Raw genomic sequence first — 144,179 nt, forward strand, 5'->3', positions numbered from 1 at the left:
AGGAGGCATGGCTTTAAGATTTTTTTCCCAACTGGCACTCGTGGCTCATATTCTTACAGTCCTAGCTATTCATGATCTGAGGCTCTCAGTTTGAATGCAACCCAGGCAGACAAATCAAAGAGCCTTTTATGACCAATTAACCAGCAAACAGTCAGAAGTGGAGGCCTGGCTCAAGAGGTAGAATGCCAGTCTTACATGAAAAAGTGAAACGAGTTTAAAGCCCTTAATGAAAGCCAAACAAAACAAAACAAAAAACAAATTTGTTCCCATTTTTTGTTTTCTATTAAAATATCTGTTGGGGCTGGGAAGGTGGCTCAGTGGTAGAGTGCTTGCCTTGCATGAATGAGGCCCTGGGTTTGATTCCGCAGCACCACATAAACAGAAAAAGCCTGAAGTGGTGTTGTGGCTCAAGTGGTAGAGAGCATTATCCATGAGCTGAAAAGCTGAGGGACAGTGCCCAGGCCCAGAGTGCAGGCCTCAGGACAGACCAAAAAAATAAAAAAATAAAATAAAAATATATCTGTTGATAGTGCTAACAAATTAATATATCACTAATAACAAAATTCTAATTTTATGAATACAATAATACTAATAATGACAGTTATAATTGGTTTCACTTCCCATCTGTCAGACATTGTTCTCAATGCTTTCATGAACACATGAAACACATGAAATCATCACAGTCTTATTACGATGGGGGAGGTGAGGCACTGCTAAGTGGCAGAGCTAAGATTTCAATCACGGCTATCTGGCTCTCATGCATGATTAACTAGCTCTTCACATGCCTAACCTATAAAAGCAACTTAAGTTCTTTGCCCTTGTTAGTATTTTGCTCACCTTTGGTCCTCAGCTCCACCCACACCTGGGCCCCCCTCCCATTCCTGGAGTTCCCTCCATACAGCTGGCCCCTCCCTCTCTCCGCCCAGACCCACCTGAACTCCCATCTACCTCACTTCCTATTCCAGACCCTGCAACTACCTGGATGGTGACGGAGGCCATGTGCTCCCTCTTGGGGGAAATATGGCTCCTCTAATAAGCCTTACAATAACCTTTCTCCTGTGCCTGCCTGCCTGCCTGCCTCTGTGTTGTCCCCTAGGATGAATGTGTCCGATCCTCTTTCAGCCCTTCTTTCAAAGAAGAAGAAATTTAGGTTCAGAGAGGGTAGGAGACTTGCCCAGGGGCACACAGCTAGTGAGCTGTAGCATCAGGGATCCGTTGTATTCTCTGCAGCTGAAAAGCTTTTGTTGTAAGATGTGAACTGTCACTGAAACTTGGTCTGTATGAAAATGGACTCTCTGTGGGGTACAGTGGGTTACACCTATAATCCCAGCTACTTGGTTGAGATCAGGAGGATGGTGATTTGAAGCCTTCTTTGGGAAAGAATACTGATATTTCTATTGCAACAACAACAAAAATCTGGGTGTGGTGATGTGTACCTGTTACCCCTGCAATTCCAGAGATGTAAGTAGGATGACAAAGGTCCATGCTTGCAGAAGCAGTAGACCCTTTCTGAAAAACAGATGAAGCAAAAAGGGCTGAGGGTGAGGTAGAATACCTTCCTACTCTGACAAAAGCCCTGAGTTCAAGTGCCAATGCTGTCAAGAAAACTAGCCAACTAACCAACCAACCAACCAACACAAACCACCAAAAATCCCAACTCACTACTGACATAAAAACAGCACAGAATAGAGAAATCTAAAAATAAATCCATACACTTACAATCCATTGATTTTTTAAAAAATCAAGATGGTAGGAAGGCGCAAGGAAATCTCTTTAAAATATTCTTGGGGAAAATTGTATATCTGCATGCAGAAAAATAGAATTATATTTCACACTATATATAAGGTGGATTATAGACTTAAGTGCAGAATGTGAAATCATGAAACTGCTAGAAGTAAACTTAGGGGAAAAGCTCCAGACCATTCCCGGACAATCAATGACTTTTTGCATATGAACCAAAAAACACAGACCAAAGAAAGGGGAAACAAGTAATATTGCATCAGAAACCATCCACAGAGAGAAGAGACGATGTAGGGGTGGGAGAAAATATTTGCAAATGAAGAACTTAATTTTTAAAATTAGTAAAGGACCTGAAAAGATTTCTCTAAAGAGAACATACAGAAAGAAGTCCAACAGGCGTGTGAAGAACCAGCCCACCGCTAACTCTAAAGAGAAGTGCAAATTAAATAAATCCACAATGAGCATATTACCTCTTAGGATGGCTATTGTAGAAAAGGTGAATTGTCGGAAGTGTCAATGAGAAGATGATGAAAGGGAAACTCTTGCACATTGTGGGTGGGAATGTAAACTAGTACAGCTGCTCCTCATATGGAAATACTATATGGAAATCACTAGGTGAAAGACTCAATATCTGCACTCCCCTGCTCACTGCAGTATTAGCCATACTAGGAAAGATAAGGAAACAAGTGTTCTTTGATGGATGAACAGATGAAGATGTGGTAAATACAGATAATAAAATACTACACAGCCTTTATCATATGAGAAGTTCCTGTCATTTGCATTAACATGGACCTGAAAGACATGATAAGGACAATAAGGCAGCTACAGAAAGACTCATACCATATCATGTCACTTACCTGTGGAACCTAAAAATGCCCAAATCAAAGAAGTGGAGAGTATAATGGTGGTTATCAGGTAGTGTTAGTGGAGGAATTGGGGAGGTATTGGCCAAAGGGACAACTTTTAGATCAATTAGAAGGACAATTTAGTAACTATGGTTATTAACAATGAATGCATGTCATTGGATTGTAGTACACACATCCTTTTTATGTCAATTAAAAAGTTTAAAACAGCCAAGAGCCAGTGGCTCAAGTCTATAGTCCTAGCTACTCAGGCTAAGATCTGAGGAATCATGGTTCAAGCCAGCCTGAGCACACAAATCCCTGAGAGACTCTTTGTCTCTGATAAATCAGCAAAAGTCAGAAAGTAGAGGTGTGACTCAAGTGGTAGATCCTTGAGCAAAAAAGCTAAGCAAGAAGAATACAAGGCCCTGAGTTCAAGCCTCAATACTGGTACACACACACACACACACCACACACACATTCAACACAAAAAGATAGGTCAGACTATAGGCACTGTATTTACTGATAATGTGTCCCCCTTTTTTTCTTCCTTTTTCCTTCCTCCCTTCCTCTCTTCCTGTGTTTCTTTTTTCTTTCCCTCCTTCCTTCCCTCCCTCCCTCCCTCCCTCCTTCTTTCCTTCCTTCCTTCCTTCCTTCCCTCCTTCCCTCCCTCCCTTCCTTCCTTCCTTCCCTCCTTCCCTCCCTCCCTCCCTCCCTCCCTTCCTTCCTTCCTTCCCTCTCTCTCCCTCCCTCCCTCCCTCCTTCCCTCCCTCCTTCTTTCCTCCCTCCCTCCCTCCTTCCTTCCCTCCCTTCCTCCCTTCCTTCTTCCTTCCTTCCTTCCTTCCTTCCTTCCTTCCTTCCTTCCTTCCTCCCTCCCTCCCTTCCTTCCTTCCTTCCTTCCTTCCTTCCTTCTTTCCTTCCTTCCTTCCTTCCTTCTTCCCTCCCTCCCTCCCTCCCTCCCTCCCTCCCTCCCTCCCTCCCTCCCTCCCTTCCTTCCTTCCTTCCTTCCTTCCTTCCTTCCTTCCTTCCTTCCTTCCTTCCTTCCTCCCTTCCTTCCTTCTTTCCCCCTCTCTCTCTTTCTTTCTCTCTCTCTCTTTCTTTCTTCCTTAAGTTAGGAAACAAGAAGTCTATCTTTACAAGAGCAGGAAAATGTGTGGAGAACGGTAAAGTGAACGTTGACCATTTTGCATTGCCGTTTGACGTTTAGTAACATCTCCAGCTTCAGATTAGCGTGCAAGTCAAGCCTGCAGGCCATTACCACCATTTTCTTCCTTCCAGGAGAACCCCAGGACAGTCGGGTTTCCTGAAGGAGGGAGAGGAGCTGCCAAGGAGCTCCACTGAGCCACAGATGGGTTTTCCAGCCACCGTCTGGGACACATTCTGGTGGTTAGTTCCTGACATTTATGTGAAAAGAGGAATGGCTGGCTTGTTCCTTCTTCTCACTGAGTTTTGCCAGAGGTCGCCCTCACAAAAGTTGGATGCAATGGTGTGTGTAAGAATTTGGGGCTGGTAAGTTATTTACTTATTTGAGCATATCTTAAAGGCTGGAAAGCCATCGATGAAGTCTGTGGAATTCATTGTTGAGGGAGGTTAGCCAGCCAGGCTCTGTGGCTGTGTTTTCAAAAGGGCTAGATGAACTGTTGAGTTTTGTGACCAATAATATTTGCAGTTATTTTGTAAGTATTTGTGAGGGCAGGAAAGAAGCCACTACTTCCTTGCTTTTTCAGCTCCAACCTCAAAAGCCAAATTACACCACCATCCTCTTGTAGACTTTATGTGTGGAGGTTAGTAGTAGGGAGGAAAGTAACCACAGAGGAGTTGTGAAGAGAAACACCTGGATGTTTTGAGATGGTTCTGCTACTCTTCAAAGGAGAGCCAGTGCTGTCCTCAACAAGAGACCTGAACTCACAAGTAGTGAAAAAATGGACATATAGTGAGTATAATGGTGCCATCTTCTTTGACACAGGGAAGGAACAGTAGGGGTTGTCTAGATGAATACCTTTCATTAAAAAGGGTATGTGTGTCAGGATGCTCATACCTGTAATCTTAACTACTCAAGAGGCTGAGGTCTATGGATCCTGGTTCCAGGCTAGCCTGGACTAAAATGTCTGCGAGACCTTTATCTCCAATTAACCACCAAATGCCAAAAATGGAGATGTGGCTCAAGTGGTAGAATGGTGAGCAACAAACCTAAGGGACAGCACCCAGGCCCTGAGTTCAAACCCCAGTTACCACATATATATATATATATATATATATATATATATATATATATATATATATATATATATATATATATATAAAACATATACACACATATGTACACATACACTATAGTGTGTATGTATATAGTGTATATATGTGATATCTATGTGTGTGTATATATATATGTATACCTATATATCGTGTGTGTGTGTGTGTGTGTGTGTGTGTGATAGAGAACTGGATACATTTCTCAATATTGTAGACACTTCTTCCAAGTATCTGTAATGTACTACTTGGATATTGATTACTTTTGTAACTGGCTAATGAGGAAGGGCCTGCCATAACGCATGTTTTCTAATCAGGGATCTGATACTCTGAGGAATCTATATGCTCAAAATGAGATATCTCCAAACCTATTGCTTCTAATTAAATTGTTTGGCTTCTAAGGAAAAAGGCCTAAAGAGACTGATACAATCAAGTACCCAATTATCTCACCACCATGAGCAACTCTTACTAGCACTTTAACAGGTAATGAAAGTTCAGGGCCAATTTGCTTCTGTGACTTAACTCCTTGGTTTGTTGTTCTACATATTATGTTCTAGAGTTAAGTGTGTAAAGATTCAAAAAATCAGATGCTGGTGGCTCACATCTGTAATCCCAACTACTCCAGAGGCTGAGATCTGAGGATCACAGTTGGAAGACAACCTGGGGAAAGAAAGTACCTGAGACTCTTATCTCCAATTAACTATCAAAAAGCCAGAAATGGAACTGTGGCCCAAGTGGTAGACTGCTGGCCTTGAGTTAAAATGCTCAGGGACAGTACCAGGTCCTGACTTTAAGCCCCCCCCCCAAAAAAAGATATGATTATATTTATCTCCTCCAGGAGCAATACATTTGATGAGTCTACTTTTTCCCTCTGCCCCTTAGGCCTGGCTCCTGGTGGAATTATACCAGCATTGGCTGGTATAAAAGTCTGGTATTTTCCCTTCCCTTTCCATGTTTGTGATGGCAATTGGTTTGGGAATTGGTTTTCCTTTGATCAGAGGGAATAGAAAAGTGTCATAATCTTGTCTTCCCAGGGAGCTTGACCTCTGATGACACTCTCAAGGCTGTAATGTTGGGATATCAGTCCACAGTGCCCTCTTTGTCTCCCCTTCTCGGGCTCCATCCTCATCACAAAAACTCCCTGCTGCCCCAGAAGGCAGGTTCTGACACCTGTCTGGGAGCTGTGGACTAACTGGAAGGATGTGTGATTCTGGCACCAGTTGTGGAGGGCTAGTAAGAGCGGGCAGTGCCCGTGATGGTGTGGTAGGCATGGTTGTGTGCACCCTCCCTTGGAAAGACCCCTGGATGTGATATGTCTTAGCGTAATAAACCTTGGACCACCATTGTGGTGGGCTTTTCAATGGAATAAAAACCAAACCAAAACTCAGAAAGGACACGAAAAGGTTGCTAGTTGGAATACTCTAGAAGGGAAGATTAGAGGTGGTTCTCTGGTTTCTAGAGAAAATCATTCACTGTGGTCGTGTTTTATGGAGGAAGACCCATTTCCCAGAATGTGGAAAAATGTCCTCTAATAACCCCACAGAGCCTGGGTTCACATGCAAGCCCACTTCAAGGGAACATAGCCCTGAGGATTTCAGTGTAACTAATTACATAAATACCCAGCAAGACCTGTTGTCTCCCCCCCACCAGACTAAAAGGTCTCTGAGACAATGAGGAGATGATGGCCCCTTGCCCTCTTGTCATGCACATTCATGTCACAGCTCTTGGCAGAGGACTTGGGTGCTTTGATGGCCAATGTGCTCAATTTGGTTTCAGAGATTTCCAATTCCTTGCACCTTAAGCAGTCTCTTCAACAAACAAATAGCACGGGACACCATTCTCCAACAGGCTATGGTCCTTAATTACCTTCCCTCAGTGGTCTTCCCACCATGGGGGGCATGGCATTAACATTCCTGGAATTGTATCAGGCTGGCTTTTGTAAAAGAGTTGAATACAGGCTCATTAGCTCAGGCTCGTGTGAGGCCCTGACAACAGTTTAATTATAGACATTGTTTACAAATCAGTGTTACAAGGACAGACTAGAAGGCTAATCGGGAGATTAGTACAAACAATACCTTGTTTGGGGCTTATTCTTTTAGCCAGTGAATGTCACAGTTAAACAAACCTGTTTGCATAGCTCTTGTTTTCCATAATAAGATTGGAGGATACATTTGAGGATGGATACATTTCAATCTTTCTAAAGTCTCTCTCTCTCCCAGGTTAACTTTGAGTTAGCTTGGTAAAATCCAATGGGAGCAATGGCAAGTTTTGAAAATACTGGGGCTGGACATTGAAAAGATCTGGGGTACTAGCAAGTTAAGGCCACCAAACTTAGAAAAGCTTGTCTTGAGCCTGTGTCAGTTCCTGAAAAGACATCTTGGCCAGTATTCATTGGGATTCTTAGGAATGAATTTTCCAGAAATTCAGAAAACTTAAATAAAAATTTCCTGTATACATATAACTCTTTCCCTCTACCCTTCCCTCCTCTTCTGTCTGTCTGTCTGTCTGCCTCCTTTTCTCTGTCTCTCTCTTTTTTTCTTGTCTGAGGATCAAAGCCAGGACCTCCTGCATGCTAGGCAAGGTTTCTATCTGGAGTTACACCCTTCCACCAGTACACTTGCTTTCCTTCCTCTGTAATAGAAGATTCAGCTGGCTTCCACTTAGCATTATGAACAGCTGTTTGGGGTCACTCCAGAAAAACTGGGTCATTTCAGATAGATTCTGGAATGTTAGGACTCATTCTGAAGTATTTGTATGAGAATGCTTTTGTGATTAGTAGTTTAAAAATATATTTTTGAAAATCTTTTAAAAATAGTTTTGTCATTATTATTGTCATTATTATTAAGTATTGGGGATTAAACCCAGTTTCTCATAAGCACTTGAGCTAGGCGCCCAGCCTTTTTGTGTGTTGTATGTGTGTTTGGTGCCCATACTGGGGCTTGAACTCAGGACCTGGGTGCTGTCTTTGAGCTTTTTGTTTGTTTGCTTAAGACTAGCACTCTACTACTTGAGCCATAGCTCCACTTCTGACATTAGTATTTTTTTGGCTGGTTTATTTATTTATTTATATCTTTTTATTGTGAAAATACCGTACAGAGAGGTTACAATTACATGGGCAAGATAATGAGTACATTTCTTATCAAGCACTGTTGCCTCCTCCTTTGTTTCCCCTTACCATGCCTTCCCATACCCCCTTCCCCCCCAACTCAATCCTCCCCCCGACCAAAGTTGTAAAGTTCATTTTTCGACATAACAACTTGTACATCTCATTGTTGCAATGGGTCCACCTGTATCCCTATTTAAGCTATTTGTTTTTTCCCTTCTCCTCCACAAATTATACCAATATCAATTATAGTGAAAGCAGGGATCATACTGTGGGGGAGGGACATACAAAGCAACAAAGAAATCATCTTATAAATATGTTAGAAACAATTGCATGAAAGCAAAAACATTTGAATACTTATCTTGGGGTTTATTTCCCTAACATCAACTTATCTGACCTTTTCTGCTTGACTCAGACATATACTAGTTATTGCAAATAAGGGAAACCATGGGACCTATGTTTCTTTGGGCCTGGCTTACTTCACTTAATATAATTTTTTCCCAAGTCTTTCCATTTCCTAACAAATGGGGCAATGTCATTCTTTCTGATGGAGGCATAGAATTCCATTGTGTATATATACCACATTTTCTTGATCCATTCGTCTACTGAGGGGCATCTGGGTTGGTTCCATATCTTAGCTATGGTAAATAATGCTGCAATAAATATAGTTGTGCTGGTAGCTTTAGTATGGTCTTGTTTGTGATCATTTGGGTAAATGCCCAAAAGTGGGATTGCTGGGTCATAGGGGAGCTCTATGTGGAGTCTTTTGAGGAACCTCCATACTACTTTCCAAAGTGGTTGAAGAAGTTTACACTCCCACCAATAATGCAGTAAGGTTCCCTTCTGCCCACATCCCCTCCCGCATCTGTTGTTATTAGAGTTCTTGATTATAGCCATTCTAACTGGGGTGAGTTGGAATCTCAATGTGGTTTTGATTTACATTTCTTTTATGGCTAGGGAGGTTGAGCATTTCTTCATGTATCTATTGGCCATCCTTCTTTCTTCTTCAGAGAAGTTTCTCTTTAAGTCTTTAGCCCACTTATTTATTGGGCAGTTGTTTCTTTGAAGATTTGTTGTGGGGATTTAATTTTTTGAGTTCAGGTATATTTTAGATATGAGACCCTTGTCTATTGTATGGCTAGTGAAGATCTTCTCCCAATCCATGGGCTTTCTATTGATCTTGCTAGCTATGTCCTTTGCCATGCAGAAGCTCTGCAATTTTATGCAATCCCATTTGTCCAACCTTTCTTTGATTTTTTGTGTTTCTGGGTCTCTATTATGAAATTTTCGGCCTGTGCCAAGGAGACCTAGGGTTTCTCCTGTTCCATTCTGTAATGTTTTCAGAGTGTCTGCTTTGACTCAGGGGTCTTTCATCCATTGGGAGTTGATTCTGGTGCAGGGTGATATATAAGGATCTAGCTTTAGTTTTCTACAAGTAGTTAACCAATTTTGCCAGCACCATTTACTGAAGAGGCTGTCTTTCTTCCATTCTATTTTTTTTAGCTCCCTTATTAAAGATTAGATGGCTATAGGTCTGTAGGTTCATTTCTGGGTTTTCAATTCTATTCCATTGGTCCTGAGGTCTGTTCTTGTGCCAGTACCAAGCTGTTTTGATTACTATGTCTTTGTAGTAGAGTTTGAAATTTGGTATTGATATTCCTCCAGCACTGTTCTTTCTGTTAAGGATCGTTTTTGCTATTCGGGGTCTTTTGTTGTTCCATATGAATTTTTGGATTGCCTCTTCTATTTCCTTGAAGAATGAGGTTGGAATATTGATAGGTATGGCATTGAATTTGTAGATAGCCTTGGGAAGTATTGCCATTTTCACGATGTTGATCTTTCCAATCCAGGAGCATGGGAGTTTTTGCCACTTTCTAAGTTCTGCTTTGATTTCCTTTTTCAGGTTTTTAAAGTTTTCATCATAGAGGTCCTTCACTTCTTTGGTTAAGTTAATTCCTAGATATTTTTTTTTGTGGGGCTATTATGAATAAAGTTGCTTTCCTAATTTCAGCCACACTTTTCTCATTGTTGGCATACAGAAAAGCCATTGATTTTTGAGGATTAATTTTATACCCTGCTACTTTTTGGCTAGTTTTTTGTAGATAAAAGTCTCACAGATTTTTTTACTCAGGCTAGCTTCAAACGACAATTCTCAGATCTGAGAATTGTCTGAGTAGCTAGGATTATGGGCACAAACCACTGGTACCCTGCTTGTGTTTTGTTTTTGAGATAGGGTTTTGCTAACTTTGCCTGGACTGGCATTAAACTTGAGCTTCTCCATCCTCTCTACTTCTGGAGTATCTGGGATTAGAGGTGGGAAATATTGTACCTGGTTTGTGATGATTAAGAGTTTTGATTAATTAAGGAAATGGTCTTAAGCATTTATATAGACTCAATGGCTCTAACTGTTCAAATAATGGCACCAGGGAGCTTAACTTTCCAAAGTTAGATCTGTACCAAGGTAGAACTCACAGCTGTGGGTTAGGATTTTGGAGCCCCATCTGGGGTCATCCTGAGAGTCACACTGGCTGGGTGGTAAGCTTCTGGAAGTAGATGTAAATGTGCTATGGGCAAACCCAAGAGGCCCTGTGCCAGGTAGGAACTGGTTCTTGCTTCCTAGCAATACTTGTTTGTGCAGTCCCTTGGGGGCAGGGATCCCCAATTTCACTTCAGACTTCCTGTCTGAAACAAGAAGTGGGCATGGAAGCAAACCTCTTTGCTGCCATTAGCTACCAATTGAGTTGGACATAGTGTTAGTTGGGTACTCTGTTTAAGTGTCAGGACCATGGGCAAAAACTTGACAGCCCTACCAGCTTGTTGGAGATTATTTACTCTGGTATATTTTTAAGTTTTTCAGCTGAATTAATGGCACACCTAAAAATGTTAAGATTTCTTTTTTTTTGGTCGGTCGTGGGGCCTGAACTCTGGGCCTGGGAACTGTCCCTCAGCTCTTCAGCTGAAGGCTAGCACTCTACCACTTGAGTGTCAGCCTGACTTCTGGCTTTTTCTGCTTATGTGGTGCTGAGGAATTGAACCCAGAGCCTCATGCATGCAAGTCAAGCACGCTACCACTGAGCCACCTTCCCAGTCCCAAAATGTTAAGATTTCTTATGAACATCTCTTTTCCATTTCAATGGAGTCTTTTGGGGAAGGAGGGTCCTGACGCAGGAGCTGGAATTCTCATAGTGATACCAGGAAAACTACCGACCCTGGATTCTGTACTTTGTCTCTATGCTTGTCTTGAAGAATGACTCCACAGACACAGTGGGAAAAGTAAACTGGCAAAGATTTATTGAAGAAAAAGAAGCAGAGCTCCTGCTCACCCTGATAGGTCCCAAGGGAAGGAACCGCCAGGGTGTGTTGTGCAGGGGTTAATAAGGTGTCTCTTGTGGGGAGATAAGTAGGTCTCAAGATCATTGAACAGCCCAAGGGCCACGTCAGTCCTCAGACCCAATCAGAGGCTCCATGCAGTCTGCAGGAACTCTCCGGGTCTAGCTTAGCACCTACACTTGGTGCCCATTTTAGTGCCCGCCTCTGGGGTCCATCAGGTTGTTGTTCATGGGCAATTCTTCCTGGGGTAATGGGCCATGATGTGATGCCCAGAGGCCTGATGCCCAGAGACAAGTGCTCAAGGCCACAGTGTTGTGGTGTCTAGAGGCCTGTATGCAGGACTGCTCAAGGCCATCATGAGGGAAACAGAACCTCGATGGGAGGAGCCCTTTGGCCTGATTGCCAGCCAGGCTCCTTCTTTGCTCTCAATAAGGCAATAACAGAGGCCAAGGCTGTCCCCAGAGGCCAACAGTGGAGGCCAACTGTGTGCTCTCTGGCCTTACACTCTGTGGCTTGTTTGCCTCCCCACTCAGCTCTGAATCTGGCCCTCGGCATATGTGCATGCAGGATCGATCCCGGAAGCTCCATCTCCTGTAAATAACTGGTTTTTTAATAATCACAAGATGTTCTTTTAGCCCAGAGTTCCTTGTCGCCATCAGAATGTGCTACTCTAGAGGACCTATCCATTAAGTCACTGAACAGGGAGAAGTAGAGGGAGGCTCTGAGAAGGAGATCGAGGAGGAAGGCTCACCTGGCATGTGGGCTGAGGATGAAGATGGAGAAAAAAACAGCACAGGAAGTTTGGGGCCTTGATCCTGGGCAAGAGACGGAAGAAAGTTGTCTCCTGTTGATAGAGATAGTCTAGATGCATTCCAGATGCATTTCTGGGGCCATTTTAGGGCAGGCAAGAGTTACAGGGTGGTTTTAATTCTTTTATTTTTGTTATCCTTAAGTCATAGCACAAAGGAACTTCAATTCAATACGCCTTTTTGTGAGTACAATGCACCTTGATCAATGTCACCCTTTCCATTGTTGCCACACATCTCCCTCCACCTCATCCATCCCCTCAGTTTTCCTGCTTCCATTTTTACATGTGTATACTGAATGTTATGACTGTTTTTCCACCCTTGATATTTCTATTCCTCTATCTACCCCTATCTCCTTTGATCTCACCCTCCACAACATAAAGGGAATAATTCTGCAGGTACTACTAAGCAATGTCACTATAATGGCACTGTGACACTATAATGTCACTGTCTCTGGTTACCTTTTTTTTTTTTTTTGTTTTTTTTTTTGTGCTGGTCCTAGGCACTGTCCCTGAGCTTTTGAGCTACAGCTCTACTTCCAGATTTTTTGGTGTTTAAATGGAGATAAGTCTCGCAGACTTTCCTGCCCAGGCTGGCTTTGAACCACTAGCCTCAGATCTCAGCCTCCTGAGACATCAGTGTCTAGCTGTTTAGCTATCTTAAAGAGCCAACAGGAGTGACTTTAACTTCCCTTCATCCTAGCTCTCCATCCAGGAGAGGTGTGAAAGGTGTAGGTAGAGAGGCTGAAAGGCAGAGGAGCAGAAAGAATGATGGGAAAGAGTGAAGGGCTAAACAGTTCCCCTGCCTTTGAGTCCTGGAGGCTTAGCCTTCTAAAGAGCACCTCACAGAACTTTCCCCAAGGCTCCTACTACTAATACCTCCACAACAGTTTATCCCACTTTACATGACAAGTCTCAGCATTGCATTAGAGTCAGCCATTCTTCATGGTGTGGTTGAGCTTATAAGAATAAGTCACCATTTTAAGGCCTGCCTAGATTTACTGTAAACAGCCTCTCCTTGCTAAAACTGGCCCGAAGTATGATTTGGCTAGGTTGGTGGCTCCTGTTTGGAGACACATTTGCATTTAAGACCACAAGGAAAATGTACTCTGTCATTGGCTGAGTGTGTGTTTTCTTAGGAACTTGAAAGGACTTCTGAGCCATCTTAATGGTTCTATTGAGTCATTTCTGGCATTGAAAAGGGCAGAGCAAGGAGCAATGGAAAGGCCTGGGGACCTATAGTCTTAGAATTCTGACTGCTTCACCCTGCTGCTGCGACCCTGTGACATTTTTCATTTAGCTTTAAAGAAACCCCAGGAAAGCAGCCTTCCTCTTTGCCAGGAGACTGCATTTTTTAAATGTGGTAATTGGAGGTGTGAGGGTGTGGGGGTATGGGGGTGTGGGGGATTGGGGGATTTGGGAGTGGGGGGGTGGAAGGGGGTGAGCAATGGCTTTCCTAAGGCCAGTTTTCCAACACTGCCAGGCACAATGCTTTTTACTGCTAGCTCCTAGTGGGTGTGGCCATTACCTGCACGATGGTGTTACCTGCACTATGGCACTCCTGGCTGCTGGTGCAGGGGACTATCTGAATCCCCTGGTCCATCTGTGTGGATTGTAGCTTCCTAATCTTAGTGGAACCTGCACTCCATGTCTCTTGCCTCTGTCTGCTGTGATCCTAGGCCCTCACAGCTCCTGGTGGACTCTGTCTCTCAGTAGCCTCACTGCTGCTCAGACATACCTCAAAGTTTTATCTACCTTGTAAGGTTATTTTTTGTCATTGTTGTGTTTGTTTGTTGAACTCAGGGCCACCATGCTGTCCTTGAGCTTTTCTACTCAAGGCTAGTGCTCTATTGCTTGAACCGTGCCACCTTCTGCCTTTTTGGTGCTTAATTGGAAATGAGTCTCATAGACTTTCCTGCCTGAGCTGGCTTTGAACCTCAGATCTCAGCCTCTTGAGTTGCTAGGATTACAAGCATGAGCCACTGGTGCCTGGCCTTTGGTTAAGACAAGGTTTTGCTCTATAGCCCATACTGGCCTTGATCTCATAACCACTCTGCCTATGGCTTCTGGATGTTGGAACCAAAGGCATTTGCTACCACACTCTGCTTCAGAATAATAATAAATTTTGCTTCACCATTTGGTGAATTTGGTGGATTTGGATGAGTTAACATCTTTTTATTTTTTTTAAGGCTGAACTCTGGGCTTCTCAATCTCACTTGGCTTTTTTCACTCAAGGCTGGTATTCTACCACTTATACAACAGCTCTACTTCTGGCTTTCTGCTGGTTAACTGAGGATTGGAGTCTCAGAGTCTTTCCTGCCTGGGCTGGCTTCATACCATGATCCTCAGATCTCAGCCTCCTGAGTAGTTAGGATTACAGATATGAACCACCAGTGCCCAGCTTTCTAGACCACAGTTCCCAACCATACAGCAGAGGATGCAACAATGATGACTATCTTCATAGAATTAAATGATATAATCTCTGTAAAGCATACATGAAACTAGCTAGCACCCATCAAGTCTTTAGTAAATATTGCTACTGTTCTATTTTCATGATTTAGAGGCTAAGAAGGAGCACTCTTCATGATCAGAGCTATCCCCAATGTCTGAGTGTTTTTCTTTTTTCTTTTTTTGTCGGTCATCCAGCTTGAACTCTGGGCCTGGGCACTGTTCTGAGCTCTTCAGTTCAAGGTGACCGCTCTACCACTTGAGCCACAGTGCCACTTCCAGTTTCCTGGTGGTTAATTGGAGATAAAAGTCTCATGGACTTTCCTGTCCAGGCTGGCTTTGAACTGTGATCTTCAGATCTCAGCCTCCTGAGTAGCTAGGATTACAGGTGTGAGCCAATGGCACTGGGCTCCGAGTGTCTGAGTCTTCAAAATTGGTAGTAGGTTGGCGTCCTCCTGGTAGGTTGGTCCTGCTGAGCCCATGCCTCTCAGTGTAGAAAGCATGCCTGGAGGAAGGACTCCAAAGTCACCAGCCAGTTGTCTGCAGTGTGCAGACAACTGCAGTGCTCCTTGGATCCGGGATCTGAAGTGTTCTGACCTTCTAAACTATTTGAATAGCTGCTTCCTTCGGCATTTTTGGACAAATTAAAAGCAGTGTACACAGAGAACATTTTGGCCCATGTTCAGAAACCGAGCCAAACTCCAGGTGAAAGGTTAGACATGAAATAGCAAACAGAAGCAAGGCCTACCGGCACTCACACCTGGTGGCTAGGAATGAATAAACCAGATGCTGCGAAGCCCGGAAGCATTTGTATTTGAATGAGGAGACTTATGGGTTTACCATTCGGACTCCAGCAGCCCCTAGAAGACTTTCAAAGTGAGGGAGTGCCCCCTTAGGATTGCTGAAGGCCGGGCACCTGTGCAGGGATCCACACCCACAGCTCCCTAGAGGACTTTAATTTATGAAGGGAGGCATTCAGAGCTCAGCTGTGTTCTCGTGGCTGGGATCAAAAGGACTTTCTCTCTGACCGTAGATCCCATCTCAGGAGTCCTCCCCAGACAGAACATTCCTGGGATTGAATTTGAACTTGGCCCACGTGGTTGAGTAAGACTGAAAGGGTGTAGACCAGGACGATAGCCTTCTCTTACTTGAAAACAAAAGTGTCTATATGACCAAATATAACAAGTGTAGATTTGGGGCAAGTTGTAGTTTACCCATCATGCCTAGGGGTGACCTGTTTAATGGAAAATGAGATAAACTAGACTGTCTTCTTGGCAAATGATTTCACTTCTTGGGCACTTAGGTGTTTGTTTTTGTTTTTGTCTACAGAGTAAAGGACGTTGGATTAGAATTATAGGGGGGCATTTATTAGCAGTTTGCCATAGCCCTCACCACTCCACATTACCTCCCATGTGGTGTGGCTTGTTTCACTTTTTTATAGTGTGCCCTGCTGAAACTTATCAGTTGAGTTAGTGGCTTCTGGACCAACCGAACCTAAGCCCTGTGATAACATTCTTGAAAAAAATCACACTTAGTAGATTAGAATAATTACACAGGCAGGATGCCTCTGTGTTTGGAACCAAGAAGCCTGGAGCTGGAGCAGGAAGGAAGGGATGCAGCCAGGGTGGGCTGGCTGTGGGGTGCCTGCTGGTGTGGAGTGGTGTCTGACAATTCCAAAGCTGAGAAGTAAGAGGGAAAACCTGCCAGCAAGGCTGACATAGCCAATATATCCCACCACTTGTTTTTCTCGAGTGTCCTCCAGGGCTGGCATGCTCACGTGTTCCAGAGCAACTTGTGCCCAAAGGGTTTAGCATGGTTGTGTTCCTTCCTCAATGGTGTGTGCAAACCTAACAGAGAGTGTAGGAATGCTGAATGATGCCTTCCTTCTGCTTCTCAAGACTGTACATCTACATCTGTAACGAGAAGGAAATCCATGCCCAATAGAAGTAGAGAACTGGCTAGGGTAGTATGGAGAAGGGAACATGTGGCTTTGTGTGTGTGTGTGCATGTGTGTGTGTTGCTGGGGATGAAACCCAGAATCTCCAGCACACCAGACAAGCTCTCCTGCTGAGCTCCATCCCAGCCCTGACTTTTTAGAGAACAGGGTCTACCCATATAGGCCAGGTTGGCCTGGTACTTGAGATCTTCCAGCCTGTCCTTTCTGAGTGCTGAGATTACAGGTGTGCATCACTAACACAACTTTTTCATTACTCTTTTTCATTTTTTATTTCTTATTTTTCAACTTTTTTCTTTGTGCTTTCCTTCCTTCCTTTCTCCTTCTCCTTTCTCTTCCTCCATCCCTCTTTCTTTTCTTTTCCAGTTCTAGGGCCTCACATTCACCTAGCTTCCTTACTCCCTCTGGTGTTCTACCACCTGAGCCATACCTGCAGCCTTCTTATTCCATTCTTGATGAGGCCACAGTTGAGAATTTGTTAAGAAGATGAAGAAATAAACTGTACTGTACTTGTGTATCTCTAGAGACAACGTGAGTCATATCACAACGATTATTCACACACATGCAGGTATCTTCATTTGGTTTGGACATTCTAGACTACACTTGATGCTGTAGTTGGATATGGACCCTGTAGATTATTTTGGCTTCTGACTCCTTCCCAAGGGATTGAGCATTTGGTAGTTGCATTGGTCTCTTGTCTTTCCTGTCTTTTCATGGGGCCAGGAGAAGAGGTATGGGAAAGGAGAGAATGGTTGAGGAAGAGCATTATGTAGTAAATGGCTCTCACTTCACAATATGGTATCCAAACTCTCAAGAATTCTAAACTCCAAATATTCCAAACTCCCAATATCTTAAACTCAGAGCAGCTCAGGTGCAACCTGAGGGCACTGAAAAATACAGTAATATATGTCTCTACATCCAACACTTTCTTATTTGATAAGTACCTTTGTTTCATAGCCTTCTTTCCAGAGAGAGCTCACTAGTCAGGGAGGGGGGGCTATCTATTTGGAAAGTGGATGGTGGTGAGTAGCAAGATAAAGGTGCAGCCACTTTAGAGGCTCTAGAAATCCCATGATGTGGTGGAAAAGACTGCCTTTCTGGCAGCCCCTAGGTGTCTACAATGCTCCTAGCTGGGCCTTATAGAGAGGAAGCTTTCATTTCCTAATGAAAAGATACATACATACATACATACATACATACATAATACATACATACATACATATAATGGTTATAGTGACTTTTAAGGACATACATGATTCAGTTACTATGTACTTACACGTTGACTGAGCTGATGTAGCTATACATCAAAACTGTTTAAGTTAGAGACCCTGCAGTTTTCACTCTTGTAGCTTATGAAGTGACACCCAGGTTCTCATTCCAAGTCTTCACCCTCAGCTTCACATCGCTCATAGCCCTACCTGTGGTCTCACTTCAGTTTGTGCAAGCTAACAGATAGCAGTAGCTTCTGTTTTCCAGCCATCTTCTACATGTAGAATGGAGATGGTAGCCTTTGCTCGGCAACTTAGAAAAGTGTCTGTTCAAATCTCCTTTAAAATAACACATGCCATCAGGGTTCTGGAAGCCTAGCTATTCAGGAGGCTGAGATCTATGTGAAAATGGAAACATAACATGACTTCCTTAAGGAGTTAACTTTGGGTTTATAAAAAGTATGTTTGGATATATAGTAGTGCATTTTAACATATTTTGTGTATTTTTTCTTCCTTCCTTTTTGACCATACTGGAGTTTGAACTCAGGATCTCCTGCTTGCTAGGTAGACTTGACCTACACTCTCAGCAAGATAGGGAATTGTGTTTTTGCCCAAGCCAGCTTCAACTGTGGTCCTACTTGTGCTTCTTGTGTAGCTGGGATGCAGGTACATGCCAACACACTCAACCCACTCTGTTGAGATGAGAGTCTCAATAACGTTTTGTCTGGACTGGCCTAGAACTTCTACATTCCAAGTAGCTGGAATTGTAAGTGTGAGCCACCATGCCTGGCCCAATTTTTAAAAATTGAATCTAGTAGCATTTGAAGCTCTTAGTAGCATTGGAAGTAGAAATCAAGGATTAATTCTGTGCTAAGATCCAAAAGGATAAAATATAGAGATCTGAAGCTCACAGTTCAAAGCCAGCTGGGCAGAAAAGTCCTTGAGACTCTTATCTACTCAGAAAAAGCTAGAAGTGGCTCTGTGGCTCAAGTGGTAGGGTACTAGCCTTGAACAAAGGAAGTTTAAGGACAGTGCCCAAGCCTTGAGTTCAAGCCCCAGGACCAGCAAGAAAAGAAAGAAAGTTACACATAAATGTATATTGGGAAGAGTTTTAAGATCTACATAGACCAAAACAAGTTAGAATAACCTAGCTTTGAAAATAGTCACAGCTTTGATTAACAAATGGCTATTTTTACTTTAGACAATATTCACTTATCTATTGAGGTATTCTGAAGGGGAAAAACACAATTTCAACAGGTTTTATTGTCCTGTTTTCATACATGTAAATGAACAGTTTTGACCTTATTCGGCCTCATTCTAGCAGTCCTGGTCAAGATGCTTGTGCCTCAGTTCATCTACTTCTACAATGGAGGCAATCAGGGGAGGTTACAAAGTATAAACTGTTTTGCAGAGTAGTTTATAGTGCAAGGATGGTTTGAGGAAACACATTGATCTTTTAAAATGGAAGTTTGCAAAGAACGATTGGGTAAGAACTGCATTTTTAATGAAGGGTTGGAGGTCATAGCTCACAAAATAGTCCAGCAACACTGGTCCATCTTCTGCAGTTTGTGCATGGAAGGATGGAATGCTCTCTGTGATGTGAATTCTGCTTCTGCTATTTCTTACAACTATTCTCTCTGGGGGCATGAGTGACTGAAGTAGTGGAGTTAGTAGAGAAAACAGGTAAGTTTATTCACAGGAGGGAAGTCAGTATACTTAGGAAAATGATCTGCCCAGTACCCTGATCCTTCTGCAGGAGAGCTTCTTCCTGTGGGCAGTGCCAACTGGCCAGGCCTTGGATCCTTATGTGGACTTTCTATCTTGTGGCTTGGCTACTTCAGAATGGGAGATCCAGATTTTCCTGCAGGATGAGAAACTTAGGCCTAAGCACTGTGGTGGGCAGTACTTCTCTGGGTTTCTGCAGGCTGAGATTTTGTTGGTTGGAATGAGAGGACTGGGGTTGCCTGGACAAATACTTTCACCACTTTAACCCTAGAGCTGCTAGTTGCTGAGTGAGGTTTGGGAGGAACACTTTCTATTTTATCTTGAGAGGCTTTTTCTGTAAGAATCTAGATGGCAAATCAGAACTAAAACAGTAAAAGGCATGTTGCTTAGGCAAAGCCTCAAGCTCACATGACCTTGAGAACACTATAGTCTCTGGTTGCATGTGGTCTCTCTGTGTGTGTGTGTGTGTGTGTGTGTGTGTGTGTGTGTGTGTGTGCGTGCGTGCCAGTACTGGGACTAGAACTCAGGGCATGGACCTTTAGTTTTTTTACTCAAGGATGGCACTCTACCACTTGAGCCACAGCTCCACTTCTGGCTTTTATTTTTCTGGTTTATTAGAGATACAAGTTTTTCAAAGACTTCCTTGCTTAGGCTGGCTTTGAACCAGGATCCTCAGTAGGATTACAGGCATAAGCTATTACCATTTGGTTCTTTATGTAGTCTTATAGTCTGCAGGTTTGGAAACTGGATTTTAGGACCTAGGAGTTCCTGATGATAAATTACACCCACAAAACTTACACCAGATCATATAAACCAAGGTGGTGATGGTTGCCCTTAAGTGAGAAACAACTGAGTGCACACTTTCATTGGTAGGATGAAATATTTGCATTTTTTCTATAATAAATAGAATGGTCTAGTGTGCTAGATACTTACAGCAGCTTACCTAGGCTCTTGACCGGAAGATGATAGGGAAGGCTCAAAGACAAGCATGAGGTTGTATATGAGCATGGGGAATCAGCTTGTTAGCATAAACACCGAGTGCATCAAGCTGTACCACCTGCTGGCCCACTCTCACACACCAGCAGAATTTGTGCCAAGCAGTCTGGATCCCCAAAGCCTCTTCCCTGAGCGGTATGTAAAGCTTCCTGATACATTTAAAATATCTTGCTTCCTGCTATGATGACCACTTCTCACCTATGTGTCCTGGGGTTTCACTAGGTCCAGCAGATTCTTTGGTAGAAAAGGATTCTGTAGTTAAACATTTATACCCTCTGCTTAGTGCTCTCATTTTAGGCCTTTTTGTGTCCATCAGCACCTTCATCATCCTGAGCAGACCTACTTAATGTGCCCCTTACATTGTTCAAATGTAACTGATCAAAGAATTTGTTCTTTGTCAAGTATCTGCTAGCATGCTGAGAAACTAGGAATGTCAGGGAGATGCCATCTAGAGATACAATACAGGGTGGTCATCCCTGATCCCCAAATCTGAAATCCAAAGTGCCATAAAATTGGAAACCTCTTGAGTGTCATCATGGCACCAAGTGGAGAATTCTATACTTCCCCCAAGTGCTAGATCACAGTGAAGATGCATTGAGTGCATCTGCATGCCAACTTCAGGAAATCTCATTGTGCACAGGAAGATATTCCTTTCTCTCTGCCCCTCCTCGCAATTGTATTTCAAATAATTATAATCTGAAGCTTTTTAGACAAGGAATTCTCAACCTGTATTAAAAATGCCAGTATCTATGTGCTTTGATCAGGCCAGAGGCAAGCTCTCTCAATTCCTGCATGTCACCTAGCCATTGCCTCCAGGTTCTGCCCAGAATGTAAAAGACAAAGCAAAACGAAGAGTAAAAGCTACCCATAATGAAAGGGTGAAATAAACTCTAAGAAGCTCAGATGGCTGGCTTATAAACTTCATTAAACATATAAACAATATAATATTAATATAATATTAATTATTGTATCAGTATGATGTTATAATATCATTAATAAGATACATTATAATATTGATATTCAATTATATTAGCACTAGCATATTAATAATATAGTACATAAATATATGAATAAATGGTATATAATATATACTATAATAATATATAAATATATTATTTTTAAATAAATAGTTTATAATAATTCAATCCCACAAGTCAGGTGATGAGTCCAATACATCTTGATCAATATCACCCTTTCCATCTTTCTCCTCCTTCTTTCCCCTCCATCCCTACCCTCAAGCTATGGAGTTCAAGTTTTACATAAATCACATTGAATATAATGGCTGTATTTGCTTAATCTTCCTTCCTCTATATGTGTTCTTCTTTCTTTCTTCCTGCCAGCAAAACATGTTTCAGCTTCCTGGTATTCATTTTGTTAAATAGTCCGTTAGTTGTTAAGAGGAGTTACACCTCTGGACTCTCCCCTAAGAATACTCTACAAGTACACTATATTTCATATCTTATACGGAATGCAATTTTGTGTAATAGAGACAGTGTAGAGTTTCTGAAGAGCGTCATTAGTCACAATGAGTTCTTATTTGTGCCACAGGCCTTCAGAGTACATGATTCCTATGAAGCCGCACTGGAGAAACACGCAATACTCAGGATGCAGAGTTCAGTTCTCCAATGAGACTCAGATTACCTAAACTGCACACACTGAGCATCCACAACTTGAAACTACATGGAGTCAGTTACATTACTGTCACAAAGATTACCGTTCTTCATATTAATACAGCTCACCAGAGACCAGATCTTCTTTCATGCTCTTTATCTCAAATACTTGGAGGCTTGATTCATCTTTCCCACAACTCTGCCCAACTCCTGCTAAGCTGTGCGGACTCTCCACAAATCTTACACTTTCACTTTATCACTTCAATAAAGCACATTCACCGTGACTTCCTTTTTCGGGAGACATATTTTCATAAAAAACGTAAGGGCAGGGAAAGGCTCAGCAGGTCCCACAGAGAGTTAAACACAACTGACGATAATGTGGGATGCTTGAGCAGTAGAAGCCACATGCAGAATTTCAGTTTTGGTCTGCAGTTTTGGGCTTTTGAAAGTTCTTTTGCATTTCTTCCCCAATAGAGTGCATGATGGTTTAACTTTATTATTGTTGTGACTACACTTTGTCAAAAATCACATGTAACAACTCCACAAGTAAGGCAGACTTTTGTAATGGTGTTAAGACTTAGCAGGTGACATAGTGGAAAAAGGCCAGACTTGACACTAGAAGACTTGGGTTCAAATCTCAGCACTGCCCCAGTGTTATCTTAGGCATATGATTTTAGTTTCTGAGCTACAGCTCCTTCTCTACTGATTCATGAAAGATTAAGTAATGATCTCAATAACAACCAACCATGCTGAGCACTGTGCTAAGTATTTTATGTGTCTGGTTTCTGTATGTCCTTTCCAAACAAATCTATATAGTAGGTAGAGTAGAAATAGAAACTAAGACTTAGTGAACCAAATAGGCTGCCAAGGTCACACAGAGAGTAATGGAAAGGGCTGGAATTGGAATCTAGCTCTTTTGGACCCCAAAGTCCATTTTCTTTGCTATGATGCTATGTGTAAAATCCTAGAGTTGAACCCAGGAGTACACTTTTTAAAAATTATATTTTTATTATCTTTAAGAAGTTATACAAAGGAGTTGCCATTCAACAGATTAGTTAATAAATATAATATATTGATTGGTGTCACCTCTTTCATCATTCTCCCTCATCCCTTCCAATACGTCTCCTCAATTTTAATTTCACTGGATATGCATTGAATATCATGACATTCTCTCCTTACTTCCTCTCCTTTTGCGTATCCTCCTCTACTTGACCACCTCCCCTCGTTCAAGTGCCAGATTCCTGTTATTCATCTTGGTGGATTGTGAGTCCATTTATTTCTAAGGAATTATACCATTTAAACTCTTCCCTGCAAATACCATACTTCATTAATACATTTGTGTATACTTGCATATAGGCCCATATGTGTTTACTTGTACATTTACAAATCAGTTTTAGTTTTTACATTGGAGAAAGAGCATGTGTCCTTGGTGTCTCTGGGGCTGACTTAGTGAACTCAGGAATCTTTAATACATGTTTTCAAAAATAATTGATTTTGTCTTGATTCATCATTAGCCTAAAGCCAAACGATTGTGCTGACTCCTGCAAGTATGAAGCTGTGGGACCAGGTAGAGAATATGTCTCTGGGGGCGAGAGGGGATTTCAAATCAGATAAACCTTATGTGTTGTTTAACAGTTATTTATATTAGATCACTATTTCAAAAGGTCCACATGACCACAGAAAGTTGTTTGGATTTTGCTTTTATTCAGGTACTATTAGACTGTACACATTTTGGCAGAATTTGTCACATTTTACAGTAGACTTTTGTGATCCCAACCTTTCAGTGATTTCCCACATTATGAGACTTGTTTGAGGTAGAAGCTGTAGAACATGTATCGCAGATTCCCTTATTGGAAGAGTAGGGGGGGGCAGTTGTCTGTGACTTTAGCTCTGTGATCACGTGACCAGTAAAAGTGGGTTTGAAAATGTGCCATGTGAGGAGATGGGCCATTCAAGAGGAAGTCGGTGATCTGCTAAGTAGTATAGAGGTCAGGGCGAGGGACTTGATCCTGCTCTTTGCCTCTGGTTAGGCAGAGTCCTCTTCCCCAGAGAAGTCTGTGTGCTGTAATTTCAGTGTGGTTATTGGCTGTGTAGCTTCAGGGTTTGATTTGCTGCTTCTGCTGGAGAGTCTTGAGCAATGTAATACTGCTTTAATAAATTCCTTTTTCCTCTTGCCAGAATAGATTCTGTTGTTTGTAACCCAAAATCTTTACTGATATACTGTTTAATTGTGATGCTTGGCACACACTCAAGAAATGCATAAATGAGAGACAGTTGTGGAAACTTGTGTGTATGTGCATGTGTGTATGGGGGGGCTCCCTTCTTGTCTGTATGTATGTAGAGGTTGCAATAGGAAGCATTTTTATTTCTGCTATGAATGTTTTTTTTTTTTGGGTTTCACTGTATTGAATTCAAGAACTTGTGATTCTAGGCAAGCATACCACCACCTGAGTAAGGTCCCTAGCTGTTTTGCTTTTAGTTTTTTTTTTTTCCAGAAGAGTCTGGTGCTAACTTGGACTGGGCCACCCCTATTACAGAAGTTCCTTAGAAGCTGGGATTATAGGTATGAGCCACCATATGCAGCCCCTGCAATGGCTTTCAAACAATAGGAGTGTTGTGGATGTTAATCTAGCCCTTCATCATGTTTTAAGGGGTTATGAATGAAGATATATGGATAAACTTGTACTGTTTTTCACTCCTCTGTAATTAAATGGACAAGTTTTTCTCACTTCTGCTTACCAGAAAGAAGTTTACAATGTATGAAGCCCAGGGCAAACTTTTAGCAGAACCTAGAAGAATCTACTTGAAAATTTCATCATCCTTTGAGAGACGTTGAACTGTGGAATACATCTTTGCTTGTTTTACTCAGAAATTAGTCCAATTTAGGCCAGGTGCTGGTGGCTCATGCCTGTAATCCTAGCTATTCACGAGTCTGAGATCTGAGGATCACGGTTTGAAGGCGGGTGTGTGTGTGGAAGTGGGGTGGGGAGGAAAGAGACTTACCTCCAATAAACTGTTCAGAAAAAAAATCCACAAGTGGAACTGTGGCTCAAGTGGTAGAGTGCTAGCCTTGAGTAAAAAAGAAACTGAGGGACAGTGCCCAGGTCCTGAGTTCAAGCCCCAGGACTGGCAAAGAAGAAAGAAAGAAAAGCAAGCAAGCAAGCAAGCAAGCAAGCAAGCAAGCAAGCAAGCAAGCAAGAAAGAAAGCAAGGAAGGAAGAAAGAAAGAAAGGAAGGAAGGAAGGAAGGAAAAGAAATTAGTCCAATATTTTGATGTGGTAGATGACTTACAGTAATTGAGACACAAGATTATTGCTTGTGAATTCTGTAGGCCTTTAGAACACTCTGAAGCTTACAGCTATCATAATAGAAACTATTTAAGATGGGAGATTTCCATTTTGGGTCAAATTTCCCCTGGGTTTCCTTTATGATTATGCACTTCTCTTTGAGTGACCATTAGTTTCTTGCAGAAGAGATTTGTCATAGAAATGCCATTCTCAATGCTGGATTTAGAATTCTACTTGGAAAGATGCAGGTACGACTAGGCCACTAAGTGGCAAAAAAGACAGCACAAGGTCATATTCTCCCGGTTCCTCCTGCTCAGGCCTAATGAACCCACCCCCTTTGTATAATTAGTATACATCATTTTAAAAAATTAGCACCTCCAAACAAAAGAAAATTGTAAAGTTGAAAAATGTCATGCTCAGATACTGTCCTAAAGGTTTGGTATTCTGGAGTTTTCAGATCAGGGTGTTTGAATTAATGTTGACTACAACATTTCACTCAATAGAACTCACACACATGAAATGTTTTTATGAGTTATTTCTACCTCCCCCCTCAAGAAAAAAAAGAGAGAACTGATTGCTCTATAATCACCCAATAGGATGCTCTCACGGGTCTGGCTTATTGGGAAACAAGAAGTTAGAAAGATAACGCTGACACTCCATTTTAATCTTACCTCCAACAGAGTCAAGTCAGGGGTGTGTGTGTGTGTGTGTGTCTATGTGTGTGTGTGGGGGGGTACTTATCTTTACCAAGGAATTAAGGATGAAATGTGAAAGAAATAGGTTTTGTTTGTCAAACAACATCTGTTAAGCAACTACTATGATGCACCTTTTGTTTCCAAGTCTGCCACAGATGGTAGCTGAGTGAGTATATTTGCAGGAGAGCTCCAGTTTCTTGGTGCTTTGATCACACAATAATTATTGGACATCTGTTTACATACCCATGGTGCTGTTTTCCCTCTCATGGTGAAATCTGGCTGTGTAATCACAATATTGTCATCCTGTCAGGGAAGTAGGATGGGAAATTGTGTATGACTGTGCTTAGAAAAGAAATGCAATGGGAATAAATACTGATGCATAATATTTCTTGAGAATTAGTTGTTTCTTTAGGATTCACCTTGGAAGAAGCCTTTCCTGGTTGATGGTTTCCATAGATACAATTAACTTAGAGGAAGGAGCTGATACTTAGGGATTGAATGGACAAAAGATGATGGCTTTCTCCACCATATTCCAGAACTTAAAGGCAATGGCTGCACTAATGCAATATTAAACTTGGTGTTTTAGGTAAGTGTTTTCTAGCTGGATTAGTGTTTTGCTCTGTGGGGAGGTAAAAAGTAGAAATACATGTGTTTATTTTGAGACATTGAGTGTTTTGACACTTTCCCTGTATTTTAATTCTGCAAACTAACTGATTCAAGGAACCCGATTGCTGATAACCCAAAGTTCTTTACATGATGTATCTGAGCATGACATTTTTCAACTTTACAATTTTCTTTTGTTTGGAGGTGCTAATTTTTTAAAATGATGTATACTAATTATACAAAGGGGGTGGGTTCATTGTGAGGTTTCCATATATCTGCATATGATGTAACTTTGATCATACCTTATTCCTCTTTTTTGGGGGTAGGTTGTGGGGCTTCAACTTTGGGCCCGGGCTATATCCCTGAGCTCTTCAGCTCAAGGATAGCACTCTACCCCTTGAGCCACAGCACCAGGTTTTCTGTTGGTTAACTGATGATAAGAGTCTCATGGACTTTCTGTCCAGTCTGGCTTTGAACCATGATCCTGAGATCTCAGCTCCTGAGTAGCTAGAATTACAGGCGTGAACCACTGACGCCCAACTCCTTGTTCCTCTTATTCTTCCTCCCTGAAACATGTCTACCCCCCTTTTAAAACTTTCTTACAAATTTTATATGGGCTTCATGATGACCTTTCCATATGTATGTATAATTTGCTGTAAACATGTTCATCTCCTCTTCTTCCTCCTACTTTTCTGTTGGTACCTTCTTTTTAAAATTTTTTATGTCCTTTAAATTTTTTTTTTTAAATCTAGATTCACATGCAAGAAACAGGCAATATTTTTCTGAGCCTGACTGACCTCATTTAACATGATGACTTTTAATTCCATCCGTTTTCCTGCAAATGTCATAATTTTGTTCTTCATGGCTCGATAATGCCAGTATTCTACCACTTGAGTTATCCCCTAGACTTTTTTGGCTTTAGTTGTTTTTCAGATAGGGTTTCCCCTTCCTTCCTTTTATTTTGTCAGTCAGGGCTTGAACTCAGAGCCTGAGCACTGTCTCTGAGCTCTTTTGCTCACGGCTAAGGCTCTGCCACTTTGAGCCACAGTTGTTCTTCTGGTTTTTGAGTGGTTAATTGGAGATAAGAGTCTTACAGGGACTTTTCTTCCCGGGCTGGCTTCCAACTGTGGTCCTCAGATCTCAGCCTCCTGACAGGTCCCTGAGTGTGTCCTGAATATGCTTGGAGTCATCCTCTAACCATGAGCCTCCGACTTAAGCCTCTTTCTGTAGCTGGAATTACAGGTACTTACCACCATTCTCAGCTTATTCAGATGGGAGGAGGGTCTCTATTTTGTGCCTAGGTTGTCCTTGTTATTAGTTTTTTTTTTGGGGGGGTTTATAATCTTTCCCCCATATCTTCACCAGAATTTGTTCAAGTTTGCAGTTTTCTATCAGGTTTGGCTTTGTGTTCTCTCTTAAAACATGGTATTTGTTGGGGGGGAATTGGGTGGGGGGGAGGGAGGATGAATGGGAGGGAGGATTGGGGGGGAAGGGATGGGAAGGGTAAACAAAGGAGGATAAGAAATCTACTCACTATCTTGCCCATGTAATTGTAACCCCTCTGTACAGTATTTTCACAATAAAAAAAAGAAAAAAAAACATGGCATTTGTTTTAAAAAATAATTAATAAATATTTATACTTAAGTGGCTAGATGTTTCTTCTGTATTTTGTCTTTGGATAGATTTATGAGAGTACAGTTGTGTGTTTATGTATGTGCATTGGAAAATTGTAATTTTCTATGTTATGATTTTACATGATGACATATATCTTAGACATTTTATGCCTCATTTATGGTTCTTATAGAAACACAATAACACTCTAGAATTATCCATTCCTTATTTATCCAGCCCCTAAATGTGGGGCATTTAGTTGTTTGGAGCTATATTGAGTACATCTCTGATTAGGTTCTTGGCATCCATTTCTAGGAATAGAATTAAAAGATCAGCTGCTGAATATGTTTGGTCAGACATCACCAAATTGCTTTTTAGATCAAAGGTTGATCCAAATTGCATTCTTGCTCTGTATTTATTGGTTTCTTCCCTTGTTTATTTCTGCTGGTTAGCATTACTTTTTAAACCTTAGTCATTTGGTAGACAACAAGAATTTCATTTTATGCCTGGTGCTGGTGGCTCACGCCTGTAATCCTAGCTACTCAGGAGGCTGAGATCTGAGGATGTTGGTTCAAAGCCAGCCAGAGCAGGAAAGTCTGTGAGACTCTTATCTCCAATAAACCATTAGAAAACTGGAAGTGGTGCCGTGGCTCAAGTGGTAGAGCGCTTGCCTTGAGCTGAAGAGCTGAGGGACAGCACCCAAGCCCAGAGTTTAAGCCCCACAACCAACAAAAAAAAATCATTTTTAGTTTACTGGTTTTGAAATGTGATAAGTTTATCTTTACTTTTTCGTTGGATTTTTTTTTTTTTTTGCCAGTACTGGTTTTTTTTTTTTTTTTGTTTGTTTTGTTTTGGTCCAGTCGTGGGGCCTGAACTCTGGGCCTGGGCGCTGTCCCTCACCTCTTCAGCTCAAGGCTAGTGCTCTACCACTTGATCCACAGCGCCACTTCCGGCTTTTTTCTTTTTCCTTATGTTGTGCTGAGGAATTGAACCCAGGGCCTCATGCATGCAAGGCAAATGCTCTACCACGGAGCCACCTTTCCAGCTCAGAACTGGTTTTTTTTTTTGGGGGGGGGGGTCCGGTCATGGGACCTGAACTCTGGGCCTGGGCGCTGTCCCTCAGCTCTTCAGCTCAAGGCTAGTGCTCTACCACTTGAGCCACAGAGCCACTTCCAGCTTTTTTCATTTTGCTTTATGTGGTGCTGAGGAATCAAACCCAGGGCCTCAGGCATGCAAGGCAAGTGTTCTACCACTGAGCCATCTTCCCAGCCCAGTACTGGGGTTTTAAGTCAAGGATTTTAAATCACAATTGCTAGGCAGGTGCCCTACCACTGAGCCACACACCCAGCCTTTTTTGCTTTGGTTATTTTTGAGATGGAGTCTCTCACATTTATGCTTGGATGAGCATGCCCAGCATGTCAGGTTTTTATTGGTTGAAATATGGTCTAACTTTCCTTGGGCTTACATTAAACTATGTTCCCCTGCCTCTGAGTAGCTGGAATTATAGGCAAGAGGCACTGCAACTCTTCTCTGTTTTGATTCCTAGATTAGTTCCTCAATTTTAATTCTTCCCATTTAACATGTCTTAAAAAGAACAAGCCTTGTGATTGAAGTACATGAAACGTGGAAGTGTAAAGCTATGGTTTAACAGAGAATTCATAGTTCTGTGATGCCCAGCTGCTGAGATTTTCCTGTGATAAATGCAGGCCATTTCTAAATAATACTAAAGTGGCCACTTTAGCATGATTTCTTCACACAGATCTTAGAAACGAAGGGTATAATCAGATCAGCTCGGTGGGAAATTGGGCAGGGATTTATTGAGTTGCCAGTAGAAGGGCCAGATAAGTGAATCTGAGGCTCCGTGAAGTTTGGCTGGATCCTAGAGAGAGCATAACACCCATCTCAACTTATTTCCAGGCTTCTGCTTTCATCATATGCTTTTAACACTTCCATATGCTCACATGCTTTTCCAGGCCCAAGTGCACATGCCAGGAATGATACCCTGCTATTTCCTGACAATATGGAAGCAGAGACCTTTTAAGGTCATCTCCTCACCTTCGGCTATTGCGGGTGAGGCCTTAAGGACATATTACACTTTTGTCAAGAGTGAGATCATTAAGCTGGGCACCAGTGGCTAGTGCCTGTAATCTAGGTACTCAGGAGGCTGAGATTGAAAGACTGTGGTTCAAAACCAGCCTGGGCAGGGAAGCCCATGAAACTCTTATCACCAATTAGCTACCCAAATGCTAGAATGAGAGCTGTGGCTCAAATGGTAGAGCACTAGCCTTGAGCACAAAAGCTCAGAGACAGTACATAGGCCCTGAGTTCAAGCCCCAAGACTGGTACTAAGAAAAAAAAGAGTGAGATCCTTATACCATCACTGGACATTGCAAGCATTCTTTATTTTTATTTATTTATTTATTTATTTTGGGTCCGGTTGTGGGGCCTGAACTGTGGGCCTGGGCGCTGTCCCTCAGCTCTTCAGCTCAAGGTTAGCGCTCTACCACTTGAGCCACAGCACCACTGCCGGCTTTTTTCTTTTTGCTTATGTGGTGCTGAGGAATCGAACCCAGGGCCTCATGCATGCAAGGCAAGCGCTCTACCACTGAGCCACCTTCCCAGCCCCTGCAAGTATTCTTTAATAGCTAGGAGTTGTCTGCCATTTTGCAAGGCTGCAATATCAACCTGCAGGCCTCTGCCAGGGGTGGTCATAGGGCTTGAACTTAGGGCCTGGGAGCTGGCCCTAAGCTCTTTTGCTCAAGGCTAGCACTCTACCACTTTGAACCACAGCTCTACTTCTAGTTTTCTGTTGGTTAATTGGAGATAGGAGTCTCTTGAAGTTTCCTGCCTGGCCTGGCTTTGAGTTACAATCCTCAGATCTTAGCCTCCAGAATAGCTAGGATTACAGGTGTGAGAGTCTGGCTTCCAATCAGCTTTTGACTGGCTTTTCTTTTTTTCTTTTAGGCCCCTTCCTTATTCCCATGCCCTGGCCTTTTATCTCTTAATTAAAATATCATTTTTCAAAGGGAAAATATAGAACAATCCTTTGTATTTTTGTAAAGTTTTTTAAAGAACTATATTGGGCATGTATTTGGAGACAATTAGAAAAAGGCTCACAAAACATGCTTCAGCTGGTGACTTTTGATACCTTGGGGGAAGAGCTGTGTAGGTATTTTATGGGAGGACAGGGTATTTATGGAAGTTTTTGCTTTTATTTTCTATACTGATATATTGTTTGTACTTTAAAAAGGAACAGTAAAAATGTTTTCATACAGTGCTTATATAATTAAAAAAACTATTTAACATTGGGCCTTTTTTTTTTTCTTTTGTTGGTCATGGGGCTTGAACTCTGGGCTTGGGTGCTGTCCCTTAGCTTTTCAGCTCAAGGCTAGTGCTCTACCACGCGAACCATAGTGCCACTTCCTGTCTTCTGATGGTTTATTGGAGATAAAAGTCTCACAGACTTTCCTGTCAGGGCTGGCTTCGAACCATGATCCTCAGATCTCAGCCAACTAGCTAGGATTACAGGTGTGAGCTACTACGTCCAGCTCCTAACATTGGGTTTTAATGTTCATTTACCAAAGCCTTTTACCTTTCCAGGAATGTCGTTTTTTTTAAGATGTAGACCATAAAATAGGATGAAAGAATAAAAATGTTGGGAAAGTATTTGCCTCTAACATACATAGCATAGTCTCATCATATTACAAATGTGACTTTGATATATTGTTTCTCTTCTGGTACTGAGGTATGAACTCAGGGCCTTACACTTACTTGGCTGGTGCTTTACTTGAGCCACAGCACCAGCTCAACTTTTAGATGGTTAATTGGAGATGGAGTCTCTTGGACTTTTTTGTCTAGACTGGCTTTGAACCTCAGACTTGATCTTCTCTCTCAGCCTGGGTAGTTCAATTCTAAGTAGGTGGAATTATAAGCTTCTAGCTGATACACATAGACTTTTGAAAGTTATTTTGGACATGGGAGCATGTTAGAGGTACAGTTTTGACAACCTTGTGATTCTAAAGATATATAAGGCACTGATTCGTGTGTGTGTGTGTGTGTGTGTGTGTGTGTGTGTGTGTGTGTGTGAGAGAGAGAGAGAGAGAGAGAGAGAGAGAGAGAGAGAGAGAGAGAGAGAGAGAGAGAGAGAGAGAGAAGGCACTGACCCTTAGCTTTTTCACTCCAAGTTGGAGGCTAAGTGCTCCATCACACCTCCACTTCTGACTTTTTGGTGGTTAATTAAAGATAAGAGTCTTACAGACTTTCCTACCCAGGCTGGCCTTGAACCATGATCCTCAGATCTCAGTCTTCTGAGTAGTTAGGATTACAAGTGTGAGTCATCAGTATTTGGCTCTGTTTTTATATTTTTTTTAACATACCATTTTATTTCATATTGGTTTTATTTCTCATGGATAACTCGATAGTTCTTGGGTATTAAATGAGATCTTTCACCTTGATGGTGACATGATTCTGTGGGCCTGATTTTTCCATTCTCTCCACACTCAGAGGCTTCTTTTAACTGCAGTATTTTAACTGATGCATTTTGTCCCAAGTTTTGGATGGCTTAACTGCTGTAAATCTATCACTACTACTGGAATGACAACTCAAAGTAAATAACCTGCTAGTTGTTGATTGCTCCATAATTGTGCCTAGAAATCTTGCATCAGGAATAATTATTTAGCCAAAAGAGCTAATATTTCCTAAAAAGAAAAAGAAAAGAAAACGGGGGGGGGGGGGGGAGGGGGAGAAAAAACAGGAAATATATACAAGTGTCCTTATCATTCAGATGAAAAACAAAAAAGTTGGGAGAACAAAACCTTTTGTTTGCAAGATGAGCTATGGAAGATGGGAATAACAAATGTGCTTCCTCACGAGTCTGCATGTTGCAATTGTCCATGTGCTGCGGGGCACACAATGGAATGATTCATAGACAGCATGGTGGGACACCATGTAAGTTCATGGGCCCGTGAACCCTTGTAAATTGCAGTGCTGACATGAACTCCAAACCTTCACCATTCTAATCCATTGTTTGAAAACACATGTTCCCTACTCCCGCAGCCAGCTGGGTCCTCCCTAGACAAAAACTGCTCCTCCAAATCTACACTAGCACTCCTGAGTATTTTTTTTTAAGCTCCTCCCAATTAAATACATGACAATCATCTTTCTTCTCTTTATGGAATTGTATTGCAGAATTCCATTCAGGCCATTCTTCAGCTAGAAGAAATTTTTTTTAAAAAGGTGCATGAAAGCCTACCATTCCAAAATATTACAAATGTGCTGGTGGAGAGATGGAAGGTTGTTTCATTGCCTAAGGGAGAATAAAAGAACATTGTTGTAGTGTTTCATGTTCCAGCCTAGAGCAGGGGGAGCTTTATCTTAAATGAACTGCAGGGTGGTGCAGTACTGAAGTGTTTTCCAAGCAAGCACAGTCACTCCATTCTTTTACCAGAGATTACCTGCTTCAAGTGAAACCTATACAGAATCCATTCTGACCTGCTTGGTATTGTGATATTGATAACCAGCCACACTTTCCAGCACCTTATCTTGCCTTCTCTGGGATAATCTTCTCTTCTGGATCTTAATTCTGCTAATAGCACCTTTGAATGTCTGCCAGACAACAAACACAGGCAGGAGAAAAATGAATGGCTCCAGCCGGACCACTGATAACTTCTAAAGGCTTTTGATTCTCAGAATTCCCTCCAAAAAGCCCAGGATTGACAGGATGCCTGTCAATCAAATGCCTCCTGCAACCTGCCTCCCCCACCCTAATCCACATCCATCCTTCAGTGTAGCTATGAATGAGAATAACCCATTCATCTCTCCTCTCTTCTGTTGGTTTGTTTTTCTTCAATGCAGTTTTACTTTTAAAAAAAAATCACCTGTGTTAAAAGCTAGAAAATGTACAAGAATTTACAAAGGAAAATGTACTCAAGAAGGTAAAATGTTCCTTTATTTCCTCAGTCCTAATGATTGATGACTGCAGTTTACTGTGAATTCTTCCAGACTTCTGTATCCACATAGAATTGATTTCTAGTTTTCTTTTTTGTTGTTATTGTTTTAAATGATAAAAAAAACACTAAGCTATTCATCTTCTGTTCGTAATATGTCATGATGTTTTCTTTTCTCTCTTCTTGTTTTTATATGGTTCTAGGGATCAAATCCAGGGCCTTGTACGTGATAGGCTAGGGTTTTCTAGCCTTCTCCCACTTTTTTCTGTTTATTTCTTTTCTTGTCTTTTTCCCCATTGTCCATCCTTCCTTCCTCCCTCCCTCCCTCTCTCCTTCCCTTCCTTTTTTTTCTCTGGTAATGGGGTTTGAACTCAGGGCTTTGTGCTTTCTCAGTTGATACTCTGTCACCTGAGCCATTCCTCCAGTCTGGCTTTTCACTGGTTATTTTGGAGATGGAGTCTTGAGTCTTTCTGTCTAGACTGGCTTCAAACCTCAGTCCTCTAAATCTCAGCCTCCTGAGTAACTGGGATTACAGGTGTGATCCAGCATCTTTTCTTAGTATAAATAGATATTCTTTAGCATTGTTCAATGGCTCTATGACACTATGTATTATTCATGTCACTAAATTTACTCAGTCCCTTATTATAAGCATTTCTCTGCATTTTATGTGTAATTCACTTCTGTTTATTTTCCACTGTATTTAATATTTTGTATTGTCACAGTAGTCCAAGAATTACTTCCAGTTGCTATTTAAAAACTCTCATAATTTCTGCATGTTTTTACATGTTACTTAAAAAAATGGAAATACAGGGCCAGGAATGTGGCTTAGCATGCTTGAGACTCTGGGTTCGATTCTTTAGTACCACATAAACAAAAAATAAATAATAAATAATTAAATAAACACAAAACCCAGAAACACATGACATTGCCAAATGAAAGGTGGAGTTGGAGAAAATAGTTTTCTATATAACCAGTTAATGCATAGATTTACTTTCTGTGGTTCTGGAGATTCACATAGTTTGAAATGAACAAAACAAATGTGCAGCAGAGATAGGCAAAATGCTTCAGACAAAGATATTTTCCTGCTGGGCATGGGTTGCTCATACCTGTAATCCCAGCTACTCAGGAGGCTGAGATCTGAGGATCATGGTTCAAAGCCAGGCCAGGCAGAAAAGGCCCTGTGAGATTCTTATCTCTAATTAACCACTCAGAAACTAGAAGTGGAGCTGAGCCGAAAGGGGTAGGGCACCAAGCCTTGAGCAAAAGAGCTCAGGGACACTGCCTAGGCCCTGAGAGCCCCATCGCTGACAAAAAAAAAAAAAAAAAAAAAAAAAAATTAATATTTTTTCCTAACTTATTATTTGTGGAAATAAGCTGTACAACTTGTGGAGGGGAAGGGGAAAAAACAAGTCATTTAAATAAGGATACAGGTGGACTCGTTGCAACAATGAGAAGTACAAGTTGTCATGTCGAAAACGAACTTTACAACTTTGGTTGGGGGGGAGGATTGGGCGGGGGGAGGCTGGGAATGGATGGGAAGGGGAAACAAAGGAGGAGGCTACAATGCTTGATAAGAAATGTACTCATTATCTTGCCCATGTAATTGTAACCCCTCTATACAGTATTTTCACAATAAAAAATAAATAAAAAAAAAGAAATAAGCTGTACATTTTTTTTTTTTTTGTATATGTGTGTATGCCAGGACCGGGGTTTGAATTCAGGGACGGGGAACTGAGATTTTAGCTTTTTATGTTCATGACTGCCATTCTACACTTGAGCCACAGTTCCACTTCTGCTTTTTTTTGCTGGTTAATTGGAGATAAGAGTCTCAGGCACTGTCCTTTCTCTCTAGGACATCTTTGAACCATGATCCTCAGATCTCAACCTCTTGAGTAGCTAGGCTTATAGGCATGAGCCACTGGCACCTGGCTCAAGTTAGACCATCCTTCTGTGAAATCAATATAGTATAGTGTAAAGGACTTGAACTCACCAAATACTACAAACAAAGCTTATTGCCTTCTTGGTGGTGGTAGGGCTGGGGGAGGAATGGAAAGCCTCTGGCACAAGCAGCAAGGGAGAAAGCAAGTTACTATTCTTAAGTAAAAACTTTTGTCTTCTTTGATGGTCTGTGCCTTTCAGACCTGGGGTACCACATCTCACATCTATCTCACCATGTAGTGAAATCAGCCTAGATGAAGACTCCTTCAGTACCAAGCCAGTGATTTAGGTAGAACATTTGAACAGATGGTTATAAGGTAAGTCCTACGAAGGGGGCCTGGCATGATTAGCCTTGCTGGAATCCATAAAAGTATCAACTGTTCCTTCAGGGAAATCACTTTAATAGATAACAGCATGTTGTACAATGTTTCATCAGTGATATTTAGATCTAAATTAAGAGCAGTTGTGAGATGGGTTGCCGATTTTTCTTGTGATAAAAGGGAAATAGTTCAAGAAATATAGACCAGATGTTATCTTAATCTGGACCTCATGTAAAAAAAAAAAAAGCACACGACAGAATCGTAATAATAGTCCATTCTACCTGTTTTTAATTTTCCTACTCCCAGACACCCCCTGTGAAAAATAGATTAAACCAACACATCATTTATGCATCCATACTGAACGGGGCTCTCCGCTGTGTGGAATGCAGCGAGTGAAGTGTGCAGCCGTTGGTTTTTGATAAATGTTTCAAAGCGCTCAGCTGACAGTAGCATTTCAGAGCAAAGAAACCCTTGGCCAGCTAGTAATGGCTGAGAAGCAAGGTTCACAATTTGAGCATAATCCAGATTTCACTAAAGTTTCTCAGATTCATTGCTCCTTGACATGGAGTTACGAAAGCTGTAGTAAATATACACAGTCAACATCAGAAAAATATGTAAAAAGAAACTTCTCCCAATTCTGAAAAGCAGTTACAGGAAGCACTTAGGAAGGCTTGCAAATATTAAGTAAGGAAATGTGGCTTGTTGATCTCGGGTGTGATCCACCTGATTTCTCCCAGGTGGGTGAGTGGACGTGCTTGTTAGAGGGTTGCTTTGCAGGAGAGGGATTTCTTTCCCAGTAATGTTTCTAGCCAGGGGTGCTACAGCTGCAGGCGCACCTCACCTGTGCCAGAGACTGGCTGGGTTCCTTGTGGCATGGTGGTGCATCTTTGACAGCTGTATATGGTGAAAGTTATCACGGGGTCCTTTGACCAGAAATGGCTGCAGGGGATGGGCAAGTGGCCCAAATGAGTAGGGATATTGGTGTGTGTGTGTGTGTGTGTGTAAGACCAGAAGGAAGATGTAGTTGAAGTGGGGGCAGCTGCATGTTCGAGGGGAGGGGAAAGGGGTCGGGACTAATCAGCTTCAGTTTTTATTAGCTTTCTATATTGTGGTTTATGTTAATGCTGACTTGGTTTTCTATGTTCCTTGGTACTTTATAGATCTCTATTTTGACATAAAAATCATTTTTATTTATTATATAATTTTATTGTTATTATTAAGGTGTTGTATAGAAGCGTTATCATTTCACAAGTCTGGTTAAGGGTACATTTCTTTGTGGACAATATCATCCCTTTGTTTATTTTCCCCCACTTTCCTGTCTTGTCCTTGTCCACAAGTTGTTTAGTTCATTTTCCATGTAGCATTTGGATGTTTTTATTGTGGCAAAATGTACATATGATAACATTTATCATTTTAAATATGTTAAGGGTCCAGTATGATTAATCATTACACTCATATCTTGACACTTTTTCTTTCGGTTTCGAAAAATAAAAACGTGTACCCTTCCAATATTCTTTATTCTCTCCTCCCCACAGGCCTTGACAAAATCATTTTTCTCACTATCATTGTAAATTTGATGCAGCTATATAACGCTTCTTTTGTAAAATGATAGAAGAATGACTTTTTATGACTAGTTCATTTATTTCATTTAGCATACTGTCCTCAAACTTCATTCCTATGTAGCATGTACCAGAATTTTCTTGGAAATGCACTACATTTTGATTAGCCATTCAATCATCCATGTCTGCTTGGTTGCTTCTATCTTTTTGCTTTTGTAAATAATGTGTCTATGAATCTCCCATGCTAGTTGCACAAAGTAGAGTATGTCTTCAGGCCAGAGTGAGGCTTCCATGGCCAGTTGGTATCTATGCCTTTAAATAAATATATGGCAGCCAAGTCATACTTTTTTCTCTAATGAAAGGTAGCCATGTATAAAAAGGGATACTTAGGCCAGATGCTAGCATCTCTCAGGAGGCTGAGATCTAAAGATCAAAGTTCAAAGCCAGCCTGGGAAGGAAAGCCCATAAGACTCTATCTCCAGTTCACCCCTAAAAAACCAAAAGTGGAGGTGTGGCTCAAGTGGTAGAGCAGCAGCCTTGAGTGAAAAAGCTAAGAGACAGTGCCCAGGCTCTGAGTTCAAGCCCCAATGCACATACAAATAAAGGAAAAGGAAGAGGAGGAGGGGTAGGAAGAGGAGTAAGAAAATACTAAAGGAATAATTTAGTGCAGTTCTCCATCACTACAAAAAGAATTAAACCAGTCTGCAATTTCTTCTTGGAATACTTTCACAGAGGGATGGACGACTTGCCTACTGTGATCATTGCTCTCTCCATGGCTGCCTTTTTCCAGGGTGCCAATGGCAAGTACCAGGCTAAAAAAAGGATTAGGATGCCTTTCCCAGAAAAGGTGTCTGTCTCATGGAAGGACCCTTCAGTCAATGGCAAAATCCTGCACTATGTTCCCCCCCCCCCCCCCCGAAGCATCAATGCTTCTTTCAAAATGTACTATTTCTATTTCTACTTCACGATAGAGAAGCAAGATTGTATAAGAAGAAAAATGAGCCTTTAGGGGCCACCCATACAACTTGCCCTCAGCAAAGGGAGTGTTCCAGGACAACTTCAATAAGGATTACAACTCAGGAGTTACCTTTTTTTTTTTTTTTTTTTTTTTTGTCGGTCGTGGGGCTTGAACTCTGGGCCTGGGCGTTGTCCCTCAGCTCTTCAGCTCAAGGCGAGCGCTCTACCACTTGAGCTACAGCGCCACTTCCGGTTTTCTGGTGGTTTATTGGAGATAGGAGTCTCACGGTCTTTCTTGCCTGGGCTGGCTTTGAACCGCGATCCTCAGATCTCAGCCTCCTGAGTAGCTAGGATTACAGGCGTGAGCCACCAGCGCCCGGCTCAGGAGTTACCTTTTAAAATAACCTTTCGTTAGTGACAGTCCAAGGGCACTGTTGTCTTAGTTGGAATGACAGGCCAAGTTTTAGCAAACTGATTTTTCTTATCAAAATCTAGGCAAAAAAAAAAAAAAAAAAAAAGCAATATTGTTTATTTTGAAGAAAAGGAACAGGAACAGGATTTCTGTAAGTCTTTCTAGCTCTAAGTCACTTGTAAAAGGACAGATTGGTACTGGTGGCCCATACCTGTGCTCCTAGCTACTCAGGAGGATAAGATCTGAACATTGAGGTTCAAAGCCAGCTGAGGCAGGAAAGTCTGTAAGATCTTATTTCCAATTAACCACCAAAAATCCAGAAGTGGAGCTGTAGCTCAAGTGGTAGAGCACCAGCCATAATAAATAAATAAATTAATTAATAAATAAAAGGTAAGGGAGAGTACTCAAGCCCTGAGTTCAAGCTCAAGCCGCAGTACTCTCTCTCTTTCTCTTTCTTATACACACACACACTATATAATATCAGATTATATATTACATGGAATATATAACACTATATATTCTATGTATAATTTCAATATTGAGTCCCCAGTGCTGACCACGAAGCCAACAGACTGTGGGTGTTTGATAGATATTTGTAATATAGTTTGATAGATACTTGTAAAATGCTGAACTTAACAACTGTAGGCAGTCATTATGGGAACTCATGAGAAGAGGTTTACAAATGTTAGAAATAAAGTGCAGGCTGAAAAGTGCAGCTCGGTTTGTGTATTTTAAGTATGTCTCTCAGAAATCCATATTTGCTTTGAAAACAAAGACTTAACAAAAATTCGCTCTTAATGTATAAAAGCCCTTGCTGGTAGTTATGGCAGGACGTAGAGGTTAATACTGAAAGAGTGTTATTAGTAATGACTGGGGACCCCTGGTCTGTCCAAAACGCTGTTTTACTGTATAGAATGAGAATGTAAACTCTATCATGTTGGGCTATTTTAGTAACTTATTAGTGCATTCATCTTTTCATCATTTGACAGGTGGAAGTAGTAGTTCAGTTTTTAGTTTTAATTATAAGGAATTCCAGATGTAGAATGCTACACAAATTAAAACCAGAGCCGTTCATCTGTCTTTTCAAAGTAGGCTGACTTCAAGGTATCTGCTTTTCATTTCAAAATGTTATTAAAGCTATTACCAAGAAATTCATAGTCGTCGCCTGTCCCAATAATTGACACCTTGAAAGTGACTAAACAGATTTAGAGTGTGTGGAAAAGTAAATTTGTCTTAGAGAATGACCCTAATCATTTCTTTCCATCTAATGGACAAATCGGTGTCCTTGGAATTAGCCAGAGAGTTGATGAATTAAGTGGAGGGTTTTCACCTCCACTCCCTAATTCGTTCGGTCTTCCCTCTGCCTTTCTAATTAAACTTTACTTACAGAGACTGTCACTTAAGAATGAAGATTTGGTCATCTGGTCACCTGGATTTGCGGATTCCTTTGCTTTTGGTTTTGTCCTTGGAACAAGTTAAAAACATTTTCGTGGATGTGAAAACAACTAAAAGCCAGAAACTTCTTTTCAAATTTTCCTTTGATAATTAGTAGTCTTGGGAACGTTCTGCCTATAAATACTTTCTATCACCCGTTTCCCAATTTGCTGTTCATTGCAGCAAAAATAAATATGGGATCAGAACAGCAGAGAGAGAGTTTCAGGACTTAGAAGGATAGCTGGCTGGGCTGATAAATTAGAGAAATAACTTGTTTGGTGTAAACCGAGCCTGTTTCTGAGGCAGAAATGTTAGGCTTTTATCCTCTGGAGTGCGATTGAAAGGGTGAGAAGTTAATTTGGCAGCCTCTTGGTTTCATAATGCCTCTCCCTACCCCCTCCCTCCAGACCCAGCAAAACCAGGGGATTGCTGCGCTACGCGCTTGCCCTCTTGCAAGACAGGACCGTGACCCGAAACGGAACCCCTCTCCCCAGGGCACATTCTGAGCAGCAACAGCTTGGCTCAAGTGTTTCTTATGAACAGCCGTCCTGAGCACTTGATCTAAATCATGCCATTTCCTTCACAGCATGGCACAGTTAACAAGTCAGTGCACCAACACAATCTACAGATGGCAGTTCAAAAGGTGCGGGTCCCCCCAGCAAGATAAAGGGCAGCTAGTTCCAAGGGGATGCTCATTACGGGGGGGGGGGGCGGAGGAGAGGGAAGCAGCTGAGGGGGGCTTGGGGAAGGAGGAGTGTGTGCCCCGAGTCCAGGGTGCAAAGCTGGGGAAGGCTGGGCTCTGGGAAGGGGGCGCCTAACCTGACTCTAAAAAGGCATGCATGTCTTTGCAAATCAAGCCTGCGTGGGGAGAGATGTGTTATTGAAAGAAAGTGCAAACAGCTAGCAGAGAAAGGCTGCTTTGAGCGGGCTGCCTGCGTCCAGAACTGGGAGAGGAGGAGCGCGGGCGGTGACAGGGCGCAGCGCTTACCTTGCTCCATTTATCTGCAACTCTGGCAAGGATAAGGCAATTTCCTGAGCAAAGTCCCCAACATCAAAAGCAGGGTTTTTTAGGGGGTGGGGGCGGGGGAGGGGGTGGGAAGCGTGTGTGTGTGTGTGTGGGGGGGGGAGACTCCTGGTGAATGATCGAGTCCCCTAGCTCTGGAAAAGCACCCCAATTTGCAGAGAAAACCCCCAGTCACCTTTCTCCAGCCAGCCTGCGCTCCTCCACAAATTACATTAGCGCTAATGTCCAGCGAAGAATCTATGAGACATATTGGGCCTTTAGACTTCAAAACAAGTCTAAATTGGAACCACATTGCGGGAATGCTTCTTAGCTAACATTTATATTACTTCAGTTACCAAATCCAGACTAAGTCCTGGACTCGGCAGGGGAGGATAATATATTAGGAAGTAAAAGGAGGGTGTTCTCTTTTGGCCTCCTTTTATAAAATTGTACAAAACCTTCCCTCGCACTAGCGAGGAAATGACTACAAGGCCCTAAAATGGGGGCTTCCTGAGGAGATTGGGGGTGCGTGTGGGGGGGTCTCCTGGCCCTTCCAGGCCGACCTGGGCCCCCATCAGCGAATCTGTACGCTCTGATGGGGGAATGGGGGTGGAGGTGGGGGAGGGGAGATAGTTTGGGACCCAGAATCAGGCTGCAGGAGAAAGGCTCGGGTATCAGACAGGTAATTATACACCTAGAGCCAGACCCTCCGGCCTGGACCGGTTGTCAGGATGAGATCTATCTCCCAGACCCAATCAGCGGCTTCTATACAGATCTTTGTAAGCAAATCTCTTTGGGAACGCACATGAGGGTGCTTTACCACGAATTTCAGCTGTGGGGGGAAAGGAACGCAGCTGAGCTGCTTATTTCTGAATTCTGCCAAAGCAGCCGGTGAAGATTTTTCCTTTCTTCACTTATTTTAATGTGCACATATTGAAACAGAGAAGTCTTGCAGTTCAGAAATTTCAACAGTACCACATGCCGTAGGGCTGGGTAGATGGTTGGGAAAGGTACTGCATTTCAAGACTGCACCTTTACCCAGAGTGAGTTCAGATGAGGCCACAGGTCTGGTTCTAGCTGTATTCCAGTTGGGTGGAGATTTCCCTGTGCATCTATCTATTCTATTAAGAGACTCAGCACATTCACCTAAGGGGTGGGGGTGGGGACTGAGGGAACTGACATTCATGGTTCTTATCAAGTTCCTCAACCTCTTTCACCCAGGAGGGCTTGAAAATGTCAGAAGGGAAGAATGCTTGCACTGACATGAGCCTTAGGAATTCCCTTCCTGAACTTGCTTTTTCCTTGGTATTTTCAAGGCTTGGGTATGACTTTGGAGAGAAAGAGTCATATGTTCTCATCCTTGAACAGTATTTGTCAGTCTTGGCTTTCATGGTCTACCTTAGTTTTGCTGTCATTAGGGGAAGATTTGTTTGTCATCTTTCATCTTAACTTCTCCCCACCCCCCTAATCTGGTGCTTGAATTCAGGGCCTAGACATTGTCCCCTAAGCTTTTTTTTTTTTCCCTCCCTCTCTCAACACTTGAGCCATAGCTCCACTTCTGGCTTTTTAGTGGTTAATTGAAAGTAAGAGTCTCATGGACTTTACTGCCCTGACTGTCTTTGAACAGAGATCTTCAGATTTCAGGTTTCTGAGTAGCTAGGATTACAGTGCCTGGCACTCATCTTAATTTTGTTTGGGATTTGCACTGGAACATCCATGGGATCATCTATTGCTCATTGCTTGGTGTAGGGGCAATTGGCTTGGTGAACCTGTGTGCACTCACTAAAGAAGTATAATGTGGCAATTTATGAACCTGATCCAGGGCCAGGATTGACTTTGCATCCCCACAGAAATGAATTCATAAAATGCTGTGATCATGGCAGGCTGTCAGAATCCCTGTTGTTAGTTTGACCAACAGGTCCTATTTGGAGGTAGGAGACATAAACAAACACTGAATATATTGACTACCAGTCAGCACTAGGAAGTACATATGGACAAGACTGAAGAGAAGGGAATTTTTAACAGACAAAACAATAATGACAAGAGTCAGAACTTAGGCTGAATTTTACTTATTAAAGTATTACCTAGCCAAGGGCTGGTGGCTCACACCTATAATCCTAACCACTTGGAGGTTGAGATCTGAGGATCACAGTTTGAAGCCAGCCTGGGGCAGGAAAATACATGAGACACTTATCTCTAATTAACCAATAAAAAACAAAGTGGGCCAGGTGCTGGTGACTCACGCCTATAATCCTAGCTTCTCAGGAGGCTGAGATCTGAGGATTGTGGTTCAAAGTCAGCCCTGGCAGGGAAATCTTTGAGACTCTTATCTCCAATAAACCACCAGAAAACCGGAAGTGGCGCTGTGGCTCAACTGTAGGGCGCTAGCCTTGAGCTGAAGAGCTGAGGGACAGCGCCCAGGCCCAGAGTTCAAGCCCCCTGACTGACCAAAAAAAAACCCAAAAACTGAAAGTAGAACTATGGCTCAAGTTGTAAAGCACTAGCCTTGATTGAAAAAAGCTAAAGGATAATGCCCAGGCCCTGAGTACAAGTCTTAATACTAACATACACAGACATACAAATACAGACAGACACACACACACATACACACACACATACACTGACCTTGAAGCATCCAGATATCATATCTGATAAATTGATGCTGGCAATTTAACAGTGTAAGAAACAAGCCTTTACAATAGGTAATACTTTAATTATAGGAGTATAAGTTATGTGCTAATTTCCAGTGAAGATGACCTGAGTCTAATTATCATGCCATCCACAGGACTAGCACATAAACTTGAGAAAGTAGACAACCTTTCATCTTCTCCTTTGTTAAAATGTGACTTTTATTCTTTGGCCTCAGAGATCAAACTGCTACTGGAATCTCTACATATTCCTTCTGACTCTCACCCTTGCCTGTCTCTTCTGGTTCTAATTTAAAAAAGAGGGGTACAAGTAAACTATGACTATTTTCACTTTATGTCATTTGTAATTCCAGTATCTCTGTGGGCTGCCTCTTAAAGACAAAAGCTCAAACTGCACTAAACAGATCAAAAATAAAGGTACTATTTCCTTTTCTTGTTACCTTTGATGCCTTTGCCTTAGGGAACAGTAAAAACTTGGATATTAGAAATAAAGAATAGCATCATCTCCAAGTTTTGGTAGATGGCAAGTGTCACAAGAAATCCCAGAATCTTTTTCTATGCCCTGTTCTTCTCATTCATAGATAAATAGCATATTTTCTTTATTTTATACAGTTGAGCCATTCTATGGATATAAACTGAGCATCCAAGACTTGACTGTTATTATGCGAAGCTTCTAGAAAAGCCATCTCTCAAAATCTGACTAGCACTGAGTTGAAGATGTGAACACATTATCAGTGGAAATATTACAGCTCAGAACTGATTGAGAATTAAGTCCCTATTTCAATCACAAAAGGTCTGTATATTCAATTCTTGACATTTTGATAGTTTTGGTACAGTGGGAGAGTATCTCTGGCAAATTTGGCCAAATATAATGCAGTGTGTGACATTCCATCAAGAATCTTCTCTGAATGAGTGTATCTAAGGCCTTGCATTAGACATGGGTCTGTGTCAGAAACTTTGAAACTACTAAAGGAAAACATTGGGAAAATAAATTATAAATGTAGGTAATATTTACCTGAACAGAAAATAAGAACAAGAATTGCTTAAAAAATAAGATGTCATGATGCTCACAGAAGCACAGTTATATGGAGGATTCACAAAACACCTTGCATACAATGCAGGATTTCATTGCTGACAATCTGCCTCTAATATGAAATGGGGTAAAACTGCCGGAACTTACCCTAGGAGTTTCTATCCTTCACCAAGCTTTTAGAAATAAAAATCAGGACCCAAAGACAAAATGTACTGAGTTCGATTTAAGTATTTCTTCTCATTCTGGAATAAGAGATCTTCAACAGTTAAAAAAAAAAGATTTCATCCAATTAAAAAGTTTCAACAAAGACAATTTCCAGAATCAAATAAGAACTATAGCATACTAGGAAATTTCATCAGTTGCCCATCATGTCCAGTACATTATTATAAGAGCTCAAAAGCTATATACATATGACCATATAAGATGATGCTAAATGAAATGAACTGCAAGATATGGACACAAGAGGTTTTTCTTTGTTTTTGCACTATATGATTTTTTTTTGTTTCTTTTGTATTTTCTTCCCCTATGGTATATCCCCTGTTGACACTGTATTTGGTTTTGATACTCTGCATCCTGTTTATACATTTATCTAATTTGGGGAGGGGAAGCAGAATAACAAAATGCTGAAACAAGGACACAGGATGACCCATTGCAACAATGATACTCACAAGACACTATGTTGGAACTGAACTTTAAAACTTCACGGGGGTGGGGGGTGAGGGGGAGAGGGGGAGGGGAGGTGGAGAGGTGTAGGGGAGGTGGGAGAGGAAAGGAATAGTAGGAGAAAAACAAGGGAGGGGTAACAATGCTCAACAAGAAATGCACTCATTACCTTATGTAACTGTAGCCCTTCTGTACAGCATCTTTACAATAAAATAAAAGAAAAAGCTCTAAAAATGAAAAAGCAAAAGAATAGTCTAATTAATATAAAGCAAATGGACAAAACAGTTTTCAAAAGTAGTGTAAATAGCTAATAAGTACATGAAGACATGTTCAAGACCCTTCACCATAAGGAAATGCAAATCAAAATTACCTTGAAATTCTATCTCACCCCACTCAGACTAGATGTCACCAAGGAAATTAATAACATAAATTCTGGATGTATTCTGGATGTGAGAAAAAGTGAACTCTCATATACTATTGATGGTGATGTAAATTAGTGCAGCCACTGTGGAAACCAATATGGAGGTTCCTTAAAAAAATAAAAGCTGGGTGATGGTGGCTCACACTTATAATCTTTGCTACTCAGGAGGCTGAGATCTGAGGATTGTGGGCAAGAAAGTCCATGAAACTCTTATTTCCAATAAACTACTCAGAAAAAGCTAGAAGTGGTACTGTGGCTCAAATGGTAGAGCACTAGCCTTGAACACAAAGAGATCAAGGCCAGCACCCAGGTCCTGGCAAAACACACACACACAGACAAACCCCCAAAAGCTCCAAAAACCAAAAACCAAAACAAAACACACACACACACACACACACACACACACACACACACACACACACACACACACACACACACACACACACACACACACACAAGCAAAAACTAAAAACAGAACTACCATATAACCTTGCTATACCATTCCCCGGGCATATCTGAAGAGATGTAAATCAATGTAATAGTCAAGATACCTGCACACTCATGTTTATAGAAGCACTATTTACAATAGCCAAAATATGGAATTGGCCTAGAGGCTTATCAACCAATGAAAGGATAAAGAAAATGTGGTATATATACACAACGGAGTGTTGTTAATAAACTGGTGTCAGTTTCAGGAAAAAAGATAGAATTAAATAACATGTTAAGCGAGAAAATAAAGTATCACATGTTCTCTCACATATGTGAAATCTAGTCCTTAGAAGTGGATGATAGGAATGTATAAAAAGTTGTATTTGTCAGGTGTTGGTGGTTCATGCCTGCATTCCTAGCTACTCAGGAGGCTGAGATCTGAGGATGACAGTTCAAAGCCAGCCTGGGCAGGAAAGTACATGAGACTCTTATCTCCAATAAACCACCAGAAAACCAGAAGTGGTGCTGTGGCTCCAGTGGTAGAGCACTCGCCTTGAGATGAAGAGCTGAGGGACAGCACCCAGACCCAGAGTTTAAGACCCACGACTGACAAAAAAAAAAAAAAAAAAAAAAAAAAAAGTTCTATTTGTGGGTGCCATCAGGAGAAGGGTTAGTAAAAGGAGATGGTATATGGGGTGACTATAATTGAAGTACTCTATATACATGTATGAACATAGAACAGTGTACTTTGTTGAAATTGTCTTAAGAAAAGGGGAAGGGGTAAAGGAGAATGATAGGGCTTTGGGTTTGATTGGGATATGAATCCCTTTGTACAGCTAATATATGCCAATAAAAATTGGCAAGGAGGGGTGGATACTGGTCTGTGGCTCCTATCTGTGAATTCTAGATAGGTGTCTATTTACCTATCTACATTTTATTATTCAGTAGTTGTACAAAGTGATTAAAATTCCATTAGTTGGGGCTGGGAAGGTGGCTCATTGGTAGAGTACTTGCCTTGCATGCATAAGACCCTGGGTTTCATTCTTCAGTACCACATAAGCAGAAAAAGCCGGAAGTGGTGCTGTGGCTCAAGTGGTTAGAGCGCTAGCCTTGAGCTGAAGAGCTGAGGGACAGTGCCCAGGCCCAGAGTTCAGCCCCACAACTGACAAAAAAACAAAACAAAAAAACAAAAAAATTCCATTAGTTGGTTACAAGTACAATGCTTCTTGATTAGTGCCATCCCTCCATTGATTTCCCCATTTTACCCCTGCCATCTCAAGTTATGTAGTTCAATTTTTATATAATGTACATTGACTCTATGACTGTATTTGCTAATGCTTCCTCTATTTCTGTTACCCCCTCGTCCCCTTCCCAAACATGTTTCAGCTTCCTGGTATTCATTGTTAAACTGTTAGTTGTTCAAAGGACTCCTCCAAGTCTACCATCTTTTAGTCAGTTTGTTTGTAGCTCCATGAAACCCTATGTATGTTATCATGTATGTTTATATTTTAGATCTAAATTCTACAGATAGGAGAACACATGCTCTGTTTGTCCTCTAAGCCTGACTTACTTCACTTAACATAATTTTTTTCTAGGTCTGGATGGACATCTTTAAACTGCTGTAGCCTCTAAGGTAAAGTCTGTGTCAAGGGACGGTAGCATGTGCCCCTTGGGTTATTTTTAGCAGCAATTTGAATGTCTGTACCAATTGGCTGAAGCATCATGGAGACTTATTGATTCACCTAATGGGGAGCTCAAACACAGGCTGATGTCTTGGTATGCTGTTTCAGAGGCTCAGAGGTGTCATTAAGATCCCAGTTCTTGTTGTTTTAGGATTGGCTACATCCTCAGGCTGGTACCAATAAGACTATCAGTTTTAGGAGTCACATATACTCAGGGCAGGGTATATGGTAGGGGTGACTGTGTGTGTAGCAGTGAGGAGATGCTTTCTAGAATTCTGTGGTAGTGTCCCTCACATTATATTGGCATTGCTTGGAAACATTCCTGAAACATTCCTGAAAAAGCTCATGGGATTATTTTACACCAGTTAGGCTCAGTCTTAGACCATGTTTCTCCATGTGTGGAGGATTAGTGGCCAATTGATCAAAGTCAGACTCTGTCAAGAATAAAAGAAAAAGCAATGACTGCTGTGTAGACAACCAGCAATGCTCACTACTGTAGCCTGGAGTATGTTTAGGGATTATTAGTTCCACCAGAATCTTGATTAGATCAATTTCCAAGTACTTAAACTGTTGATACTTGTACTAAGTAAAACTCTGTGGGCTGCTTATGTTAGGGATGGCTGATTTTATGTGCCAACTTGATTGTGCCATAAGGTGCCCAGATATTTGGTCAAACTTTAGGTGTTTCTGTGAGGATGTTTTTGAATGAAACTAACATTTAAATTGTATAGGCTGAATAATGTAGCTTGCTCTCCCTAATGTATTGAGTCTCACCCCATCAATTAAAAGCAAGAATAACCTAACAAGAGCAGGAGGGAATTGTTTCTGCCCAATGGTCTTTGAGCTAGGAGTGTTGTCTTTGCAGATTTTGGAAATGTAGGCCTCTATAATTGTGTGGCCTAGTTTTAACAAGAAATCTGTCTGTTTACCTGCCTGCTTGCCTGCCTATCTATTATCCATCCAATTGGTTCTTTTTCTCTTGAAGAATCAAGATTAATAGTCTTCAAGTCTCTAAATTTTCCTAATATCCAATCTCCCATGAACTCCTATATAGAAATTCTGGAAACACTGCTGCCCCCTGCCTGGCAGTGGCTTCCTAGGCAGTAATTCAATTGTACAGAGCCAAAAAATGTTAGAGGGGTGGATTATGTGTGTGTGTGTGGGGGGGGGGGGGGAGCTGAGGGGATAGGAGAGTTCCTTTGTAGAGATTTATCAGTACATCTATTTTCATAATTTTTAACACATTCTAAAATTTTCACCTTGTTTATATTTTTTGGAAATTCCAGCATTGTCCTAAGGGTCTATTCACTTGCTCAATTTGCAATTTTAGGAATATTTTCAAGAATTTTCCAGAGAGTGTTTTCATTTTGGCAACGACCAGCCACCTTTCCTTTTTTTTTTTTTTCTTCTATGAGTCAGATGATATACTTGTCACATTCCAAATGACTCATTTGCTTTGCGAATCTGCTTGTTGTGGTGACCAGAATATTTGCTGTCGGAGGGAAAGAACTTGGGGGATTGGGAAGAGGAGAACAGGAGGAGCAGGAGGATGGTCAGAGGAAGGAGAAAGGAAGAGCTTGAAGAAATAGAGTGGAATCTCTTGCCTAGTTTGCCTTTTGCAGAAGGCACAGGGGAGAAAAATGCTTGCTTTTGGTCCTCAGGAAGCATTACCTAGGATTGTGTAATGAGACACAGAGAGGCCCATCAGGTGTCTTCTCTCTCTCTCTCTCTCTCTGTCTCTCTCTCTGTCTCTCTCTCTGTCTCTCTCTCTCCCCCTCTCTCTTTGTCAGTTGTGGGGCTTGAACTCTGGGCTTGGGCGCTATCCCTCAGCTCTTCTGCTCAAGGCAAGCGCTCTACCGCTTGAGCCACAGTGCCACTTCTGGTTTTCTAGTGGTTTATTGGAGATAAGAGTCTCATGGACTTTCCTGCTCCGGCTGACTTTGAACCATGATCCTCAGATCTCAGCCTCCTGAGTAGCTAGGATTGCAGGCGTGAGCCACCAGCACCCGGCTGTCTTCTGTCAGTCACATACCCTCCCGTTTCTTTCTCTAAATAGGCATCACCATTAAAAGGTAAAACCTGAGACCTTTCCCTCCATCTCTGCTGCAGTCTTCTTCTTCCTTGATGTGCTGAAAGACCCCAGTGTACTTGTCACTTGTCCTTTCTTTCACAGGACAGTCTGCACTAATAATAAATATAGAACCCAATGCTCCAATCCTGACTAAGAGGGAGGATTTGTTTTTTGATACTTGTTTGAATGGAAAAGAATAAATGACATACTTTTCTTCAATTTCATCAGTAATTATATATGGTTTAAAAATTATATCTCTATCTATCTGTCTGTCTGTCTGTCTATCTATCTGGTTTTCTGGTGGTTAATTGGAGAGAAGGGTTTCAGGGGGACTTTTCTGCCTGGGCTGGCTTCCAATCGCCATCCTCAGATCTCAGCCTCCTGAGCAGTTAGGATTACAGGTGTGAGTCACCAGTACCAAGCTTATTTACTATTTTTTATAGAAGCTTCTTTATTGTTGTTATAAGGGTGATGTATAGAGGGGTTACAGTTACATAGCAGGTAATGAGTACCTTTCATTTTTAAGCTTATTTTTATTGTTATTGTAGGTTGATATACAGAGGGGTTACAATTACATGAATCAAGTCATGAGTACAATTTTTTTTTTTTTTTTTGTTGGTTGTGGGGCCTGAACTCTGGGCCTGGGCGCTGTCCCTCAGCTCTTCAGCTCAAGGTTAGCGCTCTACCACTTGAACCACAGCGCCACTTCTGTTTTTTTCTGCTTATGTGGTGCTGAGGAATTGAACCCAGGGCCTCATGCATGCAAGGCAAGCACTCTACCACTGAGCCACCTTCCCATTCCCATGAGTACAATTCTTTCTGAACCATGTCTCCCCTTCCCTTGCTCTCTCCCAGTTTTTCCTACTCAATCCCACCCACGAGATGGATAGTGTCTAGTGAGTTCCATTGTTGTATTTGTTCACCCTTTGTTCCACCTTCATAAGTATATCTCTTTTTGGACAGTTACCCCTGGCCTTTCTTCCTCTTCCAGTTTTCCCCTCCCATCTTCACCCACAAGTTGCATAGTTCATTTTCAACAGTGTCCAGTGAGTACCATTGCTTCATGTGTACTTTGTCCCTCCATTTCTGTGTCTCCCTTGCCCTCCAGGACAATGTATCTTGATCAGTGTCACTCCTATCATTCTTCCCCATTTATCCCAACCCCCTTCCCCTCAAGTTACCGAGTTCCATTACACATTAAATATTATGACTGTATTGGCCCACCTTTCCTCTTTCCATTCTGCTCTAGTGAGCTTCGTCTGACATAGCTAGGCAAAAAACAGAGAACTATGATGGCTAAGTAAAAGAGATTAGTGATTAGAATTCCACTTCTCAGTGTGTATGTATCTTGTGTGAGGAAGGAAGGATGTATGCCTGAGAAAGACAATGTGATATTTCAGCAGTGGCTGAAAGTTGAGACAGATGGCAGAAGAAAATAGAAGCTAGTCACCTACTTTAAAAAGGAAAGAGATCATGAAGGAAAATTAAGTGGCATGATGTATTGAAAGCATTAGCAGTACTCTACAACAGGAGACAAAACAATAAACAGGGGGCTGGGAAGATGGCTCAGTGGTAAAGCACTTGCCTTGCATGCATGAGGCCCTGAGTTCGATTCCTTAGCACCACATAAGCAAAAAGAAAACAGGCGGAAGTGGCGCTGTGGCTCAAGTGGTAGAGCGCTAGCCTTGAGCTGAAGAGCTGAGGGACAGCGCCCAGGCCCAGAGTTCAGGCCTCACGACTGGACCCCCCCCCAAAAAAAAAAATAAACGGGAAATGATCATTTTACTTTCCCAGTAGAACTTGCTATCCCTTGTATCTGCTCAATAACTTCCAGTGATCAATATAAATTCCTGCTGTAGATGCAGATGTATTTGAAATGTAAAGATTTAGTAGCCATTGCTTTTTTTTTCCATCTAGCAGAGATTCTTTTTTGGGTCCAGTTGTGGGGCCTGAACTCTGGGCCTGGGCGCTGTCCCTCAGCTCTTCAGCTCAAGGCTCATGCTCTACCATTTGAGCCACAGCGCCACTTCTGGCTTTTTTCTTTTTGTTTATGTGGTGCTGAGGAATCGAACCCAGGGCCTCAGGCATGCAAGGCAAGCGCTCTACCACTGAGCCACCTTCCCAGCCCCTAGAAGAGATTCTTTTTATCTCTATGTGAAGGAGATTTTATTTAGAAGAGGTTGTTTTATTTATTTATTTTTATCTCTTTTGGTGTTAGTCTCCTGTTCAACATTGAGCATATGATTTTGAACTCTGATTTGTGCCAGAGATCCTTTAGAATAATAACTTTGTCATTGCCATGATATTGGTCTCAACCACCTTTGATCACATCTAGATCATGGAGTTAATACTGAATACCAAAATAATATTCTCTCTAAGGTAAAGTGAGGCTATATGTATGCTGACAACTGTATATGTTTCATCAGGCTGACCATGGGGCTTGGGAAGAAAAACTGGGCTGAATTTTAAGGTAATTGTACAATTTCAAACTCATTAAACATGTTTTACATTCTGCAAAAGCCAAAATATATTTGGCCTCAAGTGCTGTTTCCCTTGGCCTTCAAACTCTGCTACAGTTTAGGAGAAATTTAATCTGCATGCTTGTCGTTCATTTATATTTAACTCATCCCTGTGTGGTTTCTTGAGAGGTAGTTTGTGCTCAATATTCTTTGAGGCCTACTTTTCTTTAGTACAGGAAAGGTGAATTGTATTCAGACTAAAAGAATTCAAACCCCAAGAGGTTCAGGGTCAGTGGAAAGTTCAGAACCCATAATGTTCAGCTTGGTTCCACACGTACCGAAAATGTGTCTTCCTCTTATTCCTGTAGGTTTCATAGAACTTTTTGCATAGGATTTTGCAGACGTTCTTGCATTCTGGTCCCCGTGATGATATTTGGCTTTGCATTCTTGCATATCTCCTCTTCACAACTGCTTTACCTCCTTCGGAAACAGGGAATTCTCATTTCATAAACACAGATCCTACCACTCCATTCTTTAGAGGTAAAATTTCTTTGTTCCCGGCCTCATCTGTCAAAGGCAGAAACTCTTGATCTCAAACATCCTTTCCTCCCATCTTTAAATATGTTTAATTTCACTTTAGAATGATCCCCAAGCTGTTTCCCTTTCTAATTAATAAGCCCTTATATCTAGAAATTCTTCTTTTCTCTCTCGTAAGAGTTTCTTCCTCCTTATAGTCTTCTGGAATTCTAGTTTATTAATCTGAAAATGGTGTAGGTAGTTATGTACTGGATACATTCTAGTTCTTCAGAGATTTGACATAGTCCACACCCAGGTGGAGTCCCTTTGTAGCAGACAGATGGGTTGCCATTGTTCCCTTCTTCCTTGTAGCTAAAGCCTAGGTTTAGAGTCCATCCTCTTATGCAATTCAGACTCAATCATGACGATCCTATTCTTGTGTTTTAGAAAAGAGTAGATGCCACATCCTGGCTAAGTCTCCTGGAAGCTTCTGGGAAAATTTCCTCCCTCTTTATAAGGACTAGTACCTACGGTTTAGGTGTTCCTGTATGTAGACGTGACTGGAGGGGAGCCACTAATTCTTTAATCCTGGGAGGAGCAGGTCCAAGGACAAATCAGACACACTGAGGACTTCAGAATAGAAACGTGGTAAGAGTCTGGGACTTAAATAACACTGTGGAGCTGGAGGTCATTCTGTCTTAGACTATGTTATGTGAGATGAGAAAATATCCTTGCTGTTCAAATAATCTGGAGCTGGGTTTCCTGCACGTTGGATTTGATTCACTTCCCTTCCACAATGAGGTCCAAATCCCTCTTGGTTCTGAGAGGGACGCTGCTTGCTGCCTCTCTGCCCTTTTAGGTTCTTCCTCCCTGGATTGAGCCATTTCTCCCCACCCACTGTCCACCACAGTGGGGGTTGTTCTTTTACTTCTCCGAATCCACTATCTGAAACTTCTTTTCTGCCCCCCCTGAGCTTCTAAATCAGCTCCTCCCTCTAAATCTTGCCCTGCCGCAGGCCTTTTCTCGTCAGCGTTTGATTAGCTCCCTGTGATAGCTCACATGAAGGATGCTCTATAAAAGTGAATTATGCTGTACTCTGTTATACTGCTCCGCCCGGGGCCCAGTAGGAATCATGGGAAACAGATGAGTGAAGAGGTCAGAGGCACTAACGGCAGAGGAAAGCCTGTGGAGGGACAGCAACACTGTGACCCTCACAGGGACACATGGAAAAGCTCCAGTAGTCTCCAGACTCTCCAAGGTATAAACGAGAAGTAAAACATTGGTTTATGTGACAGCCTGGGAGCCCCTGGGATGAACCAAAGAGTTTCATCACTACAGATCATAGGATTTTAAATAAGTGTGATCTTCCAGAAGCTGAAAACATTCTTTGAAAACAAAACACGCCATAAAAGCCCAAGAATGAGGTCTCTATTGGACATTTGCCAGGTTCAGCCTTTTGTTTCCAGTCTTTCCCTGATACCAGCAGTCCCCATATGAAATTTAGGCCAAGTTAAGGAGCCTTGATTTCTTTCTTAAAAACGTCACCTACATGTAACTTGGATCTTCAGTGGTTTACTTGGATGGATCCTTTATAGCACTCACAGAACACATGGTTCCCACAAAGGGGGCCCATGGAAGCATTTTACAACATTTCTCATCCTTCTCTTCCCCGAGTCTCTTCTCCTGCATCTTCTTCCTGCACCTTTTCCAGTGAACTTACTCCGAACTTTGGAACACTATTTGCATAGCTTACCTTTTTCTATTTGTTTGCTTTGTTCTCTTCTGGAATGCAGAACTCTTGCAGCTCCCTGTTTTAATTTTTCCTAGCCATCTTGCAAACTTAAAATAACATCCAGCTGGGTGCCAGTGGCTCATGCCTGTATCCTAGCTACTCAGGAGGATGAGATATGAGGATTGTGGTTTGAAGCCAGCTCAGGCAGGAGTGTCCATGAGATTTTTCTTTTTCTTTCTTTTTTTTTTTTTTGGTCATGGGGCTTGAACTGGGCTTGGGCACTGTCCTTGCGCTCTTCAGCTCAAGGCAAGCACTCTACTGCTTGAGCCACAGGGCCACTTCTGGTTTTCAAGTGGTTTATTGGAGATAAGAGTCTCACAGACTTTTCCACCTGGGCTGGCTTTGAACCCTGATCCTCAGATCTCAGCCTCCTGAGTAGCTAGGATTACAGGTGTGAGCCACCGGGCCCGGCTCCATGAGATTCTTATCTCTAGTTAACCACCAGAAAATTGGAAGTGATGCTGTGGCTCAAACTGGTAGAGTGCTAACCTTGAACAAAAAGAGCTCAAGGACAGTGCCCAAGCCCTGAGTTCAAGCCCCGAGACACAAACAACAAAACAAAACAAAACAAAGCAAAACAACAACAACAACAACAACAACAAAACCACATCCAGTTCCTCCATGAAAACTTCCTGAATTTTCTCAGGAGGGAGCTTTCCAGTCTTATCTGGGTTTGTATCCATCTCTTCTGGACTACCTGAGGATGGGCATTTTTGTCTTGACTTGTTCATATGAAGATTAGCTGGAGAGTAATCAGTATTCTACGAGGACACATAGTAGGTGAAAAGATAGATTCATGTATTTTTTTCCTTTGCCTTCCTAACTAGAAGTGATGATTTTCCTTCATTTGAACATCCTTATAGTTGCTTTGAGATTCTGTTAGAAATTCTATTTTTGAAGTTATTTGTTTTTGAGATATTATCTCCATTTGGGACCATTGTATTCTCCTTGTGTATGAGAAATAAAATTGTTAATTGGGATAGTTGAGGGTACAGATAGGGAGGATAGTTATTCTGGTATTTATTTTCCTCTGGGTCATTCAATTCACCCTTTAAGCTAGCTTGATTATTCAAGCCAAGAACCCAACAGTAGGTCCCTTTGGTACCTAAGCTCATCCACAATATACTTTCTGGATGCAAGTACCTTGAATACAGGCTTTCTTTCCTTTCTACCCTAGCTCTCCTAGCTTTGTTTTCTGTTTCTGGCTTGGAGCCAGCCCTTTGATCTTGGGTCATCTCCAGGTTAATCCTCACATGATCTTTTGAATGTGACTCCATATTTTCACTCCAACTCTGTCTCTTGTTCAGATTTTCCTGCCTAGTTAGACCTGTGGAACCTAATGCTGATGAAAGCCATCCCCATCTGCAAGCCAACCCCAGCCAGAACATCCTTTTGGAGAAAACTGTTGATATTTACAGGAACCTTCTCTTGAAGTCCATTTAGAAATAAAATAGAAACTTCCTCTAAACTAGTACACGATTAGTACATTCCTATTCCATTTTCAAAAAATGGACATTTTAGTACAAGTTCTTTGCTGAATGACTCTAATATGTGAGATTTATTCATTCACTCAAAGAGATAGATGAAGATACAAGCTTTCCTAACATCTTGAAGTCTCATCTTCATGGCTTCACATTGCTCTCTTTATCTGATCATTAGATTCTTGACTAAAAATAGCCTTCTCCGTTCCATGTTTTAATCTTTCTATTTTTCTCTTTGTTAAGATCCATTAGGGCCAATTAAGAGAGATGATGTTGAGATAGTATATTGTTTGTGATTTTGGGTGTTGAACACATACATGCATATGTGTTTACGTGTGCGTGTGTGCACGCCCCCCCCCTGCCCACTTGGTCTGGTTTAGAATGAAAAGTAATGGCAGATTTGGGAACAGAGTTATCAGAATATTATTTTCAATACAGATTCCAGATGAATCTGGGAAGTGTAATTCTTCCAGTTTTATAGTTCCTTCCCAATTGCCACAAATCTCTACAAATGGAAAGTACTCTCTGGTGGACTCTATATAACTCTCCTTGGTTTAGTTTTTCTGATTAAAAATGTGATATTTCAGGTGATTTTTTCATCAATGATCTGGTTAGCATATCCTCACCTTCTTCCAATGGTACCTTCATCTATCCTTTTCATTATGATCCTGTCTAAATAGACTCAAAGTGAAATTACTCAAAAAAATAAAAAAATAAGACACTTTGCTACTCTGTCTAAATTGCTACCTACTATTTTATGAGCCCTTCCAACAAAATAATACACTAGCTCCCTTCCCAATGTGCTTCAAGGCCTGCTTTCTTGGTAGGTTCTTGTGAGTAACAGTCCTCACTTACATTTTCCTTGCTTTCGCTCCCACTTGTTGGTGTGAGGTTCTTGATCTCAGCTCCCACACAGTCCCTTAAGTATCTATGGAAGTCCTTGGGGAAGGACTCACAATCAGGCCCTTGTGCATCTTGCTCAGCAGTGCCGTGACCAACTCGGTACTGTGATCTCCTGACAGGTACTGATGCTGCACAGCTGGGTACCATGCTCCCATGGCTAAAGGCTAGGGATAACGCAATCACCAGTCACTACAGGCTCCATGGAACCTGCTGCTACTCTGACAAAGGCCATCATCTCATAGGGGTATCTGCTGAGCATCTAACCCTGCAGTAGCAGCAGTGAATGAAACCGTACAACTGCCCAGGCTGTAAGATGTTTGGTTTTAAACCAGGAAAGAGTCTTCTTCTAGAATTTACTGTGCCAGAGGGAATCCTTTGTGTATGTGTGTGTGTGTGTGCGTGTGTGCACGCACACTCATGTATGCTGCTTAAAGTAGTTAAAAATATTTATTTATAATCCTCTAATGCAGTGGGTAGTGGATTAGTAGGCAAATTCAAATGGCAAACCCTCAGAATTGCTTCTGCCAAGGTAACTAAAGCTATGTTGTTAAATCTTTCCACGCCTACCACCTTATTTTCTCACATTAACAAGAGGTCTACCTGTTGTCCCATTTATTTGGTGGAACAGGAAAATCTTCAAGGACAAGGAAGGCACTGCTCAAATGCCTTAAACAAATGAACAAACAAGAAGAAGACCCATAGTCAGGCAGTCTCAGGATTGGTAAGTTGACAGACTCAAATTCTTTCCAGATTGGTTTTGTTTTGTTACCTTCCCTTCCCTTCCATGTCAGTTTTAGACTTAGTCTAATTCCCTTCAGGAATGCAAGATGGCTAGGATGCTCAGTTCTCAGAACAGAGAAGCAAAGGCTGATTCTTTCATGTCATCATGAGCGAGGAAATGCTGCTCGTATTCTTCCTAGCAGATTTCCCTCATATCACTGGCCAGAACTGCATCAAAATGCTCCCTGCACACCAGTTCCTAGCAAGAAGAATGGGATTAGTATGAGTAGCTTAATAATATACCGGCTCTATGTCATGTGTGAATTGCTTAAAGAAAGTCTGTGGTTAGAAATTCTGGGTAGATTATTTATGGACTGCTGTAACTGGGAATGGCCAGATAGGTCTAAATCTGCTTTACATTTAAGTATACCAAAGAGCAAAAAACAGTGTTCAGTCTTGCCCTCAACATTTACAGCTAAGGATAGCAAGTGTCTTGATTTGCGAAGAGACAGAATTGGTAACTTTTCAGTGCCCTTAATAGGTGGGCCCAGCTTCTGCCTTCCTGTTACCTCTCCTATCCCCTCATGTTTACCAGCCAAATGTAGCAAAGTACACATGGTGTCCTAAGAGAACATGAAAGCTCCTGTCAGGCCATTTTCTGGGCCTGGAGATGCCAAGCTTCTTCTGCTTTCTATACTCTGCTTAAGCACATGTTGCTCGCTAGCAACTTCTTGTCCTTCATGGTTCTGCTTTGTATGTCACCCTGGGTTCTATGCCCCTCAAAATGAGCCAGAAGCCCCTCCCACATGCTGCCACAGTACTTCTATTTATTTTTAGAGAGCACTGATTTTACTCCATTGATTATCTGTCTATTCCACTGGACTGTTCATATCCTAACAGCCAGGCCTGTGTACTGAAATGTAATAAAATATAATCTAAAAATATAATCTAATAAAATCAGTGAGCCAACTATTGAACCCCTTTATTGTTTTTTGTGTTTGTTTTTGTTTTTTCTTTTCAGTTGTAGGGTTTGAACTCAGGGCCTGGGCACTGTTCCTGAGCTGTTTTGCTCAAAGCTAGTGCCACTTGAATCCTAGCTCCACTTCTGGTTTTCCAGTGGTTAATTGGAGATAAGAGTCACATGGACTTTCCTGCCTGGGCTGGCTTTGAACTGCAGCCCTCAAATCTCAGCTTGCTGAGTAGCTAGGATTATAGGCTTGAGCCACTGGCAGTTGCCCCTTTATTGTTTTTGTTTTGTTTTGTTTTGTTTTGACCTGATCTGGGGCTTGAACTCTGGGCCTAGACGCTGTCCTTGAGCTTTTTTGCTCAAGGCAAGCACTCTACCACTTGAGCCACAGTGCCACTTCCAGTTTTTTTGAGTAGTTTATTGGAGATAATACTCATGGAGTTTTCTGCCCAGGCTGGCTCTGAACTGTAATCCTCAGATCTCAGCCTCCTGAGTAGCTAGGATTTCAGGTATGAGCTATCAGCACCTGACTTTGTTGTATTTTTAAGGGAACTGGGGACCAGGCAAGTTAGTGAGCTGTCTGGAGCTCCCATTTGTTTGGCATCATAGAAGCCTGGCCTTAAATTGAATTTCTCAGACACCCAGGGTTTTCTTGGCTGGTTTATTCTAATACTCAGTTGACATTGTTCTAGACACTGCTGGAAAATTGTAATCCCACATTTGAAAAATGTGATTTGAAACTCAAATAATCATATAATTAATTCAAATGAGAAATACAAAGGACTTTTTAAAAAGTCCTCTATTATTTTTAAATTACCCATGTCATTGTTTTGCTCCATTATCCTGAAGCTGTTGAAAGAATGTGACATAATACTGTAGTCACTGTTAGAAGCTAGGGGTACTGTATAACAGCCAGGATGGAGCTCCATTCTGGCAAAAATCTGATGTTATCACTCAGGGGTTTTTGTTTCATTGGAGTTAGGACATCTTCAGCTGCAAGGATTGGTGGTGGAAAACCCACCAGATATCAGATCTCTCTCTTTAGCAATGCCAGCTAATAGCACACTCAGTTAAAATGAGGACAAAGGAAATGTAGGGGTATAAAAAAGCAGAAGCTTTGAAACCCTAAAAGCTGGGATTGGATCGTTCTTTCTTTCCTACTTTGGGATGATATGTTCTCATCTGTAAGATAGGGCCCGCTGGGAAGATGATCTAAGCATTAGCACATGGAAAGTGTTAAATCCAGTGTCTGGCTACTGCAGCTCTTCAACAAATGTTATCTCCTCCTTTCTTATATACATTGGCCTGTTGCAGTCACCTTCCCAAGTCAGATTTTGCTGTTGAGCAAAGATCTTCATCATAGTTCTTGGTTCAGGAACTTATAAGTGCTGGGCAAATACTAGATGATTAAGGATTGTTAACAAAAAAAAAAACAAAAAAACGTTATCACTGACCATCTAAATTTATGCTTCAAAGAAAATGAGATTACTTTGTCTTTTCTTGTCTGTTTTCTACTGGGATAAGAGTTGGGCTATGTTTATTTTTGCCTTATAGACATACACACATCACACATCTACATATATCTACAATACAGAAAGGATTGTAGTCTGCTTTTGTTACAGTGATAGAAGAAGACAGATTTTGTAAAAATAAAAAAAAACTTTAAAGAAATCTCTCTCAACAGAAAATGAACTTAAAAGCTTGATGCTGGAGGCCCAGCCTTGTAATCCTAGCTACTCAAGAGACTGAGATCTTAGTATCAAGGTTCAAAGCCAGTCTGGGCAAAAAAAGTTTATGAAACTTTTATTTCCAGTTGACCACCAAAAAGCTGAAGTGAAGCTTTGGCTCTTGTGATAGAACACCAACCTTGAACAAAAAAGCTCAGGGACAATGCCTACGCCCTGAGTTCAAGCCCCAGTGTTAGAACAAACAACAGAACACAGCAACAACAAAAATGAGCATAACTCTACCAGTCTTTTTTGCTCAGATGATTGACTGGGTTGATTTTTCAAATGTGTGTGTGTTGGGGGGGGGGGGGTCTTCTTGAAGGGCTTTGTAGAGTCACTTGGGACTACATGGGAATCCAGAAAAAATATCAGTTGAACACAAATTAAGTATCAGTGGGGACTTAGAAAAATGACTACAGGGGCTGGGAAGATGGCTCAGTGGTAGAGCACTTGCCTTGCATGCCTGAGGCCCTGGGTTCAATTCCTCAGCACCACATAAGCAAAAAGAAAAAAGCCGGAGGTGGCGCTGTGGCTCAAGTGGTACAGCGCTAGCCTTGAGCTGAAGAGCTGAGGTACAGTGCCCAGGACCAGAGTTCAGGCCCCACGACCGGACCCCAAAAAAAGAAAAGTGACTACATACCTGTCAAATATATTTCTTAAGGTGTTGGAGGTTCCCTGGGGAAAAAGTACTGTATTTTGATAGTTACTATAACCCATAATAATCCCTTCTTCCACCAACTAGCACCTAATTGAGGTTCGAATGTACCTTCCTGGTATTGCTTATACATTATCTTTTCTCTACTCTCATTGCAAATCTGTAGTAAGTGTTCTGAGAACACAGACCCAGCCTTCCTGGGGAAGCAGTACTGAGACTTCTAAGGAAGTGTAAAGTACAGTTGTTCATCAGTTCTATATTGCAGCAACCCCTCCAGCTTTTCACCATCTCCAGGGCAGGGATTCTCCCCAAATTTCAAACAGGACTCAGAAGACTGCCATGTGCTCCCAATGCATTGCTTGGGATTACCATGAAAAATCTTGCCTCTCACCACTTAGCAAATGGCTGTGTACTAGGCCGTGGCCTTGGCAGGATTCTTTTGGGAAATGTAGGAGGCACTATAATATCAAGTCCAAACAATGTGAGTTCCAATTTGTTTCTTCTCATTTTTAAAGATGGATGTGGAAAGGAACACTTTTGATAAGCAACAGGACGGAGATATAATATCAGGTGAGGGAATGAAGTGCAGAAAACTCCAAATCATGTAGCAAATGGATTGAAGCTAGCCAGAATTTCACTACATTTTAAAACTTGAGCTCCACAGAACACAAAGGGGTATGTGTCTTCCTGTCTTTAGCAAAGACCATTTAATACTGGGAATTCTTCCAGCAGTGTATTTCAATAACAGTAACCCTTCTTACAACATTTGGGGCTTGCCACTTTGAAAATGAATACTGTTCAGTGTCTACTGAAATTGCTCATTTGTTCCCCGTAGGGTGTGTATAGGATGGCCATATAAATTATCCACCACACCAGGACATTTTTGAAAGTAAAAGGGAGAGCTGTTAAAAGTTATATCCGGACAACAGGCATAAATTAGGGTTATCCTCAGAAAATCTGGGAGAAAGTCACAATGTTAGGAAGTGTAAGCATCCTAGCCTGTGTTATTGTATGTATATATTTATATAGCCTGGAAAGAATAGGCAACTGAATTGTGAAACTCAGTATGGCGGTGGAATTGAGTTGAATCTACTCTGCACAAGTCCCTTTGTAACTCAGACCTTGAATTTTTTTTTTTAATTTAATTTTATTTTATTTGAGAACATACTGTACAGAGGGGTTACAATTACATGGGCAGGATAATGCATACATTTCTTACCAAGCATTGCAGCCTCCTCCTTTGTTTACCCTTCACCTCCCTTCCCAGCCTCCCCCCTCTCAGACCTTGAATTTTCAGGCCTTGAATTCGTATGCTTCAGGCTCTCTCATGCATAGCTCTCCAGGGGTCTACCCAGAAATCAAATCCACAATCTTGTTTTCATCCGTTTAGTTTGTAACCACTTTTAGATTTGCAGAGCCCTATCAGTGGGTCATATGCTAGGCTATAAGATCAAAGCAAAGACGCAGAAGGTTTTAGGCTTTTCTGTAAGGCCCTAGATTCTAGTCCTGTCTTTATCAGTAACTAACTGTGATTTTTGGCAAGTCAGGTAACCTCTCTTGTTTTCTTTCTCTTATCTCTTACTATCTGATGTGCAGACCTCAAAGCTTTGTTGGGGGGGATGCAGTGGGTGTTGTACGGGGTGGGGGGGCTTCTAAAAAGCACTCTCTATGTGGAGTGTTATCATTACAGAAGAGAAGAGGCACATGAGATGTGAGGGGGTAAAAAGGACTTTCAACTCTGGCTTGACTGCTAGATTAGCCTTGCACCATCAGATGTTGAAAACGGAGGCATCCTGCTCTCTTGCAAATAGGAGTGGGAGCTAGAGAAGAGTGAGGGCAGGAGGGAAAGCAAACAAGACTTGAGGAAGGCAGAATGGGAGGCATATTCAAGTTCTGCCAGTAGCAATGTTCTCCAAGACTGGCAAGATCTCATCAAATGTGACTGTGTTAGAGATGTGCCAATGTGTGACCCCAAACCCCCACACCGTGGGTCTGGTTACATGAACTCCCTCACTGACAGCGTTGGTCTTATTTTGCAACCCATTAGAAATCATCATGTGTCTCTTTCTTGACATTTTGTCAGGATTAACCAAAATCATTTATGTCAAAGTGCTTTTGGTGAACTATCTAACGACCTCTAAATTGCAGGACAAAATAATAATTTTACAGGGAGAGTCTATTGATACTACTTTTTATTCCAGTGAGCCACATTTCTTCTTTTTCTTCGAAATGATTATAACAACAACAACAACAAACCCAAGAAAGGCAATATCCTCTCTGATCCTGACCAGGGAGTTTGTCGAGGAGCATAAACTTTCCTGTCAATATTTTTATTCCTCTCTGCACGGTCCTTTTCTTGCCTAAAACCTTGCAATATTATGCAACTTTAGATCTAGCAAAAGATCTAATGAAGGAAATAAAAATTGAACAATCTTTCCAGCAAGAGATAATTAACCAACCAACCATGTTTTGGAGAATAGTCTTCCAGACTTTTTTTTTTTGATGGTTCTGTATTATTTTCTATAATACAAAAGAGCAAGTTTTTATTTTTTTCAACTATTCTTTAATTGATGTATGATAATTTATATACTGGCTAATAGAATGCTAGTCCTTTTCATATAGTTTATATTTGGGGGAATTCAAACATAATGAAGAGATAATCAAATATAAAGTGATGCACACCGTAATGTATGCTTTGGAATACTTAGGGGGAGCATCTCTCCTAGGCCTAGGATTAAAATTGAGACATGAAAGATGACAGATTAGAGTCAAGAAATGTGTCACCCAGCTACTTTTGAGAGCCTATTCCTCAGGTGGTGATGAGGAGTATCGCCTTTTGAAGACACTTAGCTGAAATCCCGTCTCCCTTGAAGGAAGATGTCGGGTTCAAAGTTCAAAGTTATTTCTATCTCAGAGTAAAAGGTTCGCCTCCTCCAGTTAGGTCAACTCTGAAAGGCCATTGTAGTTCCACAGCTGAGACCTCATTCACATCTGCATGATGGTTGGGCCTGTCCCTCTGCTCAGACCTGCTCCCCTTCCTCCTCACAGGCCATGTCTCTCCCCCCCCCACCCCCACCCATGCACTGTTCAGTAGCCATCCTGCACACCAATTAACCCTCTCTTCATCAACAGCACAAAGAGTGGTGATTACGATGAGGGGTAGAGGGAGAGCAGGACTAGAAGGTATGAAATGCCAGGTTCAAGTCCCAGAGACGGCTGGAGAGGAGGGAGAATATTCCAAAACTCTAGAACATGTGAGTGAAGTCAGTAGGAAAGATTCATGATTCCAGAAAGACATGCTCTTGTAATCTATGTCACAGAGATGACCAAGACTGAGATCTGTCCTACAGCCAATGGGAAGCTCTAAAAGTTAGACATTTCAGAAGAGACACGATCTCATTTGCATTTTATTTATTTTGATTTTTTTAATTTAAAATTTCTATTGTTTTTATAAAGGTGTTAGTTACATCAGTCAGGTAAAGAGTACATTTCTTTTTGGACAATGTCACACCTTCCCTTGCTCTCTCCCAGTTTTACCCTCCCATCTATTTTATTTATTTTTTAGTGCTGGTCCTGGGGCTGGAACGCAGGGCCTGGGTGCTGTCCTTGAGCACCTAGGCTAGGGCCTACCACAAGAGCCACAGATCCAATTCCAGCTTTCTTTTAAAAATTGTAACTTATTAACTTTTTGTTGTTTTTTAATATTTATTTTTTATTGTTATTGTAAAGGTGATGTACAGAGGGGTTACAATTGCATTAGTGAGGCAATGAGTACATTTCTTTTGGAACAGTGTTACCACTTCCCTACCTTTTTCCTATTTTTCCCTCCTGCCCGCTCCCCTCCACCCATTGTATAGTTCATTTTCAACATAGTATCTAGTGAATATCTCTGCTGCATTTCTGCGCTCCCAATTCCAGCTTTTTGCTGGTTAATTGAAGAATCTCATAGACTTGCCTGCCCAGGCTGGCTTTGAACTATGATCTTCAGATCCCAGCCTCCTAAGTGGCTAGGATTACAGGTGTGAGCCAGAGACACCTGTCTTTCATTTGTATTTTGACAATATCATTTGGGCTGCTATCTGTTACCATGAAGAAGACCCTTTATCATTGGTTGCTGTATTTTTTCCTTAGAATATGGGTGTGTTTCATGATCTTCTGCCCTCTGCACCTTTACAGAATAAATGGCAAACCTCATACACCTAGGAAAATCATATAATAAATGCCAGTGCTGTAACAATATTGGAAGCGATTTAATAATAATCTTTGTCTTCTTTTTAAACCTGGTTTTAAACCTGTGAAAGAACTTATTCTAAACAACTACATGCTAGAATACACTATAATATTGCTGTGGAGGGCCCAGGAACACTGCTCCAAGAAAGAAGCCTTGTTTTTCTTGTTGCCAGCTCTACATTATAGACAAATAGCCTGAAAAAATAGCCAACACTCAGAGTGAGTAACAAATGGGGGTAAAATAGCCTTTACCACTCCAAGCTGTTGTGAGGGAATATGTAGGTAAAACACTTAGTTCAGAGGTTTAGTATGAAGTAAAAATCATGTTTTCTCATATTTTCATATTTTTTTATTTTTTTATTTTTATTTTATTTTTTTTGGTCGGCCGTGGGGCTTGAACTCTGGGCCTGGGCTCTGTCCTTCAGCTCTTCAGCTCAAGGCGAGCGCTCTACCACTTGAGCTACAGTGCCACTTCCGGTTTTCTGGTGGTTTATTGGAGATAGGAGTCTCACGGTCTCTCCTGCCCGGGCTGGCTATGAACCGCGATCCTCAGATCTCAGCCTCCTGAGTAGCTTGGATTACAGGCGTGAGCCACCAGCGCCCGGTTTTTATTTTTATTTTTTATTGTGAAAATACTGTACAGAGGGGTTACAATTACATGGGCAAGATAATGAGTACATTTCTTATCAAGCATTGTAGCCTTCTCCTTTGTTTCCCCTTCCCATCCCTTCATATTTTCATATTTTCAAGGTTGCTTGCTACTCTTAGTATTGGTAGAAATAAACGAAGTTCTTACAATCAAATTTCTGATATCCATTAATTTATTTCTTTTCCCCAGCATCCTGGAATTATCACTTCAAAAGACATTTTGTTTTTCAAAAGAAAAATCTAATTAAAAGATTTATTCACTCATTAATTTATTTGGCAAACATTATATTTTGATGGCACACACTCACCCACATACACACATACACTTACACACACACATATTCCTTGTTCTTATGCAACTTATAGTTTAGGGGGTAGATAATAAATGTCTCACAGATTATAATAACCAAAACAGTTTGCCATCAGCGAATAATGGAGAAATGTTAATTTTTGATCCAGGTATCAGGGAAGGCCTCTGAAGAAATGACTGCTGGTCTAGGGGCTAACCATAGAAGTTTTATTAAGGAGAAGGATAGAAACTCACCAGGCAGAAAGAAAGACTATGCAAAAATCCTGGAGTACAGAGAAAGCTTGATCTATTAAAAAGGATGTTGAAAAATCCAGTGTGTCATAGTGGAGGGAAAGAAGTGGGAAGAGAGGAGTAGGTCTTTCAAGACTTTGGGTGCTATTGGGTCCTTCTTTATTTAGACTAAAGGACACAAAATGTCAACATCCTGAAGTCTTCTCTGTCTTTCTCTCTTTTCCTCTCCCTTTCTCTCTCTCTTTCTCTCTTTCCCCTTTCTTGCCCCTCGTTTTCCTTCTCCCTTTCTCTTTCCTTCTCCCTTACCCTCTTCTCTCACCCCATCCCCACAATGGTCAGTGGTACAGTTTGGACTTAGAGCCTTGCACTCATATACCCCCAGCTCAGCCTACATTTTGTATTAGTACTGTGTGCTAATCAAGTTAAAAAGATTGAATTAACTATTAATTTATTCATTTGGGGGGGGGAACAAAGTCTTACTATGAAATCCAGACGAGCTTGGAACTCCCAAACCTCCTGCCTCGTCTCCCCGCTGTTCCCTCTTCCCAGGCTGAGATTCTATGTGTGCACCACACCCAGCTTTAGTACATATTTATTCAATGAATATTTCACCATTGGAGATCCATGCCTCTTCTTCATTATCCGAGTAAGCCCTTGATACCTGTGAAGTGGGAGGTCAGGTAGACTGCATTTTCAACAGTTACATCCAAGGCCTTGAGAAAAGTTGGCTATTTTTTTTCCTTCCATCAAAATGAAATAACATATTGAACAAAGGCGCCAAACTATTTGTTGTCAATGTATTTTCCTTCTTTCTCTCTCTTTCTTTGTTTCTTTGTTTGTTTCTTTCTTCTCTCTCTTTCCTTCCTTCCTTCCTTCCTTCCTTCCCTCCTTCCTTCCTTCCTTCCTTTTCTTTTTTTGGTCTTTTGTTGGTTGTGAGGCTTGGGTGCTGTCCTTGAACTCTTTTGCTCAAGACTAGACTTTTATCACTTTGAGCCACAGCTCCACTTTCAGTTTTCTGGTGGTTAATTGGAGATAAGAGTTTCATGGACTTTCCTGCCCGAGCTAGCTTTGAACCATGATCTTCAGATCTCAGCCTCTTGAGTAGCTAGGATTACAGATGTGAATCACCAGCTCCTGGTGCCAGTGTGTTTTTCTTCTTGTATTTCTATTCTAATGAAGTAGAACTATTAGAATTGATTCCTGCCTCTCTTCACTCCTTTTCTTTCTTCTTGGAGATGTGTTTCTTTCATCAGAAGCCATCCTTAGGAGTGGGGACAATTTAGAACAGAGTTGCAGTGGTGGTTTTCCCAGGAGACTTAGGAGAGTTTCAACATTCCTAAAGTGTTTGGGTGGTGGCTTCCTTGCTGGATTTGTTCTGAGAGCCCCGCTTCCCTCTCAATGATTAGAACAACTTGTGTTCTGGAATATGGTATTTAAACAGCAAGATTGTCATTGCTATCTTCCAGGATGGAGAAGGCTTAATTAACATTTGAAAATGCTTTGAGATTTTTGGATAAAAGTGAAGTGTTATTATCTTTGCAGTGATACAGGTCACGTGACACAGGAAGTGGCTTTGAAGCAAAGGAAAACCTTTCATCAGACAAACTCCTTGGGGTGGTTTGAGCCTGTTTTGAGTGACTCAACATGCCCGTGTCATCTCTCCTTAGACCGTGAATGAAAGGAATACTTGGCCTACAGCTCAGCAACTGCCACCATCATTAACGGAAAGAATTTAAGGAAGCTTGTACATTGAATACTTTACAAAGGACCCAGAATCCTGAGCATTTGGCAAAGTTTTCCTTCCATAGGCAGCAAATAAATATTAGCTGTTTTGATTATTGTTCGTGTTCTCATAAATAGAAAGACAGCTGGCTTATTTTCTCTGTATTTACTGCCTTTTAACAAAAGAATTCAATCTTTTTTTAGTGATAAACTAACTGTGCTTTCATTTAAAAAAACTTTCAATAATAAGAAAAGTACATTCTTACTGTTGAGACCAGAACGTGAGGGCCACAGATAAATCCTGTGAAGTATCAAAACCTTTCTTGAGTCCAGGTACCAGTGGCTCATGCCTCTAACCCTAGCTATTCAGGAGGCAAAGGTCTGAGGATCACAGTTCAATTTCAGCTGGGGCAGAAAAGTCCCTGAGTCTCTAAAGTCTCAGCCTTGAGCAAAAATGTCAAGTGGAAGTTCAGGGCCCACAGTTCAAGTTTCCTGTATGTTCCCCCCAAACAAAAACACCCCCCGCCCCTCAAAACAACTTTCTTGCGTGACAGGATTCGAAGTTGGGCACTTAGTCTTTCCTTTTCCCAACAAGAAGGACCCAAAGTAGAAATTGTGTTTCCTCATTTTACTTCCCAGGGGGGCCTTCAGTGGACAGGATGTCAAAGAGAACACTTTAAAGCCATTCCAACTTATTAAAGGCTGAAGCATGAAAGAATTTTGTCCTGTTCCTTCCATTAACTTGTATGTCTTTATAGTGCTTCTGGAAATGTCAGGGACTGGACAGGGAGGGGAGGGGAGACTTGTCTATTTCTGAAGAAGAAAAAAATATATCAAACCCAACCTACCCAAGTGTATCTGAGAAATTACTCTTGCTAGCTAGATGACTATAAGGTTTTGTTTTTGTTTGTTTAGTGCAAGGTTGCCTCAATTTGTGTGTGTGTGTGTGTGTGTGTGTGTGTGTGTGTGTGTGTGTGTGTGTGTGTGTGTGTGTGTGTGTGTGTGTGTGTGTGTGTGTGTGTGTGTGTGTGTGTGTGTGTGTGTGTGTATTCCAGTCCTGGTGCTTAAACTCTGGGTCTGGACACTGTCCCTGAGCTTTTTAAATTTTATTTAATTTATTATTATTATTATTATTTTGGTTATGGGGCCTGAACTCTGGGCCTGGGCGCTGTCCCTCAGCTCTTCAACTCAAGGCTAGTGCTCTACCACTTGAGCTCCACTTGTGGCCCTTTGTGATTAATTGGAGATAAGTCTGATGGACTTTTCCTGGCCAGGTTGATTTTGAACCACAATCCTCAGATCTCAGTCTCCTGAGTCGCTAGGATTACAGGTGTGAGCCGCTGGCACCTGGCTTCAATTATGTTTTCCACAATGAAAATGTCCTTTGGAACACGGCACAGGAAGGAGAGGAAAAGCAGGAAAGCATATAGGTAAGGCTATATACCTCAGGTGAAAGGGACACAGATGTAAGCAAGACAAGCCAGGCCTGGCAGGCGCTCTGGGAATGCAGGGAAGGGAAGGGGATGGAAGGTGAGGCTGGCTCTGAGAACTGTTTATCTGGTGCCTGTGGGTAGGGAGGTCCCCAGGCACAGGCACACAGTACAGTGGGGTCAAGCACCAAACTGACCTAATTAAAAGCTCATTACACGAACCCATCTCCATTAACAGGCTAGTCCATTAACACAGGCATCCTCTCTGCTTCTGAACCAGTCACAACCCAGGGCCTGGAAACTCACTCCCTAGTTTATTAAGGTCCTTTCCTTGTCTGTGACCAGCAGGCACCATTTCTCTCTAGATTATTTCATATTCCAGTAAATTAGTCTTATCCACCCTGAAACATTTTCACAAAGAAAACTGGTCATCACAGGAGTAAACCAACCAATAAGGAATAAAAGCACATGTGTATTTCACCTAAACAGAAGTGAGGGACCCTAAATCTTCCTTTAAGACACAGCCAATTCCTGTCTGGATTCCCCTCCCCACCTGCCCTTTTCCCCCCCACCCCCCATTTCTTTTCTTTTTCTCTTGCACAGTGAGGATTTTGAAAGTTTTGACTTATAATCAGACTGTGTTTTTCCTATAATTGGGGCTGACCTTGACAGGAGATCTCCAAACTTGTTAAGTATAAAGTTGGAAAATGATACTATTGTTTGGTAGGTGGGAGGAGGTGACTGGGGGTGGGGTGGGAGCAGGGCGGTTATCTAGCCAGGAAAAAAAAAAAAAAAAGAGGAAAATTCCCCCTCACCAGGCTCAAATGAACTGAAATGGATCAAAGTAAACAGAGACATCTAAAAGCTTTTGTGAGTTGAAAGTGGCTATCTGTTGCAGGTCTTGCCTCATTAAGTGCTGATTGAAGCCTTGCTTGGCCCTCTGAGTTACCTAACACCCGAGGCCTATCACCAGAGGAGCCCAGGTTAGGCGCTCTTGCCTTTCCCTGTGTTGCTTTGCACGGCTCCTTGACCTCAACCTTCTTACAAATGTTTATCCTTCCTACCAGGCAGAGGGAGGAAAGGTTTGTCTTTGAGAATGTTACTGGACTCTCACTTCTAGCCCAAGAGGAATGCGAGATGGAAGCCATAGTATGGGTTATCTCTGCAGATCTGGATTTTGAAAGCTAGACAAGAGGCTCTGGAGTTTTAATTGAGTCTTCTATGCAAGAATATGTAGCTGAGGGGTTGGATGCATGGCTCAGTTGGTAGAATGCCAGCCGATGAGCAAAGTGTCAGGTACCAAGTTTGAGTCTGGTTTCATAACAAAAAGAAAAAAGTACAAAAAGAAAGAGAAAAGAAAGAAAGAAAAAAAAAAGGAATTTGTGGATGAGCTGGGCAAAAGTCACTCTTGTCTGTAATCTTAGTGACCTAAAAGGCTGAGATCTGGGAGGCATGATTTGAAACCATCCTGGGGTAGGAAGATTGGAGACACTCTTATCTCCAATTAACAAGCAAAAAGCCAGAAATGGAAATATGGTTCAAATGGTAGGATGCTAGCCTTGAGTGGAGAAACTAAGGGGCAGTGCTCAGGCCCTGAGTTCAAGCCCTAATACAGCAACAACAACAACAACAACAAAAAGGATTAGGTAGATGACACAGTTTTTCTCTTGACTGTCAGCATCATTTCCATATGTGAATAGGGAAAGGTGACAAGGAAGCCATCCATATGCTGTAAGATACAGGTATCTCTTGGCTCCCATGGTCCCAGCCCTTCTCCAAGTCAGGCAGTTGGGACCAGAGCTGAAAGGGAAGGCAGCGAGATTGGTTGGGGGCAGTGGGGGGAGGGTGGAAATAGGGAGGGAGGAGCCGGACTCTTTGAGGAGGACCAGATAGGTCTCTGTGTAGAGTAATATTACAGCTCTTTCTCTCATAAACAAGCGGCGTTTCTGCTTCTAAAGACCCATCTGGCATAGCTTTGAGAATGGCAATAATTACAAGCTGATGATGGACACGGAAAAAAAGCCCCGCTGAGCTAACTCATAAGGAAGTACAGGCCAGGACTGCAGGGAAATTACAGGCTGAAAACCTTTCTAGTTTAGGCCTTTTGGTGTTCTTAATCACAGACTTTAAATGTTGTAATAAACACTGTTGCATTTTATTGACCAACTGCCATGACAGGCAAATCTTTTTCATTTTATTTTCTTTTTACCATTTGCTTGTTGCAAAATGGCTTGGCAGTGTCTGCCTTGGTCATGCCAATGGATCTTTAAGTTTTTCTTCTCATAGCATAATTAGGAAAACAGGAGTTACTTTTTCCTTAGTTCCTAGAAATTTGCAAATTTTTTTTTCTTAAAATTATTCTCTGCATTCTATTGTTTTGACAGACTTTTGGGATCTCTGCTTAATCTGTAGCTGCTGGTTGTTTGAATCAAGTAGGTCGAAGAAGATTGAACAAAATAGGAAGAATAAACCCTGTTCTGTACCATCAAAACAGTATTTATGATATAGAAACAAATGAAAATCCAAGTTAAACACTATTTCACTTGGTTAGTCGAATATTATATTCTAGCCTTGTTTTTAAGAGATGGCTCTTGTTTGGAGGTAGATTTGACTTTGAAAGAATGATCCTTCTGGAAGTTTTGGAGCCTAATAAATTATGAATGGGTATATGACATTTAGTCCTCTCAAATGTTTGAGGCTACCTAACAGAGTAAACACATTTAGAAAATCTTTCTAGGTAGAGGAAAGTGGAAACATGGGAAGCAAAAATTTCCTTTCCTCTAAAATATTATTAACTTCAAAATACACAGCTTAAATATCATGAAAAATTTAGTCTTGAAGGTTACGCTTTATCAGAATTTTTATACCACAATGGAATTGACTCTAACCTATGTATTCTCACTTTCCATGAAAAGAATTTAACACCCATACATTTTAAACAGTCTGAGGATAGAAGTGCTGAATAATCATGTGATTTGGGCTTTTTCTTGATCCCATTAATATACACAAGTAGGTTCTTGATCAAAATATATCCTTTTAAAGCGGAAAGTGAAAATTTCATTATTTAAGCTCATTTTCAAGTCTTTCTTTCATTGCCACAATTCCTCATTCATATTCCTTATAGACCTATATGTTATCTTTTGGTTTTGGTATACAGTCTTAGGGATCCCAGATGGATTATTTAGTTCTGTTCTTTTGCATTTGATTACTTGTTCAAGCACATAAAGTTTTGGGGGGTCTACAAAGTTAAAGCAATGAAATAGTGGGGCAATGGAAACTTACCAATATCAACTTGGTCACTTGTGGTTACAATAAGCATTGCTTGACTTGAAGCTCCCTTGTCAATGAGAAATTATTCCTTTATATCGAACTGTCTCTTTTGCTATACAGGCTAGAATTGTTCCTAACAAAAGAAGCATGAATTGGTGGAAACTATATATTAAATGCAAGACTATTTGTCTAGTTTTCATTAGGTTGTTGAGTGAAATGCCTCGATTCCTCGCTTTTCCCAAGGTACTCAGATATCCGTGCAGCCCACTCTCTCACACTATCATTTCTCTCACCGGGCACAATCCAGCTTGAAAGAATTCAACACTTACTGGACTTTACAGAACTGTCAGCCATGACAGCAACCAGGGACGCTGACATGTCTTATTGTTTACAAAGGATGAGCACAACAAGGCCTCTGGATGCCTTGATAAGCTTCGTCCTGTAACTCCTCTCTCTCAGATTCTGGCCTTTCTGGACCAGCTGGTCTTTGCGTGTCCAGCTAAAGATGTAAGTATCAAAATCTGATCTAAACACCAAGTGAGCAAACACAGCAGGAAGATAAAACAGAGCTGCTCAAGATTGCTTTGTAAACAGTGAAAGAGGATCAAGAATAGCTCAGTTCCCCCAATTCTTATAGGCACACAGCTTTTTGTTTTCTTTTCATGTACTTAAAACTTGAAGAAAAAATTCCAACACTAGCATTAAAATAAATTCACAGATTTGTTACTATGGTTTTGAATATTTGATCTTGTTTTCTTCCTTCAGTAGCTCTCAATTTCTCTAATGATTCCAGCCAATGATTCCAGTTAAATTGAGATCAAAGGTTTTTTTTTTTTTTATTCTTTTTCTTTTGAGGGAATCAGGAGGCCAAGGTCTGGGGATGTAGCTCAGTGGTAGAGTACATGCTTAGCATGCACAAGGCCTTGCGCTTATTCCTAGCCCCCTCTTTCACAAAAAGACGTTTTCTAAAAAGTATTTTTCAGTCTTTATTCTGAACATACTTCGAGAATCAAGAAGTGTCTTGGAAATTGTGCAAACACACATCCATTGGCTGTCTGTTGTGAAGAGAAAATTTGTTTTCAGGAAGATGACCTGGGGTGAGGGAGGGTTGGATCTTTGTTCTTCTTTCTTTGGGTTGCTTTTCAAACTTAAACACATGGAAGAAGAAGTTTCATGTGTTTGTGTTGCATTTGCTTCAATTTGCTTTTGTTAAAATATGCATATCTAAAATATGATCTATATCTATGTCAACGTCTGTATGTACATGGGGTTCAGGAATATTGTCTTTCTTAAACTCTTTGTAACTGGACATGTTTATCTCCTAAAGAGGTCAGATTGTTCCTAGAAATTAACTCTTTTAAGACACTTGGACAAAACTTTTACAATGAAGTTCCCCCAACTCAAGCTCATATCTCTTTCCTTGCAGAAATAAAAATACTTTCCTTAGCCGGGCGCTGGTGGCTCACGCCTGTAATCCTAGCTACTCAGGAGGCTGAGATCTGAGGATCACGGTTCAAAGCCAGCCTGGGCAGGAGAGACCGTGAGACTCCTATCTCCAATAAAACCACCAGAAAACCGGAAGTGGCTTGTAGCTCAAGTGGTAGAGCGCTCACCTTGAGCTGAAGAGCTGAGGGACAGCGCCCAGACCCAGAGTTCAAGCCCCACGACTGACAAAAAAAAAAAAAAAAAAAAAACTTTCCTTAATTTTAGCACCTTAAAGACCATATTAATCATCAAACTGTAGCTTGATGTGGGCATCTATAGAGACAGATTTTACCTTGATTATTAAGGCAGCATATTCCTCGGGACAGCTCTCTGCTGACAATATTTCCAAACAATTGTAATGAGATATATGCCTAATCTCTCTGTAGAAGTTAGTAAGAAAGAACTAAGATACCCAAGAGACTGAGATCTGAGGAACATGTTCACAGAAAAGTCTGTGAGACTCTTTTTTCGAATAAACTAACAAAAAGCTGAAACTAGAGTATTTCTCAAGTGAAAGTGCACCAGCCTTGAGTGAAAAAGCCAAGTAAGAGTGTGAGGCCCAGAATTTAAGTCCCAATTCTGGGAGAACCAAAGAGAAAGCACTAAGAGATCACTGCTTTATAGCTATGGTGTATCAGATCTTGGGTAAAAGTAGCTCTTCCCACTGGGTGCCAATGGCTCAAATCTGTAATCCTAGCTACTCAGGAGGCTGGGATCTGAGAGGATCTTGGTTGGAAGCCAGCCTGGGAAGGAAAGGTGATGAGACTCTTATCTCTAATTAACCACCAAAAAGCTAAAAGAGCATCCATGGCTCAAATGGTAGAGCATTAGTCTTAAGCACAAAAGCTTGAGAACAGTGCCCAGGCCCTGTGTTCAAGCCCCAGGGCTGGCATTCCTCCCCCATCAAAAAAACCCCAACCCTATCACCCTGTCTATTCCCTTTTTACAGATGGTAAAACTGAAGCTTTGGGGGGTTCTGTTCAACTCTACAGAATACATTATGGATGACATTATAATCCTAGCCATGTGCTTCTAGATCAATTTTCAGCATTGCGGGGTTTTTTTTGGGGGGGGGAGGAGTGAGGGGAGCCTAATGTAAAGGTAAGAGGCTCAGTCCTCTCTGGGAGACTCTGAAGAGAAGGGTTCACTGATTGAGTTCGGATAGTGATACGCAGCGGAATGCAAAAACAGTGTGCTTAGCTCAGAGTTGGTGCCAACCCACACACCATCGAAAAGCACTGGAAATGAAAAGAGATATTAGGGCTCAGAAGCACTGCCAGGGAAGAATCATCACTGCAGGTTAGCATTTGTACCCCTGGGATGCTGTGGGTTCTGTGGATGACTGTCTCTCTGCACCTCTTTGATGTGTGTGAGGCACTTTGCATCTCCTGACCAAGTTCAATACATTTTTGTGGCTCTGACAGGTTATTGTAATAACTTGTTAATAGACAAGTTAATACTAATCTTTGGAGTCGCTTATAGGTATCACAAATGGATGCTCTTCAATATGCAGAGAGGAACTTTCTTAGAAAATTATCTGAAAGAAAATTCACTAGACTATCTAGTTAGAGACAATTCTTTCTGAGTACTAGAGTAGATAGTGGTGCTCCTGTGGGTGATTACTGTTGTCCCCATGTGTAGATGGGAACTGACGTGTGTCACTGCTCTTGGCCCCTAGTCTCTGACCTTCCCAAGGGACATGGGATGGAGTGATGGGTGCACTCAACTGGTGATGAGCTTCCCTTCGCCCTACTGACTAGTGTCACTGCTAGCAAGGTAAGATTCATCTTTCAGAGCACCTCTTTTTGAAGAGTCTTTGGCTGCATTTCCTTTTCCTTTTAAAAAAACCTTGTTCTGCCTGCTTAAAAAAAAATGGTAGTAGTAAGTGTCAGTTGGAGCTTTGATGGTATGCCACATCAGAGTTGTATCCTGTTTCCTCCCAAACTCACACCACCAACATACTGCTGTTCTCTAGCCTGGCTATGATGTTTCCATGTATGTTTAGCCCCAGGTTTTTGTGTGTGTGTGTGTGTGTATTGTTTGATTTTTTTGCGTCAGTTTGTGAAGTCTTATGTACTTTGAGGTCTTTGGCTTATAGCTCATCTTGAATCCATGTGTCATTTTCCTAACAGGGTTTCTTTCTTCTCAAGTCAATGCACTGGCCCGCTTGCTTAGCTCCTGAACTGCTCAGCTTTCCATCTGCACAGAAATGAGACCATGAGATCTGCTAACATGCGGAAGGGAGATAAAAGCATTTTTAAAAACTCTTCCTGCACACAGGCCTGCTTTATCCTAAACCAGAACAGTGCAGGAATTAAGATGTTGTTGAAACACTTGAGTGTCTCTGCCCTTTTATTACGTCCAGGGTGATGAGGTCATGGCTTAACTGTTTAGCTTCTATGGTGCAATTAAGAGATTCATTTCTTAATGTGATTCATCTCAGGAAGTGTTGACTCAGAAGAGTTTTCAGGGAGAGGCAATACTTGTGTGAGAAGATGTTGGAAAAGAATGATTTTCTTCTTGAAGTTTAGTCCCTTTTCCTTTTCTTTCTTTCTTTTTTAAATTCAGGCAAGAGTGAGAATTACAATGAGTCTGACTCAGGTTTCTGAGTAGCAGGTAATTGGATTACTTAATGTCAATAAGGCTGAGAAGATGGTGTTTTACTTTTTTCCTCTTTTGGAATAATGGCAAAACTGAGAAATGTTGATTTCTTTTTATTAAGACATCATTAGGTTCTATATGTATACATGTTTGAATGAAGCAATATCTTAAATATAAATTTATATTATTAGTGCTCTAATGACTATATGTAGTGATGTATTTACATTGTATGCTTAATTTTTTTTTTTTTTGTCGGTTGTGGGGCTTGTCTGGGTACTGTCCCTCAGCTCTTCAGCTCAAGGTGAGCGCTCTACCACTTGAGCCACAGTACCACTTCTAGTTTTCTAGTGGTTTATTGGAGATAAGAGTCTCACGGACTTTCCTGCCCAGGCTGGTTTTGAACTTCTATCCTCAAATCTCAGCCTCCTGAGTAGCTAGGATAACAGGCATGAGCCACCGGTGCCTGGCTGTATGCTTAGTTTTTATTGTGACATTTACCTTTCAGTTTCTGATTGAGTCCTTCCAAATGCAGTATTGAAGTCTCTGAGAACAGAGGAAATTTCTCTGTTAGGTTAGAGTAGCAGTTCAAATCACAGTCAATTCTAATGTATATGTGAATAGAATGGTATTGAGCAATACTGGGATAGGCTATTTTGTTATAAAAGGTTTGTTGCTGCACCTCAGTTTGGGTAGCAATTACTTGGGTGCTTTCCTCTCTTTCAGGTCTACTTAATTGTGAGTTGTAGTATAGCCTTTCATCCACGGTCAAAATGTCTAATTTCTCTGCTGGTTAGTTAAATCCAACAAGCCTTTCCCCTTGGCACTGTGTTAGGCACTGAGAAACATCTTTGGAGATTTAAGAGTAGTTTGACCTGTAGAAAAAGAAGGAAATGTGTACATGATGCCTACAAATCAGGTTGGCATAGGCATGGGAATAAATGGATAAATAAAATGTTTTGTGTCCTTGTAGAGGGGACAGTTTAAGATGTCAAGGCCTTCTAGAGTTTCTGACATTTGGATTTGGGAATGAAACGTGAAGCAGTTCATATACAAGTGTGGCTCATACCTGTAAGCCTAGCTACCCAGCAGGCTGAGATCTGGGGATGGAAGTTTACAGCCAGCCCAGGCAGGAAAATCCATGAGACTCTTATCTCTAATTAACCACCAGAAAACCAAAAGTGGTGCTGTGACTCAAAATGGTGAGTGAACGACCTTGAGTGAAAGACCTCAGGGACAGCATCCAGGCCCTGAGTTCAAACTCTATGACAGAAGGAGGAGGAGAAGGAGGAGGAGAAAGAGGAGGAGGAAAAGAGGAAAAGGAAAAGGAAAAGGAAAGTGAGTTACAAGTTCTGGAAGTGTGAAAGCTCATGATAACTCACTAATGTAGAGAGTGTCTTCAGGCTCAAAAGGCCATTAGCTATATAGGGGGAGAAAATGGTGGACGAGCACTGAAGAATCATGTCAGCTTATGAGAGAGATCTTAGATATTATGTTAAGTAAAACTGGATTTTTTTCTAAACCAAAACAGAAAGCTAGCAAAGGAGTTTGAGTGTGAGGGTGAACTAGGGTAGAGCTGTATTTTATTCTTGTGCCAGTTCTGGGACTTGAACTTAGCTATCCCTTAGCTTTATTGCTCAAGGATGGTAATGTACCACCACTTGAACCACAGATCTACTTTGAGCTTTTTGCTGATTAATAGGAGATAACAGTCTCACAGACTTTCCTGTTTGGATCCTCCAATCTCAGCCTCCCAAGTAGATAGAATTAGCAGCATGAGCCAGCAATGATGGGAGGCAGGCGTAAGAAAAGCTGAAATGAGAAACTACTTGGGAGACACTGAGTCTAGACACGGACATGGAGAGATTCACAAATAACTGATGTTTCTAAGAGGGTTGGTAAGTGGAGAAACCATGGACTGCAAAAAGGAACTGGAAAAGAAGAAAATTTGAAGAAGACACAGGTACAACTTGGCATTTTAAATATGCACTCTATTTTAATATGCACTCAATTACATATGCCATTTTTTCCCTCCAAAGTTTAAGCTTGTTAGCCATCCTTTCTGCATTCTGTTATTAGAATCAAGCCTTGTTTCATTTGTATTTAGCATCCTGACATTTTCTGACATTTCAACAGAAGAGAGAAAAGTGACTCTTATTTTCTACCAGTTCCATATATATTTCTATTCTGTGATGGAGCCTCAACTGATTCTTTGACCTACTTTACCTTTCTCTGACCATATTCTTGAGGATGGAGCATTTGAAATCCTTATTAATGCCTAGGATTCTCAAGAGTTAGACCCAGTTAGCCTTTTATAAAGGTAGAATTAGAGCCAAAAGGGACTCTTGGATCATGTACCTCCTGCCGGTTAAGCAGCTGCCAATTCTATCCCAGTGGGTGGAAATGACACCGGCCCCAGAGGGAGAGACGGCTGCACACGGGCGTCTGACACCCCTGATGCGTCCTCTCCTCCATGAGGAAGGAAATCGTGGGCTTTCCTAGGCATTATTTTACTCTCTTAACACTGGGGAACTGAAGAGTCTTGGCTTTCGAAGTCTGGATAATGAACCTCAGGCTGGAGGGGTTTTCAGAAAGCAGACGGAACAGCTGAGCTGTTCCTTTTTGTCCTCCACCCCCTTTCCTGTGCATACAATCCATTCCAATTCCAGAGTTCCTTGAGTTCCAAATCCATGCCAGGCTTCAAGTGGGGAAATCGAACTGGAAGGAAGGTTCTGTGTGCTGTGATCACAAGTAAAGGAATCACAAGTAAATGCTAATAAGCTGTAATTACCATCAGTAGTCATGCTCATCAGATCCAGTAGATTCAGGTAACACATAGCTTTAGGACAAGTCCTCTTGATTAATGGTGAGAAGCCATTTCAATGTTCACAGTATAATTTTGAATTGCAAGGATAATTCCCGAAATCAAATCGTGAAAAAATCATGGCTAGTGACTTCAGCCTTGAATCACTGGATAAAAGTATTTGATGGATCAGTAGATCTAACTATATTATGAACTTAAGGTACTGGCATGCACACGCATACATATGTATACACACAATACATCTACATCATTTGGGATCCCATTTCCTACCCAGGAAAAATGAAAACACTACTTTCCTTTTTAACTCTCCACCTACCCCCTCACTACCTGTGGTGGCACAAAATCATTTCCCCCCCAATTTCAACTCCTTTAATTATTGCAGGAGCAATAGCTAAGAGAAATACAGCCTCCATAGAAGCATAAATATGGTTGGGTCTTCCCACTGCTTATGGCCTAAAGCACATCTCAGATATCTACAGAATACCCAGCATATTGATGGGTGCCAAATGGTACAAAAAAGGAGGAAGACACCCCACAAGGATTCACCATAGATAGCTGAGTGGAGGAGGAAGGAATTGGGCTGAGGGAGAAAGAAAAACATCCATCACAGCCTCATTATAGCGCTCCTCTGCCTGCATGCCCATATTAGGGGGCACTCAGAAGAAAAGCACATTTTCAGTTCCGGTCCATTTTAGAGACCCATTCTAAGACTGAAATGCAGAGGGATGAGTAGATAGATAGAGATGGGATGGCAAAGGGTTCATTTGCAACGAATTGCCTTAAACTTTTCACAACGGTTGGAATGCAAAAGCCTATTTGTTTATTCATGTTTTAAATGGTAGGTTATCAGCAAATTTGAAGCCAAAATCCTTTCTCTCTCTCTCTCTCTCTCTCTCTCTCTCTCTCTCTCTCTCTCTCTCTCTCTCTCTCAACTTTCTACGGTATCCCTCCCAAAGGCAGCAGGTTAGTGCTGGAGTCCAGTCTTCAAAGAGACTGATATTCTCCAGACACCTCCATAGACACTTGTAAGTTGAGATCCGAGTCCTCTGTCAGACACATTTTCCTTGTCAAACCCTGGCCGGCCCACCTCACTGACACAGATAGTCCTGGGAGTTGACTCTGATGCCAACCTGTATTGAACTTTAGATGTGTGTACACTTTCTTGAAGGGCAGCTTGGACTAAAACTTGACCTTTCAAGGTTTAGGAGGTGGGAAAGGAAGCAGAGGGCTGCTGGGGGCAGGGGGGAGGGGGAAGGGAGAGAGAGAGGGAGAGAGGGAGAGGGAGCGAGAGATATCCTGGTTATTCTAGGGGGAGTCTGTTTACTTGCCTTCAAGGGTCACAGCCATGTGAATGGGCTTCTCCTGCTGTACTCTTGGGTCTGGTTTCAGAGAACCTGGCCCTCTGGAGTTCTGCTCCCCAAGGGGCCCTCCCCTGACTTGTCAGGCAGGTCTGGAACTTTTATTCTGCAACGTGGTTCAAGCCTTCCTGGGGTGCGCTGCAGCTTTGCTTGCAGAAATAGCAAGTGGAGTTTACTGTTGTTGCATAAACCTTCATTTAAAATCGACTATAAAATGTTTCGGAACCTGCCAAACAACGCATTAAAATATTTTGCTCTATTTATGCCTATGTGTAACATTTGGTTTCTGAAGAGCTTTAATCAGTAATCTTCAAGTAGGAAGTTATTCATCTTTATTGCCAGTTGGTTCTCAGTGGTGGTCGTGGCAACAATCTTTTTATTGCTTCTGTGTTTAGTTGTTCTTTGACATGATAGAAGTCAGCTGCAGTTCAATGAGCTCACTATTTGTGCAACTTAATTGCTTGCTTCCTTCAATACATACTCAATTTTTCCTTTTATGAGCAGCGCTGTTGGAAAAATTAAGCTTAAGGATATAGCCATCCATTGTTAATTAACCTCTTTCCCAAACACATTAGTAAAATAGGTCAAATAACTGCTTAGTGCTAAGTGTACTGTTACTAAGGTCTTTCTGGGCTGAGAAAAGGAACAAATGTTGGAGCTTTGAACATATTCTGGATGCAGGGATGACATAGAATAATGCTTTATCACCAGTTGCTGGCTTACTGCTGGACCATCTCCTCTTATTTGTCTTATTTGGCTTTTTTGTGACCCGGCTTCATCCTAGCAATATGAAGAGAAATAAAAGACACCCCCCCAGGTTTTTGCTCATTTTGTGTATTTTAAAGGCCACCCCAAAATCGGCTGTCTCTTTAAATAAGAACTTCTGTTCCTAGGAATTAATCTAAGGATATAGAAATGCTTTAGATGACTACAATATTTCCAGTGAGGAAATGCTCCATCAATATAGATTTATATAGAGATCTTATAGTTCTTCTGCATAGCTCGGCTATATTCAGATGGAAAAAAAAATCACTTTAATTATAGTGGTGAAAGGTTGAATGGGAGTTTTGATGACTTTACAGAAAATATTTTGAAGTTTAGAAACTTTTTACAAACAAAACAAAAAAAGAGGTGACAGTTTCTGAATTCGGTAGAAGGCTGGAAAATGGGAGGAGTTAGTTTGTCCCTTTTAGAAAGGGACAATAAATGTAAACAAAATTAAAATGGGAGAATGTTCCAGATGGAGCTGAAGATTGACAGTTGTGATCTCTACCCTCTACTTGTAGTTTTCATGTTTGGCCTTTAATTGAGAGTCTATAAGGAGAAAAAGAAAATCCAGCCAACCCCAAATACGTGCTATGCTGATAAATATAGAAATATGACTTAGCTATAACCTAAATTTTGTAAACATAGTGGCAGATAATCTACTTTTCTAAAATGGTCTGCCCTGAATCTTTATCAAGTAATGACTAGGTAAGTATTCTGTTCAGTTTATATGCCTTCTGGCTTGGCGTATTTTCTGCTTTTCTCTGATAGTCAATGACAAACTTCCTGTATTATTTCCCCCTCCCCCCCAAAATATATCATTTTGGAATATTAGTGACACAGAACTCATTGAGTTGGCCACTTTTGAGTGTCTTACTCTACCCGCCAGCTTGGGACAATGGTCCTTTGCTATTCACCTCTAGAGGATTGTCCAGGAAACTTGATTACCTAATTCTTGTCAGGAGTCATAAGGAAAAAACAAAAAAAGAGTTGCTTTGTGAATTACTTTGTCCCAGGACGAAGCTTGTAGAAATAACTTCATTCATATTCATGACTTGTGAGTTCTGAAGGCTCTGTCCTCTCATCTGTTGCCTGGCTAAGGCCTGAGATGCAAATGGTGGATTGTTGACATGGAAAATAGTTGGACTCTCAGAGAGGTTAAAGAGAGAAGAGGGGTACTGGTTGACCTGTGCTGTAGATGCCAAGTGGCTGGTACACATGCCATGTTGAGAGGTGAGAGGTACAACTTTTGGGGCTGCAACTACTATGAATTGAAGTCAAGGAACTGAGTTAAAATTTTGTTTCCACCGAACAGATTATGATGGCAATTTTCTTATAAGTTAAAGATTCTTACCCAAGAAAGGAAAAAAAAAAAAAAAACCCAAAACACAAAAAACAAAAAAACAAGTTCAATCCCAAGATTTGATTGGCATGAGATCAGATAGGATTTTGAAAACTTTTTGAGATGTTTAGCTTGCTACACTCATCTTTTCTAATGCTCACCAGGGTGTTCTGTGGCCATTTTGCATAAAGGAAATTTGCAAATGTTAAATTTAAGTTTGTTTCACGGTCCCTTTAAAGTAGACAGCAATTGTCTCAGGAGAATAGGTTGGCTTGTGTTAAAGTTCCACAAATTGGTGTCTTGCTCAGCTCATGGTTTCTTCTATTAAAAAAAACAACATTCCTTTCTCCTGGCTTTCCTAGTAGCCAAGAAAATGCTTCCTTCAACCAGCAGGTGGCACTGTGGATACTACAGTGGTGAGAAAATTAGCATGATCTGGCAAAGATGAAAGGGGGGAACTATAATGAGACCCTAGAAGCTGGTCTACAGATCTCTGTGGGGTTAACAGGGCATCTGAGTGGGCTATAAACCAGTCCTTGGGTATGGAAGGCAGCCATGGTTCTGCATTGTGAGAATATTTTCTCTGATTTTGGAATTTTCTTTCTAGCAGCCTCAAGTGAGAGCCGTCTAAACTGTATATACTTTATACAGCCCAGAGTTCAAAAACAAACTTGAAGAGAAGATGGGTAGAGAATTCTAGACATCAACATTTACTTGTATTCGACGACCACAACATATAAAATAGAAACTCAAGCCTGCTGTGTGTATAATAGAAAATTTCATGCTCATAGACTCGTATCCCAGTAGCGAAATAGGTTAATTTGATTTATTTAGGTATATTAAAGAGATAGCAAGAGCCTTTTCATGACCCCCATTAACCTCTGCCTTCTCAGTCATCTCTGGTTTCTTTAAAAATGTATTTGAAAGGGACTTCAATTTTTGGAAGACACATTTTGTATGGGTAAATGTTTGCTCTTTAGAAAGCCCAGATAGGTAATTCAATTGAATTTAGAGATGGCAATCACTCTTCATTTCCAAGTGAACTCTTCTTAAGATAGCAGGACTGCCTCAATCTTCCAGGGCCCTCTTGGAAGTTTGGTGTTTATTTCTACCCACTCCCAGTCCCAGGTATCAGAAGCAAAGTAGTGTAGACTAGAGGCAGATGGAAGTCTTTAGGAGGAAATGGTGCCAGTGGTTCATGCTTGTCATCCGAGCTATTCAGGAGGCTGAGATATGAGGATCATGGTTTGTAGCCGGCTTGGGCGGGAAATTTTGTGAGACTAATCTCCAATTAATTATCAAAAAGCTAGAAATAGAGCTTTGGCTCACATGGTAGAGTGCTAGCCTTGAGCAGAGTAGCTCAGGGACAGTATCTAGGGCCTGAGTTCAAGCCCTAGGACCAACACACACACACACACACACACACACACACACACACACACACACACACACACACACACACACACACACACACACACACACACACACAAGAAATTCTCTAAGCTGAGGCCTTTTGTGAATACTTACCTTTCTACCAGAAATGTGGACTTCTCTCTTGATAAATTTATTTTCTGGGACAAATGTTTAGGTTTCTTTTCTTCGCTGCCCGCATGGTAGAAAGCAGTGTGTCCCAATAGGGACAAAAGCCCATTGTTGTGTGGGGAGAACTGAACGGGTGACAGCTCTTGCCATCAGTAATGAATCACACCCTACGTGAGGGTGAAGGATGGGGAGGGGAGTAGCAAGAGTCACCACAAAAGTGGACTTAGGATCAGGTCTGCAAATGGCAGGTCAGGTCTCAGATTCTTACCCCACGTCTAGAACCTTGTGCTGCCATCTGCCCCAGCATCTGGTGGGAGCTGGGGCAGGCAGCTGGCTGGGTTGCTGAGGGTAGATGCCCCGAGTGGTCTTTCCACGTGACTGGAAAATGTGACCAACTGAGGAGACCTGGGAATGGAAACCAGTTTACTATATATTCCAAAACAGGGATATTTCTGATTCACCAGGGCAGGCTTCTTTCTTCCTGCTTGGAACATATTCCTCTCATCTGAGCCTGGAGCCTGGGCAGTGCTTGAGAGGCAGAGGGACACACGTTTCCTGTCGCTTCTTTGGCAGGTTGCGTCTGCAGACACTGGCTCCCATACCCCATCATTACTTTTTCACATTTTTTAATATAGTAACACATGGTTGGGCTTGTGGTAGGAGAACCAAGTGATGCCTTCAGGCCATGAACACTATAAATAACTTCAGGGATCAGGTTTTTTTTTTTTTTTTTTTTTTTTATATGGTTAGGGAAGGAAGCAGCTTATTTCTTAAGAAATAGCTCCAAGCAGAATTTAGGAACAAATAACTCCTATTTTCTATTTCTCTAAAGCTCAGTGATCTTATTGGTACTGTTTAATCATCAACCTGTCATATATATAAATAGAAATATATCTATTTCATATTTGACTGGCTTTTGAAGTTTTTTTGTTATATACCCTGGGTACTAGGGCTTGAACTCAGGATCGCAAACTCTTGCTGAACTTGCTCATTCAGCTGCCAATCTACCACTTGAGCTGTGCCACCAGCCCTGCTTTTTGTGGGTTATTTTGGAGACAGTATCAAGGACTGTTCTACTGGCTGGCTTTGAATTTCAATCCACGGCACCTCAGCCTCCTGAATACCTAGGATTATTGGCGTGAGCCACCAGCACCCAACTATGTTTTGTTTTGAATGTGAAACTGTAAGCTATGAATTCTGTTCTCCAAGAGTGTTTCTGACGGAGAGCTCCCTGAATGGCACTCATGTGCAGGTGTATCTGTTGATTGAAGATTCTGATTGTTGTAAGGGACTTCAACAAGCAATCTAAAAAGAATTCCTGATGTCTCTGACAATCATTTTAAAACCATCCAAAGGAGTCAAATCTTAGAACTTCTGGTCATGAAAACTTAGGGCAACCTTCATTGTCAAGAAGTTCTTCCTTTTATCTAGCCTTTGAATGTATTTTAAATTAAGTGCTTATTTAGTCAGTGAAGGTTGACAATAACTGATATCAATTACCTTTCATTGCTGTCCTTTATATGTTTCAACAGTCTTGTCTCCAAACTTTCCTATAAATTAATTATTATTGAACAAGGATGTTATATTCTACTGAACAGAAACTATTAGGAAAGTACATATAACAAAAATATTCTAAATACTTGGGGCTGGGAAGGTGGCTCAGTGGTAGAGCGCTTGCCTTGCATGCCTGAGGCCGTGGGTTCGATTCCTCAGCACCACATAAATAAAAAGAAAAAAGACCGAAGTGGTGCTGTGGCTCAAATGATAGAGCGCTAGACTTGAGCTGAAGAGCTGAGGGACAGCGCCCAGGCCCAGAGTTCAGGCCCCACGACCGGACCTAAAAAAACAAAACAAAACAAAAAAATATTCCAAATACATTTTCTAGGTTTGATTGGCATCTATTGCTTTAGCTTGACTCATATTTGTACAAATGAGATTTTCACAATTCATTTTTGAAGTAGAAAACATCATTCGGGTATCTTTGCACTATATAAAATACACATTGGAGGACAGCAAAGGTCTGAGAATGACTGCAATTGTCCTAAGCATTAAAAATGCATCAGCTGGCTCATGCCTATATTTCTAGCTACTCAAGAGGTTGAGATCTGAGGATTGTGGTTTATAGCCAGTCCTGGCAGAAAAATCTGTGGAACTCAAATCTCCAATTATCCAGGAAAAAGCCAGAAGTGGAAGAGTGACTCAAGTGGTAGAATGCCAGCCTAGAACAAAAATAGTCAAGTAAGAGTGCAAGGTCCTAGTTTTAACCCCCAGTACCAGTACTGAATAAATGAATAATAAATAAATAAATAAATAAATGCTTGGTTTTTCTCTTAGCATTATACATGTTTCTCCTTTAGCATCATAATTCACTGAAGTAAAACTATGTCTGTGCTGTGTGCAGATGGCTCATGCCTGTAATCCTAGCTACTCAGGAGGGTGAGATCTGAGGATTGTGGTTCAAAGTCAGCCTGGGCAGGAAAGTCCCTGAGACTCTTATCTCCAATAAACCACTCAGAAAACTGGAAGTCGTGCTGTGGCTCAAGTGGTAGAGCATTGGCCTTGAGCTGAAATGCTGAGGGCCTGTGTCCAGGCCTAGAGTACAAGCCCCATGACAGACCAAAAAAAAAGTTTCTGTATGCAAAGTTTCTTGGCATCCCCTGCTGGGCAATAGCAGTCAGATGTGCTCAGCAAAACTGAAGAAAACCAAAATCCAAGTCCATGTATTTCTGGGCTAATATTTGCCAAACTCATAGGCACCTGGCACGGTGGCTCCAGGTTTGCATTCTGATAAACAAATGTTTCCTTTATTTTTTTGCAAAAGGAAACATTTATTTCTTTTCTGAAAAAAAAATGCTCTTTAGATGGTAATTTGCTGCTTGGAAAGTTTGACCTATACAGTCTTAAAGTAACTGCTGTGAGGGCCATGTGACCACAGACTGCAAGGAAACTGGTTGGATTGTTACTCTGAATAAATAATACTTTAGTAGTTTTATTTACAAGAATCCCTCTGAGCACAGTTTGTATGTGTGCATATGTGTTGGTCCTGGGACTTGACATTGTCTCTAAGCTTTTTTACCCAAGGCTAGTGCTCTACCACTTGAGCCACAACTCCACTTCCAGCTTTTAGTGGTTAATTGGAGATAAGTGTCTCACAAACTTTCCTGCCCCAGCTGCCTTCAAACCATGATTCTCAGATCTCCGCCTCCTGAGAGCTAGGATTACAGGTGGGAGCCACCAGTGCCTGGCTTGGAACACAGGATTTTTGTTGTTGTTGTTGTTGTTTTGTTTTTGTTTTTATTTTTTGTCGGTCATGGGGCTTGAACTCTGAGCCTGGGCACTGTCCCTCAGTTCTTCAGCTCAAAGTTAGCACTCTACCACTTGAGCCATAGTACCACTTCCGAAACACAGGTTTTGGTGTGTTGTGCTAACAGTCATAATATCTGTCAGACTGAAGAGCAGAATGTTTTTCTCATACTGAAGCAGCTTTTCTGGGGGAAAAGGTTTGAATTGCTTCTACCCAGGACTCCGCTGGTTTAAGTGAGCCGCCATCAGAACCTCAAGTTCTTTTGAGTTATACAGGTCCCGAAGTTCTAACACAAACAACCCCATTATAAAACTGGCCCTTTACAAATAATATTTGCAGAAAATACTTGTACCTGCTTTCTACCAGGCTACATTTTTTTTTTTTTGAGGTGATTACATGCTTTGCTAGGGAATGGCATGTGGCCAAATCTAGAGGTCTGCTTGCTGGAGTTTCAATAGGGCTCATTATGAAGGAGGAGAAGTTTCTATTCCTACCCCTGGAAGGAAAAAGCCACTCACAGATAAAGTGTATGATATGATTCCCATTGCTTTAGATAACCACAAGTATTACTTCCGACACGATAAGGGATTGCTTTCTGTCTCCATTGCTCAGAGTTTGGCTCAGCCTTTTGAAGAAGAAGTGGAGGCATTTTTGAAGGCCACTTGATCAGTTTGGAACCTTGTGAGCGCACTGGTTGCTGTGCAGATAAAAATCAACTGGTTTCAGCTGCCGGAGAAAATGCAATGAGACTGGGAGGGGAAGTTCTTGGGGGAGGGGGAGGTTTGGACACAGGGAGCAAAAGGCCCTAGTGACTCTGGGTAGTTGTTCAGAGGCCTGGTGAGTAACCACAGAACAGGTCAGGGCCTGTTAGCTGACTCCTTTCCTGCACTCACCTGATGGGGAGACAGCTCATCTCGAGAGTTAGAATGCTCTCAGCTTCCTAGAAGGTTCGATTAATGAGGCATATTGACTTTTAAGTGGTCAGATGGGAGCATTACCATCCACACCTGACTTTCTGGAAAAGATATGAACAGGACAATTACAAGACTGAAGAGAATTTCCTAAGTTAGGGTGAGGTTTTGTAAGTTAGGAAAATGAAGGGCCCTCTCCTGACACCTGGCAATCACAAATGCTGTTGTTTTGATTTACTAGAAAAATCACCTTTATTAGAAAACTTGAGGATTACACTGTGTGTGTGTGTGTGTGTGTGTGTGTGTGTGTGTGTGTGTGTGTATGTGTGTGTGTGAACTCGGCCTCCCACTCTCATTTGGCTGTTTTGCTCAAGGTACTTGAGCTACACCTACTACTTGAGCTACACCTTGCTTTGGACATTTTGCTAGTTTCATTAGAAATAAGAATCTCATGGACTTTTCTGTCTAGGCTGCCTACGCTTTGAACTGTGATCGTCAGCATCTCACTTTCCTGAGAAGCTAGAATTGCAAGTGTGAGCCAATGGTACCCAGAAAGGATTATACTCTTAAGATGAGGGCTGTTGTAATGATCAAGAGTATGAAATGATAATGATTTTCTCCTAATACTTAGATGAGGAGTTAATGGGTGATGACTACTACAGGAAAATCAGAGGGGGAAAATCAGAGTAGAATCTGAGGATTTCAAATAAGTCCAAAGGCTGGGATAGTATATGTAAGTATGTTTGTATAAACCAACTATTTAGTCATTCTTAAGAAGCATCTGGGAACTCTAAACATGGCCAGACATGTAGAGCAAGCACCTCACATATAACAGGATGCTCGTTTTGATGTTCAGTGTGTCTTGAGACTGGGAGATAACACTAGGGACCAGTGTTAAGTATAAGAAAAAGAAAGAGAAGGGATTCAATTGCACCAGCTTTTCCCTTCCTGTTCCTATGTCACCTGTATCACATCCTGGCACCATAGTTCCATGACTTCTGGTGTTACCATTACTAAACACAGGTGGGCCACAATGGAGCGACTTGGCATTGATGGCACCTGTCCTGATTCCATTTTAGTATTCAGAATGTCACTCAAAGGTATCGTTCTCCCAGAAGAGCAAAGTGGTAGTGGAGGGAAAGCTATCCATCTCTCTTATTTTGCTATCATCAATGGCCTTGTTTTGTTGTTGTTGTTGCTTTATTTTCCTGTTTTGGTCGTGGGGCTTGAACTCTCAGCTTGGGCACAGTCCCTCAGCTCTTCAGCTCAAGGCTAGTGCTCTAACACTTGAATCACAGTGCTACTTCTTGCTTTTTCTGTTTATGTGGTGCTGAGGAAGCAAACCCAGGGCCTCATGCATACAAGGCAAGCACTCTACCATTGAGCCACCTTCCCAGCCCTTTCTGTTGTTGTTTTTTTTTTGAAGTCAGGGCATCACATTTTGTTAGATGGGTGCTTTCCTACTTGAGCTATACCCCTAGTTCATTTGGCCTTAGTCATTTTTCAGATAGGGTCTTACATAGTTTGCTGGAGAGCAGCCTGAGACTATAATCCTCCTATCTACATCTTCTACATGTCTGAAGTTAGACATATGCCACACATTTAGCTTGTTTATTGAGAGTCTTACTAACTTTTTTTTGCCTGGGCTAGTCTCAAGATGAAATCTTCCTATCTCTGCCTGATGAGTAGCTAGATTATGGGCTTGTATTACCATGTCTTGCCTAGAGCAAAGGTTCTTGAGGATTTAACCAGAGAGACTCTTTGACCTTAGGAAATTTGGATAGTAGAAGCCTCTTAGCTATGTGACCCTTAAGATTGTGAGATACTCTCATGGGATTAGTATCAGTAGGTAGCTTTGGACTTCTTCATGGTTTTGTTATTTGTTTTGCCAATCCAGGGGTTTGAATTCAGAGCCTGGGTCCTGTTCCCCAGCTTTTTCGCTCAAGATAGTGCTCTGCCACTTAAGTCACGGCTCCACTTCTGACTTTTTGCTGGCTAATTGGAGATAAGAGTCTCCAAGGCTTTCCTGTCCAGGCTGACTTGGGACCATGATCCTTAGATCTCAGCCTCCTGAGTAGCTAGGATTACAGGTGGGAATCACCAGCTCCCATCTCCTCTATATGTCTTTAAAAGGGCTTCATGCTGGCCATCATTCTTGTTGCTCCTCAATCTTTCTTTGAATTATATCTCCTGAAGATTTCCCAGCTAGGAATAGAAACCCCTGTCTTTCTCGGGAGTTTTTGAGCTTGCCCTGCTCTGGGTTGCAGTAGATTTGCCACTGTTGCTGTGACTGCTTTCTTCTCAAAGATCCATGGCTCCCATGAATACTTTCAAGCACAGATGGGGAGATGGTGTGAGTAAAAGTATTTAGCAAGAGATCAAAAACTGGGCTGGACTTCTAAATGGCTTGACTGCTAGCAAACTCGCATTAGCGTCTTGCCCAGATGCGGCTGGGGGTAGCTGTCAATGAGGCGCGCAGGTGGCACGGTTATCTGGCCATTTACTGTTTGATGCATGGGTGATGGCTGCCAGCCCGTCAGAAATAGGAAATGACTAATGATGTGGTGGAAATTATGAAGCAGGGTTAATAAAACTTGAAAAGGAACCGTCTTCAACGTTTGATCCTCCTTACAGGAAGCTAAGTCATCGTCCTACAGTCTTTTCCCTGAAGTGTTCATCTGCTTTTTTCTGACAACTCGGCCACAGTGAGGGTCTAGGTAAGATCAAGAAACCTGGGACCAGATGGTGCTGTAGAGACAGTAGTGGAGCATCCAATCCTGGACAGTCCACACGCATGCCCTCTTCTGCAGCCCATCTGTGAAGAGTGTTTGTTGGGAGCCAGGATATCGAGGAGAGATTGAAATCTTAAAGCTTGACGTTTTACTCCTGGTTAGGAAGAATATTCTGGAAAGAATGTTCTTTGGATTGGATGCAGAGGCTCAAACCTGTATTCCAAGCTACTTAGGAGGCAGAGAATGGGAAGTTCACAATTCAAAGCCAGCCTACACAAAAAGCAAATGAGACCTCAACAAATAAGCCAAGTGTGGTGGTACATGTTGGTAATACCAGGTATGTGTGCGGCTAAATGGGAGACCCTATTTGAAAAATAACCTAAAAGCAAAAAGAGCTGAGAGAAATAACTCAAGTGATAGAAAGCCATCTCATTAAGGACAATGACTGGAATCACTGGAGTCAGAATAGATTTAATAATTAATAGGTCTCAGTCAGCTACCTGCTAAGGTCTCCTTCTGCTCTCATTACAGCACATGTGAGACTGTTCTGAGAGGCAGCTTCCTGGTCTTAGCATGCCATGGTCTCTTCCCGAGCCCGTGCCAACCATTGCTGATGACTAGTATGGGGGACAGGTTCAAGGGCAGTCATGAACCTGACCTGAAGTTGCAGCAGAATGTTTATACTTGGGTGACTCTGGAAGTTGGAAGGCTTAGTATGGCTGAAGATCCACTGGTTAACAAAAGCCTCAGAAAGTATTTCGAAGGCCTCTGAAGTCAAAGAAGCTCTTGAATTTGTTCATGAAGACCAACTAGGACAGTGGGGTGTTCTATTCCAGTTACTTGGGAGTTGGAGATCAGGAGATTGTGGTCAAGGCCAGCCTATAGCCCTCCCCTCCAAAGTTTATGGGTCTATATCATCCAATGGCTGGGCACAGTGGTAGTGCCTATCCATAGGGAACACAAAGTAGAGGATCAAAGTCCAGACTGGCCCAGGGAAAAAGAAAAACCCTATCTGCAAATAACCAATGCATAAAGGGCTGCAGCAAGGCTTGGGTGGCAGAGCACCTGCCTAGCAAGTGCCAGACCTTGAGTCCAATCTCTAGAAAAAGACAAAGTGGGCCAACCTAAAGTGGCTAGTTAATATGGTGAATCAAGCATTCCCTAAATCCCAAGCTGGTGGTGGGTTTCCCCACCATCTCTGTGGCTTGTAAGGGGTGGGTATACATGGTATACTTGAGTACATGTATATTAGAAAATGCATGTGTGTATGTGTGTACACATGTGCATTTGTGTGAGCATATGATAGACTTCATAAACGAAGAAAAATGGTTTATAGCTAACCAACATGAGAGTTTGGAACTCAGAAATAAAGCCAAGCAAGGCACCTGTGGCTTATACTTGCAATCCTATCTTTTTTATTTTATTTTATTTGAGAACATACTGTACAGAGGGGTTACAATTACATGGGCAGGATAATGCATACATTTCTTACCAAGCATTGCAGCCTCCTCCTTTGTTTACCCTTCACCTCCCTTCCCAGCCTCCCCCCTCCCCCCCACCCAATCATACCCCCCTCCCTCCCCCCCACCGACATTGTAAAGCTGGTTTTGACATGATATTTTGTACTTCTCATTGTTGCAACAGGTCCACCTGAATCCTTAAACGACTTGTTTGTCCCCATCTCCTCCACATATTATACTGACATCAAATATAGTGAAAGTGGGGGTTACACTGTGGGGGAGGGACATACAAAGCAACAAAGAAATAGTCTTATAAATGTGTTAGAAACACATGCATGAAAGAAACGAAAACATTAAAATACATATTTAAGGGTTCATTTTCCTAACATCACATTATCTGACCTTTTCCGCTTGACTCATACCTATACTAGATATTGCAAATAAGGGAAACCATGGGACCTATGTTTCTTTGGGCCTGGCTTACTTCACTTAATATAATTTTTCCAAACCTTTCCATTTCCTAACAAATGGGGAAATGTCATTCTTTCTGATGGAGGCATAGAATTCCATTGTGTATATATACCACATTTTCTTGATCCATTCATCTACTGAGGGGCATCTGGGTTGGTTCCATATCTTAGCTATGGTAAATAATGCTGCAATAAACATAGTTGTGCTGGTAGCTTTAGTGTGGTCTTGTTTGTAAACATTTGGGTAAATGCCCAAAAGTGGGATTGCTGGATCATAGGGGAGATCTATGTGAAGTCTTTTGAGGAACCTCCATACTGCTTTCCAAGTGGTTGAACAAGTTTACATTCCCACCAACAATGAAGTAAGGTTCCTTTCTGTCCACATCCCCTCCAGCATCTGTTGTTGTTAGAGTTCTTGATTTTTGCTGTTCTAACTGGAGTGAGGTGATATCTCAATGTTGTTTTGATTTGCATTTCTTTTATGGCTAGGGATGTTGAACATTTCTTCATGTGTCTATTGGCCATCCTTCTTTCTTCTTCAGAGAAGCTTCTCTTTAAGTCTTTCGCCCACTTATTTATTGGGCAGTTGTTTCTTTGAGGATTTGTTGTTGGGTGGTTTAATTTTTTGAGTTCCAAGTATATTTTAGATATGAGACCCTTGTCCGTTGTATGGCTAGTAAAGATCTTCTCCCAATCGGTGGGCTTTCTATTGATCTTGCTAGCTATGTCATTTGCCCTGCAGAAGCTCTGCAACCTTAATTGCAATCCTATCTTACTCAGGAGGCTGATATCTAAGGATTGCATTTTGAAACCAGTCCAGGCAGGAAAGTCTATGAAACTCTTATCTCCAATTAGCCACCAAAAATGCCAGAGTGGAGTTGTGTCACAAATGGTAGAGCACATAAACTCAGGGAACTAGACCCTGAATTCAAACCCCAGGACTGGTACAAAAACAAAACACAAAAGCCAAACAAAGAAACAAAGCCAGAAGGAGACTAAACAACCTATCCTACTCTATCCATTCAGTAAGTTCTTTAACCTGCTTAAGGCCCAATGAAGTTATTAATGCCAATGACGAACTGAGAACATCCTGTGTGCCAGGCAATCTTATGGGGAGTTACTTTAATCTTTTTGTGTCTGTTTTCCACCTATTAAATGGAGACAAGCATGGAGCTTTCCCCTTGGAGCTGTGAGGATCCAGTGTGTTAGTCACAACTACTGGGCTTAGCATGATAAAGAAGTTGGACTGAGCTGAAATGGAGCTGAGTGCCTAGTATGTGCTCAGTAAGTGCTAGCAGGTGCTATGACTCTTGTGCAGGAAGATGGAAGCTCAGAGGGGAGAAGGATCACAGCCAGGAGTTAGACTTAGCAGCCTGGTTCTGGGGTCCAAAGTTCTTCCTCTCCATTCTGGCCTAGAATGAAGTGCTACTTAGGACTTGGCTTTGCCACCTGAGTGCCAGCCAGATCTTCTGGTACTTGGGGAAAACCAGCCCCCTCAGGACCTAGTCTTCCAGGGATGAGTTAAAAATGCTTTCCTGTTGTGGGTGGGTATGGGAGGGAAAAACTAGGAGAGAGCAAGGGAAGGGGTGACATAGTCCAAAAAGAAATGTACCCTTAGCTGGCATCAGTGGCTCACGCCTGTAATCCTAGCTACTCAGGAGGCTGAGATCTGAGGATTGTGGTTCGAAGCCAGCCCGGGCAGGAAAGTCTGTGAAACTCTTATCTCCAATAAACTACCAGAAAACCAGAAGTGGCGCTGTGGCTCAAGTGATAGAGTGCTAACCTAGAGCTGAAGAGCTGAGGGACAGCGATCAGACCCAGAGTTCAAGCCCCACGAGTGACAAAAAAGAAAAGTACTTTTTACCAGACTTGTATACCTGTAACCCCTCTGTACATCAACTTTATAGTAACAGTTTAAATAATCATAAAAAATACTTTCCTGAACTCCACGTTTGTCTCTAGGCATTTATCTGATGCCATCTTAGAGCATAAGGTCCTGTGGCTCTGTCTCTCTGCAGGGCCTTGGGCCAATGCAGGGGAAACAGTGGTTCATTCAAAATAAGAACTGTAAACTTCTTGAGGCTCTTGCTTCCAACTTTCCAAACCCATCTATCAGCTTTGTATTCTGATGAAAACAAGTACTTTGTGGAAATACAGAGGGAAATTAAAGAGTATACAGTGTTTTTCTCTTGCCTTGCTATCTAAGCTATTCCATTACAAAATACACACACAAAAAAATGAATACCCAGAAGACTAGAAATTGAAGGCCGAATGTGAGGAAATACAAGATGTCCTTGAACAAATACTTTGGTTTGCTCTTCTATGGCTGAGTTCTTTCATGGAAAGAATAGACCTGTAGGAATGTCCTTTGCCTGCAGCCCTGTGCTGCTCTGTCCCTCCTGCTCTCAGCTAAGGCTTTCCAAGTTACCAAAGCCATGGGTGATGCAGCTAACAAGCGCCGAGATCCCTCCATGTGACAGGAGGTGACTGGGAAGAAGCCTGGGATTCCCATGGTGAAGGGAGTATGGACCATTTGCACTAAGGGTGGAGGAAGGAGAGTGCCGGACAGAGGAAGCTCTGTTGTGTGCTCATTTTCTTCTTTTCTGTTCAGGAAGTCCTGAGACCTGTGTCCTGAGGAAACAGGGAAAAATGAGCTGCAAGGGCAGCCTTGGAAGGAAAAGCAAGTGCAGAGCAAAGGAGGCAGCTCTGAGGGTGTGTGGGCAGACAATTTCAAGAATCACAGACCATCCTCAGGCCCCTCTGGCAGGCCTGGCTCCAGTTCTCTGGTGCCCTCTGCCCATGAACTTAGCTGCCTCCAATCCGGCACTGGCCCCAACTGCAGAGACTTCTGTCCAGTTCTGCCTCTGCGCTCAGGTGTCTGTCACTCCTGCCCTGGGAGCTGGCACCCTGCTCCAGCTCTTGGCTAGAAGGCCAGCCGCCAGCTGTGGTGCTAGATCTGCAGTTGGCCTTGTGTGCCCATCTCCTGAGAGAGTCTCTTCACTCCTTTCCCTCTCTTCCTCCCCCACTCCCTCCCTCCCTCCCTCCCTCTGTTCCTTTCCTTCCTTCCTTCCTTCCTTCCTTCCTTCCTTCCTTCCTTCCTTCCTTCCTTCCTTCCTTCCTTCCTCCCTCTCTCTTTCTCTCTTTCTCTCTTTTTATTTCCTCTTTTTTCTCTCTCTCTTTCTCCTTCTCTCTTTCATACTTTCTTTCTCCCTCTCTCTCCTTGTCTTCAAGCTGGCATTTGGAGTTCAACACTCTCAGGGTGAAACAAAGATCTTTTAAGTGAACAATCATCATTTGTTTCCCAGTTGGCATTTTTAGAGGTTTAGCAGGATAATCTTGGATGTACGTCAGCAAGCATGAGCAGGAATCATCTTAATCCTTAACAAGGCCCGCAAGTGTAGTGGGACCACGTGAAAAGTGCACAAAGAATTCCTCTTTCTTCCTTCTCCTCCTCAAGTCCCACTGTAGGAGCTTGTGTCATTTCTTGTTGCAGGGAGGGGGAGTTTCCTTCTGATCCAGCTACCAACTGCAAGGTTGGGAGTTGCAAGGGCTTCAGCTTTGGGGATACTCTGGTCAAATGTACAATCTTTACTCCTCAAGAGAGTTTCTGACCCAGCACCTGCTGCATATAAAGCCCTCTGAGGTCTAAACTGGAAAATGGCTTAGACTGCTCCAGCCCTTCCTTCTTAAAATGTAGATTGATTGATTGATCGATTGATTGGAAATATTAGGGTTTGGATCCAGGGCCTTGGATTTTCTAGGCAAATAGGATTTTATGCTTTTTGCTCCAGTTGGGATTGCCAGTGTGTGACACCACATCCAACTTGGTTATTGAGATAGCATTTTGCTAAACTGTGATTATCCCAATCTCTGCACCTAACTAACGGGAGTATAGGCATGAACATATAATCAGCTCTTCAGATCACCTTTTAAAGTTCTGACTTGAGTTGGTGTCAAAGAGACAACGAGTATATTTGATTCCATTTGATCTTATAATGGCAAAGGAGCTTTCTAAATCGAAGAACTCTCTAGGCCTTTCTTCCAAAAACAGAGAAAAGGTTTTTCAAGTGTCTCCTGTTTATAGTTCCTTCCTCCTTCAGTTCACCAGTTGTGTCAGACCTGTTACAGGTAAGACAAGGGAGAGGGAAAGGTATCTATTACTTCTTTGGCCTCCAGTGTGAGGCACTGTGGTGAAAGGAATGTGTGGAGCCTGTACTTATCTTTTAGCCGTGTGAGAGTCATTTTCCTTAATGTTACATGATTCACCGGACCTTTAGTATGGTTTCCTTCAGTTTTCCCAGTTTTCTCTATGAGGAAGTTGTTTATTTAATTTGCACTCTCCATGGTTTTTCTCCGCGTTATTTTATCAACTAAAATAAAGCTTCAAAGTAATTCTTTCAATCAATATCCTTTGAAGAATTTTTTCCCTTTTCACCAGGAACTAAGTGAATATTAAATAGATATATCGAAGCATTTACAGAATTGGAGAAATCTGTGATGTGAGCATTTTTTAATCCTTAGGTTTGGACTCACCATAGGTCTCAGTATAGGTTCTATGGGTTTTCTGGTGTGCATTTCCTCAAATGATAAAGCTGCTGTTTCCCATGGATGAAGTTGAGACCTGAAAGATAGATTCCTGCTGTTGTAATTCTCTCTTTCCATGGTAGTTCAGCGGGAATTGAAAACTCTGTAAAGTTTATCTCTTTTCTATTTTCTTCTAACTCCACTCCCAGTAGATTCTTCTCATACTCCTCATCACATGAACAAAATGAAAGGCTTCAGAGATTTTATTTTTCAAAACTGAATTTAATCACTAGCTATAACATTGACACGTAGCAAATGTCTATTGTAACTGCTTCAAGTGACGTGATTTTTACTCATCTTTTGACCAATGTCTAACCAGAATCCTGTACAATTCTAGACACAGTTGGTATGAGTTATATAGTATGAGGTCCTAGGATGTCCAACATGTTCTAGCTCGTTTGCTGACTCTTATCTACTGACCAAGACTTCTGTCTAGAGGGCTGCCCTTAGCAGGAAAGACCTTATGAATGGTCAGTGACGTCTGCAAGAAGTTTACAAAGAAAGGGTCATAGAACTGGTATTTATCTGATATTCTCAGGTCTAGATAAGCAAGAAAAATAAGGTCTGGAAAGCAGTAAACGGGACTTCTGAAAAACAGACGATAACACAATAAAAATTGAAGTCCTGAGCCCACTGTGATAAGGACATTTAGTGTTAGACTTTTATATCACTGTTACAACCTTTGCTTGATCCAAACAACCTAAGGGAGAAAAGAATTACTTTGCTCAGTTTCGGAAATTTCAGCCCAGGGTTGGCATGATCTATTACTTTGGGCTTGAATGGATGGAACTGAACACCATGGTTGTGGGAGCAAATGGAGGAAGAGGCTATTCATCTCATGGTGGCCAGGAAGCAGAGAGAGAATGAGACAGAGAGACAGACTTACAAACAAACAGAGACAGGGAATGCCTGTACTTACAGACTTCTCCTTTTCTCCTTCTGTTCCATACAGGACTCCAACCTATGAGAAGCTACTGCCCATATTCAGGATAGTTTTTCGCACAGTTAGTTATTCCTCATTGGACACACCCTCACTGACATAGGCAGATAAGTGCTCTACAGATCTAGGTGCCTCTTAACCCCATCAGGTTGATAAGATACTCTTCTCAGGGACTTAAACTAAATAGTGGAGAGATCTTCTACCTCTCTCTATTCCAATTTCCCATTCTTGCTACAAGGGATATTAATCAAACAGGAAAACAGTGAATGAAATACTAGTAGACAGAGAATTTTACTGAAAGCAGGTAGAGAGGATATGGTGTAAAAAATATATCCAGTCTGGGCTGGGAAGGTGTCTCAGTGGTAGAGTGCTTGCCTTGCATGCATGAGACTCTGGGTTCGATTCCTCAGCACCACATAAGCAAAAAGAAAAAAGCCAAAAGTGGCGCTGTGGCTCAAGTGGTAGAGCACTAGCCTTGAGCTGAAGAGCTGAGGGACAGCGCCCAGGCCCAGAGCTCAGGCCCCACGACCGGAACCAAGAAAAAATTAAAAAAAAATATATATCTCCAGTCTTTGTCCCTAATTTCTAAAAGTTCAGAACCCTTTGGAACTTCCTGGGTGATAGGAGTTGCTTTGTTATGTTAATGAGGCATGTCAGTGCTAGCTTGTGGATAATGACTGTGGATAATGACTGCACATCAGAAAACCCAAGCAAAGGGCTGGGAAGGTGGCTCAGTGGTAGAGTGCTTGCCTTGCATGCATGAGGCTCTGGGTTCGATTCCTCAGCACCACATAAGCAAAAAGAAAAATAGAGCTGGAAGTGTGCTGTGGCTCAAGTGGTAGAGCTGTAGCCTTGAGCTGAAGAGCTGAGGGACAGTGCCCAGGCCCAGAGTTTAGGCTCCATGACTGGACCCCCACCCCCCAAAAAAAAGAAAACCCAAGCAAAGAATTGAAAAGTTGGAATATGCAGTCTAACCTCCAAGGAAGGAAGAGGAATTAGAGATTGAGTTTAACCACATGACCTGTGAGTTCACTCATAATAGTTAATAATAATACTGTGGTAAAAATTCTTGCATGCTGATATTTAGAAGGACTTTCTGGCTTCTCTAGAGAGGAGGGGAGAGACACACGGAGAAGAGGAAATACAGTGACTGAGAGGAAACTGTTTCAGTGGGTCTTTAATCTACTAGGGAAGTATCTTGTGTGAAGTGGAATCAGAGACATCAAAGGCATGCAGGCACACAGTGAAAAGGTCTTATGAGGACCCAGTGAGAAGATGGACAACCTGTAAGTTGAGCAGAGAGGCCCCAGGAGAAGCTAAATCTGCTAACACACTGACCTTGGACTTGTATCCCTCAGAACTGCTGATTAACCCATCCAAGCTGTGGCATTTTCTTACAGAAACCCTAGCATTTTAGCATTCTAGTTTAAAATGTCTTGTACTCTGTTGGTGGAGATGTATATAGGCTTTTAGAAATAAGGAGTTGGGATTAGGAAGAAAAGTGTAGGTCAGAGACTGAAATGTGTGTCATTAACAGATACTTGAAAGAGAACAGCTTATGATTTTGAGATTTGACCATGAAAGGAATTCTCACATTTAGGGAGATCTTGAGGAGGAGGGATTGGAGGCCATCACGGAGGAAAGGGGCTGGAGATAAGAGACAGATATAACAATAACTGGGGGAAATGGAGGCAGGAGAGGGAGGAGCAGAGATGAAGGGTTAGCTTTGGTAAAGAGGAGAATAAGTCAAGGAATGGGGAGAGCATGGTTAATTGCGGACATAAGAATTGGAAAGGTTGAAAAAGGTGACTGATCTGGGGGAGTTAGTATCAATGCTTCTGTTAAACATACATGTGCAGAGAGCTTGATTCTATTTATCTTTCCTAGATACTAAAAGCTATGTCTTCATAGAGCTAACATTTTTATGGCATTTGTTAAATTTATTTTTAAAATTATATCCATATGCATAAATATAATTTAAAATATGTGTATAAATGTGGACATATCATATATGCATTTTTGCTATGTTCCTTTTTATTATTATCTTTCCTTTTTGATCCCACCCCTTTCTCATCCACAGTTATCACACCCATCATGGGAACCCACAGTGACAATCTCATCTATTATTCCCTATGTTTTGCTCCATGCTTTTCCAATTAAATGAAACTACATTCACAGACGCATATATTTCTTCCTATGTCTTCAGTCATTTAAAAATACAACTAAGAATATATTTATCTAATTATATTTATCTAATTATCCATGTCTCGCTTCTGTCACTCCAAATACCTTCTAGAAATCTCTCTAAATCACTGATACATGTTGAATTCAAAATGTCCATTCACACTATCAATTTTAGTTACTAACTATTGATGGGATCTCATTTGGCTTGCTTGCTTGTTTTATCTACTATTAAAAAAATACCCTGCATGCTGGGTACCAGTGGCTCAAACCTGTTTTCCTAATTACTTGGGATGGTAATTTTGCTAGCCTGAGAAAAAAATGTCCATGAGATTCCTAGCAAAATTCTAGGCTAGAGGCATAGCTCAAATGGTAGAGTGCCAGCTAAGCAAGAAAGATGAACAAGAGTGCAAGACCCTGAATTCATGCCCCCACCCCAGTAATGGTGTGTGTGTGCACATGTGTGTGCACTCACACATATGCACTAAAACACTAAAATTACTATTGTATTCATCCTTATATATTCCTTTTATGTTGATGGCTTTGATAGATTCTAAAGAATAGAGCTACCAGCCAGATGGCTATACATTTTTGTTTGAATAAGTCTTGCCAGACTTCTTTGTTAGAAGGGCCATTAACATTTCTTTTTTTTTTTCTAGACGTGTGATTCCAGTGTCTTTTTAAAATATATTTTATTGTAAAAATACTGTACAGAGGGGTTACAGTTACATGAACAAGGTAATGAGTACATTTCTTATCCACCATTGTTGCCTCCTCCTTTGTTTTTCCCCTACCATCACCTTCCCTCCCACCTCCACAACTACACTCCCCTTCTTCTCTGCTCCCCCTCCTCGCTTAAATTTTAAAGCTCATCTTTCAACATAGTATCTTGAACATCTCATTGTTACAATGGGTCAACCTATATCCCTATTTAAGCATTTTGTTTTTTCCCTTCTCCTCCCCAAGCTAGAGAAGTAGACTATTACCATTTCTATTAGCAAATTATGAGCACACTCTTTTCTCCATTAAGTTCAAGAATGATATGTTAGACCTCCTTTAAAGGTTTCTAAGATATGTGAGAAGCACCATGTTACTTTAACTGCAATTCCCTGACTGTGGTGAATGTGAGGATTTTCTTATTACACTTTAAGCATTTAGGTTTGCATTTCTGTGTTGGTTATATTTTATCCCTCTGTAGCTTTTTTTTTTTTTTTGCCATGTAGAATATGGGTCCATAAGTTTAGTCTTAGTTCTCTTCCTTCAATGAGTTTTTGGAAAAGTGACTTCCTTGAGTCAATTTGAATGAAAAATAGGAAGCTGAGGTTTCGGTGGTTTCATGGGCAATTTCTTTGCCCTGAAAATGAGCATGATGCTTTAGACAAGCAGATCATACTTTGAGTGGCAGGGATGAAGTTTGTTCAATTCTTTCTTCTTCCTGTTTGCTTTTTGTCCCAGTTTATATATATATATATATATATATATATATATATATATGTATATATATATATATATATACATATATATATACACATGTGTGTATATATATATGTATGGTATACACACACAGACACATACATATGCCACTAACTCCCACATGGGTCAGATATTCATAAATCTACAGGTGACCTATTCATAAATCTACAGGTGAAGTAGATTCCCACCCAAGAGACAAACAGAATGTATCTTTCACTGTCTGCCAGCTGTTGAAACAATTCGCAGGAACTCCCTCAATTCCCTTCAGGATGTTCCTGAGGACAGTCAGCATTGTAGGACAGGATGATGGAATTACCTTACCATGAGCACTGAACTAACTCCACACTGACTCCTCTCTCCTCCCACACTTACAGTCTATAGACCAGGAAGAGAGTAAGGAGGGTTTGGGTTTCCTTTCCCAAACCTCCAAATCACCTGGTAAACTTAAGAGGAAGCTTACTGACCTGTAGTGGGAAGCTTTTTTAGTTTGTAGATTTTTGTAGTGGGAGGGTACATTGAAGGCTTTAATGACAATTCAAATCAAAAGGAAACATTCCATGAAACATGTCTAAAAACCATCAGGAAGCCCTCTGAACATTCATAGTAGAGATGGATTGTACCTGGAAATTTATTGATCTTTCTGGCTCCTATCTGGTACCAAAGTTCCTGGGAAAATAGCAGTTTAATCAGGATTACTCATTTGTTATGAAGTAGGACCATGATTTCAGTAACAACAGTAGCACAAAGTCAACAATATTGTTGGTGATCTGTGTTTTTAATCTGCAAAGTACTTTCAAATGTATGCTCTTTTTGGATCCGACCACATCCAATCTGTGAGTAAGGCAGAGACAGATGTAATTTCTATAGATACCACATCACAGCTCAGTCAAACTGGATGCTTTCTAAGATCTTGGGGCTAGTTTGAAGGGGAGTCAGGACTAAAAGCCATTACTTGTGATGCCGAATGTTCTTTGTGCCCTCAAATCCCAACTCAAATGCAAGGCCCATTAAGATCTTTCTTTAGGCAGCATCTTTTCTCATTAGCTGACTTTGTGAAAGCTGTTTATGGGAATAAGGTGTCTCCACGTAGCTGGCACTAGGCCTGTGTTGTGCTGGGCATCTTCCAGTAACCTCTCTAAGTCCACTGACTGCCATTCGCTATCCTAGACTATGTCATGAGTAGGTGACTTATATGAATTGGCTCAGTGGATTCTCATTCCCTGTGACTTATGCTTAGGAGAGTTTATATGAGGAAAGGGGAATGTGATTGAATATTTATTTTAGCTCACTTTGAAGCCAGGAAGGTCCAATTGCTTGAATTCTGCCTAATAGAATGAAGATTGAAGTTAGATTCTCTACTGCTGGGATATTGCTCTGATCCACAGGTACACTTTAACTGTTGATATTCACAGCAAGCTCAGAAGCCATGAGTTGAAAGTTCCTATCTTCAAAGAAAAAAGTACCTGTTTATGCCCCCAAAGGACTGTGTAGGGTATAACCCTCATCTCCTACCCCACCAATTCAAACTTTATGATGAGATACAACCTATGGAATTCATCACTGAAATTTGGGAGTTAGCTGAGTAGAAAATAATACTATCCTGGAGCTGGGAAGGTGGTTCAGTGGTAGAGTGTTTGCCTTGCATGCCTGAGGCCCTGGGTTCGATTCCTCAGCACCACATAAGAAAAAAGCCGGAAGGGGCACTGTGGCTCAAGTGGTAGAGCGCTAGCCTTGAGCTGAAGAGCTGAGGGACAGTGCCCAGGCCAAGAGTTCAGGCCCCACGACCAGACCCAAAAAAAAAAAAAAAGAAAATAATACTATCCTAACTACAATACTGCATCTTAATCTACTTTATTTGGAGTAAATTGAACCTGTCAGTCTTAAAGCAAACAACTATTTTCTAAAGAAAATTCATAGTTTATATAACAATGGTCTGTGGTAATAATCCATGGTAGTATTCATACTTTTCAGATTGTTGATTCTGGACCATGTTAGTCAGCCTTCAGTTGCTATAATAAATACCTGCAAGAAATCCTTTAGAGAAGAAAGGCTTATTTTGTCTGTTTCAGTCTATCGTCCACTTGGCTGTGTTGTTTTGGGCTCATGGCAAGAGCATGTAGTAAAGAAACTGTTCACCTAATAACAGCCAGGAGGCAAAGAGAAAAAGAAGGTCCCTGAAGGTCATGCTCTTTTTTTTTTTTGGGGGGGGTCCGGTCGTGGGGCCTGAACTCTGGGCCTGGGCTTGAGCCACAGTGCCACTTCCGGCTTTTTTCTTTTTGCTTATGTGGTGCTGAGGAATTGAACCCAGGGCCTCATGCATGCAAGGCAAGCGCTCTACCACTGAGCCACCTTCCCAGCCCGGAACATCATGCTCTTGATGGCCTAACTCCCTCGCACTAAGTTCCACCTTCTAATGGCTTCATCCTTCCAATAATGCCATAAGCGGAGGACCTCTGGGAGACAGTCCAGATACAAACTATAGAAATGACCTACTGGTTGGTTGTGATTAATTGTTTAAAACATTCCTTTCCATGCATGTCATATCCACCTGTGGAGATATAGACTTGCTCTGTCGACTCTATTGGTATTATATCATGAGTTGAGAAACTTTTGATTCAAACTGTCATCAGACACATCTGGGTAGATTGATCAGGTCATTTGGCTTGTCCTCTCTGCTTTTTCAACATTTATATCCTTCTCAGAGAGCCACAGGAACTGGGATATACACATGAACCTGAGAGCTAGTGAGAAGTGGATCCATGTGTGCTTTGCCTTGCTTCTCCACCCCACCCCCCTTTAGCTTGCTAAGTTGCATATATTTCTGATATTACAATACTTATAACCCTGCATCCGAACTAAAGAAATCATTTACAGCCCTCAGTAGAGATCCCAGGGCACACAATAAATGTTTGTTATATGTAGATATGTTTATGTAGAAGTGTGTTTCTCTATCATCCATTCATCTACCCATCTATCTTCTGAGACAGTGTCATATTCTCTTTGATCCCATTAAACTGCTGGTTCAAGCTTCATGAGGTGGACATTTGTTCCTAGGCTGAAGGGTGGGCCACACGTCTCTAGTCAAACCAAACCCTTTTATACTAATCCTCTATTGCAGCAAGATCCATTACCATAAAACTAGCAGCCTTAAATAACAACCTTTTGTTATCCCATAGCACCTGCAGAAGTCAAGTCATGGCTTAGGTAGGTTCTTCTGCTGAAGGTCTCAGAAAGCTGAAATCAAGATGTCAGCCAGGGTGGGCTCTTTAGACACAAGAGAAAATAGTCCTTCAACTCATTCAATTGGCTGTATTTTTCTTTTTTCATTCACTTTTAAATATATGTCTTTATTGTCATTGTGAAGGTGATGTGCAGGGGGTTACAGTTACATACAGGTAATGAGTACATTTCTTTTTGAACAGTGTTACCTCTTCCCTCATTCTCTCTCAGTTTTTCCCTCCTGCCTCCTCTCCCCCATGAGTTGTATAATTCATTTCCAACACAGTGTCTAGTGAGTTGCACTACTGCATTTGTTGTGGCTTTAGGGTTGAGGTCCTTGTTTCCTTGCTAGCTGTTGGCAGGGAGCATTCTCAATGAGAGGCTTCATTCAGGCCATTACCAGGTGACCTCATTACAAATTCTCTCACAGCTCAGCCTCTACTTCTCACCTAGGAAGACAGACTTTCTTGCCTAGCTTCTTGGACTCTAGATTCATGTTAAAAGGGAACTCTTGATTATCTCAGGTCCACCCTGATAATCTTTTACTGACTTAAAGTTGACTGATTTGGAGCTTAATTGAAAAAAAAATCCCTTCACCTTTGCTATCTAATATGTATGGTTACATAGTTCTATGGAAGGTCTTTCCCATCACTTCTGCCATATTCTTTCGGTTATTAGTTAGAAGCAAGCAAGGGATTTAAGGTCTGTTTGTTTATCTTTTTGTTGTTTGAGATTAGGATTTGAATTCTTGATCTGATGCTTTCTGTCATTGGACAAAACTCTACCACCTGAGCCAGGCCTCCCATCCCCATTTGTCCTTTTTAAAATTGGTTTTCACATTGCTCATCTTCGTTTTATGAGTTGGATAATAGAACTTTCATGCAATTGAATGGATGAGAAGATGCTCTTCCAAAGGAGAAGCAATGTGGTGAATATCACAGAGTAGCTTGTAATTATCTGCCTGTAATAGATTCTTGAATAGATGAATGTTTCTACAGGTGGAGGGGAAGTGATTGCTGTTGTTCATAAGAGAAGAACTGGGGACCTAGTGTCGGATATGAGAAATACTTATCCAATTGAAATAAGATATTCTCGTTTAGCAACCCCCTACTTTTGAAAGCTTCTGAGTTCTCTTGAGAAAAATTATTTTATGACACGTGGTCCAAATGCAGATATTGAAATTTCTGCTCCAATTTTTTTTTTGAAATTTTCTCTAGGCCCACATTAAACAGAGGCTCTTACTCTAAACCACAAGATATGTGTGTGTGTGTGTGTGTGTGTGTGTGTGTGTGTGTGTGTGTGTGTGTGTGTGTGTGTGTGTATGTGAATGGGGTGGGGAGAGAGAACTTTCTTTCCTCAGAATTAGATTCTACTCTATTCCTTTGAAGTTTCAGGAGAGAAGATCCTGAGCAGAGAGAAAAAAAAAACTTGTAAAGAAATTACTTAAAGTGAAGTATGGATTTGTCAAGTTTGAACTGATACATGATTTAAAGTATGACTTTAAAAAAATACCAAAGATTAGATTTTTCCCCCCTACTCCCTGTCTCTAGGTATTTCTTTATACAAGAACTTCTGTGATTTTATATTCCAAGATTACCTCCAGATGCTCTGAAGTGTTCTCTCAGCCATTTCCTAGTACATTTCTTTTCTTACCTGGGGAGAGGTACCACAGAGATCAAGGCCAGAGGGCCGTATTGAAAACATTGACCCAGAAGGAACACGCCAGGCTAGTAGGAGCATCTGCTTCACAAATGTCAGACTCAGGGACATCACCAGATGTTAGTGTTGAAATACCATTTAGAAGACAAACATTGACTCCAGGGGCCAAGGGTCACCTAAACAAAGAGCCAGACTGGCAATGAGGCTCAAAGTGAGGGTGTAACACCTACATTCATGTAGCTGTGACTTTTTCTGTGGTCTAGCCTAGAGTTCATCAGACTTGCCAAGAATGAAGAGATCTCTCACATTGTCTTCTGTGGCTTTGATTCTAGGTTCTATCTGGCATAAGGTTGGCTAAAGGGAGAGGTCACTGGAGAGAAGAACTGGCAGAGGAGGCAGAAAGTTAACATGCATATATTGAAATAATTTCTTTATGGCCTCTTGGGGCTCCATAAGACACAATTTACAGATGGTTTTTAGGTGGTTTCAGGATGGATAGAGAGATGTTCTTCTTTGTTCTGAGGGGAATGTCCACCAAACCCTTCTGAATTGAGAGCATGAGCTTTCTTTGCTCTTTGTCCTCTTTGTTTATCCGTCTCATTAATTCTGTCCAGGAGGGAAGTCAGGTTGTGAGTAAGTAGATGGGTAAGTAGACCCTTCATGCTTACGCATTTGAGACAATGTTCACAAATCAGAACACCTAATGGGAGTTGGGTCAAGATGGAGACTGACGGAATAAAGAATGAAGAAGAACTAGTTGTTTGCTTCTTTGCCTACATGTATTAAGTGGTGATTACAGCTCATGTCTGTAATCCCAGCCACGTGGGAGGCTCTGAATTGGAGGACTGTGGTTTGAGGACAGCTTGGGTAGAAAGTTCACAAGACCCCCTTCTCAATGATAGCTGGATGTAGTGTGTGCTTGTCATCCTAAGCCACACGGCACTTTGAGATTGGAAGGACTGAGGTTCTAGGTCAGGCCAGAGGAAAAAAATCTATGACTCCATCTCAGTGGAGAGAAGCTGGACATGGTGGTCACATCTGTCATCCCATCAACTCTGTAAAGCCTCAAATAGGTGGATTGGGGTCCAGGTGCACACCCAGGCAGGAAGTGAGACCCTATTTGAAAAGTAACCAGTGCAACATAGGGCTGGAGGTGTGGTTCATCAAGGGACTGCCCGCCTAACAACATGAGGCCCTCAGTTCAAACTCCAGTATGGAAAAAGAGGAAGAGAAAGGATTAGAGGAAGGAAAGATGGGAAGGAAGGAAAGAAGAAAGAAAGAGAGGAAGAAAGAAAGAAAAAGAGAAAGAAAGAAAGAGAGGAAGGGAGAAAGGAAGGATGGAAGGAAACAAAGAAGGAAGGGAGGAAGGAAAGAAGAAAGAAAGAAAGGGGCTGGGAAGGTGGCTCAGTGGTAGAGTGCTTGCCTTGCATGCCTGAGGCCCTGGGTTCGATTCCTCAGCACCACATAAGCAGAAAAAGCTGGAAGTGGTGCTGTGGCTCAAGTGGTAGGGCACTAGCCTTGAGCTGAAGAGCTGAGGGACAGTGCTCAGGCCCAGAGTTCAGGCCCCATGACTGACAAAAAAAAGAAAGAAAGAAAGAGAGAGAGAGGAAGGGAGAAAGGAAGGATGGAAGGGAACAAAGAAGGAAGGAAGGAAGGAAGGAAAGAAGGAAGATGTGATAAGATTATAAAAGACTTTGAACAACTAAGTTGGGAATTGGGAGAGTTGTCTTTCTGTTTTATTATGCCAGGAAAGTGAACAAACTATCCCCGCTTACATATTCTGTTGTGTATCTGGGAAACAGCCTCCTTGTCAAAATCTTGGATGTAGAACATTATAAAAAAATTACTCACAGGTTGGGAAGGTGGCTCAGTGGCAGAGGGCTTGCTTTGCATGCATGAGACCCTAGGTTCGATTCCTCAGCACCACATAAGCAGAAAAAGCTGGAAGTGACGCTGTGGCTCAAGTGGTAGAGCACTAGCCTTGAGCTGAAGAGCTGAGGGACAGTGCTCAGGCCCAGAGTTCAGGCCCCATGACTGCCAAAAATAAAAATAAATAAATTATTCATCTGTTAAATATTTCTCACAGGCCTGGAAAAGAACATGAGGTGGTAAGATCAATAAAGTTTGCATTCTTTTTTTTCTATTTCTCTTGCACACATGTGACTTGGCTCAGGTGAGAAGACTGGTAAGAGTGATGACAGTGTGTTTGACATTTTGTTTAATTCAGTAGAATGTCTTTTTGAAGAATCTTGGACTTTCACTCTTCATTTTCTTTTCTTTACACTTGAGAGAAAGTGGACAGACTTAACAGTTGTTTAACCTTTCAGTCACATAGCAGCAAGCCTGTGATGGTCTAAGACCAAAAATCTAGTATGACTGCTTTCATCAGAAGAAATAAATTGCATTTGGTTTGCTCTCTTCTGGGCCGTTGAGGATAAGGTTGTTTGAATACCAGGATTCAGGCAGCCTAGGATGACCAGTAGACACCAATCAAACATCTAGAGACTGGGTACCATGGAGAGCACAGAACTGGCCCTTGAGTTTCAGCACACATCTAGGGCCCACATAGTACTTCTTCAAGGCACGGAACTCCCTGTTTGAAAACAAGCAAGTTTTTCTCTCAGAAGCTCAGTTTTCTGCTCTAAATAAGATAGAAGGTTTATCTATCTAGTATCCGTTTACCATTTCTAGTAAAAACAAAAACAAAAACAAAACAGCTCCCAATCCTCTAGCTTTTCATGGGAAACTTCCTCCACTCTTCCACCATCAGACATTTAACTTAAGAGGCTTTGACTCATCTTCTTGCTCCAGGATTGGCTACCCACAATATTTCATTCTCCTACACACTGATTGGCTTAGAAATGGGCATGTGGCCCAATCAGAGTGAAGGGGACTCTGTTCTTGGAAATAGATTAAGAATGAGGAACTTTCTGTAGAGGGCTGTTGAGAAGATAAGAGAATCACCTGGAGCTGCTTGTTTGTCTCATCCTATACTCTGAAAATGGAGTCAACAAAGAGGAAAACTGAGTCAAAACACAGACAGTTTTGTGAGCAGTTATGTCAGCCCCTGGATCTGGCCATACCCCAGGCTGAGAAAACCCTTAGTTTTTGTCCTTTAACGAGCCAAGAAGCTCCCCATTTATGCTTCACACTGTGAGTTCTTTTCACTCATTTGCAACAGAGGTCCTTGGGTAACACATGTCCCAGCAAGGAGGAGACATAAAGCATCTTTAAAAAATTATTTTCCCATGTTTTATGACATATTCATCGAGTTTGTTTTATTTTTGTTTTCAGGAAGCCATTTATCTCTTCATAAGGCCCCAATCCATATTCCCTAGACTTGTCACTGTTCAAAGGTCTTCACCTTGGAAGGAGGCTTGACCACTGCCTGGGGCTTCTTGCAGATTTCTGGCTCATCCTGGTACAACCATCATACAGAACAACATGTGTCCAGGTTCTGCAAGACTGGCAATGAGGGAAAACCTCCCTGTTGGAGGGACCAGCTGGACTGCATAGTCCCAATGCCTGTTCCCCTGATGTTTGTCTTTCATTGCTATCATTAAAAGAGTTAGCATGTTTCCTCACAGGCTGATGCTGAGCAGATGAGAGGAATGGTCCATCCCCCTCCTCTTCCTCCCTCTCTCATTCCCCTCCTCCTCCTCCTCTTCCTCCTCCTCCTCCTCCTCTTCCTCCTTCTCCTCCTCCTCTTCCTCTTCCTCCTCCTCCAGCACTATACATACAACTGTGAAGTCCCTTCCTCTTGTAGTGAAGCTGGGGTGGACACAGAGAGCAACATGGCAATAACACACTCTTATGCTGTCCTGTTGCTTTTTCTCCTCTGCTCCCATTCCCTTCAACTTTTTATTTGAGATTTATGTGCTCAGCTTGACCTGGAGAACATTTTAACGACTTTCCTCCCCTATCTCCCACTAAAGGTTTGGAAACATATTCCAACACCACTCCATTTTATCTTGCAGAATCCTTGAGCACAGCATTGCTTCCTCAAAGAGACTGAGGGCAACAGATTCTTGGTATGATGCCATTCTTGGTGGAAGATGGATATAAGGTCATTCATGACACTGTTTACTTAAAACAAATGGTCCTGTAGGATCGATTCTCCTGGCAGTTCTCGTGTTGAGAACATGCCAGTGGGGTTTTGTACAAAGACATGGTTGGAGTCTACTGAGTATGTTTGAGGCCAAATCTTTGAGATGAGCCTACGTGTATTTTGAAAAGGTTCTGAAGGTAACTCTGCTCTACTGTCAGACTGAAAACAAGCAGAAGGCCAGCGGCAATAGTGTATGCCTATAATGTCAGCTACTCTGGAGGCAGAGGTAGGAGGATTAGCAAAAAGGACTAGGAATGTGGTTCAAGTGGTAAAGCATTTACCTTGCAAATGTGAGGCCTTGAGTTTAAATTCTACTATTCCTCCCTGTTACCCTCCTTCCCCCCAAGTAACATTAGACCAAGACCACTGGCCTCTGGTCTTTAGAACCCAGTGAATGAAAATTACCAGCTGGTATAGAACTCATTTAACACTATTGAGATTTTTATTTATTTATTTATTTATTTAGGGTCCGGTCCTTGGTCTGAACTCTGGGCCTGGGCGCTGTCCCTCAGCTCTTCAGCTCAAGGCTAGTGCTCTACCACTTGAGCCACAGCACCACTTCCAGCTTTTTTTTTTTTCCTGCTAATGTGGTGCTGAGGCTTCAAACCCAGGGCCTCATGCATGCAAGGCAAGTGCTCTATCACTGAGCCACCTTCCTAGCCCAAGAGATCTTTTTTTTTTTAATCGTAGATTTTTTTTTTTTTTTTGGGTCCGGTCGTGGGGCCTGAACTGTTGGGCTTGGGCACTGTCCCTCAGCTCTTCAGCTCAAGACTAGCGCTTTACCACTTGAGCCACAGCATCACTTCTGGCTTTTTTTTTCTTTTGTGGTGCTGAGGAATCGAACCCAGGGCCTCGAGCATGCAAGGCAAGCACTCTATCACTGAGCCACCTTCCCAGTCCTCTTTTTTTTTTTAAACAAACTAAATGTTATTTATCTGATAACATAGGAAAACCACACTATAATACATAAACAACAGCATTTTAGGTACTAGGAATTCCAATTAACTTGGCATAGTCAAGACTAAAGTTGTAAAGTAGACATTGTTTCCTTACCTTCAGCCATTGCCTTTAATTGGCTAATGAAACAGGTGAGTCTTGCTGGGTTTCCTCCGAATTGCAACATATTCAAAGCCAGTTATAACCAGATAGTATAAAAACCTGCTTCAATGAACCCCAAGATAGGGACACAAGTGGTTTTTTCTTTCTTGCTATTGTTTCTAAAGTATTTATAATGTACCATGTGATCTTTTTGTTTCTTTGTATGTTCCTCCTCCACAGTATAACCCCTGTTTTCGCTGTATTTGATGTTGGTACCCTGCATCTTGTATATACACTTCTCTAATTTGGGGAGGGGAAGGGAAAAAACAAAATGCTTAAATGGGGATACAGGTTGACCCATTGTAACAATGAGATGTACAAGACACTATGTTGAAAAACAAACTTTACAATTTAGGTGAGAAGAAGGGGAGGGAAGAGGGGAGGGTGTAGTTGTGGAGGTGGGAGGGAAGGGATAGTAGGGGAAAAACAAAGGAGGAGGTAACAATGCTTGATAGGAAATGTACTCATTACCTTGCTCATGTACTCATGTAACTGTAACCCCTCTGTACAGTATTTTTACAATAAAAACGTATTTAAAAATCCCTTCAATAGGTTTGGGAATGGCATTCCCCACCTTTGTGAAAAGTTAACATTATTAATGAAATCTGAACATATCTTTTTTTAAATTTCATTTTTTTTTATTCTTTTAATGTTTAGAGTTTTTTTTAACACTTTTTTATTGTTAAAATGATCATATCTTTTGAAACAGAAAGTGGTAATCCAGCTGTAATTTAAACAAAAACGACCTCTGGGTGCTCTGGCTCATACCTGTAATCCTAGATATTCAGGAGGCTGAGATCTGAGGAAGGCTCTCTGGCCCAGTCCTGTGCAAGCCTCAGCTTTTCACAGTGGCACAAGGCACACTTCTGAACGAAAATCTTGCCTTTCTCAACAACATCCTTCTCTCTCTCTCTCTCTCTCTCTCTCTCTCTCTCTCTCTCTCTCTCTCTCTCTCTCTCTCTCTCTCTCTCTCTCTCTTTGGTGCAGTCAGTCCTGGGGTTTGAATGCAGGGTCTGAGGGCTGTCCCTGAGCTTTTGTGCCCCAGGCTAGTGCCCTACCACTTGAGCTTTTTGGTGGTTGAGTGGAGGTAAGAGTTTTACAGACTTTTCTGCTCAGGCTTAGAACTGCAATAATCATATCTCAGCTGCCTGAGTAGCTAGGATTACAGGCATGGGCTACCAGTACCTGGTAATACCACCCAGTTAAAAAATTATCATCATATCATCATCATCATCATCATCATCATCATCATTATCATCATCATCATCATCATCTTTAGGTAGTTGTACAAAGGAATTGTCATTTAACAAAGCAGCTTATGAATACAATAAATCTTGATCAGTATCACCCCTTTCAACAGCCTCACCCATCCGTCCCTCCCCACTCCTTCCCTCCCTCTTCTTAATTTTGTAGGATAGATGTGGAATGCTCATCTGCATTTTTAATGTGATCTTTTTAATTCTTTACAAACACAATAAAGGAAGACGAACACTCTACTCTCTTAATATCTAGATTCTTGCTTCCATCCCTATTTCTTCTGACTATCTATTGTAGGAATCCTTCCTGACCATGCCAGAGGACCATGCAGAGGCAAGCAGGCACAGGAGAAAGATTATTATAAGGTTTATTAGAGGGGCCATATCTCTCTGGGAGAGGAGTACATGGCATCTGTCCCTATCCCAGTTGCAAGTAGGTCTAGGGGGGTAACTGAAGGTGGAAGGGAGGTAAGTAAGTGTGCAGGTAGGTCTGGGCAGAGAGAGAGAGAGAGAGTGGCCAGCTGTAGGGCATGAACTCTAGGGCAGGGAAGAAGCCAGGTCTGGGTGAAGCTGAGGATCAAAGGTGGGGATAATACTAACATCTGTTGTTGAACAATAGACTAGCCCCATATTTACTATCTGGAATTGTAGGTGTACACCACCTTGCGCAGCTTGTTTTGTTGACATAGAGACTGGCTAAATTTTTGTTTGGGCTGGCCTGGAACCATAAACTCTTCTGGATCTCTGCTCCGGAGTAGCTAGAATTAAGGACATGAGCCACAACATTCAGTTCAGGAGTTTTTTTTTTTTTTTTAATATTATTTTATTTTATTTGAGAACATACTGTACAGAGGGGCTACAATTACATGGGCAGGATAATGCATACATTTCTTACCAAGCATTGCAGCCTCCTCCTTTGTTTACCCTTCACATCCCTTCCCAGCCTCCCCCCTCCCCCCACCCAATTATTACCCCCCCCCACCGACATTGTAAAGCTGGTTTTGACATGACATTTTGTACTTCTCATTGTTGCAACAGGTCCACCTGAATCCTTAAATGACTTGTTTGCCCCCATCTCCTCCACATGTTATACTGACATCAAATATAGTGAAAGCGGGGGTTACACTGTGGGGGAGGGACATACAAAGCAACAAAGAAATAATCTTATAAATGCGTTAGAAACATATGCATGAAAGAAACGAAAACATTAAAATACATATTTAAGGGTTCATTTTCCTAACATCACATTATCTGACCTTTTCTGCTTGACTCATACCTATACTAGATATTGCAAATAAGGGAAACCATGGGACCTATGCTTCTTTGGGCCTGGCTTACTTCACTTAATATAATTTTTTCCAAGCCTTTCCATTTCCTAACAAATGGGGCAATGTCATTCTTTCTGATGGAGGCATAGAATTCCATTGTGTATATATACCACATTTTCTTGATCCATTCATCTACTGAGGGGCATCTGGGTTGGTTCCATATCTTAGCTATGGTAAATAATGCTGCAATAAACATAGTTGTGCTGGTAGCTTTAGTGTGGTCTTGTTTGTAAACATTTGGGTAAATGCCCAAAAGTGGGATTGCTGGATCATAGGGGAGATCTATGTGAAGTCTTTTGAGGAACCTCCATACTGCTTTCCAAAGTGGTTGAACAGCCTCTTCAGTAAATGGTGCTGGCAAAATTGGTTAACTACATGTAGAAAACTAAAGCTAGATCCTTATATATCACCCTGCACCAGAATCAACTCCAAATGGATCAAAGACCTTGAACTCAAAGCAGATACTCTGAAAACATTACAGGATGGAATAGGAGAAACCTTAGGTCTCTTTGGCTCAGGCCGAAATTTTCTGAATAGAGACCCGGAAGCACAACAAATCAAAGAAAGGTTGGACAAATGGGATTGCATACGGTTGCAGAGCTTCTGCAGGGCAAATGACATAGCTAGCAAGATCAATAGAAAGCCCACCGATTGGGAGAAGATCTTTACTAGCCATACAACGGACAAGGGTCTCATCTCTAAAATATACTTGGAACTCAAAAAATTAAACCACCCAACAACAAATCCTCAAAGAAACAACTGCCCAATAAATAAGTGGGCGAAAGACTTAAAGAGAAGCTTCTCTGAAGAAGAAAGAAGGATGGCCAATAGACACATGAAGAAATGTTCAACATCCCTAGCCATAAAAGAAATGCAAATCAAAACAACATTGAGGAGTTGTTTTTTTTAACCTGTCTCTCCTGTCATTAAAGACAGGCCGAAGGCAGTCCTCTACCTTCTCTTCCTTATTCTGGATCTTCAGAGATCTTTCTCTGGCCTCAAGTATCAGGCAACTTTAATCTTTACCTCAGTAAGCCTCAGTCAGAAGAGAGGAAAGAGAGAAGTAATCTCTATGAAGAAAAGAAAAAAAATTATCATGTTGTTGTATGTAACAAAGATTCCAAAGGATTTCTTGCTCCCTGTCCATGTGTGTATATTTGCACGTGTGGGGCTATTTTTCTGCATCTGGTATGGAGAGTGATACACTATATATGTATAAATACACTATGTGTATTTACTTGCCTTCAAAGAATGCTAGTATACATCTATATCTATCTACACATCTGCCCAATGCTCAGTCTCATCTTTAGTACAAAATAGCCTTCAGGGTAAAAGCTGTTATCTGTTTCATTATATACTGGACATATGGGGATATTGTGATGCCTGGAGCTTTTGAACTGAAGGAGACTGAGCCAAATCCATTCCTTGGGCACTCATGTGTAGATCCTATATATGTGGCCTGCACTGACTAACCTGTTTACAATTTCTTTGTAAAAAAGCATATGGGGGCCAGTTGTCTTCTGCCTTTTTCAGGCAGAACAGGCACATGGCAGCTAGCTCTCTGCCCTCCCAGATGTGGACAAGCTGAAGCTGAGCTAGCAAAGGGAACAAGCCCTGGTTTCCCAAACATGCTGCTCCGTGACAACACTGCTTGTGGCCAGAGTTCTGTTCTGTTTTGTTTTGTTTTTCTTCTCTATTCAGATTCAATTACTATTACTTACATGTTATTTATTTAGAATGAAGGTTTAAAGAGGCTCCTATTTTTTTTTGGTAAAATAATTTTAGGAAACAGCTATTAAAAATATTGAGGGAACTTTGTTGTGGGCCACTAAAAAAACTTCTTCTGTGAGGAAATCTGGTAACTCAGAAATCTACGTATTTGTTTAACTAGTCATGAAAAGGCCAATTAGCTGGGAACTTAATTACTTCAAGATTATTACCAGTGGCTAATTAGCAGTCTTCAGTAGCAAGCTAGATACTTCAGAGCTGGTATCTGGGGAGTTGGTCAATGAAAAAAGTTGGCAGCCAAATGATTATGGGCTAGTGCATTAATCTTTCTGATGGCCAGTGCCCAGGTGGCACCATTTAGTAAGTCTCACTCCATTGATGCATCACCTACATTATCAAAAATATATTTAAAGATGCTGATTTTCTTTTAAATAGAGTTTTGAATATTAATATACGATTGAAAACAATGGTCCTTTATGTTTCAAGTGTATTCAAGTGTTCTGGCATACTGAAATTTTCTTTCTTTTTTTTTTTTTTGGGTCCGGTCGTGGGGCCTGAACTCTGGGCCTGGGCGCTGTCCTTCAGCTCTTCAGCTCAAGGCTAGCGCTCTACCACTTGAGCCACAGTGCCACTTCGGGCTTTTTTCTTTTTGCTTATGTGGTGCTGAGGAATCGAACCCAAGGCAAGCACTCTACCACTGAGCCACCTTCCCAGCCCTGGCATACTGAAATTTTCTATGGCTGTTTTTTAAATTATTTTTATTTTTTTATTATGAAAATACCATACAGAGGAGTTACAATTACATGGACAAGATAATGAGTGCATTTCTTATCAAGCATTGTTGCCTTCTCCTTTGTTTCCCCATCCTATCCTTTCCCATCCCCACCCCCCAAAGTTGTAAAGTTCGTTTTCCACATAACGACTTGTACATCTCATTGTTGCAATGGGTCCACCTGTATCCCTATTTAAACGATTTGTTTTTTCCCTTCCCCTCCACAAATTATACCAACATCAAATACAGTGAAAGCAGGGGTTATATCACGGGGGAGGGACATACAAAGCAACAAAGAAATCATCTTATAAATGTGTTAGAAATGATCACAAGAAAGCAAAAACATTTGAATACTTATCTTGGGGTTCATTTCACCCAGCATCAACTTATCTGACCTTTTCTGCTTGTCTCAGACATATACTAATTATTGCAAATAAGGGAAACCATGGGACCTATGTTTCTTTGGGCCTGGCTTACTTCACTTAATATAATTTTTCCCAAGTCTTTCCATTTCCTAACAAATGGGGCAATGCCATTCTTTCTGATGGAGGCATAGAATTCCATTGTGTATATATACCACATTTTCTTGATCCATTCATCTACTGAGGGGCAGCTGGGTTGGTTCCATATCTTAGCTATGGTAAATAATGCTTCAGTAAACATAGTTGTGCTGGTAGCTTTAGTGTGGTTTTGTTTGTGATCATTTGGGTAAATGCCCAAAAGTGGGATTGCTGGGTCATAGGAGCTCTATGTGGAGTCTTTTGAGGAACCTCCATACTGCTTTCCAAAGTGGCTGAACAAGTTTACACTCCCACCAACAATGCAGTAAGGTTCCCTTCTGTCCACATCTCCTCCAGCATCTGTTGTTATTAGAGTTCTTGATTAGAGCCATTCTAACTGGGGTGAGGTGATATCTCAATGTTGTTTTGATTTGCATTTCTTTTATGGCTAGAGAGGTTGAACATTTCTTTATGTGTCTATTGGCCATCCTTCTTTCTGCTTCAGAGAAGTTTCTCTTTAAGTCTTTAGCCCACTTATTTATTAGGCAGTTGTTTCTTTGAGGATTTGTTGTTGGGGGATTTAACTTTTTGAGTTCCAAGTTTATTTTACATATGAGACCCTTGTTCATTGTATGGCTAGTGAAGATCTTCTCCCAATCCGTGGGCTTTTTATTGATCTTGCTAGCTATGTCCTTTGTCTATGAGTCTCCTGTGTATAAGGGTATGGATGACGGTATGTATACATATGTATACATGTATATATGTCATGCAAATATGACAATGTGAAATCACAGGAGTTGAGACTCTGTCTACTTTTTGATTACCTCCTTGTTGAACAAAGGAGCAAATTTAATGGCAAAGAGTGAATGAGAAGATCATAAAGCTTAAGATTAATATGTTTGTACCTATAATTGGCAGTCTATAGGAATATAGTTTCTGAACTTTATTCTGATTTCATCAGATAACCAACTAGTGTGATGTATTAAATTCTTCTAGATTTAATGCAATTAGTTTGGTTTCTTTATCTTGAATAAACCAAATTTCAGAATAATATTTTACTTTAGAAAACAAAAGATACTGGTAGTTCATGCCTGCAATCTGGGGGATTGAAGTTCAAGGCTAATCTAGGCAGAGAAGTGTGAGAGATTTCATGTCCAAAATAAAAAGCAAAGAACTGGATTGGAGACATGGTCCAAGTGCTAGAGTACCAGCCAAGCAAGCATGACAAGCAAGTATAAGGCTATAAGTCAAACCCTGATACTAGGAAACAATAAAATAATGCAATAGCAAGACTGGCACTGATAGCTCATGGCTGTAATCCTAGTTACTCAGGTGGCTGAGATCTGAGGATCACAGTTCAAAGCAGCCTGGGCAGGAAAGTCCATGAGACTCTTAACCTCCAATTAATCACACACACACACACACACACACACACACACACACACACACACACACGGCAGAAGTGGAGCTGTGGCTCAAGTGGTAGCCTTGAGCATGAAAGCTTAGGAACAATGCCCAGGCCCTGAGTTCAAACTCCAGGGGTAGCAACAAAAACAAAAAACAACAATGTGAAAGTAACTGATGTCTAGAGGGATCAACATTACATTTGTATTAAACATATTCAGTCAGTTCTTTCTAAGACTTATTTACTTAAAATGAATAACACAGATAAGAATAAGCAATGCAGAAGAGTAATTGCAGACAAATCTAAGAGAACATTGTATTTTGTTGAAGAATGGAAATGACAGGCTGGGGTGCAGCCCAGGAGTAAGATCCCTAGCTAGCATGTGCAAGGCTCTGGATTCCAAACAGTTCTGCAAATGACAAAACAAAACAAGGTAAAATAAAACAAAACAAATGAATACAAAGGAATATGGCATAGATCTGTAATAAAATGTGAAAACAGAGAATGGAGAAAACAATGACCCATTTTGTGGAGATGATTATATATAATGTTTATATGCTGCAAATATATAATATGTTTTATATAATTAAAGGAAATACACATAAAATACACACATATGTGTATATATATTTTATTTATTTATTTATTTATTTATTTATTTATTTTTGGTGTCTGGGGCTTGACCTCAGGGCCTGGGCATTGTCCCTGAGCTTTTTTTGCTCAAGGCTAGACCTCTGCTACTTGAGTCATAGCTCCACTTCTGGCTTATTGAGGTAAGAGTCTCCTAGACCACCCGGGCTGGCTTCTAACTGTGTTCCTCAGATCTCAGCCTGAAGAATTACAGGTGTGAGGCCAGTAGTTGTAACTTTCTTTTTAAGTATGTTGTTGAAGTAGTTCTAGGATATTGAACTTTTCTATGTTGCCAGGTCCCCTTCTTTTAGTTATATTTACACACAAACATATTTGTTCTACTGAAAATATAGAAATCTCTTTGGTTAAAAAAAAAAAAAAAGCTCTATTTCCTCCCAGAGGCGATTAGGTTAGTTATAGACAGTCACTTGAAGCAGGGTGTCAGAATTCATTAATTCATCTAGGATGAACTAGCTCTCTGATAATAATCCATGTCAGCTGTACCTCACAACAACGGGATCATTTTGCTGAACCCTAGGAAATAATCCAGTGATCTGGCTGACTTCCAGAACAATTCTTCAAGGCCGGAGCTTACTTCTCCATATCACTCTGGTGATATGTGACACCCAGGTTCCAGGGTGCAGAAGAGGTGATGGATGAATGGATATTTGCTGTCTGACAAAAGCAAAGTAGGAAACTATTTTGTGGACAACACTTACCCCTAGAGAGGAAGACAGAACTTCCTGCAGTCCTATAGAGATAGAGTCTACAAGAAGCCCATTTCTGGAACATTGACTTGGAAGCTTACTATTGTAGGTTTGCATTGTTTTTAGATGACAAAAATAATATGTTTACTGACTTCTGGGTAATTATTTGCTCAGCTCATGGCTAGCATATGATTTGAGTGTATGCCACAGTAGTCTTTTCCCCTTGTGACCCCTGGGCTGTCAGTGGGGGGATGCCTTGCATCCCCCCCCATTCCCCCACCCCCCATCCCTGTCCCTGTCCCACTTTGCACTCTGCTGGGGTCACATGGGCTTGCATTGTGTTGTTTGAACAGATCAAAACTTGCCCCCAGCTCAGGGCATTTCTGGAACACAGTACCTAAAAGTGGACTCTTCTTTGGCATCTTACCTCTGTACCTGTATTATCTCCATATACCACCCACCCTAGTCTTCTTTTGATCCTCTGCCAGCCACTCTCAACCATCTCATTCCAGTTTTCTTCAGCACTCTGTTTATGTAACTTGTACCTCTTTAATTGCACATTTATCAGCTGTCTTCCCTGATCAGTGTTGCCCACCACACACATACACCTCTGCATCCAGAGTGCCCAGCGCAGCACGTGGCACACAGTGATCATCAATAAATGTCAGTGACTAAAGTAGACTTCATATTCCTCTCCAGCTTACTGGGCTCATCCCTTTCTAAGCCAACCTACTTCCATATAGTTAGATGTTGGCTGTGAAGCATTCTCGATTAAAATATTGGTGGTGGAACAAATAAAACAGTATGTTGGCTGATTTTCAAAGACATTGAGGATGATCACTGAGAGGGTAGAAAAGAGGTAAAAGAAAGGAAAAAGAAAAGCAATTAATTACAAAGTACTAGAGATTTCTTTGGTTTCCACCATCCTGGCTGGCGTTGGCCAGATGTTTGTTGGAATAGAAATTGCTTTATTTATCCCCAAGCTGTTTGGTGTTTTCTTTTGTCATGAGAAGGCCTTTGTGGAGGGAAGGAACTGGAAGACTTCCTGCCTACTCCAGCATAGACATCTGTTAGTCAAACAGACATCTCTCCCTAGACTTCAAATGACTACTTTCTTCTTATACAAACGGAAATGTGCTGACTCTAAAGGAGCTAAAGAGAAGAAGAATTTTTCCATCGGATGTCCTTATAAGGGAAGCGTGAGACATGTGCTTATAATGTGCAAACAACCATTACTCTGGAAAAGAATTATTAGCATGTACTAACTTTGATAAAAATAAAAATGAAATCATTTCCACTGATATAAACTGTTCATTTTTCAACTGAGATATTCCTAAACTTCAATTACAAAATCAATGACAGATGGATAAGAGGTGACATGTCTGTTTTCCACATGCCCGCACTGGGACAACCCTTCTAAGTGCCTATTTGACTTCCCTTTTTATAGGATTGAAGCGACTTAGAAATGATCAGCTTGCTCTTTGTATATGTGCTATTTTATTACCTTTTGTGAATTAGGCAACTCATTCTATCTGAACCTTTTGCCTTTTCCCCTGTTCATCTTATATGTGTCCCCAAATATTTCTTTTTCTTGGTGACACCATGACTAGGGTCATAAAACACTCTTTTTGGACAAAAACAAATGAGAAGGAACTTCTCTTCTTCCAAGGTCATGTTTTTATGATCAGCAATATTTCCTGGACATTCATATAGTGGAATGACACTCATATTTAGTTAACCCATATTCAGTTCTTCAGATTTTTTGTATGTTAGAAAGAAAAAAAATTAACTTATGTTAAAGGTAGTGTGAGACATCTTCCAGAGATCTCTTTATGATCAAGATAAGTAAACTTCTAGTTTAGAAAGAGCTTCAACATTGTGTGTTGACTCCAACTGAGAGAAGGGCAGCTGGGAGAAGTCCCAGAGGTTGTAAGTTGTCTTCTTTTAGATGGTTCACACTGAAAGATAGCTTTAAAGCATACCTGGAGAATACTATGGGTACCTCACACAGAAAATAGTCCAAGGAAGACCTGTGTCTCCATGTTATAATACTATGGGGATATGTGAATGAAGAGAAAACTATTTAGAAAGGTAGATTATCTTATCTAGGGATTTATTACCAGAGTCTAGGAAAATGAAAGGCTCAATAGCTAAGTTTTTATAGTCTGTGAGTCATCCCTCAATTTATGGGCAAAATTATGGGCATTTATGCATATTTAAATAGTTTTCATTGTTGGTCCAAGAGCATTCAATAACTTTTGTTTAAGGATACTTGATCCCAAGAAAGCAGAGAATTATGGCAACAGAGCCTGAGCAGTGAATCCCAAAACTCTTGTTTTGTAGGACTTCATGGACTGTATGATATCTTTAAGTCCTCATTGTGGTCAGATTTTTGGCAAATTTTGTTTCGGATATATCACCGGTTGAAGATTCAAAGTAAATATTAACTTATTAAAATTGTTCAGTTTGTTAATGATACCCTCCAGTCAAGGCTTTGCTTCTTTGTATTTATAGAATGGTTGTGAACATCTCATGAGAACTGTGGTTTCATGTCAGTCTGAGAAATGTTGGACGGAATTGGGTAGCCCACCTTCTCCGCCTGTCACAGATAATTGCTCTTCTCTAGTACCTATGGCTCAAAGATTCTTTCTCATATTTTTAGATAGGACTTAACTGGCATTCTGCTTTGGATCTTAAATGGCCCCTAAAGTCCACATGCTAAAAGGCTTGTCAACAGACTCTGGGGCAACTGATGGAGGAGGAAATTTAGGAGATCCTTAGAGCCTTGTTAAGAGGCAGTTAGGTAATTGGTGACATAGTCTTGAAAGAGATACTGGGTTCCTTACTTCTCTCTCCCTCTCTTTCTCCTTGCCCCTTCCTCTTCCACATACCCTCCCTTCTGATCCCTAATTATCATGAAGTGAGCAGCTTTGCTGCACCAAGCTTTCCCCACCATGATGGTCTGCCTCATCACAGACCCAGGACAATGGTGCCAAACTACTGTAAATGGAAACTTCAGAAACCCTAAGGCAAACACACCTTTCCTCCTGGTGAATTGATTGTGTCAGATGCCTTATCCCAGGAACAAAAAGCTGATTAACACACCTGATTGGAAAAATTATTGGGTTGGAAGGCTATCTAATTACAGTACAATCCATCTTATTGGTCTCTCGGATACTTGAGTTAACCTTTATGAACATAACATGAAACAGTTGTGTCCATAAATTGAAGCTTTTACTTTTCTTAATGCCAGACATTGTGTTCTCTAAATAGATGCCTTACCGGAGTAACATCTCCAGTCTTTTGTACTTTAGTAATCTTTCAAATAGGATCTTGTGGTTTTGCCAGCTTCAGAACATGATTCTCCCTCCTATGCCACCCATGTAGCTGATTACAGGCATGAGCCACTGTCTCCAGCCATATGCCCTTTCTCCTGCCAAGGCTATTACATTTCTAGAATGTCCTATCACTGATCTAGTTCTTTCTGCCTCGAAACTCCTCTGCCTTCACAGTGACAGCCCAGCAGGCAATGGAGGGATGCAGGAACAGATCACCTTGAAGTATTTGTTACTCCCAAGAGCAGCCTCAGTGACTTCTACTCTTCCTGGTGGCTCTGATGCTCAGTTTTCCTTTCTTGAGTCTGGTACAAGACATTCTGCCCACCCCAACTTCTTTGCCAAGGTAAATAAAACACTTAATTAAAAGGGTGCATCTTCTTTGGTTTTCTTTGGGCAAACCTTACCTATGAATGTTTCTATCCAGTGACTGTAGTCCCAGCCATGTGTTCTCTGAGATTGAACCCACCTATCTGTATCTGGGTGTGGAGAGCTGCTGTTGCATTATTTAACCCCTCTGGAGCCATCACTAATGAACTGGCATGAACTGACCCCTGTGAGGCCAACTAGATTATTTTTCATGATGACTGGGATTGAATTGTGTTGATCCTACTGACTCTGTCCTGAACCTCAAGGTTGGTATGTTCTAGAGGCAACCAAGTACAAGGAGAAGCTGAGAAATTACTAGAGAGAGATAAAAGGATGACTCAATGTTCAGGAAAAAACAAGTGTGTGTGTGTGTGTGTGTGTGTGTGTGTGTGTGTGTGTGTGTGTGTGTTTCTGTGTGTCTGTATGTGTCTATGTCTGTGTGTGGGGTATGGAGAGAGAGGAGAGAGAACGATATTTCCTTCTCCTTATTAGGCCCATTGAACCTTCTGCCTATAAGTTCTCTCTGTCTCTATCTCTGTCTTGTGGTGGTATGCCAGGGATTGTATATGCTAAACATGTATTCTCCACCGAACCACACCCTTATTCTTTATAATAAATTCTCTTTGTCAGCTTAAACCAATTTGAGTGGGATTGTAATCTTACCATTGACAAAAAGAAGCCCTAAGATTTCTAAAGTCCTCAAGAGAACTCCATAGAGAAGATTGTTCTTATCCCATCTGCCTGGAAGAAAAGGAATACCATCCAGAGAACTGGATTATTACAGCGTTTCCCTAATCCAGGTCTTTCCTTCCATCCCATACTGTACTCCACTCTCACTCGGCTAACTTGCCCTACCTCTATGCCCGTTCATACTGGTTCCTCTCCCAGAGTGCCAGGCGCTGTCCTTTCACTCCATCTAGACCTTCCCTCTCCTTTAAACTTGCAGTTTAACTATTCATCTTCTCTGAAGCTTTCTCTGACCATTCAGTAGATGTTTGTTGAATAAGAATAACTAATCTGTAAAGGAAGATAAAGATATTCAAGACTATGTTAATTCAAAGAGAAGAGGCACGGATAACTCAAGAATAATGAGTACATGGTTTATTCCACATTCAAATCTAACCACAGCCATTTCCCATCTTTCTTCAAGCTAAGAAGGCAGAACTTCTTGATACAAGCATAATTGTACTTTGAAAGAAGAGTTGGGGCCTTTGAAAGAAATTCTCAGTTTTTAGTAGGATTTATAACTAGAGAATTTTGCAAGATATTATGAAATCCTTTTTTAAAAAATTAAGATAGTAAGCAGCTTTCTTGACTTTCTCCAAAAAGTGAGTTTTTAAAGGTTTTTCAGGTTTTTTTGGAACTCTTCTTTACCACGTGGTATATAGATGTTTTACAAATATTTGTTGAATAAGAATGGGGCTGAATGAAGACAGTTCTAGTCCTTGAAGTGCAACCATTAGGCAAGAGGCTAATGCTTATCTGCTGTTTGGAATATTATTCATGAAGAAATGCACAGATTTTTTTTTTCCATTTTCAGTGTTAAGCAACTAACGCAGATTTGAAGTTGATACGGGGACACAAAGGCCTGATCCTTAAATGCACACGCCACTAAAAACAGCCACCACATTCCTGAATTATTGTGCTTGTTGGCTAAGGAAGCAGCATTCCAAAATCCCCAGAACATATCTCCACCATCAGCTAGGGAGCCAGCATCTCTGCTATCCTACTATCATGTCATGCTGAATGTTTGAAAGTGGGAATGGCTACCTACTTATCTTTCCAGCTCCTTTGGGATCACTGATATAATGAAGAAAACAAGGCAGTCAATTTACTAGTCTTCCACCAAAGGATTAATAAGAACACAGTCCTGTCACTAAATTTCTTAAGAGCGCAATACAGAAGGAATTGAAGTTCACTTCCATTCATCAGTGAAGAGATGCTTTCCCTGTAGAAAGCCAGAAAAAATGCCAACAACCACAAAACCTCCCTTGCAACATGAGGAGGTACAAACTCCAGAGCTATGGGCAGAATGCCAGTCTAGAACCTGGAGTTCCTCAGATCTGGCCCTGCGAGCAGGAAATGACTAGCATTGCTGGACAGCCTGTTTGGTGTGTGGTATGATGACAAGGAACAGCAGACTGACCCCACTCTGCTTCCATTTCTGTGGGCACTAGGATGGAAGGTTCTGTTGTAATTGAGTTCTCCATGGCTGAACATCCCATAGGGAGATCAGCAACAGATTCAGATAATTAGACCAGCAGACTAAGTTGTTTTTCATGAGAGAAAAAGTATCTTTCATCTCATTTGGTGGTTATGCTGAGTCATGTGAATGAAGTTAAATCTTGGCAATGTGATCTGGATACAAAGGTGATTTATGTATGACTTAGGAGAAGAGGTGATGGTGAAGCTATTCCTAATCTTCACTTACAAAATAAACTTTCCTCCTTTTATTCCCCTCAGTAAGAAGAACTCTAGGCAGCAATTATGCCAACTTCCAAAGTGGTGATAGGCATGGAGGTGATTTGGAATCTTCCTCAGGCCTTCTCTTTGCTGCACGGTGGTCTTTACCATTAACACCGTGGGGTTTTCTAGTCTGTTACCTATTTGAAATTTCCATCAATGTCCATGAGATGCTGTAGCTTTCATAATTCTTATAGTTCTTCAGTTAGAGTGTTTACAACTGGACTATGCCTGAAGTTTCATCCAGCTCTTAGTTAGGTCAAGTGCATGAAATTAATCAAATACCAAAGTGGAGATATATGCCCAGACACAGCAGGAATGCTCCTGGTGATTGAAAACCAAAATCTAAAGGGATGATTTATCAGGAGTGCATAATGAGGAGTGGAGTTGGAGGCAGGGGAGGATTGAGCCTCAGGATGACATCCTTTAGATTGTGAAAGAATGTGAATGTTGTTTGGCTTGTTTGTTTGCCTTCATTTTACTTTTTTGTTTAAGCAAGCAAGGCTGTTTCTTTATGGATCTTCTTATGATTATTATGGGAATTTCAGGTAGACAAATGTTCAGCATCTTTAGCTAGCAGGGAAGGGTACATCAAAACAAAATTGAGATCTCATCTCACTCTAGTCAGAATGTCTATCACCAAGAAAACAAAGAAATGTTAGTGAGTATCTGGGATAAGACACTTACACACTTTTGTTGGAAATGCAAATTAATGCAGCCACTGTGGAAATCAGTATGGAGGTTTTTCAAAAAGCTGAAAATGCTAGTACTTCTGGATACACACACACACACACACATATATATATAGAGAGAGAGAGGGAGCGAGATGTGAAGGCACCAAAGCCAACATTCAACAGAGAGAGATACCTACATACTCATGTTTATAGCATCACTATTGCTAATAGTGAAAGATAGTATCAGCCTAGGTGCCCCTTCATGAGTAAAACACAAGAGGTTATTCTTCATCGATAAAAAAGAATGAAGTTATCTCATTTGTAGGAAAATGGATGGAGCTAGAGATCATAATGTTTAGCAAATAATGCAAATGCAGAAGGACAAATATCACTTGTTTTATCTTATATATGGAATCTAGAAGAAAAAATAATCATGAGACTTGAAGGGGGATTAGTAAGGAAAAGGGGGATAAATGAAGGTAATAGGTGGGTGAATACAATCAAAGTGCATTACATGCAAGAAAATGTCAAAATGTTATTGTATATACTTAATATACGTTAAAAATGTGGAGATCTACAAGTAATGTCTGCAATATGGAGAAACAAAATGGTGAATATCTAAGCAAGTTGTGTCTTTTCAGAGTTGCCTGCTGGCTGGCTTTCTGTTTCTTTAAAAAAGAAGTTCGTGGTGATTTTCATTGAAGCACAGAATTCCAAGTCCTGTGAAAGCCAAATGAATGTCTATTTTATTTGGACTTGGGTCCTCAGGGAGCAATAAAATTCCAGTCCTACAGCATATGCTCATTTATTAAGTGTTTTGTTATTAATATTTACTACAAATGATGTCTCAACCAATAAGTTTCATTAAGTTATAAGTGCTTCTAGCTTCAAGACATGCTAACAAAGTTTTATTGCTGACTACTTAGTAGATATTTCACATATTTAGTCTTATTTACAGCTATCCGTGATATCTGCATTGGTTTTGTGAGTATTCCTGGAATGCCAGGCAAACCTCATTAATATCTGCTTATGTTCTTTCAAAAGATTCTCCTCATTGGAAGCCTACAAGGTAGTGTTTCTTTGGAAATGAGCATTTATTCTTACCACCATCTCAAACACTTTCAAAGAACATGCTATAAAATTTAACTATATGAAATAAAGGTAGTTTGGATATTGATTAAAAAGTACATGGTCACTGCCTTCAGATTTATATTAACCTATATTGAGCCAAATCTAGAACTCAGATATGCCATTTTATTTCTAAAAAATCAGAACTCCAGTTTTCAAAGTACAAACATTATTTTTCTTTTAAACAAAATTTTGTAAGTAGATCTTTTTGAACAAGTCTTTGAAAATGTTCTCATATATGTATTGAGGGACTGAGAACATATAAAACAAGAAAACAAATCAGAGAATGTGCTGATTGTCTCCATAGCATTGTAAAATAAATGGCAAGGGGAAGTAACTTCTTTCAAGCTGCAGTAACTTTAAAGTCGAGGCCAGTCACTTCTGTTAATTATCAGTAGCACTAAGTACCCAACAGTAATAATATTAAGCAGCAAAGACAACCTGGTTGTGCTTAGCAAAGTAATTTCTAAAAGGAAAGTTAAATGAAAAAATTAAAGTGCAGCATTAAGCCTCAAATGAAATCCATAAGCCTTGGCCAATACTTTTGCTCACTCTTACTCATAACTCTTTTTATTAATGTCATTGTAAGTGTGCTGGCCCACTTGCTGGAGGCAGGGCTTTGCAGAGGGAGATGACTTTCAACAATACAATACATTAATAAAACAGAACACCTCAGAGTTCTGTGGATATAGAGTTGCGATGCAAAAAGAATATCTAGATTTATATAGTAGATAGTGGGTAGAACTATTTTTTCTGTCAAAAGAAAGATATACCAGCTCAAACCCACACAAAGAAACACACACAAAAATACCAGCACTAGGCTTATGCTGCCATGCAGCCCTCTAGTTCCCTAGTTTCCCACCTCAGACTGACATTTAGATTCAAGTTCATGGGCAAGCAGTGGTATTCAGCAATGGGAGGTGATCAGACCAAAGGCAAGGACTACTCCTCAGTTTACACATTCCTGGAAGCATTATAGGTAAAGCATTATAGATAAGAGAAAGTGAAGCTCACATCACCAAGCTCTTGAATCAAGTTCTCTGAATTTATTTGCCCCAATGGCAATTCTTGAGATGTTTATTATTTTTTTTTAGTTCTGCCTTTTGAGTTGGGAGTCTTTCGAACAAAACTTAAAAGTCAGTCATTTTGCCAATTTTTTTTTATTTTAATGAAGGGTTTCAGTGGTATGCCAGTATTGCTTTTTTAGGGCTTACATTTTTGGGGGGTGGAGAGGTTAGTCGTGGGCCTTGAACTCTGGGCCTGGGTGCTGTCTATCCCTAAGCTTTTCAGCTCAAGGTGAGCACTCTACCACTTGAGTCACAGCGCCACTTCCGGTTTTCTGATGGTTTATTGGAGATAAGAGTCTTATGGACTTTCCTTGCCCAGGCTGACTTTGAACTGCGATCCTCAGATCTCAGCCTCCTGAGTAACGAGGATTACAGGCGTGAGCCACTGGTCCCCGACAATGCTTATATTTTTAAACACCTTTCCTACCTATGATTTCAAGGTGAAATAAAATGGGGAGGGGAGAGTAGGTGAAATATAGGATGACTAGCTTGCCTATTAGAAGTAGCCACAAATATGTGTTCCCTCTACAGGTTTAGGATCCATAGCTGTAGCCTTTGCCTACAAGATAACCCACTCCCCAAATAGAAGATGCTAGTGTTTAGTTAGAAATAGCAGTCAGTATTGGTTGCCTGTTTCTTACATGTGTAATCTTAACTACTTAGGATGTTATGATCTGGGAGATCATGGTTTGAAGCCAGTCCTGGGCAGAAAAGTCTGTGTGTCTCTATTTCCATTTAACCAGAAAGAAGCAGGGCTGGAGGTTATGGTTCAAGTGATATACTTCCAGCTGAGCAAATAAGCCAATAGTGGTTCAAGCCTTGGTTCCATACAAAGGAAGAAAGAAAGAGAGAAAAGGGAGAGAAAGAGTTCTGAACATTTTCATTTGGCTGAGTCTGATGATCCAAATGCAAACCAGTTTCCTTTGAACAGAGAGGCCTGGCAAGAATGGTTTTTCCAATGCTTTGGAAAACAGGTGCTTATAATATTCAAATTGTTTCTGCTTTTCTTAATTCCTTTGTTTCTCCTACTACCTTATTCATGACTGTGAGTCCCGGCATGCCTACTTTCCTATAATGGACAACTATAAATTTCTAGAGAAGAAGGGTTCCCTGGGTCTGAGCACAGTGACGTTGTTTGTTCAAGATATTTGGAGCTGGACCAAATGCATAACAAAACATGGTTTATGGCCTTCATTTGGCATTGATTTGTGCTACAAAGCTCAGAGTATCATTTCCTCCAGAAGGCTTTGCATGTTTAATGAGAGAAAAATATTTCTAGCTACAGAGCTTTTGAAGAACTTTACAATGTTTCACTTTTGAAAACCAAAACCTTCCAAAATAATGTAATTTTTAAAATGTTCTTCTTGTCTTCATAAATGGAGGCCCAATCTGGTCTTTCCACAAGAAGTGTCTTTTCCTACTTGGTATTTTTTTCTGGAAGGGAAGGATGTCAAAAACCAACTTGTAGCACTGACCATGTTGTTATTAAAAAAAAACACAAGAAACTGATAGACTGACTGATGACAAGAAACATGACTTGCTGGTGTGTTTCCTGGGTTTGCCTGAAGTCTTTTGAAGGCCCGAGAGCCTCAGAATCTGATGGATAGACAATACAAATTTCAAACAAAGATGGCTTTCTCAAAGCAAGAATTTTACTCCAATGTGAACAAGTCAGCAGATTCCTCATATCCAATTAATAGGAGTTACACATGATGTTTCAGGAAATCCACTGTACATGGTACAATGCAAAATAAACTTTGGGAATCAACTTAACTTCCCAGACAGGAGTAGAAGTGACTGCTATTTGCTGGAACAAATAGGATTGGAGGGAAGAGGAGAAACCAAAGTATCAAGGTACAAAACTAGCTCAGGTAGACAAATCCTAGACTCCTATCTTCAATTAACTAGCAAAAAGCCAGAACTGGAGGTATTGCTCAAGTGTTACAGTATTAGCCTTAAGTAAAGGAAAGTCACAGGCCCAGAATTCAAGCGCATGTATTGGTACATGTACTACACACACACACACACACACACACACACACACACACACACACACACACACACACACACACACACACACACACACACACACACACACACACACACACACACACACACAAACTACATTAATGGAGCAGAAGTCATTTGTGGGCTTAAATTATCCATGTAAATGTCTCTTCTATATTAGTTTATGTGTGTAGATATGCACATAAGAATAAATCCAAAGCCTGTAAGGTTATCATGAACTCAATGCTTCTATCTCCTACATCTCAAAGCCCATTGTACTCAGAGTGTGGTCCCCCACAAGCAGTGTCTTGTCATCCGGAAGTCTGTCAGAAGTGTTAATTCTGGGACGCCAACCTTCACAAACTAAAAGAGGTGCTCAGGTATGGTGCAGTAAGGCTATAGTGACAAACTGGGCCAAGAGTCACCTACAATAATTCTATATCTTTTCAAAGTGACTAAACTTTCTGCTAGGTCTACAACTGTTGTTCTTTAGCTTTGCTTTTGTTTTGTTTTGAAGTGGTCCTAGTACTTTGGAAGGCCTGTGACTTTCTGGGGGTGATACTAGATACTACACAGGACCCTTTTGGATTACAGGGATGGCAAGAAAAGTCCAGCATTACTGGGACCTTTCTAAACAGTAATAACAGTCAGAGTTGGGTGCAGGTGGCTCTCAGACAGGGCAGGGAAATTTAAATCTCCAATTAACCACCAGAAAACTAGAAGTGAAGCCATGGCTCAAAGTGCTGGAGCATTAGCTTTGAGCAAAAAAGCTCTGGGACAGCTCCCAGGCCCTGGGTTCAAGACCCATGACTCACTAAATAGAAAGAAAGAAAAAAAGAAAGAAATAGCAATCAGGTTGTTGTCTTTTAACACAATGAGCCCTAAGTCTACATGTCATCTCTTTTATCACTAGAAGCCTATAATGCAATTCATCATTCAGGGCCTTGGCATTAGCCGCCCACCCTGAGTAGAACAAGAGGCTCTCCCTATGAACTGACTTAGCAGAGATACATGTTCTCTTTCATATCATCTCACTGTTGGGAATGTCAGGCCTCTCGGGCTGGAAAACTGAAACGGTTCTGGGTATGTTCTAAGAAGAGAAAGCTCTTGTCTGTGCAGGGAGTTCACTCCATAATCCCCAGCACCTGGCACAGAGTAGGTGCTCCACAAATGTCTATAGACACACTTAGTGAATGAGCATATAAACCTGGGATGTATGGCCCCTACCAGTACAAATCCATACCAGCTCGCTATTATCCAAGCTGGCTAAGAATTAGAAAGGGCACATCACATAACAGACAGCCTTTAGTGGCCAAAGAACTGAAGTACCTCAGAACTAGAACAGGAGGAACTTAGGAAGGTAGCCATTGACAGAGGAAGAGGTGACCTATGGGAAGAAAACATGTAGCTATTGAGTTATCACTTTTATTCCTTGTGGTAGCTCAGAGTTATGACTTTTATTCCTTGTGTTAGCTCTGAGTCTTAATACACACACACACACACACACACACACACACACACACACACACACACACAATATATATATATATATATATATATATATATATATATATATATATATATATATATGAAACTGAGGTCCATGAGATAAGCTATTTACTAGCTGGGCTAAGATGTCCAACCTGAAGGGAATCTGCTTTGTTCTTATAACTCCATGTTGCTCCCCTCTCAGCCCAATTCTTTTTATGTAACCAAAGATCCTATAGGAAGAACTTGCCTCTCCCCTCTTGGCCCAATCATTTTATGCATCTAAAGATGGAGTATGAAGGGTTGACCCCCACCCTATACAGATGCCAGGCAAAATCTCAGTGTGAACTTAATGTGCCCAGCAGGGAAATCCAACTGAGCCCAGCTGTAAACATTCCATTGTGGGCCCAATTGAAGAGCCCCTACTTCTCTTGACCTAGTGGCTTTTTCATTAACCTCTGCCTCCTTGTTCAGACCTCCTAAAAACCCAGCTCCTGTCCCAACTCACTGGCACAATCTCCAAACTCATGGGAAAGTCTTTGCCCTTTTCTGTTCCTCAATAAACAGTCCTTGCCTGTTGATGATTGAGACTGGTCTATTCCTTTTCCATTTTCCTCCATTTTCCCAACATAACCAAAATTTTTTTTTTGTCAGTCTTAAATTCAGGGCTTGGGTACTGTCCCTGAGCCTCTCTGTGTTGTGTTAGCACTCTACTACTTGAGCCAAAGTGCCACTTCAGGCTTTTTATGAATAGTTTATTGGAGGTAAGGGTCACACAGACTTTGCTGTCCAGGCTGGTGTTGAACTGGGATCCTCAGGTTTCAGCCTCTTGAATAGCTACGATTACAGGTGGAAGCCACAGGCACCCATCTTAACCAAATCTTTTGACTCCAACATTCATGCGGATTATATTAACTGGTAATGGAGGAAAAGATCAGAGCTGTTTTTCTGAAAATGGCATGAGTTTATTATAACACCTTCTATGACTCTCGTATCCCAACTTGATTCAGGAGCATTATCTAAGAGAATCTGTGTTCAAAATTCTCAAGAGAGAAAGCATCTGATCCAGTTTAGAAAGAACATATGAACAACCTTACACAAAAGTAGATTCATGCCTTCATCCGTCCTCCCTCCCCCTTTTAGGGCTATAGCTGGAACAAGAAAATGGAAGATAGTGACTGACCCTTTTAGGGAAAGCTGTGTTGCCAATGTTGGCTTGCAACCCTCTTCCTTCTTTCTCTCTTCCATGAACATACACATTGACTTCCTTGTCCAGAAGAAAGGCTTTTTATTTCTTTTTTACTCCTTGCCCAACTATAAGGTACATCATATTTGAATTTGTTGTCAGCTTGAGTCCTAGGTGACTGATATATGTAACATCTGCTGCCAACATAAAGAAATGATACCTTGTGCCAGTTACTGATAAAACAGGGCAAAACATTGCTTTATCCATGTGGTCCTCCACTAAAACAAACAGAATCAAAGACTATTAATGGTGTGTGAGGAGCTGTTCAGGATCAGTCATGGTCAGGAAGATTTCAAGTTCCAGCTTGCCATCCAGGGCACTCTATTGTGAAGACCATGGTGAGCTGCCAGCCTCCAGCCATGCACTTGTGGGATCTATTATGGCACTCTCACCAAACTCATGACCTTGCTCAACTGCTCCTACCAATGACTGGCCCTATTGTGGTCATTAGAGTGGCAACCTTTCCACCCAATACAGCATTCCTGATGGCCAGTCTTTACTCTGGGCTTCTCTGAAGCCAGGCTTTGCTTTCTTGCCTCATCTTCCTTCATTTTTACTATCCTTTTATACTTATTATTGTACTTGCAGCATGATCTGAAGGCTTCTTTCTGCCTGTTCCTTTTACTGTCCCTCAGTAAATCTTATACATGTCTAATTCTGTCTTGATATCTGCTTCTCAGGAGACCTAACCTGACAAGGATCTTGTGATGTAGAGGAATTATCCTAGTACCCCTCTTTGCAGAAAATTGAGCTGGGACTCTGAGAGAAAGAAGGTTGTTTAAACAACAAGAAAAATGGTTTCTCAGATCCCTTCTACACCCTGAACTGGGAACCAACTTGTGTGAGTGCCATTTAATTGACCCTAATTTGTAGAGGTTAGAATGACCCACATCTATGCAGGAGAGGCAGAGTTTCTACTAAATTGACGAATTACAAGACTAATTACATTTACAAACTAAGTAATTACATTTTACATGAAAGAGTCAGTATAATTTTCAAGGTGACTAACATGAAACAGAATAGACAAGATGTTTGATTTTGTGAATTCTTCCAGTCTTAAATGAATGGAAAAGCTCTTTTTGGTCATCTCTGAGGAACCTCCTCTCTTTTGAGGGGAGAGTTCTTGGGATGTTGAGACACTACACAAAATTTTGCAAAGAAAGTCCTCACACAAACAGCTTTATAATGCCTTTTCTTGTAAGATTTAAAGTTTTCCTTCCCCCTTTCTCTTTCCTAGCTAAGACAGGACAATTTGTTGTCAAGGGATGGTTACTGGGGTAGGATGATCTGGTTTAGTCATTTCATGAGGGAACGCTCAACTGTCAAAATTTTGGGATATTTTATTTTGGTCAGCTTATTTTTTTTTTCCAATGAGGAATCTTAATTTTTTTTTTTTTTTTTTTTTACCACATTCACAATCAGACTGTCAGTATCCTGGGAGTCATGAAAGGGAAAGAGCGTTTGAATATCTGGAGGTAGAGGAAACGTTTTCCATGTAATTACACTTTCATCTAATACTCCTTTTTGCAATATGGCATGCTTTTTTTCCTCAGCTTTGTTTGTCGTGTGTGAATCTAAGTTTTCCTGAGTCACACTTTTTTATAGTATAGAGAACGATTTAAACTCAAAAGAGTTTGCTACCTGCACCAAAGAATAGTGAAGAGGTTCTGTGGCGATCAGTTCTCATTATATGAAGTTTTCTGGAATTCTCTTATTTTCAAGCCCTCCTCAATCCCCAGCGTGAGAGGCACTGGTGTTTCCCATTTCTTCTACAATTAGTTACACTTATTTCTCATTTTATTCTATGTGGACTAAATGCCTTTGTCCCTCTTCTTCTCCACTCCTTTCCCTTTTTTAGGGACGTTTGATGGAAGGAAGTGCATGTGCTCAAAGAGTGATATGAAAAGCATAAAACTAGCGCCGACATATTACCACCATCTACCGTGCAGTTTCAATAATTGCTCCAACAATATGAGGTCCAGCAGTGGACCTCAAACTTTGGTGTGTGTCTGAATCAGTGGAGTGTCTCAGGAAATGGACAATAAGAGCATAAAAATAACAATAATGAATTAAGTAAGATAGGAATCCATGAGTCCATGGATACAGATTAAAAATGATAAATAAATAGGGAAAAGGAAAACCCTTACAATAAAATGGTAAATGATAAATGTAGAAAACAAATGATTAATTTAGAAAACTGCTATTTGGTAACTTAGCAATAATCAAGTCACATAAGAAGTATCAGTGGCTATGCAACTTTATCAGTGAATAAAGATTTGAGAGAGACAGTATTTACTTAGTCTCAAGCTCTCTCCCAATAGCATACTCTTTAATTATGGAAGTTAAGGGAATAATTTTATAGTAGAGAATGGCAAGGATCACCTTAACTAAGTAACAAATTTGTTCGTATTTTACCAATAATGAAATAAAACTATACTACAAGAGAGGATTTAATTATATGAACATTTTTGTGGTTCACTCCTACTAAAACTCATAAGCTGAGAGATTGAAGAAACATTGAATGTGGTCAATATTGGGTGATAATCTACTAAGTAGCTGGCCTAAACTTTTACAAATGGACAAGATCATTTAAGTCAAGTAATAAATGACCAATAATCTACATTATCAAAGGAGACCATACAGACATGATCATCAAATGTAACATGTGATCTTGGAGTGGGTGAAGCAAGGGTTCTCAAAGTGTGGTCTATGACCAGGCGCTTTGGTTCCCTTGGGGAACTTGTTCAGCAAGTTTTGGACCCTAGAACAAATCTACTGAATTAGAAATGTTGGGCTAGGGCCCAGTAAGCTGCTTCCTGGTATTTCCCACTGATTCTGCTACACACAAAGCTCAAAATCCATTGCCATAAAGCATATTTTTGGGGCAGTTGTTAAAACCATATAATGGATGATGAAACTTGAGGGTAGGGATAAGAGGGAGAAAAGCATTGTACTCATAACTTGACTTGTGTACTTATAACCCCTTTGCATAAGTGCTTACTGTACAGTGTCTGGAGATAATATATTAATGTTCATTTCCTGCTTTTCATGTTAATGTTCATAGGAAATCCATCATAGGTCATTTAAGGGTATTAGAAAATTATTATCTTAAATCTTTTATCTATTATCTTAATCTTAAATGTTTCAGAAAATTACAAAATGTCTGTGATACAGATGTGACTCTTTCATATTTTTTAAAAAATTTTCTATCATGGGGCTTGAACTCTCAGCCTAGGTGCTGTCCCTGAGCTCTTCAGCTCAAGGCAAACAGTCTACCACTTGAGCCCAGCGCCACTTCCAGTTTTCTGGTGGTTAATTGGAAATAAGAGTCTGATGGACTTTCCTGCCCAGGCTGACTTTGAACTGTGATCCTCAGATCTCAGCCTCCTGAGTAGCTAGGATTACAGGTCTGAGCCACTGGCACCCAGCCTTTCATATGTTTAAAAATATTTCAAAATAGAAATTTTAAGTAATAAGGATGGAATTGAGTTATATGTGTACCATATTAGGAAGAAAATATGACTCATATTCATTCTAACTGCTTTTATGCAAGTCAAATATGGAACTAAATACAAAGGATGTATAATCCGTTACTTGTATGGTTAAATCTGCTATGGAAAATAGTTTGTTCTCTCGAGAACCATCTGTGTTTATTTTCAGGTTGAACCAACCTTAAGGTTGCTAACATTCTTTAAAACCATGTTGATGAATGACACAATCTCTGAATCATATCAAAGACAATCTGGTTTCTTTGGGGATTCAATATCAGTGGGAAAACATTTGGCTGAATAGCATCTGCTTATCCATATGTGGATAGGCAGATGAAAAATAACTGTTTTCAAATAATTGCCCAGATAACATACACAGCCCCCCTCCCCCCTCTCAGCTGCATTGCTAGCTGTCTGAGTACAGGCCATGTTCTGAATTTTTCCCACTTAGATGCCTTGCAAGACTTTCCATTGCACACAACTAAAATACAGCAAGAGCAAAATATAGCCTGTGACAAGTAATAGGTTGGATTAGAGTCAACTATGCAGGACTTTATCTAGCAGGAAAAAATCCTTTTAGAGTTAGAGAGGAAGTGAATCAGGCCCATGGACCTTGGCTAATGAGCCCATATGATACATAAACATTTGTGCTGTTTGGTTGTCTACTTTGAAGCCATTGTTTGACATTCAACTACCTAACTCCATTCTCCCTGGCATTTTGGTGGCTATGTATTCATTTTGATACTGTGAATAGAGAGACTTCCTCCCTATCTAACAAGTATTCCTCCCAGCCATAATCCTTCAGAAGTACTGACTCTGACCAGTTATGTCACAGCTGAAGAAGGCACCATTTGTTTTAACAGAGTTTATTTAGAATAGCCTGCTGCTAACGTCAGCACATAGATTGGGCAAGTTCCACCAAAATAACTTTCTGACTATTTGTACTCAATTAAATGTTTATTTAAAATTGCCTTTTGGTTTTTTTTAACTGCTGTAAATGTATTGTTCATTTTTCACATACCGGGCACTGTTGTTTAGTCTCAAGGGCATTACTTGTTACAAATTTAACAACCATGACATATTAAAAACAACATTTAGGGAAGAAATTAGGGTTGAGAGGATGTGACCAGATGTTTCCGTGGTGTTTCACCAAAATGTCACTTAAATGCCAACAAGGTTTTAAAAGGAATTTTCCCCCAAAGTCTCTCTAGCCACTTAGGCAAAAATATTTTATCACAGTGATATTAGAAATCCCATTTGATTAGAGTTTCAATCAGAGGTTTCTTGAGGATTTTATGCTTGAAGTCTTTTCATTGTCATTGTTTTCCAACTCTTTATCTGCTGTGACAATCACGTAAATTGGGATATACTACATGCTACTTTTGTGACTCAAGGTGTGTGTGTGTGTGTGTGTGTGTGTACGTGTGTGGTGTGGTGTGTGTGTGTACTGGTACTGGGGCTTGAACTCAGGGCCTGGGCACGTTTTTGCTCAAGTGTGGTACTCTAACTCTTGAGCCTCAATTCTACTTCCAGCATTTTTGGTGCAGATAAGAGCCTCATGGATGGCTGGCTTCCAACCAGGATCCTCAGATCTCAATTCCTGAGTAGCTAGAAGATGGACATCAGCCACTGGTGCCAGACTTGTGACTCAAACTTTGTATAATTAAATGTGGATACTGGTACTTCTCTCCTATGGAAATCAAATGAAATATTGTATAACTGTCTTAGCCAAGTATCTGGCTAATAATGGCATATGAAATAATGTCATTATTATTGCAAATGGTGCTATTAGCTAAGTTGATTGGACTAGATATAGCAATTTTCTGCAAATATTTTTATTGTTATTATAAAGTTGATGTACATAAGGGTTACAGTTTCATAAGTTAGGTAATAAGTACATTTCCACCGACATGTTGTATAGTTCACTTTCAACATAGTGTTTAGTGAGTACCACCGCTGCATTTGTTCACCCTTTTCCCCTCCATTTCTGTGTCCAAATAACAATTTTTAAAAATCCAGTAAGTGCCCTGATTGACTTAGAAGAAGTCTTTGGCTGAGATTGTCAATGAGCACCAGGGAAAGCAAACTTATCTGGAGGCTGCTATAAAATAAAGCCAGTATTATTTTTAGGTAAATCAGGTAGTAATGAAGCTAGAACTCTGGGCTGATATTGAGGATTCCTGGACCCCTTGTAGAGGACCTCAGGTTTTTGTTTTTTTTTGTTTTTTTGTTTTTTTTTTCCACCTCCATCTATGGCACTTCTGTCAGGGAGTTAACAGAATGTTTCAGCAGTATACCAGGCCCCTGGAGTTTTCAGGATTTGGTCCACATTCAACAATAAAACAGCATAAAAGTATAAAAATCAGCGTAGCACATGCTGTACAACAGAGGTTTTTCAGGGAAAAGGGATAAGCTTGATCCAAAAATATTTTGGAAGGTGGAGACATTCCAAACATACCATTCCATGCCTGGGCCAATGGAATGTGGGCACAGCACCGGAACAATGTCCAAGCCTGAGAGGACAAGGGAAATTTTGAGAGAAAAGCACAAAGTAGTGAAGACTTATCTACTACCGCATGCACACAAAAATTTCCCTACTGACAAGTTGAATTCTGAGTGAACTCTAAGTTCACAAGCTATTAGATTCCAAAATTTGGTGCCAAATGGTGATAGCTACATCTTGCAAATGAACACACACACACACACACACACACACACACACACACACACACACACACACACACACGCACGCACACACACACACACACACACACACACACACACACTAAATTGGAAGGATAGACTGGGCAAATTCCAGTTGTTGCATTCCCATCCTAAACTGAAAATTATATTTGAGCTCTGTCTACTATCTTCGACTCTGGGCAAGAGAAGCTTCCATAATGCAACTTTATCAACTAATTTATTAATTTAAAATAATTGTAGATGGCTTCTCCCTAGTAATCATGGAAAGAATGTATGGTCTAAACACTGAAGAGCATATCCGTTCTCTTTCTCCAATTCGTTGAATCAAGTTAGTGAATTTGTTTTGTCATGGTGGGTTTTTCTTCCTCAGTGTTTGTGATCTTTTGACACATGAAAAGATTTTGATTTTAGAAGATTTCCCCCACCCCCACCCACTACCAATAATTTTCAAGAACTCTTGTTGGTTCCTAGCTTGTGGGAATGGTTGTATTGCTCCCATTTGTACTAATTCATCTCCATTCTTCTTTACAGATAAACTGTGGAAATAGAGCTATATCGATGTATAAAACGAACTGAAGCTTTTTCAATAAGAATTTCAGTCAGATGCCATTGGAAAAAAATACTTTGCCATGGTTTACTAAAGAGGCAGTTCCTCTTTTGCTGTGATTGGAATAATCTATTTCAGCAAATAACAACAATTTAGCTTATGAAAAGCATCATCCTGGAGGTTGCCTGGAGATAGAATGACTCAGTGTTTCTCAAAGGTGGGGTGCAGTTCACCTCAATGAGAATCACCTGGTGAAGTTTTAGAACTTCAGATTGTTGGGCCCTATCCAGTCCGGCAGAGTCAGGCACAGTTAAGGAGCTCTGCAGACAATTCTTACACATCTTAAAATGTAGGGATCCCTGAAAGTGGAAGCTATTAGTTTTGTTCCTAGAAGCCAGTGATGGCTTGTGTAGAGGAGTCCCTCTCCCTTTGAGAAGAAGGACATTGTCTTTGGAGGGAAGGGGAAATTCCAAAGTGAAACACAAGAACAAGTCATATTCTCTTTTCTCAAAGTTTTCTTCTAGTTTTGTCTTCTTCTGGGGCTCTTTCACATAGAATAGTATTTGGAATTGAGCAGATACCTCAAAATTTTATTATTAGCCCAATAGAAAGTAGTCATTTACCCTTCCTACCTCTGGGTTACTGGTCAGTGATTATGACCTGCATTTTCAGGCAAGAAGAGAGAGGCATTCTAGCAGCCAAGCCACCTGACAGTCACTTAGCATGGAGTAGAGCTGGAGGACTTTCCAGGGTAGTGGTGTTTGATCTTTGATTTGAAAAAATCGGTTGGATTTAAAGCCCCCTAAGTCTGGGGCACACCCCAGACTAAAATAATCCAAACCTCCAGGGAAGATCACAGGCATCAACCATGTCCAGTATGAAGCAAAGTTCAAGGACCAGGACATGTTCAATGTCTTAGGGCATGTAGAGATATCATCAATATTGTCCTTTACAGATAGGAGTTTTTTTCTTCTTTATATGCAGTCCATGCTAATAGGAAGAGAATATTTCAGAGGTATTTCTTAAAGACAAACTTTTCCTTGAGAGAGAAATTTAGACTATTCAGCCACCATTACAGTAGGATCAGTATGCAAAATGAAGGTGAGGGTTGGAGGTGTTTAAATTCTACATGCATAGATGCACCCATATCATGGACTACCCCTGTCCAGCTAGGAAATTCCCCTACACCAACACTTCTCTTTGTCTCTCAAGATAACCTATGAAATTTATCAGCCGTCAACTCTTTGCTGTCTTCTCAAGAGCCACTAACAGATCTCCAGTGAGCTGAAACAGGGAAAGTTGTTTTAAACCATTGACTGCTTAATAAATTAGCACAAGACGGCTCTTAGCCTAATTTATCTCCAAGAGCCAGTTTCCCAGGGTATCAGAGCAATACCACAAGAAAAATTATTTCCATTAAACACCACAAAAATGTCTTTCCTGTGATACTTCACTAAAAGGGTGACATGTACAAGATTCTCAGTCACAAAACAGGAAAGCAAT

This window comes from Dipodomys merriami, unplaced genomic scaffold, assembly GCF_024711535.1.
Source record: "Dipodomys merriami isolate MVZ:Mamm:240054 unplaced genomic scaffold, mDipMer1.0.p SCAF_1, whole genome shotgun sequence".
NCBI classification, from domain to species: domain Eukaryota; kingdom Metazoa; phylum Chordata; class Mammalia; order Rodentia; family Heteromyidae; genus Dipodomys; species Dipodomys merriami.